The sequence below is a fragment of the Phyllobates terribilis genome, unplaced genomic scaffold (genome assembly GCF_046119375.1).
Source record: "Phyllobates terribilis strain yellow unplaced genomic scaffold, ASM4611937v1 Scaffold_8__6_contigs__length_399053987, whole genome shotgun sequence".
Lineage (NCBI taxonomy): Eukaryota > Metazoa > Chordata > Amphibia > Anura > Dendrobatidae > Phyllobates > Phyllobates terribilis.
In genome coordinates, this window is record NW_027362768.1 from 385,201,794 (window position 1) to 385,345,972 (window position 144,179).

Consider the following 144,179-nt stretch of genomic DNA (forward strand, 5'->3'; position numbering starts at 1 on the left):
CAGTCACTGAATTTGTGTAATCTGCTACTTTTCTGCCCGCTACAATAAATTACCAGATTGATACAATGTAATTATTATGCAGCGTTTATTAGTTGTGCATTCGGCAGCTCAGTTCTAGTATCTTCTGTTCATAGATCATTTTCTTCTGGTGATTGCAGTGAATACATGGAGGATTGTCAGCGATGTGATCGGTGTGAGGAGGTTTTCAGATCTCTTAAGATTTTGTAACTCCCTGAGGATTCCTTAGAGCAGAGACCAGCAGCCTTCAGCACTGCAGATACTCCCACTTTGCGCTAACATCCACCTGCTGGGAGTTGTAGTTTCACCACAGCTGCGATGCTGAAGGATGCTGACCCCCGACCTAGAGGGTAAAGCTTTAGTCTTAGAGGCCAGAGACGTTCTGCTGGACACAGGAGCGGCTCTACTGTCATTGTTCACCAGGGATCGGGGGGACGCTGGCAAGTGATCCAATGATCCGAGTGTAAATCTGGATCCCGTGGAGGAAAATGTCTTCATTTAAATACTCGTTGTGATCGTGGAGCAAAATTGGGGTGTTGTTCATGGGGGAGAAGCCCAAAGCATCAAACCCGGCCTGTGGAGGGGAGAAACATCCATGAGTTTATATCTGTGACCACAAGGACGCCGCCTATCCATCACCAGAGATCAGCGGTGACATCACTGAGAATGCCGCCTATCCATCACCAGAGATCAGCGGTGACATCACTGAGAATGCCGCCTATCCATCACTAGAGATCAGCGGTGACATCACTAAGAATGCCGCCTATCCATCACCAGAGATCAGCGGTGACATCACTGAGAATGCCGCCTATCCATCACCAGAGATCAGCGGTGACATCACTGAGAATGCCTCCTATCCATCACTAGAGATCAGCGGTGACATCACTGAGAATGCCGCCTATCCATCACCAGAGATCAGCGGTGACATCACTGAGAATGCCGCCTATCCATCACTAGAGATCAGCGGTGACATCACTGAGAATGCCGCCTATCCATCACCAGAGATCAGCGGTGACATCACTGAGAATGCCGCCTATCCATCACCAGAGATCAGCGGTGACATCACTGAGAATGCCGCCTATCCATCACCAGAGATCAGCGGTGACATCACTGAGAATGCCTCCTATCCATCACCAGAGATCAGCGGTGACATCACTGAGAATGCCGCCTATCCATCACCAGAGATCAGCGGTGACATCACTGAGAATGCCGCCTATCCATCACCAGAGATCAGCGGTGACATCACTGAGAATGCCGCCTATCCATCACTAGAGATCAGCGGTGACATCACTGAGAATGCCTCCTATCCATCACTAGAGATCAGCGGTGACATCACTGAGAATGCCGCCTATCCATCACTAGAGATCAGCGGTGACATCACTGAGAATGCCTCCTATCCATCACCAGAGATCAGAGGTGACATCACTGAGAATGCCTCCTATCCATCACCAGAGATCAGAGGTGACATCACTGAGAATGCCTCCTATCCATCACCAGAGATCAGCGGTGACATCACTGAGAATGCCGCCTATCCATCACTAGAGATCAGCGGTGACATCACTGAGAATGCCTCCTATCCATCACCAGAGATCAGCGGTGACATCACTGAGAATGCCTCCTATCCATCACTAGAGATCAGCGGTGACATCACTGAGAATGCCGCCTATCCATCACCAGAGATCAGCGGTGACATCACTGAGAATGCCGCCTATCCATCACTAGAGATCAGCGGTGACATCACTGAGAATGCCTCCTATCCATCACCAGAGATCAGCGGTGACATCACTGAGAATGCCTCCTATCCATCACTAGAGATCAGCGGTGACATCACTGAGAATGCCGCCTATCCATCACCAGAGATCAGCGGTGACATCACTGAGAATGCCTCCTATCCATCACCAGAGATCAGCGGTGACATCACTGAGAATGCCGCCTATCCATCACCAGAGATCAGCGGTGACATCACTGAGAATGCCGCCTATCCATCACTAGAGATCAGCAGTGACATCACTGAGAATGCCGCCTATCCATCACCAGAGATCAGCGGTGACATCACTGAGAATGCCGCCTATCCATCACTAGAGATCAGCAGTGACATCACTGAGAATGCCGCCTATCCATCACTAGAGATCAGCGGTGACATCACTGAGAATGCCTCCTATCCATCACCAGAGATCAGCGGTGACATCACTGAGAATGCCGCCTATCCATCACTAGAGATCAGCGGTGACATCACTGAGAATGCCTCCTATCCATCACTAGAGATCAGCGGTGACATCACTGAGAATGCCTCCTATCCATCACTAGAGATCAGCGGTGACATCACTGAGAATGCCGCCTATCCATCACTAGAGATCAGCGGTGACATCACTGAGAATGCCGCCTATCCATCACCAGAGATCAGCAGTGACATCACTGAGAATGCCGCCTATCCATCACCAGAGATCAGCGGTGACATCACTGAGAATGCCGCCTATCCATCACCAGAGATCAGCGGTGACATCACTGAGAATGCCGCCTATCCATCACTAGAGATCAGCGGTGACATCACTGAGAATGCCTCCTATCCATCACCAGAGATCAGCAGTGACATCACTGAGAATGCCGCCTATCCATCACCAGAGATCAGCGGTGACATCACTGAGAATGCCGCCTATCCATCACTAGAGATCAGCGGTGACATCACTGAGAATGCCTCCTATCCATCACTAGAGATCAGCGGTGACATCACTGAGAATGCCGCCTATCCATCACTAGAGATCAGCGGTGACATCACTGAGAATGCCGCCTATCCATCACCAGAGATCAGCAGTGACATCACTGAGAATGCCGCCTATCCATCACCAGAGATCAGCGGTGACATCACTGAGAATGCCGCCTATCCATCACCAGAGATCAGCGGTGACATCACTGAGAATGCCGCCTATCCATCACTAGAGATCAGCGGTGACATCACTGAGAATGCCGCCTATCCATCACTAGAGATCAGCGGTGACATCACTGAGAATGCCTCCTATCCATCACCAGAGATCAGCAGTGACATCACTGAGAATGCCGCCTATCCATCACTAGAGATCAGCGGTGACATCACTGAGAATGCCTCCTATCCATCACTAGAGATCAGAGGTGACATCACTGAGAATGCCTCCTATCCATCACCAGAGATCAGCGGTGACATCACTGAGAATGCCTCCTATCCATCACTAGAGATCAGCGGTGACATCACTGAGAATGCCGCCTATCCATCACCAGAGATCAGCGGTGACATCACTGAGAATGCCTCCTATCCATCACTAGAGATCAGCGGTGACATCACTGAGAATGCCTCCTATCCATCACTAGAGATCAGCGGTGACATCACTGAGAATGCCTCCTATCCATCACTAGAGATCAGCGGTGACATCACTGAGAATGCCGCCTATCCATCACTAGAGATCAGAGGTGACATCACTGAGAATGCCTCCTATCCATCACCAGAGATCAGCGGTGACATCACTGAGAATGCCTCCTATCCATCACTAGAGATCAGCGGTGACATCACTGAGAATGCCGCCTATCCATCACCAGAGATCAGCGGTGACATCACTGAGAATGCCTCCTATCCATCACTAGAGATCAGCGGTGACATCACTGAGAATGCCACCTATCCATCACCAGAGATCAGCAGTGACATCACTGAGAATGCCGCCTATCCATCACCAGAGATCAGCGGTGACATCACTGAGAATGCCGCCTATCCATCACCAGAGATCAGCGGTGACATCACTGAGAATGCCGCCTATCCATCACTAGAGATCAGCGGTGACATCACTGAGAATGCCTCCTATCCATCACCAGAGATCAGCAGTGACATCACTGAGAATGCCGCCTATCCATCACTAGAGATCAGAGGTGACATCACTGAGAATGCCTCCTATCCATCACCAGAGATCAGCGGTGACATCACTGAGAATGCCTCCTATCCATCACTAGAGATCAGCGGTGACATCACTGAGAATGCCGCCTATCCATCACCAGAGATCAGCGGTGACATCACTGAGAATGCCTCCTATCCATCACCAGAGATCAGCGGTGACATCACTGAGAATGCCGCCTATCCATCACCAGAGATCAGCGGTGACATCACTGAGAATGCCGCCTATCCATCACCAGAGATCAGCGGTGACATCACTGAGAATGCCGCCTATCCATCACCAGAGATCAGCGGTGACATCTGCTGGGGGTAGTGACATAACTCACGGTTCGGATGTAGCGGCTGTCGGTGGCAGCAGGGAAGATTTCCGGTTTCAACTTTAAACCCCTGGAAGAAAAAAGTAGAAACCTCCATTTTTTTTCCTGGCCTTTTGCTCGGGTCACAATCTACAGGACGACGGCCAGAACGTATTATCCGGATGCCCTCTCCCCACTCACATCTTCTTGCAGGGGTCACTGAACGCTTTCCACCAGGGGTTGGAGTCTTCGGGGGTCGTCATTCTTTGGTTCACACATTTCTAGAAGATAGAGACATGAAGCAGCAGACTTTCCCCACATTGGGGGGGGTCATATCCGTCATCGGGGGCTTCTTACCTGATGATACTCAAAGGTAATCTGGTCTCCGGCCGCCCGGCACCAGCCTTCCATCCTCGACTCGAACTCCTGCAGAGACATAGAAACTCAAGGTTGGTGGAAACGAGGCGAAACACTGAGAAGAAGCTCCGAGATCTGGTGGCTTTACCTTCAGGTCCATGGTGGGGGGTATCCGGAGGTCAAAGGTTGCAGACATCTCTGACGGGATCACATTGCAGGAAACGCCCCCGCTCACCTTGGTTAGGTTTATCGTGGTGACATCTCCAAGTGTCAGGCCAGGGTTGTCCTCAAGTCTGAAACAAGGGATGAGAAGATGGTGACTGAAGACAGAGAGGGCTGCTGCTGCACCAAGCTCCCCGACAACCAGAGGGTGAGCTGCTCCGAGATCAGCGAGGAGGAAGGTCAAGGAAAATTTAAAGATCTTTTATATGTTTTTGCCCTTTATATTGTGATATGAGACAGAACAAGGTTATAGGGAAAATTGAGGACCACCACATGTCAGGGGCTGTGGGGGTTAGAATTCCACCCCACCCTGTAAATACACTGGCAGCCATGTTTAAAAAGGCCGAAAAGTGGCTTTACCTCTTCTTCTCCTTTTCTCTAAAGCCCAGGAAACTCGAGATCACCGAGTGCTGTAGACAATGAAGTGACATCAACAACTTGAATAAATCGGAAGAGAACTATTACTGATAAGTCGTATGAGGATCGGGGGGAGGGGAACTCACCAACTTAGCAGCCGCCGTATTCTCTATGAAGCGGGAGCCGTGTCCAGGGTCCCCCCTACAGTAAACGGTGATCCCTGAGGGACGCAAGGTCAGAGATCATGTATGCACCACCCCAACCAACGTCAGACCCCGGGCCGGACCCAGCATTCCTACAACCCTAGATTATATGTGTACAGTGACTTGAAAAACTCTTCATACCCCACAAACTTTTGCACATTACACCCAGAACCTTAAAATTTATTTTATTGGAATTTTCTGTGATACAACACAAAGTAACGAGTATTTGTGATGTGTAAAGGAATTTATACAGGGTTTTATATATATTTTCCAAATATAATATAAATCTAATAATTGTGCCATACATTAGTTTTCAGCCCCCTGTAGTCTGATAGCCCTAAATAAAATCCTGAGTGACCAATTGCCTCCAGAAGTCACATAATTAGTACATTGCATCTCAGTATAACTACAGCTGTTTTGTGAAGACCTCAGAGGTTTGAGAACATTTGGGATCAAACAGCATCATGACAACCAAGGAGCCCACCAGACAGGTCAGGGATAAAAGCTGAAGACCATGGAGCCCACCAGACAGGTCAGGGATAAAATTGTGGAGAAGAGGAAAGATCCTAGTTACTTACCGGTAACGGGATTTTACAGAGCCCATGACAGCACCACCTGAGAGAGGGTATCCGCCCACCAAGGACAGGAACCTACTGAATAAAAAGGCGGTACCTCTCCTCCGCATCAGTTTTGTTTCAGAGCATGAGAGGGCCTCCGAAGACAGGTTAATACATAACCACCACCTCAACATATGTACTAAACACCTTAAAAAAAGTGCACACCACAGTGATAAAGGGGAGGGAATTAATAGGGTGCTGTCATGGGCTCTGTAAAATCCCGTTACCGGTAAGTAACTAGGATCTTTTCCCCTTCTCCCATGACAGCACCACCTGAGAGATTTATAGAGATCAAATACCAGAGGGAGGGATCACCGCTTGCAACACCCTTCTACCAAAGGACAGATCAGTAGAAGAGGAAAGGTCAAGACGGTAATGTTTGTAAAATGTAGCGGGGGATGACCAAGTTGCCGCCTTACATATAATGTCGATGGGCACATCCGCCTTCTCAGCCCAGGAAGCAGCTACCGCTCTGGTGGAATGGGCCTTCAGGTTCTCAGGAACCGGCAGATTGCTTAGAAGAGTAGGCTAAGGTAATAGTATCCCTGACCCATCTAGCTATGGTCCCCCTTGTAACCTTAAGTCCTTTCCTAGCCCCCTGAAAGGATATAAATAAAGCGTCACTCTTTCTCCAGGCTTTTGTCACTTCCAAATACTGGACTAACACCCTCTTAACATCTAAGGTGTGAAGCTTATGTTCCTCAGAATCCCCAGGATTAGGATAGAAGGAAGGGAGAGTGATTACTTGCGTCCTATGGAACTTGGAGGCTACCTTTGGAAGATAGGCCGGGTCTGGTCTTAAGATTACTCTATCCATACATACTTGAGTGAATGGATGGTTAACGGATAGTGCGTGTAAGTCACTGACTCTACGAGCTGATGTCAGGACCACCAATAGCGCAGTCTTTAAAGTTAAGATTTTTTCTGAAACCTTCTCTAAGGGCTCGAAGGGAGGTTTGGTTAATGCTTCCAGAACTAAATTAAGGTCCCAAGGAGGCATTCTTGGAACAGGAATAGGTCTGGATCTATGACAGGCTTTAATAAATCTAATGATCCATCTATTTGCTGCCAAGTCATAATTATACAGTGCCCCCCTTTGCGTCAATAGCGACCTCTCAAAATCCAAGCCGTCAAATGCAGGCCCGCTTTTTGGGGATGACAGACTGGGCCCTGCCTGAGGAGATCCGGGATGTCCGGAAGAACCCATGGATCTGCTTGGGACATTCTCTTCATCCAAGTGAACCATGGTCTCTTGGGCCAGAACGGGGCGATCAATATAACCCTCGCCCGTTCCTCTCGGATCTTCCTCAGGATAGTAGGGATCAGTACTAAAGGGGGAAAGGCATAAGCTAGAGTGAAATCCCACTGAATCTGCAGCGCGTCCACCGCAAACGCCCCCTCTTTTGGATTCAGGGAGCAAAAGGTTTCGGTCTTCCGATTGTGTCTGTTTGCAAACAGATCTATCTGGGGCTGTCCCCACCGATCCACAATCTGCTGAAAAACGGCTGGATTCAACTCCCACTCTCCTTGTTTCAAGATGTGACGACTCAAGAAATCGGCCTTTATGTTCTCTTCCCCTTTTATATGCAGTGCCGAGAGCGTAACCAGCCGACTCTCGGCAAACCTGAAGATCTGATCCGCTATTAACATCAGAGGGAGAGACCTGGTACCCCCCTGATGATTGATGTAGGCGACTGTTGATCTGTTGTCTGACATTATCCTGACGTGAGGACCCTGAAGAACAGAACTGAATTCTTTTAGCGCGTTTCTGGCTGCCAACAGCTCTTTCATGTTGGAAGAGAGACTTGTCTCGCTGTCCGACCAGAGGCCTTGTACAGAACGATCCCTTAGGTGAGCTCCCCAACCTTCCGCACTTGCGTCTGTTGTAATTGTATCCGACACCTGGAAGGTCCAAGGAACCCCCAAAGATAGGTTGACCGGAGATGTCCACCAGTCCAGGGAGTTGATCACAACATCTGGAAGAGATATTTTCCCATTCAGGCGACCTTTGAGCCGCCTGTCCGCTGCCAGAATCTCCTGTTGAAGACATCTGGAATGGTGCTGGGCCCACTGAACCGCCGGGATGCAAGACGTCATTGTACCCAACAGAGACATTGCACTCCTCAGGGTCATGGTCGGATTGCTGACAACCTGAGATGTTAGGGATCTGATCTTCAGTTTCTTTTCCTCTGGCAGAAGACAGGTTTGGTTTTCTGAGTCCAGAATGAGACCCAGGAAAGACTGAACCCTCTTTGGTTCCAGCCTTGACTTCTCCAGATTTAACAGCCAACCTAGGCGTTTTAGACTGGCCATGACGTCCGCCAGGGCTAGAACACAGAGTTGACTTGATCTGCCCACTACTAAGAAGTCGTCCAGATAAGGGATGACCAAAATGTCTCTTTCCCTCAAGTGCGCTGTGACCTCCAGAATGATTTTTGTGAAGACTCTCGGCGCCATGGAAATGCCAAAGGGAAGAGCTGCGAACTGAAAATGCCTTACGTGCCTGCCGAATTGTACAGCTACTCTTAGAAACTGTTGATGATCTGGCAAAATCGGGACGTGGTAGTAGGCGTCCTTCAGATCGAGGACGCACATAAAACAGTCCGGAAATAACATCTTTATGGCTGATTTTATTGTTTCCATCTTGAAAGGCCTGTAGATTAAATGGTCGTTCAGTCTCTTTAAGTTCGCAATGGTCCTGAAGGAGCCGTCCGGCTTCTTTATTAGGAAGAGAGTCGAATAGAATCCTCTTCCTTGCTCGGGTGCAGGTGTTTCCACCAGAACTCCTTTCATGAGCAGAGAGAGAACTTCCTGCTGTAAGGCTATCTGTTCCGCTAAACCTCTGGGGCTGATATTTTGACAGTGTTCTTGGGCCTGCTTTTGAACTCTAATGTGAGCCCCCTCCTGATTATCCCTAAGATCCAAGAATTGGATGAAATTTCCTTCCAGGCAGGCAGGAAGTGGGACAATCTTCCTCCCACCCGGGGTGAACTGTCACTTAGGGGCTTTCTTATTCTCGGAGGAGGGACCCCCAAACATGAAGCCTCTGCTATACGGCTTTCGGTCTTTCCAGCTACCTTGGTCTCTGGGAGCTTTACTGCGGCTGTATTTTCTCTTCCGAAAGAAACTGTTAAATCGGGAACCAGACACCGTGGGAAATCCATGTTTTTTGCCTGCGGCTTTATCTAGGATGTCATCTAGACCTTTGCCGAACAAGAAGTCCCCCTCACAAGGGATTGAGCACAGTTTAGACTTTGACTGCACATCTTCTGGCCAGCTCTTGAGCCATAGCGCCCTACGGGCTGCATTAGAGAGGTTTGCAGACCGGGCAGCCAGCCTAACTGAATCTGCCGATGCATCTGCCAGGAATGCAGCCGCTCCCTGCACAAGAGGAAGGTCTGATAGAATTTTCTCCCTGGACACATTCCCCCTGATCTGGTCTTCCAATTGTTGAAGCCAGATCATCATAGATCTAGCAGTGCAGGTCGCTGCTACTGCCGGTTTAAGGGCCCCTGCTGACGACTCCCAGGTTTGCTTAAGGAAGGACTCCGCTTTTTTATCCAGCGGGTCTTTTAAGGCTCCTAAATCCTCAAAGGGCAGAGTGGATTTTTTTTTTTTTTTGAAGATTTTGAAATGGCCACGTCAATCTTAGGGGTTTTGTCCCATTTAGCCGCATCCTCATCCTCAAAGGGGTACCTCCGCTTGGAGGATGACGGCAGCTGACCCTTCCTCTCCGGTTTCTTCCATTCCCTTTCTATCAGAGATTTAATCCTGTCATTGACCGGGAATGAGCGTCTCCTCCTTTGGTCTAAGCCCCTGAACATAACATCCTGGACTGTTCTGGGCACTTTGGTATCGGTAATACCCATAGTCCCTCTGACGGCTTTAACTAGTCTCTCAGTATTCTCAACCGAAAAACAAGGTCTGCCCCCCCCATCATCATCCGAAGACTCCGATGACAATGAGGAGTGATTAGAGGAGGAAGGCAGTTCTCTCGTAAAACGGGACTCCACTGATTCCTCTGATTCTGAAGAAACTAGTTTTCGCTTCTTCTTTTTGAGTGAGGTTAAGCCTCTTAAGGACTCTCTGACCTCTGTCTGGATTAGATCCTTTAATTCTAAAGAAAACCTGGGGGACTCCTCTGCAATGGTTTTCTGAATACAGTCTGAGCATAGGTTTTTGGCATAGGAGGTGGGAAGACCGATTTTGCATAAAGCACACTCCCTGTTTTTACTTTTAGCACTACACTTCTTCGCCTCCTGCCCCAAGAAATAAAAGGAGAAGAAGGAGGAAAAGAGAGAGAGAGAAGAGCACATTATTCAAGGTGAGACTTTCACAAAGATCACTCACCACACTGCTGTTCAGACTAGGGTACCGGAGGCGGTGGTTGCCGTTCACATGAGGGCTCCCATCTGGCGGAGGTGGACTGACGAAGTCTTTTCTGACCAGTCTTGTTGGAACTCGTACGCCCCTCACTGCTGTGACTTTGTCGATGGGAAGATTCCCGTTCCATTTGTTTGAGCTGCTTGCGCTGCTTTGATGGCTGTGGCTGCTGCTGTACTTCCTGTGGCGGTGACAGCTGCTGCCCAGGTGACTGCGGTTCCTCATCCATCATGGCGGGGATGCAGACACCGCCATCCTGATTGCTCCCCATCCTTAAAAGCAGTAGGGCTCCACCTCCTTTAGGCTCCTCCCTTTCCGGCAGTGTGCTCATCTCTCTCTTTTTTTTTTTTTTTTTTTTTAATTTTAGCCAGCTGGCGCGCTACCCGCAGATCCACCTGCCTCTGCGTGCGCAGCCCAGGGGCACCCGGCGCGCTTGCAGCGGGATGACAGCTTCCCACCCGCGCATGCGCAGACCCGGTTTCCGGCGCACTCCGTGATAGGGCGCGTCAGCACCCCGCGCGTGCGCAGCCCGGACTTCCGGCGCGCTCCGCCACAGGGTGCGACGCGACCCCCACGTGCGCAGCCCGGAAGACCTGCCGGCCGGCGCGCTCAGTTCATCTTTGCGAGGCGCAGACCCGGCCGCAGGCCCCGGCGCACGCGGGGAGGAATCCAGAAACAGCACCTCCTCCCCACACGCAGACCCGGGCAGCAGCCAGACGGGCTGGGAACAGGGACCATCTGCTGCTTCCACGGCCTCCAGGCCGCACCGTCCATAATCCAGGTACGTGAGGTACCACCTGGTGAGGCTCCCATCAGGGACAGGAACCAAAACTGATGCGGAGGAGAGGTACCGCCTTTTTATTCAGTAGGTTCCTGTCCTTGGTGGGCGGATACCCTCTCTCAGGTGGTGCTGTCATGGGAGAAGGGGAAAAGCAGGGTTAGGTGATAGAACATAGCCCACGCTCTGAACATCTCACGCAGCACTGTCTAATCCATCATCCAAAAATGGAAGGAGTATGGCACAACTGCAAACCTACGAAGAAATGGCCGTCCACCTAACCTGACATCCCAAGCAAGGAGAGCACTAACGAGAGAAGCAGCCAAGAGGCCCATGGTCACTATAGTAGCTGCAGAGATCCACAGCTCGAAGGGGGGGGGGGGGGGGGGGGGGGGGGGGAATCTGTCCATAGGACAACTATTAGTCATAGACTCCACAAATCTGGCCTTTAAGGAAGATTGGCAATAAGAAAGACATTTCTGAAAGCCATAAGAAGTCCTGTGTAGGGGACACAGTGAGCAGGTGGAATAAGGGGCTCTGGTTACATGAGGCCAAAGTAGAACTTTTTTGGGTTAAATTCTATGTGTGGTGGAAAACTAACACTGCGCATCACCCTGAAAACACCATACCCACTGTCACACATGGTGGAGGCAGCATCCTGCTGTGGGGAGGCTTGTCTTTGGCAGGGGCAGGAAAGCTGGTCAGAGGTGATGGGAAGATGGATGGAGCTAAATACAGGGAAATCCTGGAGGAAAACCTGTAAGAGGCATGAGACTGGGGCATAGGTTCACCTTCCAGCAGGACAACCACCCTAAACATCATGCCAGAGCTACAATGAAGGGTTTAGATCCGATGGGGATCAGTCTACAGGGGCTGAATACTAATGCACAACACAATTTACAGATTTATATTTTTAAAATTAGAATACCTCGTATCATTTCCTTTACAGGTCACAAATACTTGTCACTTAGTGTTGGTGTCACAGAAAATCCCAATAAAATACATTTAAGTTTGTGGGAGTACCATGAAAAATGTGGAAAACTTCACGGGGTATGAAGACTTTTTAGGCGCTGTATATATCCACCATCTTATGTAGTAGAATGATTCCCCCCCCCCCCCCCCCTAAGTAATGCAGAATAAATGTGTTGTGGGTCTGGAAAGTTGGTGACAACTTCTGTAGAAGCTATGATGGCAGCCATGCTGGTTGTCACTCGGCTTTCCAAGAAATTGTGTGGCTGCTGCAGCTAATCAGTAGTCAACAGCACTTCATTGCTGCAGCCAATAATTGGCTGCAGCGGTCAACATGTTTAAAGAACCAGATCTTATGCCAGTTGTATAAACAGGTGACCGCTGCAGCCACTCACTGGCCAGGATATTGGACAACCCCTTTAAAACATTTCTTTAGGGATCAGCGGCGCGAGGACTTACACCAGATGCATTTCTCTCCATAGAAAACACTGAATTCATCTGTGGGATTCGCAAGACCTGAAAATTAGAGTGACCGGGTCAGAGAAGGGGCAAACAGACAGGAAAAATGAGAACAAGAGGGGAATGGGACGGCAGACATCCAGACGGACCTTCATCAAGTGTAATCCCTGGATTCAGTGCACGGAATTCAGGCTGGTCCACGAAGATCTCCATCCCTGTGTGACCCCCAATTTCTTCATCTGTCCCAGAAGAAAACCCATGAACTGATGACATACCGCTGACACATCCATCTACATTTGCAGCACTGCTGCTTTACCGTTGGCTCTCAGGATGCAAAATAATAACCTGCATCTGAGTCAAGTCTTACCTGGTACCATGGTGAGGTGTATGGTGCGTAGGAATTGTCGCCCCTCCGATTTCAGTTGTCGTATGGCTTCCAGATACCTGCAAACCATCACAAAAGTCATAGTATCAGCCCCCACCCCCCGGCTCAGGCTACTCATTAAACATCACAGCAGATCTCACTCTGACTTACTGGATGGTGACTGATTTCATGTCCTGTGTTCCTCTTGCATAAATATTTCCGTCCTTGTCTTTATGGGCAGAAAATGGTGGATAAGTCCAAAATTCCTAGAAAGAAACAAGACATATCCAGTTATAAAACCAGTTTCTGAGAGAAACCCTTCTCTCCTTCCTGATGTCCTGCAGCTGCCATGACATTTCGCACCTCAAACACAGGCACCACATCAGTATGGGAGTTCAGAATGACGGATTTCAGCTCCGGCTGCGTTCCTCTCCAGGTGAGAATGACTATTGTTCGTCCAGGAGAAAACTAGAAAAGGGAGGAGAAAATAGTGTGTGGGTAATGTTAACGTGATATGGGGAGATCATGGACAAGAAAAAAAAATTCAGGCGTTTTGGTTAACCCCATCACGGTACCCTTTTTACTAGAAGGCATTGCCCTTTCTGTGTTGAACAAATTACCTCCAATGTCTTCTTCTCCAGCCCAATCTCATCCGCCATCTTGAAAAGAAAACGCACGATTTCATCTGCAAAGGATGGACATGAAAGTTTATTTAAGTTTACAGGGATCATGCAATTATCTGTAAATGATGGAAACACACAGTAGACAAGTTACTGGATGGTAATGGAAACGTCAGCTTTACAGATCAGTCTCGAGTTTTACACTGAACGTCTACAGGGGTGTGGTGAAGGCGTCACTAGATTACTATTTTGAATCCTCTTGTGATGTCTATATGTGACAGTAATGAACAGATTCATTCACACAGAGGAACCTGCACAGTGGAAGGATCAGGATATGGGATCCGCTCTCTAAGGCTGAGTTATATCAGAGATCCTTGATCAATCGATCATAGTGATGTCACCGACATTGCTTCTAGTGCAGATACTTATAAAGGGTCCCCAGAGGAGCAGCCTTAAGATATTGGGCCTCAATACAAAAATTGTACCAGGGGCCCCTCATCTACTACAAGACATTTAATGTCCTTTTAAGGCAGTCCTTCATTATTTGACCTGTGGGACCCCATTGATCGTCACGATGTAGCGGCATCGCACCCCCTTCATTGATTACACAGGTAAGTGGCTCATCCGTGTTGGGAGCTGCCGCTCGTCCCAAGGAGCCCCGTTAGAGACCAGGGACCTAGGTAAAGCCTTTACACCCCAGTAGCTACACCACTGCCCACCATTTTAGTGCGGATTTACTTCCCTAGAATTGCAGCAGTCTACATGTCCGGAGATCGGCCATGTAAACCCAGCCTTAGCAGCTTCGGGATGGTGTTCATATGAGAAGACAGAACTGGTGATACGAGGGGACAGCGAGTCCACGGACACACACCAACGTGTGACATCAACATGGCCGACAGGTAACAGCAACACGTACGTGGAAGACAGTACCTGTGGACTGAATGGACTGGCCCTCAGTGTTACCCTATGGACGGCCCTGGCACCGTCGCAGCGATGGACCAGCGATTATATCGTGCAGGACTGGACCTGCAGTGACAGATAAGTGACCTGCGGCGGATATTGCACAGGGCAATGCGAGTTAAAGGGCCGGTGCAGTCTCATCAGCGTATAATCATGGGTCTGTCCATGGTCAGCCGGGGTGACGGGGGCTCAGGGGATTGTGCCGTTACCGTAGTCCGGCTGTGGCTGCACACTCCGGATCCTCAGATATTCCCGAAACCGCGCGGTGGAAGCGTTCTCAGCCGCTGAATCCATCTGCCAAAGAAAAACAACAAGTATAACCCGTGAGCTCAGCATTAACCCCTCCCAGGACAGATACACCTGTAGCCACAGGCAGCTCCGCTGGGGGTTGTAGTCCTACAGGAGAGGACTCAGCTCTTAGTTAACCCTTCAATGCACTGATTATTTTTATGTTTTGCAACAATGTATCCTGTCACTTCCTGCTGTCACTGAGCTGCAACCTCCAGTCTTTGCCGCCTGTCCCATCTGAGCGGAGTCATTGGCAGACAACCAGCAATGGACGGGTGAATAATCCCATAACCCTGTACCTGGCTCCTCTCTGTGCCCCCTCTGCCCTGTACCTGGCTCCTCTGTGTATCTGGCTCCTCTCTGTGCCCGCTCTGCCCTGTACCTGGCTCCTCTGTGCCCACTCTGCCCTGCACCTGGCTCCTCTGTGTACCTGGCTCCTCTCTGTGCCCGCTCTGCCCTGTACCTGGCTCCTCTCTGTGCCCGCTCTGCCCTGTACCTGGCTCCTCTCTGTGCCCGCTCTGCCCTGTACCTGGCTCCTCTGTGTATCTGGCTCCTCTCTGTGCCCGCTCTGCCCTGTACCTGGCTCCTCTGTGCCCACTCTGCCCTGCACCTGGCTCCTCTGTGTACCTGGCTCCTCTCTGTGCCCTGCACCTGGCTCCTCTCTGTGCCAGCTCTGCCCTGCACCTGGCTCCTCTGTGTACCTGGCTCCTCTCTGTGCCCGCTCTGCCCTGCACCTGGCTCCTCTGTGTACCTGGCTCCTCTCTGTGCCCGCTCTGCCCTGCACCTGGCTCCTCTCTGTGCCCGCTCTGCCCTGTACCTGGCTCCTCTGTGTACCTGGCTCATTTCTGTGCCCGCTCTGCCCTGCACCTGGCTCCTCTGTGTACCTGGCTCCTCTCTGTGCCCGCTCTGCCCTGCACCTGGCTCCTCTGTGCCCGCTCTGCCCTGCACCTGGCTCCTCTGTGTACCTGGCTCCTCTGTGCCTGCTCTGCCCTGCACCTGGCTCCTCTGTGCCCGCTCTGCCTTGTACCTGGCTCCTCTGTGTACCTGGCTCCTCTCTGTGCCCGCTCTGCCCTGCACCTGACTCCTCTGTGCCCGCTCTGCCCTGTACCTGGCTCCTCTCTGTGCCCGCTCTGCCCTGCACCTGGCTCCTCTGTGTACCTGGCTCCTCTCTGTGCCCGCTCTGCCCTGCACCTGGCTCCTCTCTGTGCCCGCTCTGCCCTGCACCTGGCTCCTCTCTGTGCCCGCTCTGCCCTGCACCTGGCTCCTCTGTGTACCTGGCTCCTCTCTGTGCCCGCTCTGCCCTGTACCTGGCTCCTCTCTGTGCCCGCTCTGCCCTGCACCTGGCTCCTCTGTGTACCTGGCTCCTCTCTGTGCCCGCTCTGCCCTGCACCTGGCTCCTCTGTGCCCGCTCTGCCCTGCACCTGGCTCCTCTGTGTACCTGGATCCTCTGTGCCTGCTCTGCCCTGCACCTGGCTCCTCTGTGCCCGCTCTGCCTTGTACCTGGTTCCTCTGTGTACCTGGCTCCTCTCTGTGCCCGCTCTGCCCTGCACCTGACTCCTCTGTGCCCGCTCTGCCCTGTACCTGGCTCCTCTGTGTACCTGGCTCCTCTCTGTGCCCGCTCTGCCCTGCACCTGGCTCCTCTCTGTGCCCACTCTGCCCTGCACCTGGCTCCTCTCTGTGCCCACTCTGCCCTGCACCTGGCTCCTCTCTGCCCTGCATCTGGCTCCTCTCTGCCCTGCATCTGGCTCCTCTCTGTGCCCGCTCTGCCCTGTACCTGGCTCCTCTCTGTACCCGCTCTGCCCTGCACCTGGCTCCTCTCTGTGCCCGCACTGCCCTGCACCTGGCTCCTCTGTGTACCTGGCTCCTCTCTGTGCCCGCTCTGCCCTGCACCTGGCTCCTCTCTGTGCCCACTCTGCCCTGCACCTGGCTCCTCTCTGTGCCCGCTCTGCCCTGCACCTGGCTCCTCTCTGTGCCCGCTCTGCCCTGCACCTGGCTCCTCTCTGTGCCCGCTCTGCCCTGCACCTGGCTCCTCTCTGTGCCCGCTCTGCCCTGCACCTGGCTCCTCTCTGCCCTGCATCTGGCTCCTCTCTGTGCCCGCTCTGCCCTGTACCTGGCTCCTCTCTGTACCCGCTCTGCCCTGCACCTGGCTCCTCTCTGTGCCTGCTCTGCCCTGCACCTGGCTCCTCTCTGTGCCCGCTCTGCCCTGCACCTGGCTCCTCTCTGTGCCCGCTCTGCCCTGCACCTGGCTCCTCTCTGTGCCCGCTCTGCCCTGCACCTGGCTCCTCTCTGTGCCCGCTCTGCCCTGCACCTGGCTCCTCTCTGTGCCCGCTCTGCCCTGCACCTGGCTCCTCTCTGTGCCCACTCTGCCCTGCACCTGGCTCCTCTCTGTGCCCACTCTGCCCTGCACCTGGCTCCTCTCTGTGCCCGCTCTGCCCTGTACCTGGCTCCTCTCTGTGCCCGCTCTGCCCTGTACCTGGCTCCTCTCTGTGCCCGCTCTGCCCTGTACCTGGCTCCTCTCTGTGCCCGCTCTGCCCTGCACCTGGCTCCTCTCTGTGCCCGCTCTGCCCTGTACCTGGCTCCTCTCTGTGCCCGCTCTGCCCTGTACCTGGCTCCTCTCTGTGCCCGCTCTGCCCTGTACCTGGCTCCTCTCTGTGCCCGCTCTGCCCTGTACCTGGCTCCTCTCTGTGCCCGCTCTGCCCTGTACCTGGCTCCTCTCTGTGCCCGCTCTGCCCTGCACCTGGCTCCTCTCTGTGCCCGCTCTGCCCTGTACCTGGCTCCTCTCTGTGCCCGCTCTGCCCTGTACCTGGCTCCTCTCTGTGCCCGCTCTGCCCTGCACCTGGCTCCTCTCTGTGCCCGCTCTGCCCTGCACCTGGCTCCTCTCTGTGCCCGCTCTGCCCTGCACCTGGCTCCTCTCTGTGCCCGCTCTGCCCTGCACCTGGCTCCTCTCTGTGCCCGCTCTGCCCTGTACCTGGCTCCTCTCTGTGCCCGCTCTGCCCTGTACCTGGCTCCTCTCTGTGCCCGCTCTGCCCTGTACCTGGCTCTGTGTGCTGAACTCTTCCTCCTCCTGCAGACTGTGCAGACTCGGCAGCTGACCCCAGGAGTCTATATAACAGCCTGCAGGCCAGACCAGAGCAATCCATCCAAGAGCAGAACAAGGCAGAGCGCAGAGCAATCCAACCCGAACACAGACCACCATGCTGACCTGCCGATGGGGGTCTCTAGGACCAGATAATGACATTTCTGCAGATTTACAGCATTTCTATTTGCAGCAGCGCAGTATATGCGGATCCTTGGGCGATGTATCTCATGTAGCACGGGTGTGAATATTTTGCAGATATTGTGTATTCTCTGTGACCACTGACAACATGGATTTCAGGGTGTTAGCACAGGTGCATGCTGGGAAAGGGGAGCCCTATAGAACAGAAAAAAAGGGGGTTTACCCGTCTCCCCTCCAGCGGCTTCAGTCCGTCCAGGAAAACCAGCTCCGGCTACCGCACGGCCAACATCTACTATGCCAAAGAGTTTATTATATATATATATTCAAAAACCCATCTCTGGAATCAGGGAAACCTGGGAGACAAGGCGGAGTACCGACGCGTTTCCAGCAGCACTTGTTCTTAAACTTGGTATAAATCTGAAGTAGTATATAGGGAGGTGCACGCACCATTGTATTGTGCTCATCAATGTTATCTTGTCTCTGCTGCCCCCTGGAATACACACCTGTTATATAGGGGCCTCCCTAGTTACCAAATTTAAGAACAAGTGCTGCTGGAAACGCGTCTGGTACTCAGCCTTATGTCCCAGGCTTCTCTAATTCCAGTGATGGATTTTTGATTGTTCACACTATCAAGATGGATTTTTTTTAATATATATCAAATAAAATCTTTGGAATTTTCAATGTTGGACGTTTGGTGAGCTGGCGCTAGATCTCCTATAGCCCTGTAGCACACATACAGGGGCCAGACACAGGGGGCTATAGGGGCGGCATGAGCAGTCTGTGGTGGTGGTGATGTCAGCAGGAGCACTATGACATCATCAGATCCTGTAATATTACCGGATTGCTCTTTTTTTTTTACATTGGATCCGTCTCTAGTTTTGCTCTTCACCCCCCGCCGCCATGTGACCTGGAATAACGTCCCCCCGGACAAGGTCCATAGTCCGGGGCTGTTAATCGTTAGATCATGATTATCATTTACTACGTGACCGTTGTCCTGAAAATCTCCTAAAACAGATGAGATTTCAGCTCCTCGCCTCCTGTAAGATCTCTGCTTGCTGTCAGTCAGCTGCTATAGTTTTACATGGGGGAAATACAGTGATTGAGAAGGGGATATCCAGTAGTGGAAAACCCCTGTAAGGCCACAGCCCCATCAGTATTCGGTCAGTATTCGGTCAGTATTATTTCTCAGGAGCCAAAACCAGGAGAGGAACAATCAGAGAAAAGGTCTAATAGAAACAAGTCACCAATTCTGCATCTATCACCCACTGCTGAGAAAAAATACTGACCGAATACTGACCAAATACTGATAGTGGGGCCGTGGCGTAACTGAAAATCTCCCACTGTTTTGTGTATACAGTTCTTATGCAGAGCTATGTGTCGCTATGGTTACAGATTACAAACATTCCCTGTGCTGACGGCAGTCATGGCTACCAATATGTCTGTATATTAATAAGTAGGGAGCATGGCGGCAGGGTCGAACTACACAGGGTTTGTTGGTGGTCTGTTACCATGGAGATACACAGGTCTGCAGAGGAGCTGTGGACACAATACGTTGTAGACGATTAGGGCAATAAGCAAACTTGTATCTAAGGGTGGACCTATGTCCTGATCTAGTCCTGCTCTCACAGCTGAGGGTTTGTTACAATGTAGCTGGGATTATGCAGATGAATTGAAACAAATCCTCAGCTGACGGAAGGAGGCAGTGACCCCTGCTGGTCATAAGGAGGCACTGCAGAGGATAACACGATCCCTAGTGCATCATTATGGCGGCAGTGGCAGATTTAATAATCCTAATTACAATATACGCCAAAATTATTAAAGTCACGCGAGAGATGACTCCAAAGCATCAGATTTCTCTGTATAATATTTGGCTAATTTTGTGCCAGAAATTTCTGCCAAAATGTGGTCAATTCTTATCTGGCATTGTAAGCTGCAAACAGCGCCTAGAACGCATACATGGGACACAACAAGGCACCTAGAACGCATATGCAGGACACAAGGCACCTAGAACGCATATAAGGGACACAAGAAGCCGCCTAGAACGCATACGCGGGACACAACAAGAAGCCTAGAACGCATACATGGGATACAACAAGGCGCCTAGAACGCATACATGGGATACAACAAGCCGCCTAGAACGCATACATGGGATACAACAAGGCGCCTAGAACGCATACATGGGATACAACAAGGCGCCTAGAACGCATACATGGGATACAACAAGGCGCCTAGAACGCATACATGGGATACAACAAGCCGCCTAGAACGCATACGCGGGACACAACAAGAAGCCTAGAACGCATACATGGGACACAACAAGGCGCCTAGAACGCATACATGGGATACAACAAGCCGCCTAGAACGCATACATGGGATACAACAAGGCGCCTAGAACGCATACATGGGATACAACAAGGCGCCTAGAACGCATACATGGGATACAACAAGGCGCCTAGAACGCATACATGGGATACAACAAGCCGCCTAGAACGCATACGCGGGACACAACAAGAAGCCTAGAACGCATACATGGGACACAACAAGCCGCCTAGAACGCATACATGGGATACAACAAGCCGCCTAGAACGCATACATGGGATACAACAAGGCGCCTAGAACGCATACATGGGATACAACAAGGTGCCTAGAACGCATACATGGGATACAACAAGGCGCCTAGAACGCATACATGGGACACAACAAGCCGCCTAGAACGCATACATGGGATACAACAAGCCGCCTAGAACGCATACATGGGATACAACAAGGCGCCTAGAACGCATACATGGGATACAACAAGGCGCCTAGAACGCATACATGGGATACAACAAGGCGCCTAGAACGCATACATGGGATACAACAAGCCGCCTAGAACGCATACGCAGGACACAACAAGGCGCCTAGAACGCATACATGGGACACAACAAGCCGCCTAGAACGCATACATGGGACACAACAAGGCGCCTAGAACGCATACATGGGACACAACAAGGCGCCTAGAACGCATACATGGAACACAACAAGCCGCCTAGAACGCATATAAGGGACACAAGAAGCCGCCTAGAACGCATATGCGGGACACAACAAGGCGCCTACAACGCATACGCGGGACACAAGGCGCCTACGGCACATACGCGGGGCACAAGGCGCCTACGGCACATGCGCGGGACACATGGCGCCTATGGCACATACGCGGGGCACATGGCGCCTATGGCACATACGCGGGACACGAGGCGCCTATGGCACATACACGGGGCACAAGGCGCCTACAACGCATACGCGGGACACATGGCGCCTACGGCACATACGCGGGGCACATGGCGCCTATGGCACATACGCGGGACACATGGCGCCTATGGCACATACGCGGGACACATGGTGCCAATGGCACATACGCGGGACACATGGCGCTTATGGCGCATACGCGGGACACATGGCACCTATGGCGCATACGCGGGACACATGGCGCCTATGGCGCATACGCGGGACACATGGCGCCTATGGCGCATACGCGGGACACATGGCGCCTATGGCGCATACGCGGGACACATGGCGCCTATGGCGCATACGCGGGACACATGGCGCCTATGGCGCATACGCGGGACACATGGCGCCTATGGCGCATACGCGGGACACGAGGCGCCTATGGCGCATACGCGGGACACGAGGCGCCTATGGCGCATACGCGGGACACGAGGCGCCTATGGCGCATACGCGGGACACGAGGAGCCTATGGCGCATACGCGGGACACGAGGCGCCTATGGCGCATACGCGGGACACGAGGCGCCTATGGCACATACGCGGGACACGAGGCGCCTATGGCACATACGCGGGACACATGGCGCCTATGGCACATACGCGGGACACATGGCGCCTATGGCACATACGCGGGACACATGGCGCCTATGGCACATACGCGGGACACATGGCGCCTATGGCACATACGCGGGACACGAGGCGCCTATGGCACATACGCGGGACACGAGGCGCCTATGGCACATACGCGGGACACATGGCGCCTATGGCACATACGCGGGACACATGGCGCCTATGGCACATACGCGGGACACATGGCGCCTATGGCACATACGCGGGACACATGGCGCCTATGGCACATACGCGGGACACATGGCGCCTATGGCACATACGCGGGACACATGGCGCCTATGGCACATACGCGGGACACATGGCGCCTATGGCACATACGCGGGACACATGGCGCCTATGGCACATACGCGGGACACATGGCGCCTATGGCACATACGCGGGACACATTGCGCCTATGGCACATACACGAGGCACGAGGCGCCTATGGCACATACGCGGGACACATGGCACCTATGGCACATACGCGGGGCACAAGGCGCCTATGGTACATACGCGGGACGCATGGCGCCTATGGCACATACGCGGGACACATGGCGCCTATGGCACATACGCGGGACACATGGCGCCTATGGCACATAAGCGGGACACATGGCGCCTATGGCACATACGCGGGACACGAGGCGCCTATGGCACATACGCGGGACACGAGGCGCCTATGGCACATACGCAGGACACGAGGCGCCCGTGGCACATACGCGGGACACGAGGTGTCTATGGCACATACGCGGGACACGAGGCGCCTATGGCACATACGCGGGACACGAGGCGCCTATGGCACATACGCGGGACACATGGCGCCTATGGCACATACGCGAGGCACGAGGCACCTATGGCACATACGCGGGACACGAGGCGCCCATGGCACATACGCGGGACACGAGGCGCCTATTGCACATACGCGGGACATGAGGCGCCTATGGCACATACACGAGGCACGAGGCGCCTATGACACATACACGGGACACGAGGCGCCCATGGCACATACACGGGACACGAGGCGCCTATGGCACATACACGGGACACGAGGCGCCTATGGCACATACGCGGGACACATGGCGCCTATGGCACATACGCGGGACACAAGGCGCCTATGGCACATACGCGGGACACGAGGCGCCTATGGCACATATGCAGGACACATATGGCACAAAGTGGCGAGAGAACAGCCACAGCTGAGGGTGTGTTACAGTGTGTCAGTGTAGATGAACCCATCCAGGATAAGAGTGAAGTCTGATCTGTTGGTTATTTGTGATTATTTACAAATAAGTTATTTTGTATCAATGTGAAATCCAGGGAAATAAGACCAGTCAGCTGGAAAATATGTCATTTCCTAATAGTTTGTGGCCCGGCGTGGCCTCATCTCTGCAGTCTCCGCTTATGATGCTGCTACGTTTAGCACACTGTTTCCTATGCTGACACATTGTAACAAACCCTCAGCTGTGTGAGCAGAATGAGGTTGTCTCAGATTCTAGATGCTGAAGATGAAGGATAAATCATCTGATAACGTCTTTATACGATGATGGTTTTACATTAAATACAGCAGAACTTTATTTATTAAGAGATTTTAATATCTAAGATGTAAAACCTGGACGGCGCGTGTATCCTATATACAGTGCGTCAGATCCCGCAAACTCCATGTATAGATCTGAGGATCGACAGTCAGAACGGACTCCTCGGTGATCCTGCGGCAAACAATCCCGGCGTCCATAGATCCTATATACAAATAGTGACCGCACCGTCCGCTCACCAGTCACCGACTAGAAACACGGGAGACCGAGCAAAATATCCTGGAGACGAGGAGGAAGTGATCATTACCTACAGACTTAGTTTAAATAAGTAGAATAAGTAACATTTTACTGATATAGAAATCCAAATCCCCTGCAGTTACAAAAGATCCTGTCTCCAGCCACCACTAGGGGGAGCTCCCTATATACAGAGATACATGATAAGATCCTGTCTGCAGCCACCACTAGGGGGAGCTCCCTGTATACAGAGATATATGATAAGATCCTGTCTCCAGCCACCACTAGGGGGAGCTCCCTATATACAGAGATACATGATAAGATCCTGTCTGCAGCCACCACTAGGGGGAGCTCCCTGTATACAGAGATACACGATAAGATCCTGTCTGCAGTCACCACTAGGGGGAGCTTCCTGTATACAGAGATACATTATAAGATTCTGTCTGCAGCCACCACTAGGGGGAGCTCCCTGTATACAGAGATACATGATAAGATTCTGTCTGCAGCCACCACTAGGGGGAGCTCCCTGTATACAGAGATACATGATAAGATTCTGTCTGCAGTCACCACTAGGAGGAGCTCCCTGTATACAGAGATACATGATAAGATTCTGTCTGCAGCCACCACTAGGGGGAGCTCCCTGTATACAGAGATACATGATAAGATCCTGTCTGCAGCCACCACTAGGGGGAGCTCCCTGTATACAGAGATACACGATAAGATCCTGTCTGCAGTCACCACTAGGGGGAGCGTCCTGTATACAGAGATACATGATAAGATCCTGTCTGCAGCTGCCACTAGGTGGAGCTCCCTGTATATAGAGATGCATGATAAGATCCTGTCTGCAGCCACCACTAGGGGGAGCTACCGGTATACAGAGATACATGATAAGATTCTGTCTGCAGTCACCACTAGGGGGAGCGTCCTGTATACAGAGATACATGATAAGATTCTGTCTGCAGCCACCACTAGGGGGAGCTCCCTGTATACAGAGATACATGATAAGATTCTGTCTGCAGCCACCACTAGGGGGAGCTCCCTGTATACAGAGATACATGATAAGATGTGAAGGATATAATGAGATAATAACACAGAATGTTGGATTCTTATTCTATCAGACGCAGAGTGAATACACAGTATGTTATTATTCTTTAGGTCCTTTGCTCGGGGTTGGGGCGTTGATTGCTGATATACGATCAGTTCTGGGTGACATATTCTCGCCCCGTATTCTCTTTTACACCCGGTGATATATTCATGGTCCCGGTCACCCACCAGCCCTTTGCCACATCTACACCCGGAAGGTGCAGAGTCGGCTCCTTCTGCCTCTCGGCTTATGAAGTCTTCAGGCCTCATCTTCCTCTTATCCGATGGGGGTTACAGTTTGCTGAGGAACATGAGCAGAGCCGTGTGGAACTCCTCGGGTCTGTCCATGTAACACGCGTGTCCGGCTCCCTTGATGGGGCTGAGCGTGTGGTTGGGCAGGCGCTGCAGGCTCTCCAGGGACTGGCTGCCCAGGTTGGTGTCCTCGGTGCCGTACACGATAAGGGTGGGCACCTGCGGGGAATGGAGAGATGTTTTAGACACCAGAGAAAAAAGATCTTCATTTTGCAGGTTATCGGGGGCCGTCATGTGGACTGGGGGTCCTGAAACATCAGGTGATTACACAGAACCAATCATTGTGATTTTGAGGGAACAACCACCACCCGACCCCGTATCATGGGGGTTGTCACGTCCACCTACAGCGCTGCCCGGGCGGCGGCCACCACTCACCTGGATCGGCTGGTACTGCTGCGGTTTGAAGCTCTTAGTTCCCACAGGAGCCACCGGGACAAACCCCCTGATCCGGTCGGGGTGCTGCAGGAGGAGCGGTAACGAGAAGAGGCCACTCATGGAGGGACTAATGATGACCGGCTGACGAGCGCCCAGGGCGTCCATGACATGGAGCAGGTACTCAGTGCGGCCCTTCTCTGAAGACATTGGTTGAGCTTGGAGCGACTCGCCATATCCTAGAAATCATGAGACAGATATTAAGACAAACAGTGCGCGGAGCGTGCATCCCTATATCCTGCGACACGAGCGTGCATCCCTATATCCTGCGACACGAGGAGCGTGCATCCCTATATCCTGCAACACGAGGAGCGGGCATCCCTATATTCTGCAACACAAGAAGCGGGCATCCCTATATTTGGCAACACATGGAGCGTGCATCCCTATATCCTGCAACACGAGGAGCGTGCATCCCTATATCCTGCAACACGAGGAGCGTGCATCCCTATATCCTGCAACACGAGGAGCGGGCATCCCTATATTCTGCAACACAAGAAGCGGGCATCCCTATATTTGGCAACACATGGAGCGGGCATCCCTATATCCTGCAGTATGCAGAGCGTGCATCCCCATATCCTGCAACACGAGGAGCGTGCATCCCTATATCCTGCAACACGAGGAGCGTGCATCCCTATATCCTGCAGTATGCGGAGCGTGCATCCCCATATCCTGTAACACGAGGAGCGTGCATCTCCATATCCTGCAACACAAGGAGCGTGCTTCCCCATATCCTGCAGTATGCGGAGCGTGCATCCCCATATCCTATACAAAGTCACTGGTAGTGTGTCGGAACGGAGATATGCGTCACTGATGTAAAAAGAAGTGGAAGTTTCTCCGGCACATTAAGTGCAGAGAGGGTTAACGGCCCAGGCTTACAAGGGAATGTTTTTAGTGGATGATGAAGTGCAGGGCGGGACGTCATCCACCCTATCTCCAATCCAGGGAGAGCTCTGGGCTTTAAATAGCCAGCCCTGACACTCAGGTGTGTTCAGTACCTGGGGAAACCTGCTCCAGAGTGGAGCTCACATGTGCTGTGCTGAACCAGTGTGTGCCTAATCCTGAGTGGCCAGACCATGGCCGAGACACCGACTGTGCTGCAAGTTTTTGTATTTTGTTTTGTCTCTTTAGCTGAATGGGCAGTGTACCCTGCAGTACGCGGAGCGTGCACGCAGTGTACCCTGCAGTACGCGGAGCGTGCACGCAATGTACCCTGCAGTACGCGGAGCGAGCACGCAGTGCACCCGGCAGTACGCGCAGCGTGCACCCGGCAGTACGCGCAGCGTGCACGCAGTGCACCCGGCAGTACGCGCAGCGTGCACGCAGTGCACCCGGCAGTACGCGCAGCGTGCACGCAGTGCACCCGGCAGTACGCGCAGCGTGCACGCAGTGCACCCGGCAGTACGCGCAGCGTGCACCCGGCAGTACGCGGAGCGTGCACCCGGCAGTACGCGGAGCGTGCACCCGGCAGTACGCGGAGCATGCACCCGGCAGTACGCGGAGCATGCACACAGTGCACCCGGCAGTACGCGGAGCGTGCACACAGTGCACCCGGCAGTACGCGGAGCGTGCACCCGGCAGTACGCGGAGCGTGCACCCGGCAGTACGCGGAGCGTGCACCCGGCAGTACGCGGAGCGTGCACACAGTGCACCCGGCAGTACGCGGAGCGTGCACACAGTGCACCCGGCAGTACGCGGAGCGTGCACACAGTGCACCCTGCAGTACGCGGAGCGTGCACACAGTGCACCCTGCAGTACGCGGAGCGTGCACCCGGCAGTACGCGGAGCGTGCACACAGTGCACCCGGCAGTACGCGGAGCGTGCACACAGTGCACCCGGCAGTACGCGGAGCGTGCACACAGTGCACCCGGCAGTACGCGGAGCGTGCACACAGTGCACCCGGCAGTACGCGGAGCGTGCACACAGTGCACCCGGCAGTACGCGGAGCGTGCACACAGTGCACCCTGCAGTACGCGGAGCGTGCACACAGTGCACCCTGCAGTACGCGGAGCGTGCACACAGTGCACCCTGCAGTACGCGGAGTGCACCCTGCAGTACGCGGAGCGTGCACACAGTGCACCCGGCAGTACGCGGAGCGTGCACACAGTGCACCCGGCAGTACGCGGAGCGTGCACACAGTGCACCCGGCAGTACGCGGAGCGTGCACACAGTGCACCCGGCAGTACGCGGAGCGTGCACACAGTGCACCCGGCAGTACGCGGAGCGTGCACACAGTGCACCCGGCAGTACGCGGAGCGTGCACACAGTGCACCCTGCAGTACGCGGAGCGTGCACACAGTGCACCCTGCAGTACGCGGAGTGCACCCGGTAGTACGCGAGGCGTGCACACAGTGTATCCTGCAGTACGCGGAGCTTGCACACAGTGTACCCTGCAGTACGCGGAGCGTGCACACAGTGTATCCTGCAGTGGGACACTCAGTAGCGCAGGACCTGGACGTGCAGGGACTCGCTGGGGCCCGGGGCGCAGTCACTTCTACCTGGTAAGTCAATGGCCGTGGCGCGGTATCCGTGCTCAGACAGGATCTGCAGCGTCCCCAGATCTTCCCAGGTCTTGGATGTGAAGGAGCGTCCGTGCAATAACAGCACCGGGAACCTAGAAATCAGAAAACACGACATGTACGACCGTCACACGGAGATCGCAGGACAGACGTGTGTGAACGGCGCCTTAAAGGGCAAAAGAGTCGTGAATCGACAAAAGCCACAGAGTAGCCCCCAGACATGAGACCCCCGTGCTGGTACCTCTCCGCTGCAGCCCCCTCCAGGCTGCTCCTCGGCACGGCCTCCCTGTAGAAGGTGGGCCAGTCCCCGGTGAGGGTCGCCGTCCGCACTGTGAAGTTCATGTTGTCCTGGGCTTCGGCGCGGGCGACCTCCGCTCTGGGCTCCTCTGGTTCTGGCCTCGCGGAGGGGAGAAGCAGGTAGATCAGGACTGACACGGATAAGATCAGGACTAAGACCACGAGTTTATGGCGGCCCAGACCCATGATGGCGAGATCTGCAGAGAAACCATTACAGACAGTGGAGGATGAGGGTTGTGCTTCCAGCAGCTGAAGAATGGTCCCCTCCCCCGACTCCTCCTCCACCAGGATGTTTGCAGAGGAGTACAACCCCCCTCATCTCCTGCGTCATGTGACCGAGGCTTCTCCCCACCCTCCTCTCATTCCTTCTAGAGTGTAAGCTCCTGTGGTCAGGAGGACCAGTGTCAGGCCGCGGACCACCAGTCACCGGCTCCAGGGCCCCACATTTCAGCTACATGGAAATGTGACATTATCCTCAATCACAAAGTTATATAGCAATGATCTGAGTAGATTGTTAGATGAATAAGACACCGCCATTGTCTGTACATAGTGATTCAGGTATATAGTGCCAAGTACTGCTCATATAACAGGGTGGGGGCCCACCAGAGGATTCTCCTGTTCTCCTGTGGGCCAGTCCGAGCCTGATCAGGACTCCTCCATCTTGTATCTTGTAAAGCCTATGATCTTACACATTCTCCACCTCTGGGGGCAGTGCTGTGCTGTGTTATTCCCCCTGTGTCCTCTGGGGGCAGTGCTGTGCTGTGTTATTCCCCCTGTGTCCTCTGGGGGCAGTGCTGTGCTGTGTTATTCCTCCTGTGTCCTCTGGGGGCAGTGCTGTGCTGTGTTATTCCCCCTGTGTCCTCTGGGGGTAGTGCTGTGCTGTGTTATTCCCCCTGTGTCCTCTGGGGGCAGTGCTGTGCTGTGTTATTCCCCCTGTGTCCTCTGGGGGCAGTGCTGTGCTGTGTTATTCCTCCTGTGTCCTCTGGGGGCAGTGCTGTTCTGTGTTATCCCCCCTGTGTCCTCTGGGGGCAGTGCTGTGCTGTGTTATCCCCCCTGTGTCCTCTGGGGGCAGTGCTGTGCTGTGTTATTCTCCCTGTGTCCTCTGGGGGCAGTGCTGTGCTGTGTTATTCTCCCAGTGTCCTCTAGGGGCAGTGCTGTGCTGTGTTCTTCCCCCTGTGTCCTCTGGGGGAAGTGCTGTGCTGTGTTATTCCCCCTGTGTCCTCTCGGGGCAGTGCTGTGCTGTGTTATTCCCCCTGTGTCCTCTGGGGGCAGTGCTGTGCTGTTATTCCCCCTGTGTCCTCTGGAGGCAGTGCTGTGCTGTGTTATTCCCCCTGTGTCCTCTAGGAGCAGTGCTGTGCTGTGTTTTTCCCTCTGTCTCCTCTGGGGGCAGTGCTGTGCTGTGTTATTCCCCCTGTGTCCTCTGGGGGCAGTGCTGTGCTGTGCTTTTCCCTCTGTCTCCTCTGGGGGCAGTGCTGTGCTGTGTGATTCCCCCTGTGTCCTCTGGGAGCAGTGCTGTGCTGTTATTCCCCCTGTGTCCTCTGGGGGCAGTGCTGTACTGTTTTATTCCCCCCTGTACCCTCTGGGGGCAGTGCTGTGCTGTGCTATTCCCCCTGTGTCCTCTGGGGGCAGTGCTGTGCTATTTCCCCTGTGTCCTCTGGGGGCAGTGCTGTGCTGTCTTCTTCTCCCTGTGTCCTCTGGGGGCAGTTCTGTGCTGTGTTCTTCCCCCTGTGCCCTCTGGGGGCAGTGCTGTGCTGTGTTCTTCCCCCTGTGTCCTCTAGGGGCAGTGCTGTGCTGTGTTCTTCCCCCTGTGTCCTCTGGGGGCAGTGCTGTGCTGTGTTCTTCCCCCTGTGTTCTCTAGGGGCAGTGCTGTGCTGTGTTCTTCCCCCTGTGTCCTCTAGGGGCAGTGCTGTGCTGTGTTCTTCTCCCTGTGTCCTCTAGGGGCAGTGCTGTGCTGTGTTCTTCCCCCTGTGTCCTCTAGGGGCAGTGCTGTACTGTGTTATTCCCCCTGTGTCCTCTAGGGGCAGTGCTGTGCTGTGTTCTTCTCCCTGTGTCCTCTAGGGGCAGTGCTGTGCTGTGTTCTTCCCCGTGTGTCCTCTAGGGGCAGTGCTGTGCTGTGTTATTCTCCCTGTCTCCTCTGGGAGCAGTGCTGTGCTGTGTTCTTCCCCCTGTGTCCTCTGGGGGCAGTGCTGTGCTGTGTTCTTCCCCCCTGTGTCCTCTGGGGGCAGTGCTGTGCTGTGTTCTTCCCCCTGTGTCCTCTAGGGGCAGTGCTGTGCTGTGTTCTTCCCGCTGTGTCCTCTAGGGGCAGTGCTGTGCTGTGTTATTCCTCATGTGTCCTCTAGGGGCAGTGCTGTACTTTGTTCTTCTCCCTATGTCCTCTAGGGGCAGTGCTGTGCTGTGTTCTTCCCCCTGTGTCCTCTAGGGGCAGCGCTGTGCTGTGTTCTTCCCGCTGTGTCCTCTAGGGGCAGTGCTGTGCTGTGTTATTCCCCCTGTGTCCTCTAGGGGCAGTGCTGTACTTTGTTCTTCTCCCTGTGTCCTCTAGGGGCAGTGCTGTGCTGTGTTCTTCCCCCTTTGTTCTCTAGGGGCAGTGCTGTGCTGTGTTATTCCCCATGTGTCCTCTGGGGGCAGTGCTGTGCTGTGTTATTCCCCCTGTGTCCTCTAGGGGCAGTGCTGTGCTGTGTTATTCCCCCTGTCTCCTCTAGGGGCAGTGCTGTGCTGTGTACTTCCCCCTGTGTCCTCTAGTGGCAGTGCTGTGCTGTGTTCTTCCCCCTGTGTCCTCTAGGGGCAGTGCTGTGCTGTGTTATTCCCTCTGTCTCCTCTGGGGGCAGTGCTGTGCTGTGTTATTCCCTCTGTCTCCTCTGGGGGCAGTGCTGTGCTGTGTTATTCCCGCTGTCTCCTCTAGGGGCAGTGCTGTGCTGTGTTCTTCTCCCTGTGTCCTCTAGGGGCAGTGCTGTGCTGTGTTCTTCCCCCTGTGTCCTCTAGGGGCAGTGCTGTGCTGTGTTATTCCCCCTGTCTCCTCTAGGGGCAGTGCTGTGCTGTGTTCTTCCCCCTGTGTCCTCTAGGGGCAGTGCTGTGCTGTGTTATTCCCCATGTGTCCTCTAGGGGCAGTGCAGTGCTATTCCCCCTGTCTCCTCTGGGAGCAGTGCTGTGTGCTGTGTTATTCTCCCTGTGTCCTCTAGGGGCAGTGCTGTGCTGTGTTATTCCCTCTGTCTCCTCTGGGGGCATTGCTGTGCTGTGTTTTTCCCACTGTCTCCTCTGGGAGCATTGCTGTGCTGTGTTCTTCCCCCTGTGTCCTCTAGGGGCAGTGCTGTGCTATGTTCTTCCCCCTGTGTCCTCTAGGGGCAGTGCTGTGCTGTGTTATTCTCCCTGTGTCCTCTAGGGGCAGTGCTGTGCTGTGTTATTCCCTCTGTCTCCTCTAGGGGCAGTGCTGTGCTATGTTCTTCCCCCTGTGTCCTCTAGGGGCAGTGCTGTGCTGTGTTATTCCCTCTGTCTCCTTTGGGGGCAGTGCTGTGCTGTGTTATTCCCTCTGTCTCCTCTAGGGGCAGTGCTGTGCTGTGTTATTCCCTCTGTCTCCTTTGGGGGCAGTGCTGTGCTGTGTTATTCCCTCTGTCTCCTATGGGGGCAGTGCTGTGCTGTGTTATTCCCGCTGTCTCCTCTAGGGGCAGTGCTGTGCTGTGTTCTTCCCCCTGTGTCCTCTAGGGGCAGTGCTGTGCTGCGTTATTCCCCCTGTGTCCTCTAGGGGCAGTGCTGTGCTGTGTTATTCCCCCTGTCTCCTCTGGGGGCAGTGCTGTGCTGTGTTATTCCCCCTGTCTCCTCTGGGGGCAGTGCTGTGCTGTGTTCTTCCCCCTGTGTCCTCTAGGGGAAGTGCTGTGCTGCGTTATTCCCCCTGTGTCCTCTAGGGGCAGTGCTGTGCTGTGTTCTTTCCCCTGTGTCCTCTAGGGGCAGTGCTGTGCTGTGTTATTCCCTCTGTCTCCTTTGGGGGCAGTGCTGTGCTGTGTTATTCCCTCTGTCTCCTCTAGGGGCAGTGCTGTGCTGTGTTATTCCCTCTGTCTCCTTTGGGGGCAGTGCTGTGCTGTGTTATTCCCTCTGTCTCCTCTGGGGGCAGTGCTGTGCTGTGTTATTCCCGCTGTCTCCTCTAGGGGCAGTGCTGTGCTGTGTTCTTCCCCCTGTGTCCTCTAGGGGCAGTGCTGTGCTGCGTTATTCCCCCTGTGTCCTCTAGGGGCAGTGCTGTGCTGTGTTATTCCCCCTGTCTCCTCTGGGGGCAGTGCTGTGCTGTGTTATTCCCGCTGTCTCCTCTGGGGGCTGTGCTGTGCTGTGTTCTTCCCCCTGTGTCCTCTAGGGGCAGTGCTGTGCTGTGTTCTTTCCCCTGTGTCCTCTAGGGGCAGTGCTGTGTTATTCTCCCTGTGTCCTCTGGGGGCAGTGCTGTGCTGTGTTATTCCCCCTGTGTCCTCTGGGGGCAGTGCTGTCCTGTGTGATTCCCGCTATGTCCTCTGGGGGCAGTACTGTGCTGTGTTCTTCTCCCTGTGTCCTCTAGGGGCAGTGCTGTGCTGTGTTCTCCCTGCGTCCTCTAGGGGCAGTGCTGTGCTGTGTTCTTCCCCCTGTGTCCTCTAGGGGCAGTGCTGTGCTGTGTTCTTCTCCCTGTGTCCTCTAGGGGCAGTGCTGTGCTGTGTTCTTCTCCCTGTGTCCTCTAGGGGCAGTGCTGTGGTCTTCTCCCTGTGTCCTCTAGGGGCAGTGCTGTGGTCTTCTCCCTGTGTCCTCTAGGGGCAGTGCTGTGGTCTTCTCCCTGTGTCCTCTAGGGGCAGTGCTGTGTTCTTCTCCCTGTGTCCTCTAGGGGCAGTGCTGTGCTGTGTTCTTCCCCGTGTGTCCTCTAGGGGCAGTGCTGTGCTGTGTTATTCTCCCTGTCTCCTCTGGGAGCAGTGCTGTGCTGTGTTCTTCCCCCTGTGTCCTCTGGGGGCAGTGCTGTGCTGTGTTCTTCCCCCCTGTGTCCTCTGGGGGCAGTGCTGTGCTGTGTTCTTCCCCCTGTGTCCTCTAGGGGCAGTGCTGTGCTGTGTTCTTCCCGCTGTGTCCTCTAGGGGCAGTGCTGTGCTGTGTTATTCCTCATGTGTCCTCTAGGGGCAGTGCTGTACTTTGTTCTTCTCCCTATGTCCTCTAGGGGCAGTGTTGTGCTGTGTTCTTCCCCCTGTGTCCTCTAGGGGCAGCGCTGTGCTGTGTTCTTCCCGCTGTGTCCTCTAGGGGCAGTGCTGTGCTGTGTTATTCCCCCTGTGTCCTCTAGGGGCAGTGCTGTACTTTGTTCTTCTCCCTGTGTCCTCTAGGGGCAGTGCTGTGCTGTGTTCTTCCCCCTTTGTTCTCTAGGGGCAGTGCTGTGCTGTGTTATTCCCCATGTGTCCTCTGGGGGCAGTGCTGTGCTGTGTTATTCCCCCTGTGTCCTCTAGGGGCAGTGCTGTGCTGTGTTATTCCCCCTGTCTCCTCTAGGGGCAGTGCTGTGCTGTGTACTTCCCCCTGTGTCCTCTAGTGGCAGTGCTGTGCTGTGTTCTTCCCCCTGTGTCCTCTAGGGGCAGTGCTGTGCTGTGTTATTCCCTCTGTCTCCTCTGGGGGCAGTGCTGTGCTGTGTTATTCCCTCTGTCTCCTCTGGGGGCAGTGCTGTGCTGTTATTCCCGCTGTCTCCTCTAGGGGCAGTGCTGTGCTGTGTTCTTCTCCCTGTGTCCTCTAGGGGCAGTGCTGTGCTGTGTTCTTCCCCCTGTGTCCTCTAGGGGCAGTGCTGTGCTGTGTTATTCCCCCTGTCTCCTCTAGGGGCAGTGCTGTGCTGTGTTCTTCCCCCTGTGTCCTCTAGGGGCAGTGCTGTGCTGTGTTATTCCCCATGTGTCCTCTAGGGGCAGTGCAGTGCTATTCCCCCTGTCTCCTCTGGGAGCAGTGCTGTGTGCTGTGTTATTCTCCCTGTGTCCTCTAGGGGCAGTGCTGTGCTGTGTTATTCCCTCTGTCTCCTCTGGGGGCATTGCTGTGCTGTGTTTTTCCCACTGTCTCCTCTGGGAGCATTGCTGTGCTGTGTTCTTCCCCCTGTGTCCTCTAGGGGCAGTGCTGTGCTATGTTCTTCCCCCTGTGTCCTCTAGGGGCAGTGCTGTGCTGTGTTATTCTCCCTGTGTCCTCTAGGGGCAGTGCTGTGCTGTGTTATTCCCTCTGTCTCCTCTAGGGGCAGTGCTGTGCTATGTTCTTCCCCCTGTGTCCTCTAGGGGCAGTGCTGTGCTGTGTTATTCCCTCTGTCTCCTTTGGGGGCAGTGCTGTGCTGTGTTATTCCCTCTGTCTCCTCTAGGGGCAGTGCTGTGCTGTGTTATTCCCTCTGTCTCCTTTGGGGGCAGTGCTGTGCTGTGTTATTCCCTCTGTCTCCTATGGGGGCAGTGCTGTGCTGTGTTATTCCCGCTGTCTCCTCTAGGGGCAGTGCTGTGCTGTGTTATTCCCCCTGTCTCCTCTGGGGGCAGTGCTGTGCTGTGTTATTCCCGCTGTCTCCTCTGGGGGCTGTGCTGTGTTCTTTCCCCTGTGTCCTCTAGGGGCAGTGCTGTGTTATTCTCCCTGTGTCCTCTGGGGGCAGTGCTGTGCTGTGTTATTCCCCCTGTGTCCTCTGGGGGCAGTGCTGTCCTGTGTGATTCCCGCTATGTCCTCTGGGGGCAGTGCTGTGCTGTGTTCTTCTCCCTGTGTCCTCTAGGGGCAGTGCTGTGCTGTGTTCTCCCTGCGTCCTCTAGGGGCAGTGCTGTGCTGTGTTCTTCCCCCTGTGTCCTCTAGGGGCAGTGCTGTGCTGTGTTCTTCTCCCTGTGTCCTCTAGGGGCAGTGCTGTGGTCTTCTCCCTGTGTCCTCTAGGGGCAGTGCTGTGGTCTTCTCCCTGTGTCCTCTAGGGGCAGTGCTGTGGTCTTCTCCCTGTGTCCTCTAGGGGCAGTGCTGTGGTCTTCTCCCTGTGTCCTCTAGGGGCAGTGCTGTGCTGTGTTATTCCCCATGTGTCCTCTGGGGGCAGTGCTGTGCTGTGTTCTTCTCCCTGTGTCCTCTAGGGGCAGTGCTGTGCTGTGTTCTCCCTGCGTCCTCTAGGGGCAGTGCTGTGCTGTGTTCTTCCCCCTGTGTCCTCTAGGGGCAGTGCTGTGCTGTGTTCTTCTCCCTGTGTCCTCTAGGGGCAGTGCTGTGGTCTTCTCCCTGTGTCCTCTAGGGGCAGTGCTGTGGTCTTCTCCCTGTGTCCTCTAGGGGCAGTGCTGTGGTCTTCTCCCTGTGTCCTCTAGGGGCAGTGCTGTGCTGTGTTCTTCCCCCTGTGTCCTCTAGGGGCAGTGCTGTGCTGTGTTATTCCCTCTGTCTCCTCTAGGGGCAGTGCTGTGCTGTGTTATTCCCTCTGTCTCCTTTGGGGGCAGTGCTGTGCTGTGTTATTCCCTCTGTCTCCTCTAGGGGCAGTGCTGTGCTGTGTTATTCCCTCTGTCTCCTTTGGGGGCAGTGCTGTGCTGTGTTATTCCCTCTGTCTCCTCTGGGGGCAGTGCTGTGCTGTGTTATTCCCGCTGTCTCCTCTAGGGACAGTGCTGTGCTGTGTTATTCCCCCTGTCTCCTCTGGGGACAGTGCTGTGCTGTGTTATTCCCGCTGTCTCCTCTGGGGGCAGTGCTGTGTTCTTTCCCCTGTGTCCTCTAGGGGCAGTGCTGTGTTATTCTCCCTGTGTCCTCTAGGGGCAGTGCTGTGTTATTCTCCCTGTGTCCTCTGGGGGCAGTGCTGTGCTGTGTTATTCCCCCTGTGTCCTCTGGGGGCAGTGCTGTCCTGTGTGATTCCCGCTATGTCCTCTGGGGGCAGTACTGTGCTGTGTTCTTCTCCCTGTGTCCTCTAGGGGCAGTGCTGTGTTCTTCTCCCTGCGTCCTCTAGGGGCAGTGCAGAGCAGAGTCTTATGATCTTTGCTTCCTGCCTGAACTCTGTATTCTCTGGGAGTTTCTGCTCAGGACAGGAGGTAGGAGCCGCTGATTGTCCCTCATGCTGTGCAGGGTCAGCACTGTGTCAGCTCTGCTGCATGCACCCTCTGCACATTGTGCTGCAGATAAGAGCAGCCCTGGTGTTGAAGTACAGCGCTCAGGATGCACTCTGGGAGTTGTAGTTCCCCACACATCCTGGTTGCTGTTTGTGGTGGTCTGTGCTTCATGCCCTCCATCCTGGGGCTGTAGAGATGTGGCTGGAGCGTAACTACAACTGTCAGCATGAAGCAGCACGAGGTGACTACCAGGTGATGATGGGAGTTGTAGTCCTGCAGAGTGTGATGTGAGGCAGGTGCTATTTGGTGGTGTCAGGGGGGCTTTGGTGGGAGGTCAGGGGCCACTACCACGTCCTCAGCAGGTGGACCTAGGGCGCTGTCAGTGTTGCCCCCTGTGAGGTGCAGTCATTATATCTGTGATCCGGGGTCCTGATCCCCCCTATATACAGTGTGCTGGTGACGGTCTGGGGTGCGGAGCAGATTAGGGGGCTGCGATTCTTTCTTTTCTCTTGCGCTGACATTTCCTGTAAGATGAGCCGTGTTTCCCGGTGCGTCGTGCGCGGTCCACAGCCGTCCGGTTCTTCTGGTTCTGGGTGATTATATCTATATACTGCCCTGTAGCAGCGTATACCTGTATACACAGACGTTTATCGGTGCGACCCTCCTGTGGTGACATCAGATAAGTCGCCGCCTGTCTGCGCTGATAGCGTCCTGCTCCGGTAATGGCGGCTGCTCCTTTTATTGGGGCTGATGAGCTGCAGGTTATTGACTTGTGCTGGTGTCAGTGACTGAGGCGTCGTGTTACCTCTGCCCCGCTGCGTCGTGTTACCTCTGCCCCGCTGCGCCCCTTCACCTCTCGCCCGCCCAGCTTTCTCTGCTTTTTTTTTTTTTTTTGTAAGATAAAGATATAAACCTGCCCAGCGCTGCACACTCCGCCAGCCTCAGTCAATTGTATTACTATAATTTTCATCCTGAGCCTCCTGGTTCATGAGCAGACAGATAGTGAAGACTGGATCTCACCCCCGTGTGATCTGGGATAGCAGCGATTAGTGCGGGTAACTCCGGAGCTCTGAGCAGAAGACGGGACCCAGAGCTGAGATCTCTGCTGTTATTTCCAGGTGACGGCAGCTGCAGACATGGCGGAGACCCCGGTACAGGACGGCACCATCAGTGTTTTGGGACAGACATTATTTTACCGCGAGGCGGCTCCGGCGCAGCACTCATCCAGGCCCCCCGTCCTCTTGCTGCACGGCATCAGATTCTCCTCCAAGACCTGGCTGGAGTTGGGGACTCTGCACAAGATAGCGGCTGTAGGACATCGCGCCGTCGCTATTGATCTGCCAGGTAAGACCCAAACGCAGCACTATGGTCTCATATTAACGTTCTTTAACTCTTTTATTTCCATATTCATATATACAGAGATATATAAGATCATCTCTGCAGCCACCACTAGGGGGAGCTCCCTGTATACAGAGATACATGATAAGATCCTGTCTGCAGTCACCACTAGGGAGAGCTCCCTGTATACAGAGATACATGATAAGATTCTGTCTGCAGCCACCAGTAGGGGGAGCTCCCTGTATACAGAGATACATGATAAGGTTCTGTCTGCAGCCACCAGTAGGGGGAGCTCCCTGTATACAGAGATGCACGATCAGATCCTGTCTGCAGCCACCACTAGGGAGAGCTCCCTGTATACAGAGATACATGATAAGATTCTGTCTGCAGCCACCAGTAGGGGGAGCTCCCTGTATACAGAGATACATGATAAGGTTCTGTCTGCAGCCACCAGTAGGGGGAGCTCCCTGTATACAGAGATACATGATAAGATTATGTCTGCAGCCATCACTAGGGGGAGCTCCCGGTATACAGAGATACATAAGATTCTGTCTGCAGTCACCACTAGGGGGAGCTCCCTGTATACAGAGATACATGATAAGATCCTGTCTGCAGCCACCACTAGGGGGAGCTCCCTGTATACAGTGATACATGATAAGATCCTGTCTGCAGCCACCACTAGGGGGAGCTTCCTGTATCCAGAGATACATGATAAGATTCTGTCTGCAGCCGCCACTAGGGGGAACTCCCTGTATACAGAGATACATGATAAGATTCTGTCTGCAGCCACCACTAGGGGGAGCTCCCTGTATACAGAGATACATGATAAGATCCTGTCTGCAGCCACCACTAGGGGGAGCTCCCTGTATACAGTGATACATGATAAGATCCTGTCTGCAGCCACCACTAGGGGGAGCTTCCTGTATCCAGAGATACATGATAAGATCCTGTCTGCATCCACCACTAGGGGGAGCTCCCTGTATACAGAGATACATGATAAGATTCTGTCTGCAGCCACCACTAGGGGGAGATTTGCGTTCAGGGATTTGGAGCTTTCCGCCAGTGGAAGGATAATACATAAATTTACAGCTATTAGTGACACCGGGTTATATAGTGGAGATCCCCTTTAAAGATTAACTGTCATTTTTATTTCATAAATCAATAGTTCATGTGAAAGACATTTTGTAATATATTTTATCAAAGAAATTTGCTGCTTTCTCTGCAGAACGGATCCGTCATTATCTGGATTCAGTGATAACTTTTACCATCACGGAGAGAATTGGTCTTCACTGAATACAGATTTGACCTCAGAATTGAGAGTTTTGATAATGACGGATCGGTTCTTTTATTGATTTATTACAGAGTTTATCATTTTCTCGTGTTCTATTGATTTATGGAATAAAATTTAAAGCGACGGTTCCCCTTTAATCTGTATTTCCAGCCCGGACCCCACTGCCGGCGCCTCCTCGTTGCTTCTGTCACGTTATGATCCGGTCTTGTGGTTTTTCCAGGTCTCGGCTGCTCGGCGGATGCGACGGCCCCCAGCCCATTAGGGGAACCTGCGCCTCCCGGCTTCATACAAGACGTCCTGGATTCCCTGAACATGGCCCCTGCGGTGGTCGTCAGCCCCTCGCTGAGCGGCATGTACTCGCTGCCCTTCATCCTGAGTCACCCGCAGAGCGTCGCTGCGTACGTGCCGGTCGCTCCCATCTGTACGGACAAGTTTACAGCGCAGGATTACAGCCGCGGTCAGGTAACAACGTGACAACCATGGGAGCAGCCAGCGGTTGTCAGAATCATATTGGGAGTTAAAGGCAGTGGCCAGATATATTCCCACAATGCACTGCAGCAGACCATGCAGTCAATCCCTTTAAGGGGGGGCTCCGTCTCACGTTGACCTCTTTGCTCTGCAGTTTCCTGCTCTCATCGTTTACGGTGACGGCGATGAGCAGTTGGGAGAAATCTCGCTGCGCAATCTGGAGAACCTGCCCAATAGCCAAGTGTTCTGCATGAAGGGGGCGGGACACGCCTGTTACCTGGACGACCCCGACGCCTGGCACCGCTGCCTCCTGGAATTCCTTGGCAGCCTGAAATAAGGAGAATCTCCTCGTCCTTACGTTCCGATCCTTAGCAGGACGCCTCCGATTACTGCTGCGTCCCGGCACACAGATCACTGACTAATCACCTGCAATCATCGCCCATCCGCCAATAAAGAGATTTATAACGACTCCATGTCCTGTATGACGTGACCATCGGGGGGCGACGAGCGGTACCACACACGGCGGGAGGGGGGGGGGAGGGATGAGCCTTGGGCTGTCCTGGGTCCTATGTGCTGCGCGTCACAGTAACAGCAGCTCAACACAACTGCAACAATGTTGCAAGAATATAAATTCAGTATTTCACGTTCCTGACAATTTTATTGGGGAAGGGGGAGCGGTGCACCCCCCAGTGAGGGTCCGAAGACAGCGGCAATATCATCAGGGGCCACAGACAGAATACACAGGGGACCATGACTTGTACAAGGCTGTGTGAGCAGGACAACGCTATCATTACTAAAGCGCCGGCCCTTTAAGATTTGTATTATTCCAGCTTCTCTTTAATTATGAACGATGTTGTTATAACAAAGGAAAAGTAACAAAACTCAAATGTAAATAATAAACAAACGTGGAACAAACGTGGAGTTGGCGCGAGCGCGGCCGGCGCCCGTACCCGGAGCAGAGAGGACGGCAAGAGTCCGGAGTAGAGCAGGATACACGGGCAGGGTGTCAGCAGTAATACAAGGGGGCGGGGCTGACTACCTTACAGCACATACTGTACGTGCAGGGTGTTAGCAGTCATACAAGTGGGCGGGGCCGACTACCTTACAGAACATAAGGCGCAGGGTGTCAGCAGTGATACAAGTGGGTAACCGACTACCTTACAGCACATACGTGCAGGGTGTCAGCAGTAATACAAGGGGGCGGGGCCGACTACCTTACAGCACATACGTGCAGGGTGTCAGCAGTAATACAAGGGGGCGGGGCCGACTACCTTACAGCACATACGTGCAGGGTGTCAGCAGTGATAGAGGAGCTGACGCTGTAGTATTACTACACTTTTCTCTACTCATGGGGGTCACATTCTTTTGGTTGATATCTTAGTCCTGATGCAGAAGATGGACAGAGATTATAGAGAAGTTTCCTATAGGTGGCGCTAGAGAGAAGTTTCCACTCAGCCTGCAGAAGACATCATTTGCTCAATTTTTTTTCCCCAAGGAGCTTTGCCTCAAATGTGAGACCCCCCCCCCCCCACAAAGAGACCCCCTAAAACAAAGGATTTCACTGTACATTTGAGGCCAAGCTCCTCTAATACTTCGCTAATGTAATATTTGGAATAGACGCTCTGCAGCCTCATGGTTGGTTGTGGTCAGGTATCGTCTCCAGATAAAGCAGCTACTTCTATAGTCAGGAGCTGTGGGGTCAGAAAATACCTAGAAACGGGAAAGGGGACGCAGAGCCTAAAACTGCAGTAACAGGAGATAGCGCAGCCGAGCCTGACTCTCCTGATACACCAGGTACTCGCTCTGAGAGAAGTGGGAGTTCTTGAACTCGGATATGTTAATTGGTTTTCCTTGTGGAACAGTTATCTTCCGTCCATCCAACTTCAGCTCATGGTCCTTGGAGGGATCTATGGAGAGGAAGCAAAAAGATGAGGAAGAGTCCCGGTGTACATACATTACTTCTCCTGTATTATACTCCAGAGCTGCACTCACTATTCTGCTGGTGCAGTCACTGTGTACATACATTACTGATCCTGAGTTACATCCTGTATTATACTCCAGAGCTGCACTCACTATTCTGCTGGTGCAGTCACTGTGTACATACATTACATTACTGATCCTGAGTTACATCCTGTATTATACTCCAGAGCTGCACTCACTATTCTGCTGGTGCAGTCACTGTGTACATACATTACTGATCCTGAGTTACATCCTGTATTATACTCCAGAGCTGCACTCACTATTCCGCTGGTGCTGTCACTGTGTACATACATTACATTACTGATCCTGAGTTACATCCTGTATTATACTCCAGAGCTGCACTCACTATTCTGCTGGTGCAGTCACTGTGTACATACATTACTGATCCTGAGTTACATCCTGTATTATACTCCAGAGCTGCACTCACTATTCTGCTGGTGCAGTCACTGTGTACATACATTACTGATCCTGAGTTACATCCTGTATTATACTCCAGAGCTGCACTCACTATTCCGCTGGTGCTGTCACTGTGTACATACATTACATTACTGATCCTGAGTTACATCCTGTATTATACTCCAGAGCTGCACTCACTATTCTGCTGGTGCAGTCACTGTGTACATACATTACTGATCCTGAGTTACATCCTGTATTATACTCCAGAGCTGCACTCACTATTCTGCTGGTGCAGTCACTGTGTACATACATTACATTACTGATCCGGAGTTACATCCTGTATTATACTCCAGAGCTGCACTCACTATTCTGCTGGTGCAGTCACTGTGTACATACATTACATTACTGATCCTGAGTTATATCCTGTATTATACTCCAGAGCTGCACTCACTATTCTGCTGCTGCAGTCACTGTGTACATACATTACATTACTGATCCTGAGTTACATCCTGTATTATACTCCAGAGCTGCACTCACTATTCTGCTGGTGCAGTCACTGTGTACATACATTACATTACTGATCCTGAGTTACATCCTGTATTATACTCCAGAGCTGCACTCACTATTCTGCTTATGGACAAGCATGCTTATCTGAGCTCTATTAATCTACGGCCTGGTTTAATAACAGCTCTGAAGTATAATACAGAAACAGTGTGAGAGTTATGTGACGGTGTATAAAGCTGCATGTGGATAATGTGTGTCCTGTGGGGTTCGCACCTGGCTCAGTTATTCCGCGCGCCACAACGCTGTCATAGCCCTTTGGAGCAACTCTCAAAGAAGAGTCATCAGTTGTAATATGATACTCGTTCCCCAACGCCACTTCATTTAAGAACATGATTCCAAGACGACTGGATGTGCAACCGACTGCAAGGAGACAAACCAACAAGATATAGATATTCAACAGTCAGTATACTTCTAGGAGCAGTATTATAGTAGTTATATTCTTGTACATAGGAGCAGTATGATAGTAGTTATATTCTTGTACATAGGGGTAGTATTATAGTAGTTATATTCTTGTACATAGGAGCAGTATGATAGTAGTTATATTCTTGTACATAGGGGTAGTATTATAGTAGTTATATTCTTGTACATAGGGGCAGTATTATAGTAGTTATATTCTTGTACATAAGGGGCAGTATTATAGTAGTTATATTCTTGTACATAGGAGCAGTATTATAGTAGTTATATTCTTGTATATAGGGAGCAGTATTATAGTAGTTATATTCTTGTACATAGGAGCAGTATTATAGTAGATATATTCCTGTACATAGGAGGCAGTATTATTGTAGTTATATTCTTGTACATAGGGGGCAGTATTATAGTAGTTATATTGTTGTACATAAGAGCAGTATTATAGTAGTTATATTCTTGTACATAGGAGCAGTATTATAGTAGATATATTCCTGTACATAGGGAGCAGTATTATAGTAGTTATATTCTTGTACATAGGAGCAGTATTATAGTAGATATATTCCTGTACATAGGGAGCAGTATTATAATAGTTATATTCTTGTACATAGGGGTAGTATTATAGTAGTTATATTCTTGTACATAGGGAGCAGTATTATAGTAGTTATATTCTTGTACATAGGGAGCAGTATTATAGTAGTTATATTCTTGTACATAAGGGGCAGTATTATAGTAGTTATATTCTTGTACATAGGAGCAGTATTATAGTAGTTATATTCTTGTATATAGGGAGCAGTATTATAGTAGTTATATTCTTGTACATAGGAGCAGTATTATAGTAGATATATTCCTGTACATAGGAGGCAGTATTATTGTAGTTATATTCTTGTACATAGGGGGCAGTATTATAGTAGTTATATTGTTGTACATAGGAGCAGTATTATAGTAGTTATATTCTTGTACATAGGAGCAGTATTATAGTAGATATATTCCTGTACATAGGGAGCAGTATTATAGTAGTTATATTCTTGTACATAGGGGGCAGTATTATAGTAGATATATTCTTGTACATAGGGAGCAGTATTATAGTAGTTATATTCTTGTACATAGGGAGCAGTATTATAGTAGTTATATTCTTGTACATAGGGAGCAGTATTATAGTAGTTATATTCTTGTACATAGGGGGCAGTATTATAGTAGTTATATTCTTGTACATAGGGGGCAGTATTATAGTAGTTATATTCTTGTACATAGCAGTATTATAGTAGTTATATTCTTGTACATAGGAGCAGTATTATAGTAGTTATATTCTTGTACATAGGGAGCAGTATTATAGTAGTTATATTCTTGTACATAGGGGGCAGTATTATAGTAGATATATTATTGTACATAGGGAGCAGTATTATAGTAGTTATATTCTTGTACATAGGGAGCAGTATTATAGTAGTTATATTCTTGTATATAGGAGCAGTATTATAGTAGTTATATTCTTATACATAGGAGCAGTATTATAGTAGTTATATTCTTGTACATAGGGGGCAGTATTATAGTAGATATATTCTTGTACATAGGGAGCAGTATTATAGTAGTTATATTCTTGTACATAGGGAGCAGTATTATAGTAGTTATATTCTTGTACATAGGGAGCAGTATTATAGTAGTTATATTCTTGTACATAGGGGGCAGTATTATAGTAGTTATATTCTTGTACATAGGGGGCAGTATTATAGTAGTTATATTCTTGTACATAGGGAGCAGTATTATAGTAGTTATATTCTTGTACATAGGGAGCAGTATTATAGTAGTTATATTCTTGTACATAAAAGCAGTATTAAAGTAGTTATATTCTTGTATATAGGGGGCAGTATTATAGTAGTTATATTCTTGTTCATAGGGGGCAGTATTATAGTAGTTATATTCTTGTACGTAGGAGCAGTATTATAGTAGTTATATTCTTGTATATAGGGGGCAGTATTATAGTAGTTATATTCTTGTTCATAGGGGGCAGTATTATAGTAGTTATATTCTTGTACATAGGGGGCAGTATTATAGTAGTTATATTCTTGTACATAGGAGCGGTATTATAGTAGTTATATTCTTGTATATAGGGGGCAGTATTATAGTAGTTATATTCTTGTTCATAGGGGGCAGTATTATAGTAGTTATATTCTTGTACATAGGAGCAGTATTATAGTAGTTATATTCTTGTACATAGGAGCGGTATTATAGTAGTTATATTCTTGTATATAGGGGGCAGTATTATAGTAGTTATATTCTTGTACATAGGGGGCAGTATTATAGTAGTTATATTCTTGTACATAGGAGCAGTATTATAGTAGTTATATTCTTGTACATAAGGGGCAGTATTATAGTAGTTATATTCTTGTACATAGGGGCAGTATTATAGTAGTTATATTCTTGTATATAGGGAGCAGTATTATAGTAGTTATATTCTTGTACATAGGGGGCAGTATTATAGTAGTTATATTCTTGTACATAGGAGCGGTATTATAGTAGTTATATTCTTGTATATAGGGGGCAGTATTATAGTAGTTATATTCTTGTTCATAGGGGGCAGTATTATAGTAGTTATATTCTTGTACATAGGAGCAGTATTATAGTAGTTATATTCTTGTACATAGGAGCGGTATTATAGTAGTTATATTCTTGTATATAGGGGGCAGTATTATAGTAGTTATATTCTTGTACATAGGGGGCAGTATTATAGTAGTTATATTCTTGTACATAGGAGCAGTATTATAGTAGTTATATTCTTGTACATAGGGGGCAGTATTATAGTAGTTATATTCTTGTACATAGGGGCAGTATTATAGTAGTTATATTCTTGTATATAGGGAGCAGTATTATAGTAGTTATATTCTTGTACATAGCGGGCAGTATTATAGTAGTTATATTCTTGTACATAGGAGCGGTATTATAGTAGTTATATTCTTGTACATAGGAGCGGTATTATAGTAGTTATATTCTTGTACATAGCAGGCAGTATTATAGTAGTTATATTCTTGTACATAGGAGCAGTATTATAGTAGTTATATTCTTGTACATAGGAGCGGTATTATAGTAGTTATATTCTTGTATATAGGGGGCAGTATTATAGTAGTTATATTCTTGTTCATAGGGGGCAGTATTATAGTAGTTATATTCTTGTACATAGGAGCAGTATTATAGTAGTTATATTCTTGTACATAGGAGCGGTATTATAGTAGTTATATTCTTGTATATAGGGGGCAGTATTATAGTAGTTATATTCTTGTTCATAGGGGGTCAATATTTATTTGAGCACTGTCCTCTCATTTTCATAGTTTTTAGCGTTTGCATTAGGATGATCATTGGAGAGAGGGCTGAGGTCCCTGGCGCTAGTGATCAATGGGGTCCTGCAGAATTAGGATAACTTCCCTTAATGTTTTAGATATTCAACATTGTCTACAATCTTGACATTTCTTTTTTGACCTTCTTACCGTATCCAGCAGATTTGCTGTTTTCAGAAGCAAAATATATCCCTCTGCCGACACGTCCCCCTGAATGGGGCATGATACGCAGGCCACTTTTTAAAATAGCAGCCACCACAGCCACGTTGGTTCCGTGCCACAGTAATCGGCGATTATCAATGTCCTTGTGGGCGCTGAGTCTTTCCTCCTAGAACAGAAAAGACAGAAGTCAGAATACTGGTCACATACAGGATTACAGTATTATTCTGACTCCATCAGATGTGTCAGTCCTGTGATGTGTGTGTGATGTCCCACTGTGCCTGTGTGTGTGAGTGATGTCCCACTGTGCCTGTGTGTGTGATGTCCCACTGTGCCTGTGTGTGTGAGTGATGTCCCACTGTGCCTGTGTGTGTGAGTGATGTCCCACTGTGCCTGTGTGAGTGATGTCCCACTGTGCCTGTGTGTGTGATGTCCCACTGTGCCTGTGTGTGTGATGCCCCTCTGTGCCTGTGTCTGTGATGTCCCACTGCGCCTGTGTGTGTGATGCCCCACTGTGCCTGTGTGTGTGATGCCCCTCTGTGCCTGTGTGCGTGTGAGATGCCCCTCTGTGCCTGTGTGTGTGATGCCCCACTGTGCCTGCGTGTGTGTGTGTGTGATGTCCCACTGTGCCTGTGTGTGTGTGTGTGTGATGTCCCACTGTGCCTGTGTGCGATGTCCCACTGTGCCTGTCTGCGTGTGAGATGCCCCTCTGTGCCTGTGTGCCTGTGAGATGCCCCTCTGTGCCTGTGATGTCCCACTGTGCCTGCGTGTGTGATGTCTCACTGTGCCTGCGTGTGTGATGTCCCACTGTGCCTGCGTGTGTGATGTCCCACTGTGCCTCTGTGTGTGATGCCCCTCTGTGCCTGTGTGTGTGATGTCCCACTGTGCCTCTGTGTGTGATGCCCCTCTGTGCCTGTGTGTGTGATGCCCCTCTGTGCCTGTGTGTGTGATGTCCCACTGAGCCTGTGTGTGTGATGTCCCACTGAGCCTGTGTGTGTGATGTCCCACTGTGCCTGTGTGTGTGATGTCCCACTGTGCCTGTGTGTGTGATGCCCCACTGTGCCTGTGTGAGTGATGTCCCACTGTGCCTCTGTGTGCCTGTATGTGTGATGTCCCACTGTGCCTCTGTGTGCCTGTATGTGTGATGTCCCACTGTGCCTCTGTGTGCCTGTATGTGTGATGTCCCACTGTGCCTGCGTGTGTGATGCCCCACTGTGCCTGCGTGTGTGATGCCCCACTGTGCCTGCGTGTGTGATGTCCCACTGTGCCTGCGTGTGTGATGTCCCACTGTGCCTGCGTGTGTGATGTCCCACTGTGCCTGCGTGTGTGATGCCCCTCTGTGCCTGCGTGTGTGATGCCCCACTGTGCCTGCGTGTGTGATGCCCCACTGTGCCTGTGTGCGTGATGCCCCACTGTGCCTGTGTGCGTGATGTCCCACTGTGCCTGTGTGTGCCTGTGTGTGTGATGTCCCACTGTGCCTGTGTGTGTGATGTCCCACTGTGCCTGTGTGTGTGATGCCCCACTGTGCCTGTGTGCGTGATGCCCCACTGTGCCTGTGTGCGTGATGCCCCACTGTGCCTGTGTGCGTGATGCCCCACTGTGCCTGTGTGCGTGATGCCCCACTGTGCCTGTGTGCGTGATGCCCCACTGTGCCTGTGTGCGTGATGTCCCATTGTGCCTGTGTGCGTGATGTCCCACTGTGCCTGTGTGCGTGATGTCCCACTGTGCCTGTGTGCGTGATGCCCCACTGTGCCTGTGTGCGTGATGCCCCACTGTGCCTGTGTGCGTGATGCCCCACTGTGCCTGTGTGCGTGATGCCCCACTGTGCCTGTGTGTGTGATGCCCCACTGTGCCTGTGTGCGTGATGCCCCACTGTGCCTGTGTGCGTGATGCCCCACTGTGCCTGTGTGTGTGATGTCCCACTGTGCCTGTGTGTGCCTGTGTGTGTGATGTCCCACTGTGCCTGTGTGTGTGATGTCCCACTGTGCCTGTGTGTGTGATGCCCCACTGTGCCTGTGTGTGTGATGCCCCACTGTGCCTGTGTGTGTGATGCCCCACTGTGCCTGTGTGTGTGATGCCCCACTGTGCCTGTGTGTGTGATGCCCCACTGTGCCTGTGTGCGTGATGCCCCACTGTGCCTGTGTGCGTGATGTCCCACTGTGCCTGTGTGCGTGATGCCCCACTGTGCCTGTGTGCGTGATGCCCCACTGTGCCTGTGTGCGTGATGCCCCACTGTGCCTGTGTGCGTGATGCCCCACTGTGCCTGTGTGCGTGATGCCCCACTGTGCCTGTGTGCGTGATGCCCCACTGTGCCTGTGTGTGTGATGCCCCACTGTGCCTGTGTGCGTGATGCCCCACTGTGCCTGTGTGCGTGATGTCCCACTGTGCCTGTGTGCGTGATGTCCCACTGTGCCTGTGTGCGTGATGTCCCACTGTGCCTGTGTGCGTGATGTCCCACTGTGCCTGTGTGCGTGATGCCCCACTGTGCCTGTGTGTGATGTCCCACTGTGCCTGTGTGTGTGATGTCCCACTGTGCCTGTGTGTGTGATGTCCCACTGTGCCTGTGTGTGTGATGCCCCACTGTGCCTGTGTGTGTGATGCCCCACTGTGCCTGTGTGTGTGATGCCCCACTGTGCCTGTGTGTGTGATGCCCCACTGTGCCTGTGTGTGTGATGCCCCACTGTGCCTGTGTGTGTGATGTCCCACTGTGCCTGTGTGTGTGATGCCCCACTGTGCCTGTGTGTGCCTGTGTGTGTGATGTCCCACTGTGCCTGTGTGTGTGATGTCCCACTGTGCCTGTGTGTGCCTGTGTGTGTGATGCCCCACTGTGCCTGTGTGTGTGATGCCCCACTGTGCCTGTGTGTGTGATGTCCCACTGTGCCTGTGTGCGTGATGTCCCACTGTGCCTGTGTGCGTGATGCCCCACTGTGCCTGTGTGTGATGTCCCACTGTGCCTGTGTGTGTGATGTCCCACTGTGCCTGTGTGTGTGATGCCCCACTGTGCCTGTGTGTGTGATGCCCCACTGTGCCTGTGTGTGTGATGCCCCACTGTGCCTGTGTGTGTGATGCCCCACTGTGCCTGTGTGTGTGATGCCCCACTGTGCCTGTGTGTGTGATGCCCCACTGTGCCTGTGTGCGTGATGTCCCACTGTGCCTGTGTGCGTGATGTCCCACTGTGCCTGTGTGCGTGATGTCCCACTGTGCCTGTGTGTGTGATGCCCCACTGTGCCTGTGTGTGCCTGTGTGTGTGATGTCCCACTGTGCCTGTGTGTGTGATGTCCCACTGTGCCTGTGTGTGCCTGTGTGTGTGATGTCCCACTGTGCCTGTGTGTGTGATGTCCCACTGTGCCTGTGTGTGTGATGCCCCACTGTGCCTGTGTGTGTGATGTCCCACTGTGCCTGTGTGTGTGATGTCCCACTGTGCCTGTGTGTGTGATGTCCCACTGTGCCTGTGTGTGTGATGCCCCACTGTGCCTGTGTGTGTGATGTCCCACTGTGCCTGTGTGTGTGATGTCCCACTGTGCCTGTGTGTGTGATGTCCCACTGTGCCTGTGTGTGCCTGTGTGTGTGATGTCCCACTGTGCCTGTGTGTGTGATGCCCCACTGTGCCTGTGTGTGTGATGTCCCACTGTGCCTGTGTGTGTGATGCCCCACTGTGCCTGTGTGTGTGATGCCCCACTGTGCCTGTGTGTGTGATGTCCCACTGTGCCTGTTTGTGTGATGTCCCACTGTGCCTGTGTGTGTGATGCCCCACTGTGCCTGTGTGTGCCTGTGTGTGTGATGTCCCACTGTGCCTGTGTGCGTGATGTCCCACTGTGCCTGTGATGCCCCACTGTGCCTGTGTGCGTGATGTCCCACTGTGCCTGTGTGCGTGATGTCCCACTGTGCCTGTGTGTGTGATGCCCCACTGTGCCTGTGTGTGTAATGTCCCACTGTGCCTGTGTGTGTGATGCCCCACTGTGCCTGTGTGTGCCTGTGTGTGTGATGTCCCACTGTGCCTGTGTGTGTGATGCCCCACTGTGCCTGTGTGTGTGATGTCCCACTGTGCCTGTGTGTGTGATGTCCCACTGTGCCTGTGTGTGCCTGTGTGTGTGATGTCCCACTGTGCCTGTGTGTGTGATGTCCCACTGTGCCTGTGTGTGTGATGTCCCACTGTGCCTGTGTGTGTGATGTCCCACTGTGCCTGTGTGTGTGATGCCCCACTGTGCCTGTGTGTGTAATGTCCCACTGTGCCTGTGTGTGTGATGCCCCACTGTGCCTGTGTGTGTGATGTCCCACTGTGCCTGTGTGCGTGATGCCCCACTGTGCCTGTGTGCGTGATGCCCCACTGTGCCTGTGTGCGTGATGTCCCACTGTGCCTGTGTGCGTGATGTCCCACTGTGCCTGTGTGCGTGATGTCCCACTGTGCCTGTGTGCGTGATGTCCCACTGTGCCTGTGTGCGTGATGTCCCACTGTGCCTGTGTGCGTGATGCCCCACTGTGCCTGTGTGTGTAATGTCCCACTGTGCCTGTGTGTGTAATGTCCCACTGTGCCTGTGTGTGTGATGCCCCACTGTGCCTGTGTGTGCCTGTGTGTGTGATGTCCCACTGTGCCTGTGTGTGTGATGCCCCACTGTGCCTGTGTGTGTGATGTCCCACTGTGCCTGTGTGTGTGATGTCCCACTGTGCCTGTGTGTGTGATGTCCCACTGTGCCTGTGTGTGTGATGTCCCACTGTGCCTGTGTGTGTGATGTCCCACTGTGCCTGTGTGTGCCTGTGTGTGTGATGTCCCACTGTGCCTGTGTGTGTGATGTCCCACTGTGCCTGTGTGTGTGATGTCCCACTGTGCCTGTGTGTGCCTGTGTGTGTGATGCCCCACTGTGCCTGTGTGTGTGATGTCCCACTGTGCCTGTGTGTGTGATGTCCCACTGTGCCTGTGTGTGTGATGCCCCACTGTGCCTGTGTGTGCCTGTGTGTGTGATGTCCCACTGTGCCTGTGTGTGTGATGTCCCACTGTGCCTGTGTGTGTGATGCCCCACTCTGCCTGTGTGTGCCTGTGTGTGTGATGCCCCACTGTGCCTGTGTGTGTGATGTCCCACTGTGCCTGTGTGTGTGATGCCCCACTGTGCCTGTGTGTGTGATGTCCCACTGTGCCTGTGTGTGTGTGATGTCCCACTGTGCCTGTGTGTGTGATGTCCCACTGTGCCTGTGTGTGTGATGTCCCACTGTGCCTGTGTGTGTGATGTCCCACTGTGCCTGTGTGTGTGATGTCCCACTGTGCCTGTGTGTGTGATGTCCCACTGTGCCTGTGTGTGCCTGTGTGTGTGATGCCCCACTGTGCCTGTGTGTGTGATGTCCCACTGTGCCTGTGTGTGTGATGCCCCACTGTGCCTGTGTGTGCCTGTGTGTGTGATGTCCCACTGTGCCTGTGTGTGTGATGTCCCACTGTGCCTGTGTGTGTGATGTCCCACTGTGCCTGTGTGTGTGATGCCCCACTCTGCCTGTGTGTGTGATGTCCCACTGTGCCTGTGTGTGTGATGCCCCACTCTGCCTGTGTGTGCCTGTGTGTGTGATGCCCCACTGTGCCTGTGTGTGTGATGTCCCACTGTGCCTGTGTGTGTGATGTCCCACTGTGCCTGTGTGTGTGATGTCCCACTGTGCCTGTGTGTGTGATGCCCCACTGTGCCTGTGTGTGTGATGTCCCACTGTGCTTGTGTGTGTGATGCCCCACTGTACCTGTGTGTGCCTGTGTGTGTGATGTCCCACTGTGCCTGTGTGTGTGATGTCCCACTGTGCCTGTGTGTGTGATGCCCCACTGTGCCTGTGTGTGTGATGTCCCACTGTGCTTGTGTGTGTGATGCCCCACTGTACCTGTGTGTGTGACGCCTCTCTGTGCCTGTGTGTGCCTGTGTGTGTGATGTCCCACTGTGCCTGTGTGTGTGACGCCTCTCTGTGCCTGTGTGTGCCTGTGTGTGTGATGTCCCACTGTGCCTGTGTGTGTGACGCCTCTCTGTGCCTGTGTGTGTGATGATGGTAGTGAAGCTCATCTATGCGTGTAGGTAACACTGTACATTTGATCAAGACTTTGTATTGATTTGTTTGGGACAGTTACATAATCTGCAGCATCCACTATAGGATGTGTCTGCCTGTTATATGTGGTTTCTCGTGGATCTGTCTGTTTGTCCTCTGCTCTTATAACCCTTTTGTTGTTCCGGCCATTGAATTACTATGACACCTTTAAAGGGAATTTCTGGGACTCTTTAATTCTTTTACTATGAGCTTAAGAATTATCCGGCACATAGTAGTTACCCATCTGCCGGCACAGAGCGGTCAATGACCATAACCTGACGGCGATTCTGCTGACGTCACATCCATCAAGCAGCGGCTTCTCTTCTGCTCTGTTAATGGGGTGTGACTGCCAACATCGTGCTGATTGAGAAGCCGGCACCCCACTGCCCAACTGCGGGAAGCCAGCGGTCAGTCAGAATGACGTCGGCAGTCACACCTTGTCAACAGATCAGCCCAGGAGAGCAGGTGGCACCGGGTAGAACAGCAGGTAGTTAGCAGCACAAGGCTTCAGCAATCTCATTCACTTTGCTGGAACAGTAAATGCACGGGAAAAAAAACGCAGAAAAAATGCAATGTATGAACATAGCCCGACTTTGCTTGGGTGTCATTGTACTGACCTGGAGAATTATTGTTCTGGGTCATTTTTACTGCAGAATCACAAAACCCAAAAAAAACCAAAAAGGTGGAATTGCCCTTTTTTTCACCATTTCATTTGTTATTTTATTTCCCTATTTCCAATACATTATATGGTAAAATAAGTGATGTCATTCAAAACTATAACTTATGGTCCAAAAAACGATCCCTGGTATGGTTAAAAATAAAAAGTAATGGCTCTTAGAATTTTAGATCTGCAGCGTCATTTCTTTCAGCTTTTTGCAGCAGTTTTTCACCCATAGAAAGCAAAGAGAAAGTGAGAAAAAGCAAATGTTTTTGAAGCGTTTTTGGTGAATAAAACCAACCTCATTATTGCTTGTACTGTAGACAAAGCACACACACAATCTGCACCGAAAAAAGCGTAAAAAAAACCCACGTAAATGCAGGAAAAAGTGTTTTGAACGCAGTGTTTTTACTGCTGAGAGCAGGTATTCGCTGCAGAAAAGAAACGCTGCAAAAACGCTGCGCTAAAAAAATTGCTAGCCTAAGGCTGTGTTCACACGTTGCATTTTTACTTAATTTTTTATGCAAATTAAAAGCTGTTTTTTACAGTATCAGCAACTACATTACCTGTGCTTATAGTTATCACTGTGTTATCTGTGGTGTTACATAGGACTGCAGGTGATATCTACTACATTGTCTGTACTCAGAGAGTTATCACTGTGTTATCTGTGGTGTTACATAGGACTGCATGTGACATCTACTACATTATCTGTACTCAGGGAGTTATCACTGTGTTATCTGTGGTGTTACATAGGACTGCAGGTGACATCTACTTCATTATCTGTACTCAGAGAGTTATCACTGTGTTATCTGTGGTGTTACATAGGACTGCAGGTGACATCTACTACATTATCTGTACTCAGGGAGTTATCACTGTGTTATCTGTGGTGTTACATAGGACTGCAGGTGACATCTACTACATTATCTGTACTCAGAGAGTAATCACTGTTATCTGTGGTGTTACATAGGACTGCAGGTGACATCTACTACATTATCTGTACTCAGAGAGTCATCACTGTGTTATCTGTGGTGTTACATAGGACTGCAGGTGACATCTACTACATTATCTGTACTCAGAGAGTTATCACTGTGTTATCTGTGGTGTTACATAGGACTGCAGGTGACATCTACTACATTATCTGTACTCAGAGAGTCATCACTGTGTTATCTGTGGTGTTACATAGGACTGCAGGTGACATCTACTACATTATCTGTACTCAGAGAGATATCACTGTGTTATCTGTGGTGTTACATAGGACTGCAGGTGACATCTACTACATTATCTGTACTCAGAGAGTCATCACTGTGTTATCTGTGGTGTTACATAGGACTGCAGGTGACATCTACTACATTATCTGTACTCAGAGAGATATCACTGTGTTATCTGTGGTGTTACATAGGACTGCAGGTGACATCTACTACATTATCTGTACTCAGAGAGTCATCACTGTGTTATCTGTGGTGTTACATAGGACTGCAGGTGACATCTACTACATTATCTGTACTCAGAGAGTAATCACTGTGTTATCTGTGGTGTTACATAGGACTGCAGGTGACATCTACTACATGATCTGTACTCAGAGAGTCATCACTGTGTTATCTGTGGTGTTACATAGGACTGCAGGTGACATCTACTACATTATCTGTACTCAGAGAGTAATCACTGTGTTATCTGTGGTGTTACATAGGACTGCAGGTGACATCTACTACATGATCTGTACTCAGAGAGTAATCACTGTGTTATCTGTGGTGTTACATAGGACTGCAGGTGACATCTACTACATGATCTGTACTCAGAGAGTCATCACTGTGTTATCTGTGGTGTTACATAGGACTGCAGGTGACATCTACTACATTATCTGTACTCAGAGAGATATCACTGTGTTATCTGCGGTGTTACATAGGACTGCAGGTGACATCTACTACATTATCTGTACTCAGAGAGTTATCACTGTGTTATCTGTGCTGTTACATAGGACTGCAGGTAACATCCACTACATTATCTGTACTCAGAGAGATATCACTGTGTTATCTGTGGTGTTACATAGGACTGCAGGTGACATCTACTACATTATCTGTACTCAGAGAGATATCACTGTGTTATCTGCGGTGTTACATAGGACTGCAGGTGACATCTACTACATTATCTGTACTCAGAGAGTTATCACTGTGTTATCTGTGCTGTTACATAGGACTGCAGGTAACATCCACTACATTATCTGTACTCAGAGAGTTATCACTGTGTTATCTGTGCTGTTACATAGGACTGCAGGTGACATCCACTACATTATCTGTACTCAGAGAGATATCACTGTGTTATCTGTGATGTTACATAGGACTGCAGGTGACATGCACTACATTATCTGTACTCAGAGAGATATCACTGTGTTATCTGTGGTGTTACATAGGACTGCAGGTGACATGCACTACATTATCTGTACTCAGAGAGTCATCACTGTGTTATCTGTGGTGTTACATAGGATTGCAGGTGACATCTACTACATTATCTGTACTCAGAGAGATATCACTGTGTTATCTGTGGTGTTACATAGGACTGCAGGTGACATCTACTACATTATCTGTACTCAGAGAGTCATCACTGTGTTATCTGTGGTGTTACATAGGACTGCAGGTGACATCTACTACATTATCTGTACTCAGAGAGTAATCACTGTGTTATCTGTGGTGTTACATAGGACTGCAGGTGACATCTACTACATGATCTGTACTCAGAGAGTCATCACTGTGTTATCTGTGGTGTTACATAGGACTGCAGGTGACATCTACTACATTATCTGTACTCAGAGAGTAATCACTGTGTTATCTGTGGTGTTACATAGGACTGCAGGTGACATCTACTACATGATCTGTACTCAGAGAGTAATCACTGTGTTATCTGTGGTGTTACATAGGACTGCAGGTGACATCTACTACATGATCTGTACTCAGAGAGTCATCACTGTGTTATCTGTGGTGTTACATAGGACTGCAGGTGACATCTACTACATTATCTGTACTCAGAGAGATATCACTGTGTTATCTGTGATGTTACATAGGACTGCAGGTGACATCTACTAGATTATCTGTAGCCAGAGAATTATCACTGTGTTATCTGTGGTGTTACATAGGACTGCAGGTGACATCCACTACATTATCTGTACTCAGAGAGATATCACTGTGTTATCTGTGGTGTTACATAGGACTGCAGGTGACATCTACTACATTATCTGTACTCAGAGAGATATCACTGTGTTATCTGTGCTGTTACATAGGACTGCAGGTGACATCTACTACATTATCTGTACTCAGAGAGATATCACTGTGTTATCTGTGGTGTTACATAGGACTGCAGGTGACATCTACTACATTATCTGTACTCAGAGAGTCATCACTGTGTTATCTGTGGTGTTACATAGGACTGCAGGTGACATCTACTACATTATCTGTACTCAGAGAGTAATCACTGTGTTATCTGTGGTGTTACATAGGACTGCAGGTGACATCTACTACATGATCTGTACTCAGAGAGTCATCACTGTGTTATCTGTGGTGTTACATAGGACTGCAGGTGACATCTACTACATTATCTGTACTCAGAGAGTAATCACTGTGTTATCTGTGGTGTTACATAGGACTGCAGGTGACATCTACTACATGATCTGTACTCAGAGAGTAATCACTGTGTTATCTGTGGTGTTACATAGGACTGCAGGTGACATCTACTACATGATCTGTACTCAGAGAGTCATCACTGTGTTATCTGTGGTGTTACATAGGACTGCAGGTGACATCTACTACATTATCTGTACTCAGAGAGATATCACTGTGTTATCTGTGATGTTACATAGGACTGCAGGTGACATCTACTAGATTATCTGTAGCCAGAGAATTATCACTGTGTTATCTGTGGTGTTACATAGGACTGCAGGTGACATCTACTACATTATCTGTACTCAGAGAGATATCACTGTGTTATCTGCGGTGTTACATAGGACTGCAGGTGACATCTACTACATTATCTGTACTCAGAGAGTTATCACTGTGTTATCTGTGCTGTTACATAGGACTGCAGGTAACATCCACTACATTATCTGTACTCAGAGAGTTATCACTGTGTTATCTGTGCTGTTACATAGGACTGCAGGTGACATCCACTACATTATCTGTACTCAGAGAGATATCACTGTGTTATCTGTGATGTTACATAGGACTGCAGGTGACATGCACTACATTATCTGTACTCAGAGAGTCATCACTGTGTTATCTGTGGTGTTACATAGGACTGCAGGTGACATCTACTACATTATCTGTACTCAGAGAGATATCACTGTGTTATCTGTGGTGTTACATAGGACTGCAGGTGACATCTACTACATTATCTGTACTCAGAGAGTCATCACTGTGTTATCTGTGGTGTTACATAGGACTGCAGGTGACATCTACTACATTATCTGTACTCAGAGAGCTATCACTGTGTTATCTGTGGTGTTACATAGGACTGCAGGTGACATCTACTGCATTATCTGTACTCAAGGAGTTATCAGTGTTATGTGTGGTGTTACATAGGACTGCAGGTGACATCTACTACATGATCTGTACTCAGAGAGTCATCACTGTGTTATCTGTGGTGTTACATAGGACTGCAGGTGACATCTACTACATTATCTGTACTCAGAGAGTAATCACTGTGTTATCTGTGGTGTTACATAGGACTGCAGGTGACATCTACTACATTATCTGTACTCAGAGAGATATCACTGTGTTATCTGCGGTGTTACATAGGACTGCAGGTGACATCTACTACATTATCTGTACTCAGAGTTATCACTGTGTTATCTGTGCTGTTACATAGGACTGCAGGTGACATCCACTACATTATCTGTACTCAGAGAGATATCACTGTGTTATCTGTGATGTTACATAGGACTGCAGGTGACATCTACTACATTATCTGTACTCAGGGAGTTATCACTGTGTTATCTGTGGTGTTACATAGGACTGCAGGTGACATCTACTACATTATCTGTACTCAGAGAGTTATCACTGTGTTATCTGAGGTGTTACATAGGACTGCAGGTGACATCTACTACATTATCTGTACTCAGAGAGTGATCACTGTGTTATCTGTGGTGTTACATAGGACTGCAGGTGACATCCACTACATTATCTGTACTCAGAGAGATATCACTGTGTTATCTGTGGTGTTACATAGGACTGCAGGTGACATCTACTACATTATCTGTACTCAGGGAGTTATCACTGTGTTATCTGTGGTGTTACATAGGACTGCAGGTGACATCTACTACATTATCTGTACTCAGAGAGTTATCACTGTGTTATCTGTGGTGTTACATAGGACTGCAGGTGACATCCACTACATTATCTGTACTCAGAGAGATATCACTGTGTTATCTGTGGTGTTACATAGGACTGCAGGTGACATCTACTACATTATCTGTACTCAGAGAGTTATCACTGGGTTATCTGTGGTGTTACATAGGACTGCAGGTGACATCTACTACATTATCTGTACTCAGGGAGTTATCACTGTGTTATCTGTGGTGTTACATAGGACTGCAGGTGACATCTACTACATTATCTGTACTCAGAGAGTTATCACTGGGTTATCTGTGGTGTTACATAGGACTGCAGGTCACATCTACTACATTATCTCTACTCTGAGAGTTATCACTGTGTTATCTGTGGTGTTACATAGGACTGCAGGTGACATCTACTGCATTATACGTACTCAGGGAGTTATCACTGTGTTATCTGTGGTGTTACATAGGACTGCAGGTGACATCTACTACATTATCTGTACTCAGAGATATCACTGTGTTATTGGTGGTGTTACATAGGACTGCAGGTGACATCTACTACATTATCTGTAGCCAGAGAATTATCAGAGTTATCTGTGGTGTTACATAGGACTGCAGGTGACATCTACTACATTATCTGTACTCAGGGAGTTATCACTGTGTTATCTGTGGTGTTACATAGGACTGCAGGTGACATCTACTGCATTATACGTACTCAGGGAGTTATCACTGTGTTATCTGTGGTGTTACATAGGACTGCAGGTGACATCTACTACATTATCTGTACTCAGAGAGTTATCACTGTGTTATCTGTGGTGCTACATAGGACTGCAGGTGACATCTACTACATTATCTGTACTCAGAGAGTTATCACTGTGTTATCTGTGGTGTTACATAGGACTGCAGGTGACATCTACTACATTATCTGTACTCATAGAGTTATCACTGTGTTATCTGTGGTGTTACATAGGACTGCAGGTGACATCTACTACATTATCTGTACTCAGAGAGTTATCACTGTGTTATCTGTGGTGTTACATAGGACTGCAGGTGACATCTACTAGATTATCTGTACTCAGAGAGATATCACTGTGTTATCGGTGGTGTTACATAGGACTGCAGGTGACATCTACTACATTATCTGTACTCAGAGAGTTATCACTGTGTTATCGGTGGTGTTACATAGGACTGCAGGTGACATCTACTACATTATCTGTACTCAGAGAGTTATCACTGTGTTATCTGTGGTGTTACATAGGACTGCAAGTGACATCTACTACATTATCTGTACTCAGAGAGTTATCACTGTGTTATCTGTGGTGTTACATAGGACTGCAGGTGACATCTACTGCATTATATGTACTCAGGGAGTTATCACTGTGTTATCTGTGGTGTTACATAGGACTGCAGGTGACATCTACTACATTATCTGTACTCAGAGAGTTATCACTGTGTTATCTGTGGTGTTACATAGGACTGCAGGTGACATCTACTACATTATCTGTACTCAGAGATATCACTGTGTTATTGGTGGTGTTACATAGGACTGCAGGTGACATCTACTACATTATCTGTACTCAGAGAGTTATCACTGTGTTATCTGTGGTGTTACATAGGACTGCAGGTGACATCTACTACATTATCTGTAGCCAGAGAATTATCAGAGTTATCTGTGGTGTTACATAGGACTGCAGGTGACATCTACTACATTATCTGTACTCAGGGAGTTATCACTGTGTTATCTGTGGTGTTACATAGGACTGCAGGTGACATCTACTGCATTATATGTACTCAGGGAGTTATCACTGTGTTATCTGTGGTGTTACATAGGACTGCAGGTGACATCTACTACATTATCTGTAGCCAGAGAATTATCAGAGTTATCTGTGGTGTTACATAGGACTGCAGGTGACATCTACTACATTATCTGTACTCAGGGAGTTATCACTGTGTTATCTGTGGTGTTACATAGGACTGCAGGTGACATCTACTGCATTATATGTACTCAGGGAGTTATCACTGTGTTATCTGTGGTGTTACATAGGACTGCAGGTGACATCTACTACATTATCTGTACTCATAGAGTTATCACTGTGTTATCTGTGGTGTTACATAGGACTGCAGGTGACATCTACTACATTATCTGTACTCAGAGAGTTATCACTGTGTTTTCTGTGGTGTTACATAGGACTGCAGGTGACATCTACTAGATTATCTGTACTCAGAGAGATATCACTGTGTTATCGGTGGTGTTACATAGGACTGCAGGTGACATCTACTACATTATCTGTACTCAGAGAGATATCACTGTGTTATCGGTGGTGTTACATAGGACTGCAGGTGACATCTACTACATTATCTGTACTCAGAGAGTTATCACTGTGTTATCTGTGGTGTTACATAGGACTGCAAGTGACATCTACTACATTATCTGTACTCAGAGAGTTATCACTGTGTTATCTGTGGTGTTACATAGGACTGCATGTGACATCTACTACATTATCTGTACTCAGAGAGTTATCACTGTGTTATCTGTGGTGTTACATAGGACTGCAGGTGACATCTACTACATTATCTGTACTCAGACAGATATCACTGTGTTATCTGTGGTGTTACATAGGACTACAGGTGACATCTACTACATTATCTGTACTCAGAGAGTTATCACTATGTTATCTGCGGTGTTACATAGGACTGCAGGTGACATCTACTACATTATCTGTACTCAGGGAGTTATCACTGTGTTATCTGTGGTGTTACATAGGACTGCAGGTGACATCTACTACATTATCTGTACTCAGAGAGTTACCACTGTTATCTGTGGTGTTACATAGGACTGCAGGTGACATCTACTGCATTATATGTACTCAGGGAGTTATCACTGTGTTATCTGTGGTGTTACATAGGACTGCAGGTGACATCTACTACATTATCTGTACTCAGAGAGTTATCAATGTGTTATCTGTGGTGTTACATAGGACTGCAGGTGACATCTACTACATTATCTGTACTCAGAGATATCACTGTGTTATTGGTGGTGTTACATAGGACTGCAGGTGACATCTACTACATTATCTGTAGCCAGAGAATTATCAGAGTTATCTGTGGTGTTACATAGGACTGCAGGTGACATCTACTACATTATCTGTACTCAGGGAGTTATCACTGTGTTATCTGTGGTGTTACATAGGACTGCAGGTGACATCTACTGCATTATATGTACTCAGGGAGTTATCACGGTGTTATCTGTGGTGTTACATAGGACTGCAGGTGACATCTACTACATTATCTGTACTCAGAGAGTTATCACTGTGTTATCGGTGGTGTTACATAGGACTGCAGGTGACATCTACTACATTATCTGTACTCAGAGAGTTATCACTGTGTTATCTGTGGTGTTACATAGGACTGCAAGTGACATCTACTACATTATCTGTACTCAGAGAGTTATCACTGTGTTATCTGTGGTGTTACATAGGACTGCATGTGACATCTACTACATTATCTGTACTCAGAGAGTTATCACTGTGTTATCTGTGGTGTTACATAGGACTACAGGTGACATCTACTACATTATCTGTACTCAGAGAGTTATCACTATGTTATCTGCGGTGTTACATAGGACTGCAGGTGACATCTACTACATTATCTGTACTCAGGGAGTTATCACTGTGTTATCTGTGGTGTTACATAGGACTGCAGGTGACATCTACTACATTATCTGTACTCAGAGAGTTATCACTGTGTTATCTGTGGTGTTACATAGGACTGCAGGTGACATCTACTACATTATCTGTACTCAGAGAGTTATCACTGTGTTATCTGTGGTGTTACATAGGACTGCAGGTGACATCTACTACATTATCTGTAGCCAGAGAATTATCACAGTTATCTGTGGTGTTACATAGGACTGCAGGTGACATCTACTACATTATCTGTACTCAGGGAGTTATCACTGTGTTATCTGCGGTGTTACATAGGACTGCAGGTGACATCTACTACATTATCTGTACTCAGAGAGTTACCACTGTTATCTGTGGTGTTACATAGGACTGCAGGTGACATCTACTACATTATCTGTACTCAGGGAGTTATCACTGTGTTATCTGTGGTGTTACATAGGACTGCAGGCGACATCTACTACATTATCTGTACTCAGAGAGTTATCACTGTGTTATCTGTAGTGTTACATAGGACTGCAGGTGACATCTACTACATTATCTGTAGCCAGAGAATTATCACTGTTATCTGTGGTGTTACATAGGACTGCAGGTGACATCTACTACATTATCTGTACTCAGAGAGATATCACTGTGTTATCTGTGGTGTTACATAGGACTGCGGGTGACATCTACTACATTATCTGTAGCCAGAGAATTATCACTGTTATCTGTGGTGTTACATAGGACTGCTGGTGACATCTACTACATTATCTGTACTCAGAGTTATCACTGTGTTATCTATGGTGTTACATAGGACTGCAGGTGACATCTACTACATTATCTGCACTCAGAGAGTTATCACTGTGTTATCTGTGGTGTTACATAGGACTGCAGGTGACATCTACTAGATTATCTGTACTCAGAGAGATATCACTGTGTTATCGGTGGTGTTACATAGGACTGCAGGTGACATCTACTACATTATCTGTACTCAGAGAGTTATCACTGTGTTATCTGTGGTGTTACATAGGACTGCAAGTGACATCTACTACATTATCTGTACTCAGAGAGTTATCACTGTGTTATCTGTGGTGTTACATAGGACTGCAGGTGACATCTACTACATTATCTGTTCTCAGAGAGTTATCACTATGTAATCTGCGGTGTTACATAGGACTGCAGGTGACATCTACTACATTATCTGTACTCAGGGAGTTATCACTGTGTTATCTGTGGTGTTACATAGGACTGCAGGTGACATCTACTACATTATCTGTACTCAGAGAGTTATCACTATGTAATCTGTGGTGTTACATAGGACTGCAGGTGACATCTACTACATTATCTGTACTCAGAGAGTTATCACTGTGTTATCTGTGGTGTTACATAGGACTGCAGGTGACATCTACTACACTATCTGTACTCAGAGAGTTATCACTGTGTTATCTGTGGTGTTACATAGGACTGCAGGTGACATCTACTACATTATCTGTACTCAGAGAGTTATCACTGTGTTATCTGTGGTGTTACATAGGACTGCAGGTGACATCTACTACATTATCTGTACTCAGAGAGTTATCACTGTGTTATCTGTGGTGTTACATAGGACTGCAGGTGACATCTACTACACTATCTGTACTCAGAGAGTTATCACTGTGTTATCTGTGGTGTTACATAGGACTGCAGGTGACATTTACTACATTATCTGTACTCAGAGAGTTATCACTGTGTTATCTGTGGTGTTACATAGGACTGCCGGTGACATCTACTACATTATCTGTACTCAGAGAGATATCACTGTGTTATCTGTGGTGTTACATAGGACTGCAGGTGACATCCACTACATTATCTGTACTCAGAGAGTTATCACTGAGTTATCTGTGGTGTTACATAGGACTGCAGGTGACATCTACTACATTATCTGTACTCCGGGAGTTATCACTGTGTTATCTGTGGTGTTACATAGGACTGCAGGTGACATCTACTACATTATCTGTACTCAGAGAGTTATCACAGTTATCTGTGGTGTTACATAGGACTGCAGGTGACATCTACTACATTGTCTGTAGCCAGAGAATTATCACTGTTATCTGTGGTGTTACATAGGACTGCAGGTGACATCTACTACATTATCTGTACTCAGAGAGATATCACTGTGTTATCTGTGGTGTTACATAGGACTGCAGGTGACATCTACTACATTATCTGTACTCAGAGAGTTATCACTGTGTTATCGGTGGTGTTACATAGGACTGCAGGTGACATCTACTACATTATCTGTACTCAGAGTTATCACTGTGTTATCTGTGGTGTTACATAGGACTGCAAGTGACATCTACTACATTATCTGTACTCAGAGAGTTATCACTGTGTTATCTGTGGTGTTACATAGGACTGCAGGTGACATCTACTACATTATCTGTACTCAGACAGATATCACTGTGTTATCTGTGGTGTTACATAGGACTGCAGGTGACATCTACTACATTATCTGTACTCAGAGAGTTATCACTATGTTATCTGTGGTGTTACATAGGACTGCAGGTGACATCTACTGCATTATATGTACTCAGGGAGTTATCACTGTGTTATCTGTGGTGTTACATAGGACTGCAGGTGACATCTACTACATTATCTGTACTCAGAGAGTTATCACTGTGTTATCTGTGGTGTTACATAGGACTGCAGGTGACATCTACTACATTATCTGTACTCAGAGATATCACTGTGTTATTGGTGGTGTTACATAGGACTGCAGGTGACATCTACTACATTATCTGTAGCCAGAGAATTATCAGAGTTATCTGTGGTGTTACATAGGACTGCAGGTGACATCTAGTACATTATCTGTACTCAGGGAGTTATCACTGTGTTATCTGTGGTGTTACATAGGACTGCAGGTGACATCTACTGCATTATATGTACTCAGAGAGTTATCACTGTGTTATCTGTGGTGTTACATAGGACTGCAGGTGACATCTACTACATTATCTGTACTCAGAGTTATCACTGTGTTATCTGTGGTGTTACATAGGACTGCAGGTGACATCTACTACATTATCTGTACTCAGAGAGTTATCACTGTGTTTTCTGTGGTGTTACATAGGACTGCAGGTGACATCTACTAGATTATCTGTACTCAGAGAGATATCACTGTGTTATCGGTGGTGTTACATAGGACTGCAGGTGACATCTACTACATTATCTGTACTCAGAGAGATATCACTGTGTTATCGGTGGTGTTACATAGGACTGCAGGTGACATCTACTACATTATCTGTACTCAGAGAGTTATCACTGTGTTATCTGTGGTGTTACATAGGACTGCAAGTGACATCTACTACATTATCTGTACTCAGAGAGTTATCACTGTGTTATCTGTGGTGTTACATAGGACTGCATGTGACATCTACTACATTATCTGTACTCAGAGTTATCACTGTGTTATCTGTGGTGTTACATAGGACTGCAGGTGACATCTACTACATTATCTGTACTCAGACAGATATCACTGTGTTATCTGTGGTGTTACATAGGACTGCAGGTGACATCTACTACATTATCTGTACTCAGAGAGTTATCACTATGTTATCCGCGGTGTTACATAGGACTGCAGGTGACATCTACTACATTATCTGTACTCAGGGAGTTATCACTATGTTATCTGTGGTGTTACATAGGACTGCAGGTGACATCTACTGCATTATATGTACTCAGGGAGTTATCACTGTGTTATCTGTGGTGTTACATAGGACTGCAGGTGACATCTACTACATTATCTGTACTCAGAGAGTTATCACTGTGTTATCTGTGGTGTTACATAGGACTGCAGGTGACATCTACTACATTATCTGTACTCAGAGTTATCACTGTGTTATCTGTGGTGTTACATAGGACTGCAGGTGACATCTAGTACATTATCTGTACTCAGGGAGTTATCACTGTGTTATCTGTGGTGTTACATAGGACTGCAGGTGACATCTACTGCATTATATGTACTCAGGGAGTTATCACTGTGTTATCTGTGGTGTTACATAGGACTGCAGGTGACATCTACTACATTATCTGTACTCAGAGAGTTATCACTGTGTTATCTGTGGTGTTACATAGGACTGCAGGTGACATCTACTACATTATCTGTACTCAGAGTTATCACTGTGTTATCTGTGGTGTTACATAGGACTGCAGGTGACATCTACTACATTATCTGTACTCAGAGAGTTATCACTGTGTTTTCTGTGGTGTTACATAGGACTGCAGGTGACATCTACTAGATTATCTGTACTCAGAGAGATATCACTGTGTTATCGGTGGTGTTACATAGGACTGCAGGTGACATCTACTACATTATCTGTACTCAGAGAGATATCACTGTGTTATCGGTGGTGTTACATAGGACTGCAGGTGACATCTACTACATTATCTGTACTCAGAGAGTTATCACTGTGTTATCTGTGGTGTTACATAGGACTGCAAGTGACATCTACTACATTATCTGTACTCAGAGAGTTATCACTGTGTTATCTGTGGTGTTACATAGGACTGCATGTGACATCTACTACATTATCTGTACTCAGAGAGTTATCACTGTGTTATCTGTGGTGTTACATAGGACTGCAGGTGACATCTACTACATTATCTGTACTCAGACAGATATCACTGTGTTATCTGTGGTGTTACATAGGACTACAGGTGACATCTACTACATTATCTGTACTCAGAGAGTTATCACTATGTTATCTGCGGTGTTACATAGGACTGCAGGTGACATCTACTACATTATCTGTACTCAGGGAGTTATCACTGTGTTATCTGTGGTGTTACATAGGACTGCAGGTGACATCTACTACATTATCTGTACTCAGAGAGTTATCACTGTGTTATCTGTGGTGTTACATAGGACTGCAGGTGACATCTACTACATTATCTGTACTCAGAGAGTTACCACTGTTATCTGTGGTGTTACATAGGACTGCAGGTGACATCTACTACATTATCTGTAGCCAGAGAGTTATCACTGTGTTATCTGTGGTGTTACATAGGACTGCAGGTGACATCTACTGCATTATATGTACTCAGGGAGTTATCACTGTGTTATCTGTGGTGTTACATAGGACTGCAGGTGACATCTACTACATTATCTGTACTCAGAGAGTTATCACTGTGTTATCTGTGGTGTTACATAGGACTGCAGGTGACATCTACTACATTATCTGTACTCAGAGATATCACTGTGTTATTGGTGGTGTTACATAGGACTGCAGGTGACATCTACTACATTATCTGTAGCCAGAGAATTATCAGAGTTATCTGTGGTGTTACATAGGACTGCAGGTGACATCTACTACATTATCTGTACTCAGGGAGTTATCACTGTGTTATCTGTGGTGTTACATAGGACTGCAGGTGACATCTACTGCATTATATGTACTCAGGGAGTTATCACGGTGTTATCTGTGGTGTTACATAGGACTGCAGGTGACATCTACTACATTATCTGTACTCAGAGAGTTATCACTGTGTTATCTGTGGTGCTACATAGGACTGCAGGTGACATCTACTACATTATCTGTACTCATAGAGTTATCACTGTGTTATCGGTGGTGTTACATAGGACTGCAGGTGACATCTACTACATTATCTGTACTCAGAGAGTTATCACTGTGTTATCTGTGGTGTTACATAGGACTGCAAGTGACATCTACTACATTATCTGTACTCAGAGAGTTATCACTGTGTTATCTGTGGTGTTACATAGGACTACAGGTGACATCTACTACATTATCTGTACTCAGAGAGTTATCACTATGTTATCTGCGGTGTTACATAGGACTGCAGGTGACATCTACTACATTATCTGTACTCAGAGAGTTATCACTGTGTTATCTGTGGTGTTACATAGGACTGCAGGTGACATCTACTACACTATCTGTACTCAGAGAGTTATCACTGTGTTATCTGTGGTGTTACATAGGACTGCAGGTGACATCTACTACATTATCTGTACTCAGAGAGTTATCACTGTGTTATCTGTGGTGTTACATAGGACTGCAGGTGACATCTACTACATTATCTGTAGCCAGAGAATTATCACAGTTATCTGTGGTGTTACATAGGACTGCAGGTGACATCTACTACATTATCTGTACTCAGGGAGTTATCACTGTGTTATCTGCGGTGTTACATAGGACTGCAGGTGACATCTACTACATTATCTGTACTCAGAGAGTTACCACTGTTATCTGTGGTGTTACATAGGACTGCAGGTGACATCTACTACATTATCTGTACTCAGGGAGTTATCACTGTGTTATCTGTGGTGTTACATAGGACTGCAGGTGACATCTACTGCATTATATGTACTCAGGGAGTTATCACTGTGTTATCTGTGGTGTTACATAGGACTGCAGGTGACATCTACTACATTATCTGTACTCAGAGAGTTATCACTGTGTTATCTGTGGTGTTACATAGGACTGCAGGTGACATCTACTACATTATCTGTACTCAGAGTTATCACTGTGTTATCTGTGGTGTTACATAGGACTGCAGGTGACATCTACTACATTATCTGTACTCAGAGAGTTATCACTGTGTTTTCTGTGGTGTTACATAGGACTGCAGGTGACATCTACTAGATTATCTGTACTCAGAGAGATATCACTGTGTTATCGGTGGTGTTACATAGGACTGCAGGTGACATCTACTACATTATCTGTACTCAGAGAGATATCACTGTGTTATCGGTGGTGTTACATAGGACTGCAGGTGACATCTACTACATTATCTGTACTCAGAGAGTTATCACTGTGTTATCTGTGGTGTTACATAGGACTGCAAGTGACATCTACTACATTATCTGTACTCAGAGAGTTATCACTGTGTTATCTGTGGTGTTACATAGGACTGCATGTGACATCTACTACATTATCTGTACTCAGAGAGTTATCACTGTGTTATCTGTGGTGTTACATAGGACTGCAGGTGACATCTACTACATTATCTGTACTCAGACAGATATCACTGTGTTATCTGTGGTGTTACATAGGACTACAGGTGACATCTACTACATTATCTGTACTCAGAGAGTTATCACTATGTTATCTGCGGTGTTACATAGGACTGCAGGTGACATCTACTACATTATCTGTACTCAGGGAGTTATCACTGTGTTATCTGTGGTGTTACATAGGACTGCAGGTGACATCTACTACATTATCTGTACTCAGAGAGTTATCACTGTGTTATCTGTGGTGTTACATAGGACTGCAGGTGACATCTACTACATTATCTGTACTCAGAGAGTTACCACTGTTATCTGTGGTGTTACATAGGACTGCAGGTGACATCTACTACATTATCTGTAGCCAGAGAGTTATCACTGTGTTATCTGTGGTGTTACATAGGACTGCAGGTGACATCTACTGCATTATATGTACTCAGGGAGTTATCACTGTGTTATCTGTGGTGTTACATAGGACTGCAGGTGACATCTACTACATTATCTGTACTCAGAGAGTTATCACTTGTGTTATCTGTGGTGTTACATAGGACTGCAGGTGACATCTACTACATTATCTGTACTCAGAGATATCACTGTGTTATTGGTGGTGTTACATAGGACTGCAGGTGACATCTACTACATTATCTGTAGCCAGAGAATTATCAGAGTTATCTGTGGTGTTACATAGGACTGCAGGTGACATCTACTACATTATCTGTACTCAGAGAGTTATCACTGTGTTATCTGTGGTGTTACATAGGACTGCATGTGACATCTACTACATTATCTGTACTCAGAGAGTTATCACTGTGTTATCTGTGGTGTTACATAGGACTACAGGTGACATCTACTACATTATCTGTACTCAGAGAGTTATCACTATGTTATCTGCGGTGTTACATAGGACTGCAGGTGACATCTACTACATTATCCGTACTCAGGGAGTTATCACTGTGTTATCAGTGGTGTTACATAGGACTGCAGGTGACATCTACTACATTATCTGTACTCAGAGAGTTATCACTGTGTTATCTGTGGTGTTACATAGGACTGCAGGTGACATCTACTACACTATCTGTACTCAGAGAGTTATCACTGTGTTATCTGTGGTGTTACATAGGACTGCAGGTGACATCTACTACATTATCTGTACTCAGAGAGTTATCACTGTGTTATCTGTGGTGTTACATAGGACTGCAGGTGACATCTACTACATTATCTGTAGCCAGAGAATTATCACAGTTATCTGTGGTGTTACATAGGACTGCAGGTGACATCTACTACATTATCTGTACTCAGGGAGTTATCACTGTGTTATCTGTGGTGTTACATAGGACTGCAGGCGACATCTACTACATTATCTGTACTCAGAGAGTTATCACTGTGTTATCTGTAGTGTTACATAGGACTGCAGGTGACATCTACTACATTATCTGTAGCCAGAGAATTATCACTGTTATCTGTGGTGTTACATAGGACTGCAGGTGACATCTACTACATTATCTGTACTCAGAGAGATATCACTGTGTTATCTGTGGTGTTACATAGGACTGCGGGTGACATCTACTACATTATCTGTAGCCAGAGAATTATCACTGTTATCTGTGGTGTTACATAGGACTGCTGGTGACATCTACTACATTATCTGTACTCAGAGTTATCACTGTGTTATCTATGGTGTTACATAGGACTGCAGGTGACATCTACTACATTATCTGCACTCAGAGAGTTATCACTGTGTTATCTGTGGTGTTACATAGGACTGCAGGTGACATCTACTAGATTATCTGTACTCAGAGAGATATCACTGTGTTATCGGTGGTGTTACATAGGACTGCAGGTGACATCTACTACATTATCTGTACTCAGAGAGTTATCACTGTGTTATCGGTGGTGTTACATAGGACTGCAGGTGACATCTACTACATTATCTGTACTCAGAGAGTTATCACTGTGTTATCTGTGGTGATACATAGGACTGCAGGTGACATCTACTACATTACCTGTACTCAGAGAGTTATCACTGTGTTATCTGTGGTGTTACATAGGACTGCAGGTGACATCTACTACATTATCTGTACTCAGAGAGTTATCACTATGTAATCTGCGGTGTTACATAGGACTGCAGGTGACATCTACTACATTATCTGTACTCAGGGAGTTATCACTGTGTTATCTGTGGTGTTACATAGGACTGCAGGTGACATCTACTACATTATCTGTACTCAGAGAGTTATCACTGTGTTATCTGTGGTGTTACATAGGACTGCAGGTGACATCTACTACATTATCTGTACTCAGAGAGTTATCACTATGTAATCTGCGGTGTTACATAGGACTGCAGGTGACATCTACTACATTATCTGTACTCAGGGAGTTATCACTATGTAATCTGCGGTGTTACATAGGACTGCAGGTGACATCTACTACATTATCTGTACTCAGGGAGTTATCACTGTGTTATCTGTGGTGTTACATAGGACTGCAGGTGACATCTACTACATTATCTGTACTCAGAGAGTTATCAATGTGTTATCTGTGGTGTTACATAGGACTGCAAGTGACATCTACTACATTATCTGTACTCAGAGAGTTATCACTGTGTTATCTGTGGTGTTACATAGGACTGCAGGTGACATCTACTACATTATCTGTACTCAGAGAGTTATCACTATGTAATCTGCGGTGTTACATAGGACTGCAGGTGACATCTACTACATTATCTGTACTCAGGGAGTTATCACTGTGTTATCTGTGGTGTTACATAGGACTGCAGGTGACATCTACTACATTATCTGTACTCAGAGAGTTATCACTATGTAATCTGTGGTGTTACATAGGACTGCAGGTGACATCTACTACATTATCTGTACTCAGAGAGTTATCACTGTGTTATCTGTGGTGTTACATAGGACTGCAGGTGACATCTACTACACTATCTGTACTCAGAGAGTTATCACTGTGTTATCTGTGGTGTTACATAGGACTGCAGGTGACATCTACTACATTATCTGTACTCAGAGAGTTATCACTGTGTTTTCTGTGGTGTTACATAGGACTGCAGGTGACATCTACTACATTATCTGTACTCAGAGAGTTATCACTGTGTTATCTGTGGTGTTACATAGTGTAGTAGATGTCACCTGCAGTCCTATGTAACACCGCAGATTACATAGTGATAACTCTCTGAGTACAGATAATGTAGTAGATGTCACCTGCAGTCCTATGTATCACCACAGATAACACAGTGATAACTCTCTGAGTACAGATAATGTAGTAGATGTCACCTGCAGTCCTATGTAACACCACAGATAACACAGTGATAACTCTCTGAGTACAGATAGTGTAGTAGATGTCACCTGCAGTCCTATCTGTACTCAGAGAGTTATCACTGTGTTATCTGTGGTGTTACATAGGACTGCAGGTGACATCTACTACATTATCTGTACTCAGAGAGTTATCACTGTGTTATCTGTGGTGTTACATAGGACTGCCGGTGACATCTACTACATTATCTGTACTCAGAGAGATATCACTGTGTTATCTGTGGTGTTGCATAGGACTGCAGGTGACATCCACTACATTATCTGTACTCAGAGAGTTATCACTGAGTTATCTGTGGTGTTACATAGGACTGCAGGTGACATCTACTACATTATCTGTACTCCGGGAGTTATCACTGTGTTATCTGTGGTGTTACATAGGACTGCAGGTGACATCTACTACATTGTCTGTAGCCAGAGAATTATCACTGTTATCTGTGGTGTTACATAGGACTGCAGGTGACATCTACTACATTATCTGTACTCGAAGAGATATCACTGTGTTATCTGTGGTGTTACATAGGACTGCAGGTGACATCTACTACATTATCTGCACTCAGAGAGTTATCACTGTGTTATCTGTGGTGTTACATAGGACTGCAGGTGACATCTACTGCATTATCTGTACTCAGGGAGTTATCAGTGTTATCTGTGGTGTTACATAGGACTGCAGGTGACATCTACTACATTATCTGTACTCAGAGAGTTATCACTGTGTTATCTGTGGTGTTACATAGGACTGCAGGTGACATCTACTACATTATCTGTACTCAGAGAGATATCACTGTGTTATCTGTGGTGTTACATAGGACTGCAGGTGACATCCACTACATTATCTGTACTCAGAGAGTTATCACTGAGTTATCTGTGGTGTTACATAGGACTGCAGGTGACATCTACTACATTATCTGTACTCCGGGAGTTATCACTGTGTTATCTGTGGTGTTACATAGGACTGCAGGTGACATCTACTACATTATCTGTACTCAGAGAGTTATCACTGTGTTATCTGTGGTGTTACATAGGACTGCAGGTGACATCTACTACATTATCTGTACTCAGAGAGTTATCACTCTGTTATCTGTGGTGTTACATAGGACTGCAGGTGACATCCACTACATTATCTGTACTCAGAGAGTTATCACTGTGTTATCTGTGGTGTTACATAGGACTGCAGGTGACATCTACTACATTATTTGTACTCAGAGAGTTATCACTGTGTTATCTGTGGTGTTACATAGGACTGCAGGTGACATCCACTACATTATCTGTACTCCGGGAGTTATCACTGTGTTATCTGTGGTGTTACATAGGACTGCAGGTGACATCTACTTCATTATCTGTACTCAGAGAGTTATCACTGTGTTATCTGTGGTGTTACATAGGACTGCAGGTGACATCTACTACACTATCTGTACTCAGAGAGTTATCACTGTGTTATCTGTGGTGTTACATAGGACTGCAGGTGACATCCACTACATTATCTGTACTCCGGGAGTTATCACTGTGTTATCTGTGGTGTTACATAGGACTGCAGGTGACATCTACTACATTATCTGTACTCAGAGAGTTATCACTGTGTTATCTGTGGTGTTACATAGGACTGCAGGTGACATCTACTACATTATCTGTACTCAGGGAGTTATCACTGTGTTATCTGTGGTGTTACATAGGACTGCAGGTGACATCTACTACATTATCTGTAGCCAGAGAATTATCAGAGTTATCTGTGGTGTTACATAGGACTGCAGGTGACATCTACTACATTATCTGTACTCAGGGAGTTATCACTGTGTTATCTGTGGTGTTACATAGGACTGCAGGTGACATCTACTACATTGTCTGTACTCAGAGAGTTATCACTGTGTTATCTGTGGTGTTACATAGGACTGCAGGTGACATCTACTACATTATCTGTAGCCAGAGAATTATCAGAGTTATCTGTGGTGTTACATAGGACTGCAGGTGACATCTACTACATTATCTGTACTCAGGGAGTTATCACTGTGTTATCTGTGGTGTTCCATAGGACTGCAGGTGACATCTACTACATTATCTGTACTCAGAGAGTTATCACTGTGTTATCTGTGGTGTTACATAGGACTGCAGGTGACATCTACTAGATTATCTGTACTCAGAGAGATATCACTGTGTTATCGGTGGTGTTACATAGGACTGCAGGTGACATCTACTACATTATCTGTACTCAGAGAGTTATCACTGTGTTATCGGTGGTGTTACATAGGACTGCAGGTGACATCTACTACATTATCTGTACTCAGAGAGTTATCACTGTGTTATCTGTGGTGTTACATAGGACTGCAAGTGACATCTACTACATTATCTGTACTCAGAGAGTTATCACTGTGTTATCTGTGGTGTTACATAGGACTGCAGGTGACATCTACTACATTATCTGTACCCAGAGAGTTATCACTGTGTTATCTGTGGTGTTACATAGGACTGCAGGTGACATCTACTACATTATCTGTACTCAGACAGATATCACTGTGTTATCTGTGGTGTTACATAGGACTGCAGGTGACATCTACTACATTATCTGTACTCAGAGAGTTATCACTATGTAATCTGCGGTGTTACATAGGACTGCAGGTGACATCTACTACATTATCTGTACTCAGGGAGTTATCACTGTGTTATCTGTGGTGTTACATAGGACTGCAGGTGACATCTACTACATTATCTGTACTCAGAGAGTTATCACTGTGTTATCTGTGGTGTTACATAGGACTGCAGGTGACATCTACTACACTATCTGTACTCAGAGAGCTATCACTGTGTTATCTGTGGTGTTACATAGGACTGCAGGTGACATCTACTACATTATCTGTACTCAGAGAGATATCACTGTGTTATCTGTGATGTTACATAGGACTGCAGGTGACATGCACTACATTATCTGTACTCAGAGAGATATCACTGTGTTATCTGTGATGTTACATAGGACTGCAGGTGACATGCACTACATTATCTGTAGTCAGAGAGTTATCACTGTTATCTGTGGTGTTACATAGGACTGCAGGTGACATCTACTACATTATCTGTACTCAGAGAGTCATCACTGTGTTATCTGTGGTGTTACATAGGACTGCAGGTGACATCTACTACATTATCTGTACTCAGAGAGATATCACTGTGTTATCTGTGGTGTTACATAGGACTGCAGGTGACATCTACTACATTATCTGTACTCAGAGAGTCATCACTGTGTTATCTGTGGTGTTACATAGGACTGCAGGTGACATCTACTACATTATCTGTACTCAGAGAGCTATCACTGTGTTATCTGTGGTGTTACATAGGACTGCAGGTGACATCTACTGCATTATCTGTACTCAAGGAGTTATCAGTGTTATCTGTGGTGTTACATAGGACTGCAGGTGACATCTACTACATGATCTGTACTCAGAGAGTCATCACTGTGTTATCTGTGGTGTTACATAGGACTGCAGGTGACATCTACTACATTATCTGTACTCAGAGAGTAATCACTGTGTTATCTGTGGTGTTACATAGGACTGCAGGTGACATCTACTACATTATCTGTACTCAGAGAGTTATCACTGTGTTATCTGCGGTGTTACATAGGACTGCAGGTGACATCTACTACATTATCTGTACTCAGAGTTATCACTGTGTTATCTGTGCTGTTACATAGGACTGCAGGTAACATCCACTACATTATCTGTACTCAGAGTTATCACTGTGTTATCTGTGCTGTTACATAGGACTGCAGGTGACATCCACTACATTATCTGTACTCAGAGAGATATCACTGTGTTATCTGTGATGTTACATAGGACTGCAGGTGACATCTACTACATTATCTGTACTCAGGGAGTTATCACTGTGTTATCTGTGGTGTTACATAGGACTGCAGGTGACATCTACTACATTATCTGTACTCAGGGAGTTATCACTGTGTTATCTGTGCTGTTACATAGGACTGCAGGTGACATCCACTACATTATCTGTACTCAGAGTTATCACTGTGTTATCTGTGGTGTTACATAGGACTGCAGGTGACATCTACTACATTATCTGTACTCAGAGAGATATCACTGTGTTATCTGCGGTGTTACATAGGACTGCAGGTGACATCTACTACATTATCTGTACTCAGAGTTATCACTGTGTTATCTGTGCTGTTACATAGGACTGCAGGTAACATCCACTACATTATCTGTACTCAGAGTTATCACTGTGTTATCTGTGCTGTTACATAGGACTGCAGGTGACATCCACTACATTATCTGTACTCAGAGAGATATCACTGTGTTATCTGTGATGTTACATAGGACTGCAGGTGACATCTACTACATTATCTGTACTCAGGGAGTTATCACTGTGTTATCTGTGGTGTTACATAGGACTGCAGGTGACATCTACTACATTATCTGTACTCAGGGAGTTATCACTGTGTTATCTGTGCTGTTACATAGGACTGCAGGTGACATCCACTACATTATCTGTACTCAGAGAGTTTTCACTGTGTTATCTGTGGTGTTACATAGGACTGCAGGTGACATCTACTACGTTATCTGTACTCAGAGAGTTATCACTGTGTTATCTGTGGTGTTACATAGGACTGCAGGTGACATCTACTACATTATCTGTACTCAGGGAGTTATCACTGTGTTATCTGTGGTGTTACATAGGACTGCAGGTGACATCTACTACATTATCTGTAGCCAGAGAATTATCACAGTTATCTGTGGTGTTACATAGGACTGCAGGTCACATCTACTACATTATCTCTACTCTGAGAGTTATCACTGTGTTATCTGTGGTGTTACATAGGACTGCAGGTGACATCTACTGCATTATACGTACTCAGGGAGTTATCACTGTGTTATCTGTGGTGTTACATAGGACTGCAGGTGACATCCACTACATTATCTGTACTCAGAGATATCACTGTGTTATTGGTGGTGTTACATAGGACTGCAGGTGACATCTACTACATTATCTGTAGCCAGAGAATTATCAGAGTTATCTGTGGTGTTACATAGGACTGCAGGTGACATCTACTACATTATCTGTACTCAGGGAGTTATCACTGTGTTATCTGTGGTGTTACATAGGACTGCAGGTGACATCTACTACATTATCTGTACTCAGAGATATCACTGTGTTATTGGTGGTGTTACATAGGACTGCAGGTGACATCTACTACATTATCTGTAGCCAGAGAATTATCAGAGTTATCTGTGGTGTTACATAGGACTGCAGGTGACATCTACTACATTATCTGTACTCAGGGAGTTATCACTGTGTTATCTGTGGTGTTACATAGGACTGCAGGTGACATCTACTGCATTATACGTACTCAGGGAGTTATCACTGTGTTATCTGTGGTGTTACATAGGACTGCAGGTGACATCTACTACATTATCTGTACTCAGAGAGTTATCACTGTGTTATCTGTGGTGCTACATAGGACTGCAGGTGACATCTACTACATTATCTGTACTCAGAGAGTTATCACTGTGTTATCTGTGGTGTTACATAGGACTGCAGGTGACATCTACTACATTATCTGTACTCAGAGAGTTATCACTGTGTTATCTGTGGTGTTACATAGGACTGCAGGTGACATCTACTACATTATCTGTACTCATAGAGTTATCACTGTGTAATCTGTGGTGTTACATAGGACTGCAGGTGACATCTACTACATTATCTGTACTCAGAGAGTTATCACTGTGTTATCTGTGGTGTTACATAGGACTGCAGGTGACATCTACTAGATTATCTGTACTCAGAGAGCTATCACTGTGTTATCTGTGGTGTTACATAGGACTGCAGGTGACATCTACTGCATTATCTGTACTCAAGGAGTTATCAGTGTTATCTGTGGTGTTACATAGGACTGCAGGTGACATCTACTACATGATCTGTACTCAGAGAGTCATCACTGTGTTATCTGTGGTGTTACATAGGACTGCAGGTGACATCTACTACATTATCTGTACTCAGAGAGTAATCACTGTGTTATCTGTGGTGTTACATAGGACTGCAGGTGACATCTACTACATTATCTGTACTCAGAGAGTTATCACTGTGTTATCTGCGGTGTTACATAGGACTGCAGGTGACATCTACTACATTATCTGTACTCAGAGTTATCACTGTGTTATCTGTGCTGTTACATAGGACTGCAGGTAACATCCACTACATTATCTGTACTCAGAGTTATCACTGTGTTATCTGTGCTGTTACATAGGACTGCAGGTGACATCCACTACATTATCTGTACTCAGAGAGATATCACTGTGTTATCTGTGATGTTACATAGGACTGCAGGTGACATCTACTACATTATCTGTACTCAGGGAGTTATCACTGTGTTATCTGTGGTGTTACATAGGACTGCAGGTGACATCTACTACATTATCTGTACTCAGGGAGTTATCACTGTGTTATCTGTGCTGTTACATAGGACTGCAGGTGACATCCACTACATTATCTGTACTCAGAGTTATCACTGTGTTATCTGTGGTGTTACATAGGACTGCAGGTGACATCTACTACATTATCTGTACTCAGAGAGATATCACTGTGTTATCTGCGGTGTTACATAGGACTGCAGGTGACATCTACTACATTATCTGTACTCAGAGTTATCACTGTGTTATCTGTGCTGTTACATAGGACTGCAGGTAACATCCACTACATTATCTGTACTCAGAGTTATCACTGTGTTATCTGTGCTGTTACATAGGACTGCAGGTGACATCCACTACATTATCTGTACTCAGAGAGATATCACTGTGTTATCTGTGATGTTACATAGGACTGCAGGTGACATCTACTACATTATCTGTACTCAGGGAGTTATCACTGTGTTATCTGTGGTGTTACATAGGACTGCAGGTGACATCTACTACATTATCTGTACTCAGGGAGTTATCACTGTGTTATCTGTGCTGTTACATAGGACTGCAGGTGACATCCACTACATTATCTGTACTCAGAGAGTTTTCACTGTGTTATCTGTGGTGTTACATAGGACTGCAGGTGACATCTACTACGTTATCTGTACTCAGAGAGTTATCACTGTGTTATCTGTGGTGTTACATAGGACTGCAGGTGACATCTACTACATTATCTGTACTCAGGGAGTTATCACTGTGTTATCTGTGGTGTTACATAGGACTGCAGGTGACATCTACTACATTATCTGTAGCCAGAGAATTATCACAGTTATCTGTGGTGTTACATAGGACTGCAGGTCACATCTACTACATTATCTCTACTCTGAGAGTTATCACTGTGTTATCTGTGGTGTTACATAGGACTGCAGGTGACATCTACTGCATTATACGTACTCAGGGAGTTATCACTGTGTTATCTGTGGTGTTACATAGGACTGCAGGTGACATCTACTACATTATCTGTACTCAGAGATATCACTGTGTTATTGGTGGTGTTACATAGGACTGCAGGTGACATCTACTACATTATCTGTAGCCAGAGAATTATCAGAGTTATCTGTGGTGTTACATAGGACTGCAGGTGACATCTACTACATTATCTGTACTCAGGGAGTTATCACTGTGTTATCTGTGGTGTTACATAGGACTGCAGGTGACATCTACTGCATTATACGTACTCAGGGAGTTATCACTGTGTTATCTGTGGTGTTACATAGGACTGCAGGTGACATCTACTACATTATCTGTACTCAGAGAGTTATCACTGTGTTATCTGTGGTGCTACATAGGACTGCAGGTGACATCTACTACATTATCTGTACTCAGAGAGTTATCACTGTGTTATCTGTGGTGTTACATAGGACTGCAGGTGACATCTACTACATTATCTGTACTCAGAGAGTTATCACTGTGTTATCTGTGGTGTTACATAGGACTGCAGGTGACATCTACTACATTATCTGTACTCATAGAGTTATCACTGTGTAATCTGTGGTGTTACATAGGACTGCAGGTGACATCTACTACATTATCTGTACTCAGAGAGTTATCACTGTGTTATCTGTGGTGTTACATAGGACTGCAGGTGACATCTACTAGATTATCTGTACTCAGAGAGATATCACTGTGTTATCGGTGGTGTTACATAGGACTGCAGGTGACATCTACTACATTATCTGTACTCAGAGAGTTATCACTGTGTTATCGGTGGTGTTACATAGGACTGCAGGTGACATCTACTACATTATCTGTACTCAGAGAGTTATCACTGTGTTATCTGTGGTGTTACATAGGACTGCAAGTGACATCTACTACATTATCTGTACTCAGAGAGTTATCACTGTGTTATCTGTGGTGTTACATAGGACTGCATGTGACATCTACTACATTATCTGTACTCAGAGTTATCACTGTGTTATCTGTGGTGTTACATAGGACTGCAGGTGACATCTACTACATTATCTGTACTCAGACAGATATCACTGTGTTATCTGTGGTGTTACATAGGACTGCAGGTGACATCTACTGCATTATATGTACTCAGGGAGTTATCACTGTGTTATCTGTGGTGTTACATAGGACTGCAGGTGACATCTACTACATTATCTGTACTCAGAGAGTTATCACTGTGTTATCTGTGGTGTTACATAGGACTGCAAGTGACATCTACTACATTATCTGTACTCAGAGAGTTATCACTGTGTTATCTGTGGTGTTACATAGGACTGCATGTGACATCTACTACATTATCTGTACTCAGAGAGTTATCACTGTGTTATCTGTGGTGTTACATAGGACTGCAGGTGACATCTACTACATTATCTGTACTCAGGGAGTTATCACTGTGTTATCTGTGGTGTTACATAGGACTGCAGGTGACATCTACTGCATTATATGTACTCAGGGAGTTATCACTGTGTTATCTGTGGTGTTACATAGGACTGCAGGTGACATCTACTACATTATCTGTACTCAGAGAGTTATCACTGTGTTATCTGTGGTGTTACATAGGACTGCAGGTGACATCTACTACATTATCTGCACTCAGAGATATCACTGTGTTATTGGTGGTGTTACATAGGACTGCAGGTGACATCTACTACATTATCTGTAGCCAGAGAATTATCAGAGTTATCTGTGGTGTTACATAGGACTGCAGGTGACATCTACTACATTATCTGTACTCAGGGAGTTATCACTGTGTTATCTGTGGTGTTACATAGGACTGCAGGTGACATCTACTGCATTATATGTACTCAGGGAGTTATCACTGTGTTATCTGTGGTGTTACATAGGACTGCAGGTGACATCTACTACATTATCTGTACTCAGAGAGTTATCACTGTGTTATCTGTGGTGTTACATAGGACTGCAGGTGACATCTACTACATTATCTGTACTCATAGAGTTATCACTGTGTTATCTGTGGTGTTACATAGGACTGCAGGTGACATCTACTACATTATCTGTACTCAGAGAGTTATCACTGTGTTTTCTGTGGTGTTACATAGGACTGCAGGTGACATCTACTAGATTATCTGTACTCAGAGAGATATCACTGTGTTATCGGTGGTGTTACATAGGACTGCAGGTGACATCTACTACATTATCTGTACTCAGAGAGTTATCACTGTGTTATCGGTGGTGTTACATAGGACTGCAGGTGACATCTACTACATTATCTGTACTCAGAGAGTTATCACTGTGTTATCTGTGGTGTTACATAGGACTGCAAGTGACATCTACTACATTATCTGTACTCAGAGAGTTATCACTGTGTTATCTGTGGTGTTACATAGGACTGCATGTGACATCTACTACATTATCTGTACTCAGAGAGTTATCACTGTGTTATCTGTGGTGTTACATAGGACTGCAGGTGACATCTACTACATTATCTGTACTCAGACAGATATCACTGTGTTATCTGTGGTGTTACATAGGACTACAGGTGACATCTACTACATTATCTGTACTCAGAGAGTTATCACTATGTTATCTGCGGTGTTACATAGGACTGCAGGTGACATCTACTACATTATCTGTACTCAGGGAGTTATCACTGTGTTATCTGTGGTGTTACATAGGACTGCAGGTGACATCTACTACATTATCTGTACTCAGAGAGTTATCACTGTGTTATCTGTGGTGTTACATAGGACTGCAGGTGACATCTACTACATTATCTGTACTCAGAGAGTTACCACTGTTATCTGTGGTGTTACATAGGACTGCAGGTGACATCTACTACATTATCTGTAGCCAGAGAATTATCACAGTTATCTGTGGTGTTACATAGGACTGCAGGTGACATCTACTACATTATCTGTACTCAGAGAGTTATCACTGTGTTATCTGTGGTGTTACATAGGACTGCAGGTGACATCTACTGCATTATATGTACTCAGGGAGTTATCACTGTGTTATCTGTGGTGTTACATAGGACTGCAGGTGACATCTACTACATTATCTGTACTCAGAGAGTTATCACTGTGTTATCTGTGGTGTTACATAGGACTGCAGGTGACATCTACTACATTATCTGTACTCAGAGATATCACTGTGTTATTGGTGGTGTTACATAGGACTGCAGGTGACATCTACTACATTATCTGTAGCCAGAGAATTATCAGAGTTATCTGTGGTGTTACATAGGACTGCAGGTGACATCTACTACATTATCTGTACTCAGGGAGTTATCACTGTGTTATCTGTGGTGTTACATAGGACTGCAGGTGACATCTACTAGATTATCTGTACTCAGAGAGTTATCACTGTGTTATCTGTGGTGTTACATAGGACTGCAGGTGACATCTACTACATTATCTGTACTCAGAGAGTTATCACTATGTAATCTGCGGTGTTACATAGGACTGCAGGTGACATCTACTACATTATCTGTACTCAGGGAGTTATCACTGTGTTATCTGTGGTGTTACATAGGACTGCAGGTGACATCTACTACATTATCTGTACTCAGAGAGATATCACTGTGTTATCTGTGGTGTTACATAGGACTGCAGGTGACATCTACTACATTATCTGTACTCAGAGAGTTATCACTGTGTTATCTGTGGTGTTACATAGGACTGCAGGTGACATCTACTACACTATCTGTACTCAGAGAGTTATCACTGTGTTATCTGTGGTGTTACATAGGACTGCAGGTGACATCTACTACATTATCTGTACTCAGAGAGTTATCTCTGTGTTATCTGTGGTGTTACATAGGACTGCCGGTGACATCTACTACATTATCTGTACTCAGAGAGATATCACTGTGTTATCTGTGGTGTTACATAGGACTGCAGGTGACATCCACTACATTATCTGTACTCAGAGAGTTATCACTGAGTTATCTGTGGTGTTACATAGGACTGCAGGTGACATCTACTACATTATCTGTACTCCGGGAGTTATCACTGTGTTATCTGTGGTGTTACATAGGACTGCAGGTGACATCTACTACATTATCTGTACTCAGAGAGTTATCACAGTTATCTGTGGTGTTACATAGGACTGCAGGTGACATCTACTACATTGTCTGTAGCCAGAGAATTATCACTGTTATCTGTGGTGTTACATAGGACTGCAGGTGACATCTACTACATTATCTGTACTCAGAGAGATATCACTGTGTTATCTGTGGTGTTACATAGGACTGCAGGTGACATCCACTACATTATCTGTACTCCGGGAGTTATCACTGTGTTATCTGTGGTGTTACATAGGACTGCAGGTGACATCTACTTCATTATCTGTACTCAGAGAGTTATCACTGTGTTATCTGTGGTGTTACATAGGACTGCAGGTGACATCTACTACACTATCTGTACTCAGAGAGTTATCACTGTGTTATCTGTGGTGTTACATAGGACTGCAGGTGACATCCACTACATTATCTGTACTCCGGGAGTTATCACTGTGTTATCTGTGGTGTTACATAGGACTGCAGGTGACATCTACTACATTATCTGTACTCAGAGAGTTATCACTGTGTTATCTGTGGTGTTACATAGGACTGCAGGTGACATCTACTACATTATCTGTACTCAGAGAGTTATCACTGTGTTATCTGTGGTGTTACATAGGACTGCAGGTGACATCTACTACATTATCTGTACTCAGTGAGTTATCACTGTGTTATCTGTGGTGTTACATAGGACTGCAGGTGACATCTACTACATTATCTGTACTCAGAGAGTTATCACTGTGTTATCTGTGGTGTTACATAGGACTGCAGGTGACATCTACTACATTATCTGTACTCAGAGAGCTATCACTGTGTTATCTGTGGTGTTACATAGGACTGCAGGTGACATCTACTACATTATCTGTACTCAGGGAGTTATCACTGTGTTATCTGTGGTGTTACATAGGACTGCAGGTGACATCTACTACATTATCTGTACTCAGAGAGTTATCACTGTGTTATCTGTGGTGTTACATAGGACTGCAGGTGACATCTACTACATTATCTGTACTCAGAGAGTTATCACTGTGTTATCTGTGGTGTTACATAGGACTGCAGGTGACATCTACATTATCTGTACTCAGGGAGTTATCACTGTGTTATCTGTGGTGTTACATAGGACTGCAGGTGACATCTACATTATCTGTACTCAGAGAGTAATCACTGTGTTATCTGTGGTGTTACATAGGACTGCAGGTGACATCTACTACATTGTCTGTACTCAGGGAGTTATCACTGTGTTATCTGTGGTGTTACATAGGACTGCAGGTGACATCTACTACATTATCTGTAGCCAGAGAATTATCAGAGTTATCTGTGGTGTTACATAGGACTGCAGGTGACATCTACTACATTATCTGTACTCAGGGAGTTATCACTGTGTTATCTGTGGTGTTACATAGGACTGCAGGTGACATCTACTACATTGTCTGTACTCAGAGAGTTATCACTGTGCTATCTGTGGTGTTACATAGGACTGCAGGTGACATCTACTACATTGTCTGTACTCAGAGAGTTATCACTGTGTTATCTGTGGTGTTACATAGGACTGCAGGTGACATATACTACATTATCTGTAGCCAGAGAATTATCAGAGTTATCTGTGGTGTTACATAGGACTGCAGGTGACATCTACTACATTATCTGTACTCAGGGAGTTATCACTGTGTTATCTGTGGTGTTCCATAGGACTGCAGGTGACATCTACTACATTATCTGTACTCCGGGAGTTATCACTGTGTTATCTGTGGTGTTACATAGGACTGCAGGTGACATCTACTACATTATCTGTACCCAGAGAGTTATCACTGTGTTATCTGTGGTGTTACATAGGACTGCAGGTGACATCTACTACATTATCTGTACTCAGGGAGTTATCACTGTGTTATCTGTGGTGTTACATAGGACTGCAGGTGACATCTACTACATTATCTGTACCCAGAGAGTTATCACTGTGTTATCTGTGGTGTTACATAGGACTGCAGGTGACATCTACTACATTATCTGTACTCAGAGAGTTATCACTATGTAATCTGCGGTGTTACATAGGACTGCAGGTGACATCTACTACATTATCTGTACTCAGGGAGTTATCACTGTGTTATCTGTGGTGTTACATAGGACTGCAGGTGACATCTACTACATTATCTGTACTCAGAGAGTTATCACTGTGTTATCTGTGGTGTTACATAGGACTGCAGGTGACATCTACTACACTATCTGTACTCAGAGAGCTATCACTGTGTTATCTGTGGTGTTACATAGGACTGCAGGTGACATCTACTACATTATCTGTACTCAGAGAGTTATCACTGTGTTATCTGTGGTGTTACATAGGACTGCAGGTGACATCCACTACATTATCTATACTCCGGGAGCTATCACTGTGTTATCTGTGGTGTTACATAGGACTGCAGGTGACATCTACTTCATTATCTGTACTCAGAGAGTTATCACTGTGTTATCTGTGGTGTTACATAGGACTGCAGGTGACATCCACTACATTATCTGTACTCCGGGAGTTATCACTGTGTTATCTGTGGTGTTACATAGGACTGCAGGTGACATCTACTACATTATCTGTACTCAGAGAGTTATCACTGTGTTATCTGTGGTGTTACATAGGACTGCAGGTGACATCTACTATATTATCTGTACTCAGAGAGATATCACTGTGTTATCTGTGGTGTTACATAGGACTGCAGGTGACATCCACTACATTATCTGTACTCAGAGAGTTATCACTGAGTTATCTGTGGTGTTACATAGGACTGCAGGTGACATCTACTACATTATCTGTACTCCGGGAGTTATCACTGTGTTATCTGTGGTGTTACATAGGACTGCAGGTGACATCTACTACATTATCTGTACTCAGAGAGTTATCACTGTGTTATCTGTGGTGTTACATAGGACTGCAGGTGACATCCACTACATTATCTGTACTCAGAGAGTTATCACTGTGTTATCTGTGGTGTTACATAGGACTGCAGGTGACATCTACTACATTATTTGTACTCAGAGAGTTATCACTGTGTTATCTGTGGTGTTACATAGGACTGCAGGTGACATCCACTACATTATCTGTACTCCGGGAGTTATCACTGTGTTATCTGTGGTGTTACATAGGACTGCAGGTGACATCTACTTCATTATCTGTACTCAGAGAGTTATCACTGTGTTATCTGTGGTGTTACATAGGACTGCAGGTGACATCTACTACACTATCTGTACTCAGAGAGTTATCACTGTGTTATCTGTGGTGTTACATAGGACTGCAGGTGACATCTACTACATTATCTGTACTCAGAGAGATATCACTGTGTTATCTGTGGTGTTACATAGGACTGCAGGTGACATCCACTACATTATCTGTACTCAGAGAGTTATCACTGAGTTATCTGTGGTGTTACATAGGACTGCAGGTGACATCTACTACATTATCTGTACTCAGAGAGATATCACTGTGTTATCTGTGGTGTTACATAGGACTGCAGGTGACATCCACTACATTATCTGTACTCAGAGAGTTATCACTGTGTTATCTGTGGTGTTACATAGGACTGCAGGTGACATCTACTACATTATCTGTACTCAGAGAGTTATCACTGTGTTATCTGTGGTGTTACATAGGACTGCAGGTGACATCTACTACATTATCTGTACTCAGAGAGTTATCACTGTGTTATCTGTGGTGTTACATAGGACTGCAGGTGACATCTACTACATTATCTGTACTCCGGGAGTTATCACTGTGTTATCTGTGGTGTTACATAGGACTGCAGGTGACATCTACTACATTATCTGTACTCAGAGAGTTATCACTGTGTTATCTGTGGTGTTACATAGGACTGCAGGTGACATCTACTACATTATCTGTACTCAGAGAGTTATCACTGTGTTATCTGTGGTGTTACATAGGACTGCAGGTGACATCTACTACATTATCTGTACTCAGAGAGTTATCACTGTGTTATCTGTGGTGTTACATAGGACTGCAGGTGACATCTACTACATTATCTGTACTCAGAGAGTTATCACTGTGTTATCTGTGGTGTTACATAGGACTGCAGGTGACATCTACTACATTATTTGTACTCAGAGAGTTTTCACTGTGTTATCTGTGGTGTTACATAGGACTGCAGGTGACATCCACTACATTATCTGTACTCCGGGAGTTATCACTGTGTTATCTGTGGTGTTACATAGGACTGCAGGTGACATCTACTACATTATCTGTACTCAGAGAGTTATCACTGTGTTATCTGTGGTGTTACATAGGACTGCAGGTGACATCTACTACATTATCTATACTCAGAGAGTTATCACTGTGTTATCTGTGGTGTTACATAGGACTGCAGGTGACATCTACTACATTATCTATACTCAGAGAGATATCACTGTGTTATCTGTGGTGTTACATAGGACTGCAGGTGACATCTACTACATTATCTGTACTCAGAGAGTTATCACTGTGTTATCTGTGGTGTTACATAGGACTGCAGGTGACATCTACTACATTATTTGTACTCAGAGAGTTTTCACTGTGTTATCTGTGGTGTTACATAGGACTGCAGGTGACATCCACTACATTATCTGTACTCCGGGAGTTATCACTGTGTTATCTGTGGTGTTACATAGGACTGCAGGTGACATCTACTACATTATCTGTACTCAGAGAGTTATCACTGTGTTATCTGTGGTGTTACATAGGACTGCAGGTGACATCTACTACATTATCTATACTCAGAGAGTTATCACTGTGTTATCTGTGTGTTACATAGGACTGCAGGTGACATCTACTACATTATCTATACTCAGAGAGATATCACTGTGTTATCTGTGGTGTTACATAGGACTGCAGGTGACATCTACTACATTATCTATACTCAGAGAGTTATCACTGTGTTATCTGTGGTGTTACATAGGACTGCAGGTGACATCTACTACATTATCTATACTCAGAGAGTTATCACTGTGTTATCTGTGGTGTTACATAGGACTGCAGGTGACATCTACTGCATTATCTGTACTCAGGGAGTTATCACTGTTATCTGTGGTGTTACATAGGACTGCAGGTGACATCTACTACATTTTCTGTAGCCAGAGAATTATCACAGTTATCTGTGGTGTTACATGGGACTGCAGGTGACATCTACTACATTATCTGTAGCCAGAGAGTTATCACTGTGTTATCTGTGGTGTTACATAGGACTGCAGGTGACATCTACTACATTATCTGTACTCAGAGTTATCACTGTGTTATCTGTGGTGTTACATAGGACTGCAGGTGACATCTACTACATTATCTGTACTCAGAGAGTTATCACTGTGTTATCTGTGGTGTTACATAGGACTGCAGGTGACATCTACTAGATTATCTGTACTCAGAGAGATATCACTGTGTTATTGGTGGTGTTACATAGGACTGCAGGTGACATCTACTACATTATCTGTACTCAGGGAGTTATCACTGTGTTATATGTGGTGTTACATAGGACTGCAGGTGACATCTACTACATTATCTGTACTCAGAGAGTTATCACTGTGTTATCTGTCGTGTTACATAGGACTGCAGGTGACATCTACTGCATTATCTGTACTCAGGGAGTTATCACTGTGTTATCTGTGGTGTTACATAGGACTGCAGGTGACATCTACTACATTATCTGTACTCAGAGAGTTATCACTGTGTTATCTGTGGTGTTACATAGGACTGCAGGTGACATCTACTACATTATCTGTACTCAGAGAGATATCACTGTGTTATCTGTGGTGTTACATAGGACTGCAGGTGACATCTACTACATTATCTGTACTCAGAGAGATATCAATGTGTTATCTGTGGTGTTACATAGGACTGCAGGTGACATCTACTACATTATCTGTACTCAGAGAGTTATCACTATGTTATCTGCGGTGTTACATAGGACTGCAGGTGACATCTACTACATTATCTGTACTCAGGGAGTTATCACTGTGTTATCTGTGGTGTTACATAGGACTGCAGGTGACATCTACTACATTATCTGTACTCAGAGAGTTATCACTGTGTTATCTGTGGTGTTACATAGGACTGCAGGTGACATCTACTACATTATCTGTACTCAGGGAGTTATCACTGTGTTATCTGTGGTGTTACATAGGACTGCAGGTGACATCTACTACATTATCTGTACTCAGAGAGTTATCACTGTGTTATCTGTGGTGTTACATAGGACTGCAGGTGACATCTACTACATTATCTGTACTCAGAGAGTTATCACTGTGTTATCTGTGGTGTTACATAGGACTGCAGGTGACATCTACTACATTATCTGTACTCAGAGAGTTATCACTGTGTTATCTGTGGTGTTACATAGGACTGCAGGTGACATCTACTACATTATCTGTACTCAGAGAGTTATCACTGTGTTATCTGTGGTGTTACATAGGACTGCAGGTGACATCTACTACATTATCTGTACTCAGAGAGTTATCACTGTGTTATCTGTGGTGTTACATAGGACTGCAGGTGACATCTACTACATTATCTGTACTCAGAGAGTTATCACGGTTATCTGTGTCATTATGATTTTTGTATATTATGTGTTATATGTCTCTGTACATTGGTTCTCGCCTCCATATTTTCCATCGGTTCGGTACTCGGAGATTGAGCTCTATAACTACGCAGTGTGTGACCGCCACCTTGTGTCCAATCCCTGCTCTGCACCACGAGGACGCAGTCTTGGTTCTGCTGGATTATGGTGTAATCTTCACAAAGACTGAGACAATAATATATCAGGCAGCTACGGCGCGCGCCTCCGCCACCCGACAGCTACGGAGCGCGCCTCCGCCACCCGACAGCTACGGAGCGCGCCTCCGCCGCCCGACAGCTACGGAGCGCGCCTCCGCCGCCCGACAGCTACGGAGCGCGCCTCCGCCACCCGACAGCTACGGAGCGCGCCTCCGCCGCCCGACAGCTACAGAGCGCGCCTCCGCCCCCCGACAGCTACGGAGCGCGCCTCCGCCACCCGACAGCTACGGAGCGCGCCTCCGCCACCCGACAGCTACGGAGCGCGCCTCCGCCACCCGACAGCTACGGAGCGCGCCTCCGCCACCCGACAGCTACGGAGCGCGCCTCCGCCGCCCGACAGCTACGGAGCGCGCCTCCGCCACCCGACAGCTACGGAGCGCGCCTCCGCCACCCGACAGCTACGGAGCGCGCCTCCGCCGCCCGACAGCTACGGAGCGCGCCTCCGCCGCCCGACAGCTACGGAGCGCGCCTCCGCCGCCCGACAGCTACGGAGCGCGCCTCCGCCACCCGACAGCTACGGAGTGCGCCTCCGCCACCCGACAGCTACGGTGCGCTGAAATGTCACCGGGGGGGGGGGCACAATTCGGTTGTCATTTACGTCACTTCTTCTGTCCGAGGTTCGCCCTTTGTAACTCGCCGGCATTTGCTCACAATCATCAGACGTCACCGTTTACGTGGAACCCGAGTTGCGCACGTTTTGTAACATTTTAAGGAGTTTTACTCCAGAAATCCGTAGAAAAGCTGCAGGAATAACCCTGTGATTTGTGACCGACCTCAGCCTCCCGGTCCACGCGCCAGACATTCTTGATCTTCAGCTGATGGTAGGAAGACCCCGTGTGCTTCACATAAGTGTCGATCACCTGCAACACAAGACCCTCAGATAAAGCGTCACTGCCTCCGGGTGACCCAGCGGGATAAATGGCTGCGGATGCAGGTCTTGCTATTGGAGTCTGAAACGCTCTGCCACCTGCTTTACACTGCAGCTCTGATCAATGACTGTGTGGTTGCACTGAATACTGGAGTCTGTATTGCACCTCCTGCTTTACACTGCAGCTCTACTTCAGCACAATAAAGCCATTATCAGCTTAGCTGCATGGGATATCGCAGTCTAAGCCTGTCTGATCCTCCCCCATGCTCTACACTGCAGCTCTGTTTTTTTTTCGCCACCGTGTATTAGTAATACAAGCAGGATTACCTGTTGACTATTGGCCGTGTTCGGGGCTCTTTATCGCAGGATTACCTTGTATTCTTCGTTCTTTGGGTCCACGACGCTGAGCTGACACTTGAGGAGCTGATAATCTACGTCCAGGGGGTGCGGGACCTCGCTGAGCGCGGCCTCCTGCTCCTGCTTCACTTTGTCTGCCTGGAGGGTCTGCGCGAGCTCAATGTCTGCAAGGACCTGACGGAGGGAACCAGAAGGAAGGACTGACACCGAGCAATGGGGGGAGCGAACCTGGGGGGCTACAGGGAGGACAGAAAGCTGCTCTGCACCAAAGATTATACCAGACCCCTCGCTACACCAAGGGAGACCACACCGGACCCCCACTACCCCACACCAGGGGAGATTATACTGGACCCCCGCTACCCCACACCGGAGGAAATTATAGCGGACCCCAGCTACCTTACACCAGGGGAGACCACACCGGACCCCCACTACCCCACACCAGGAGAGATTACATCGCACCCCCGCTACCCTGCAGCAGGGAAGATAACACTGGACCCTCGCTACACCAGGGGAGATCACACTGGACCTACGCTACACCAGAGGAAATTACAGCGGACCCCAGCTACCTTACACCAGGGGAGATCACACCAGACCCCCACTACCCCACACCAGGAGAGATTACATCGCACCCCCGCTACCCTACAGCAGGGAAGATAACACTGGACCTACGCTACACCAGAGGAAATTACAGCGGACCCCAGCTACCTTACACCAGGGGAGATCACACCGGACCCCCACTACCCCACACCAGGGGAGATTATACTGGACCCCCGCTCCCCGACACCAGAAAAAATTACAGCGGACCCCAGCTACCTTACACCAGGCGAGACCACACCGGACCCCCACTACCCCACACCAGGGAAAATTATTATGCCTGACCCCAGCTACCCCAAAATAGAGGAAATTACAGTGGACCCCTGCTACCATACACCAGGGAGACCACGCCGGACCCCCACTACCCCACACCAGGAGAGATTACACCAGACCCTCGCTATCCCACACCGGACCCCCGCTACCCCACACCAGGGGACAGAAAGCTGCTCCACACCAAAGATTATACCAGACCCCCTGCTACACAAGGGGAGACCACACAGGACCCCCGCTACCCCACACCAGGGGAGATCACACTGGACACCTGCTACCCCACACCAGGAGAGATTACACCAGACCCTCGCTACCCCACACCGGACCCCCGCTACCCCGACCAGGGGAGATGACACCGGATCCCCGCTACCCCACACCAGGGGAGATGACACTAGACCCCCACTACCCCACACCCAGTTACCCCATTACAGAATATGGGGGCGTCTAGGACAGACCCCCTCTATTAGACGACGTACCAGCAGCATGTCCTTCTTGGCTTGTAGCACCTCCAGGCTGCTGATGACGGGGGGTGTCTGGCGCCCGAAGTTGTGGGGGATGATGGTGTAGAAGCGGGAGGACAGCTCGCTCAGCTTCGCCTTTCCCGCCTTCTGGTCCAGCGCGGCCTGGAGATCTTCTAGGGCATCGAACCCCTTCGCTATTTGCGCTTTACTCAGCTTCCCCAATGGCATCTTCTTTATGTCTGAAACAGAGACCTGACGTGAAGCCGACGCCGGCCCCCCCGGCCCCCCACGGCTCGGTCACACACAGGTACCTAGGTTCATGGTCTGCATGGCGTCCTTAAACATGTCGCTGCTGAATATCAGGGACACCAGGTCTTGGGTGGGCTTGTCCAGAGAGCAGGGTCGCACCTTCTTACACGCTCCGTCCACAGAGTCCACCTGTGGGGAGAAGAGGGGAAGCGCTGAATATTCGGGATCTCATCACTTCTGATTGGATGAGGTGGAAGACGTGAGCTGCTCGGCCGGGGCGTGACAATCACAGAGGGAGCAACCACGACCAGGAGGGGGCGCTGACGCCAATATCACCTGGATGTGTGTCAGCGCACGTGGATCAGGATATTATACCAGGATTGGGGAGGGGCGGGGGACATTATACCAGGATTGGGGAGGAACATGACGCTATACTAGGATGGGGACGGACAGACATTACACCAGGATGGGGGAAGGGCGGGGGGACATTATACCAGGATTGGGGAGGAACATGACATTATACTAGGATGGGGACGGACAGACATTACACCAGGATGGGGGAAGGGCGGGGGGACATTATACCAGGATTGGGGAGGAGCATGACATTATACTAGGATGGGGACGGACAGACCTTACACTAGGATGGGGGAGGGGAAAGGGACATTATACCAGGATTGGGGAGGAACATGATGTTATACTGGGATGGGGACGGACAGACATTACACCAGGATGGGGGAAGGGCGGGGGACATTATACCAGGATGAGGGGGAGGGGAACCATTATACCAGGATGAAGGGTGGGGGCACCATTATACCAGGATGAAGGTGGGGCACCATTATCCAAGGATCGGAGAGGAACATGACATTATACCAGGATAGAGGGGGAGGGGGGGACCATTATACCAGAATGGGGGGAGGGGACATTATGACAGAATGGTCACGGTCATTTCCACCCATGACCATGACACAGCCTGGGAGTGGACCGACCATAGCTGGTGGTTGGGCTCTGCTTTCTCGCTCACCTTCACCACGGCCTCGCCGCCTCCTTCTTCATCATCGTCGTGCTCCACCTCGATCATCGTGTACTTTCCCGGATGTGGAGTGAACTTCTCTCTGTCCGACCAGTTGTTTTTCGTTTTATCCTTAAACTTCTTCTCAAAGTCTTTTGTGGCAGCGTTCACATCAGAGAAAAAGGTCAACTTGGACTGGCCGACCTCGCCCTGCAGGACACAACAGCCTGGAACATCAGCGGGTGCCACACAGTGGTGGTGGGGGTCATTACAGGAAAAGCCCATCGCCCAAAGTGAGGCGGGGTCCTATAGGGGTCCAGGTCATCATGTCTCCCCTCCCAGAACCCGGGCCATTCAGTAAGAAGAGTGTCAGCCCGAGGCTTTCTGCTCTGTTCACACTGGAGGTTATTTTCCTATATCAGAATCCTGGGAATGTGAGATACAACCATCTCGTCAGTGAACCCCAACGAGGCCTGATCTCTGCAGCTGGAGAGCGAACGGGAACCCAGCAGAATTGTGAGTGCAGCTCTGGATGAGAGCACACAATATGTTACTAGAGGCAGTATGGGTAAATTATTCAGCTTTTTACACTGAACCAGAAGGAAAAAGCAGCGAACTCTGAAGAACTGCAGCCTGAGAGCCAACAGGGAACTGGCAGAATTGTGAATGCAGCTCTGAATGTATCTAGAAGGGAAGTCATTATAAAACTAAAGACAATATGGATAAATTATTCAGATTTTATTGCCACTAAACCAAAAGGGAGAACAGTGAGCTATGAAGAACTGCAGCCTGAGAGCCAGCAGAATTGTGAATGCAGCTCTGGATGTGATTGGAAAAGCACACAATATGCAAGTAAAGGCAATGTGAGTAAATTATTCAGATTTTTACTCTGATTCAGAAGCAGAAAGCAGCGAGTTCTGAAGAACTGCAGCCAGAGAGCCAACAGGAACCCAGCAGAATTGTGAGTGCAGCTCCGGAGAGTAGAAATGTTGCGTGCCCTCACTTACCACCCGGCCCCAGCGGTTCCAGCAGTAGTACGTTTTCTTGCTGTCCGTGCTGTGGAGCAGTTGGATGACGTAGAACTTGTTGTTGTTGTGCCCGATGTTGGTCTGGTTGAGCATACAATCGTAGTCCTCGTAGACCTGGTGACACAAAGACAAGACGATGATCGTAGAGAAAAGACCCTTAATGTCCAATTCCCGTTCACCCCCTGCACCCGCATCACCCTATCACCACCCCCGGAGCTGAACTCCGATCTCACCTCCTTAGGCCGCAGTACAGATCAGTGCCCAGCCCGGGCTGCCGCCTGTTACTCACCTCCATGTTGCCTTGTCCGCTCACTGAACACGCAGAGTCTATTTTCGCCTTCCCTTTTTTCACGGTCGTTGCAGCTTTAAGAGCTTGGACGGCGCTCTGGAAGCGGTCCGGGGCCTGGATGGCCGCCTCCTGCTCCTCGTCCTTGATCTCCTCCTTCACCTTGGCTTTCTTCCCTTTGCTGGAGCCGGAGCCTTTGGCCTGAGACGCTGCTCTTCTCTTTGGAGCCATTCTGTGACCACAAGGAAAGATTGTGTTAATATTACGTCCATTGTAACGTATCCTCCGCTGACGATTCAGAGTGACGCTTCCCCTTTAAGTACGGTCATCCTCTGAGCGGTCAGCGATTGTCACATCCTGGTGATACATCGTTACCTTTTACATTGGTTTCTATGCAGCAAAGATAGAACACACTGGAAACCATCAGTAAGCGGCTGCTGACCGATCGATCCAGGGCTGCGGAGTCCGAGTCGTGGAGTCGGTATAAAATGGACCGACTCCGAAAATACATAAAAAATTGGGTGCAGTAGTTTAATGCAGTTTGTGGGGAATATTTTTTCATAGGAATTTGGGAAAGTTATGAAATGTCCTATAAATGGCTGTCCTATTCCTGATCTAAGGCTACATTCACACACAGCGTTTTTTGAGGATACGTTTTTCAGCTGCAAAAGCAGATCAGTTTTTTAAAAAAACCGCATCACCTGAAAGGTTTTTGAGCTCATAGATAATGTTTTCAATAGCAAAAGCAGATTAGAAAAACGCCGCACAAACTGACATGCTTATTCATTGTGAGGATCCTCACAAAACGATGCGCCTGAATGTCATATCTTGAAGCCCATTGACTTTGCTGGGATGCCCAGAGACACTGCATTTTACTGCAAAAAACAGATCCGCAAAAAAGCTGTGTGTGAATCATTGCCATAGCCAGCGAGGGGCAGCTGCCCCCCACCCCTAGAAGCAGGGGCACGCACCTATCAAAACTCACTTGTATGCTGCGGTGCTCCCGTCCTGCACCGGCTGCAGACTGCAGGGGGCAATCTCCCCTCCTCTGTCCTGTCTTCTGCTGTCTTCACCAGAGAGAGGAGGGGGAGGGGTGCCTGCCCTGCACAGGATCCGATTCCTGGGCCCCGAGCTGGAGAAAGTGAAAGTACTACTGCTCATCTCTGTCACAGGAAGGTAACTAATGCTAATATTGTAGGTGATTATTATGTGCTCTCTGTACAATGTGTGAACAATACGTGCAATGTACTATTTGCTGTCTGTAGCTGTTATCTGTCTATCATACTCTATCTATCCCTCCATGTAATCATCTATCTATCCATCCCTCCATCTATCCATATATTTATCCATCCATCCATCCCTGTATCTATCTATCTCGCCATCCCTCTATTTACCTATCCATCCCTCCATCTATCACTTTATCTATCTATCTTATCTATCCATCCTTTCATCTATCCCTCCATCTATCTATCCATATATTTATCCATCCATCCATCCCTGTATCTATCTCTCCATCTATCCATCCTTCTATTTACCTATCCATCCCTCTATTAATCTATATATTCCTCCATCTATCCCACTATCTATCCCTCCATCTATCTATCTATGACTTTATCTATATTATCTATGTATCCATCCTTTCATCTCTCCCTCCATCTATCCATCCATATATTTATCCATCCATCCCTGTATCTATCTATCCCTCTATGACTTTATCTATCTATCTATCTATCCTTTCATCTATCCCTTCATCTATCCCTCCATATGGCTATCTATCATCTATCTATCCATATATCCCAGTATCTATCTATCCCTCTATGACTTTATCTATCTATCTATCTATCCTTCCTTTCATCTATCCCTTCATCTATCCCTCCATATGGCTATCTATCATCAATCTATCCATATATTTATCCATCCATCCCTGTATCTATCTATCTCTCCATCTATCCATCCCTCTATTAATCTATATATTCCTCCATCTATCCCACTATCTATCTATGACTTTATCTATATTATCTATCTATCCATCCTTTCATCTATCCCTCCGTCTATCCATCCATATGGCTATCTATCATCTATCTATCCATATATTTATCCATCCATCCCTGTATCTATCTATCTCTCCATCCCTCTATTAATCTATTCCTCCATCCATCCCTCCATCGGTCTATCTATGACTTTATCTATCTATCTATCCTTTCATCTATCCCTCCATCTATCCATCCATATGGCTATCTATCATCTATCTATCTATCCATATATTTATCCATATATGTATCTATCTCTCTCTCTCCATCCCTCTATTTACCTATCCATCCCTCCATCTATCTATCTATCTATCCCTCTATGACTTTATCTATTTATCTATCTATCTATCCATCCATCCATTTATCCATATCTGTCTATACATATCTTATCTGTACCAAAAAGAATGAAAGCCGGGTAGCACACAGACTAACACTCCTTTTTTTTTTTTATCACCAGTCAGGTACACCTCGTAGCTGCCCAAAAAGGACGCCCAGGAAAGGCATTGCTCATCTTCAGTAACATATCAACATCAATTGATAGTTGGAATAAATAGACTGCATTCACCACATCTTCTTAAGGTGCAGGCTTTATTTTCAAGTGTAGGGGTGTGCAGTATGAGGTTCTGCAGCAGCTGAGGTGTGCAGTATGAGGTTCTGCGGAACAGTATGAGGTTCTGCCCCCCCCCCCCCCCCTTAGTTTTGATCCTGGCTACGCCCATGGTGTGAATACAGCCTGAGGATCTAGGCTTTGTCTTAGCTGAGATAAGTCAGTGCTGCACTGTCTCCAGCACCAGTGAAGCTCCTCTACAGACCAGGGTAAAAAGTAACCACACTCAGAAAGAAGGAAGGCCTGCACTCATCTCAGAACTGCTAGAGTGAACAGGATAACAAGATTAAGGTAATTACTTCTTAAAGCATATTTAAACTTTCAATAAACGGTGCATAAATCAATAGTCCAGTATACTGTATGTTCTCTCTGTATGCTTGATGCTATTTTGTTTTTTTTTCTTTGAGCTCATATACTTTATGGAAGCTAGCTTCTATACAATATACCGTATATTCCGGCGTATAAGACGACTTTTGAAGACTGAAAAATCTTCTGTCTAGTCTGGGGTCGTCTTATACGCCGGTAATGTTTTTGAACTTTCAGAAATTGACATGCGGGGATACTCTGGGGGTGTTAATAAGCTGCCGTGGCCGTATCCCTGCCATGTGGGAGTTAATATAAGGTGGAGGGAGTTAAAATACGGCGGCGGTAGGTCCAGACAGTCAGCGCTTCTGTGCTGAAACTGACACATCACTGCGCTGTGTCTTCTCAGGCCTGGGACACAGCGCAGCGTATTCCCAGCAGCGGAGACAGACAGAACCTAGCGAACTTTTCTGACACATCGCAGTGTCTTCCCAGCTCCGGACACAGCGCAGGGCTTCTGTGCCGACAGCTTTCACTTGTCACAGAAGCGCTGCGCTGTGTCCGGAGCTGGGAAGTTCGCATCGCTTCTGTGACAAGTAGTGTTGAGCATTCCGATACTGTAATATCGGGTATCGGCCGATATTCGCGGTATCGGAATTCCGATACTTAATTCCGATACTTTTACAATATCGAATACCGGAATCGGAAGTTCCCATAATGCCTGCGCTCTGCAGTGTCTCTGAAGGATGACACGCTAGATGGTAGAGCTCAGCTAAGAACCAGCCTGTCATCAGAATGCCATCCCAGCGTGGGAGAATTCTCCTGATTGTTTAAAAGCCGGCGGGCGGTAAAAAGCCGCCGGCTTTTAAACAATCACACAGCCCCATACTGCTTCCCCGCAGCCTCCCACCCCGATCCTCCGCTCCCCTCGCCACCTCCAATCCCAATCGTAAGTTAGGACCGGGCGGGGAGTGCAGCACAAAGGAGCGGGGAGCGAAGGACCCGGGCGGGGAAGCCGGCAGTGAAAAGACTTCACCGCCGGCTTTCCCGTTCTGTGCTGCGCTTTCCCGCCGGTTATTTCAAATGAACAGCTGAGGTATCAGGTGATGCCGATCAGCTGTTCATTTGAAGTCGCCGCGGTGCCCTCAGAGGGTTCATGTGAGTTCATGCTTGACTGCATTGCATGAACTCACATGAACTTTCCCACGGTCTCACAGGTCAGCCTCACCTCCCAGACCCGTCATGATTGGTGTGTGCGGGTGTCTGTGCGTGTGTCTGCGAGTGTGTGCGGTGTCTGTGAGATGTCTGCGAGTGTGTGCGCGGTGTCTGTGCGATGTGTCTGTGCGATGTCTGCGAGTGTGTGCGGGTGTGCGCGGTGTCTGTGCGATGTCTGGGGGTGTGTGCGGTGTCTGTGCGATGTCTGCGGGTGTGTGCGGTGTCTGTGAGATGTCTGCGAGTGTGTGCGAGTGTGCGCGGTGTCTGTGCGATGTGTCTGTGCGATGTGTGCGGGTGTGCGCGGTGTCTGTGCGATGTGTGCGGGTGTGTGCGTGCAGGCAGACATAGGCCGATGTGACACTACTATTCCCCTCGGCCTATGTCTGTCCCCCGTCCACTCCTGCCAGCAGGATCAGCTCGATGGGAGCAGTAGTTCCCATCAGACTGACCCTGCTATATAAATTGCCCTACCGTGTCCCCAATAAATGTTAAATACATGTCATTGGTGGCCAGTGGTTGCCTACAATAAATTAGTTCATACATTACCTGTCCCCGCCGATCGCCACCTAAAATAAAGTAAAAAATAAAAAACTACACCTATACTCACCTAGACACCTAATTCCCCGAAGCCATCGATCTCCTGTAATAAAATATAAAATAATAAACCACAACCTTATCCTTACCCCTCCGTAGTAGTCCACGAGTGTCCCACGATGATCTCCAGTTCAGAGCAGCCACATAGAATGTGACCGCTCTGAACCGCTGCCGCCGCTAGAATGACGGGGCCGTAAAGCAGCCCCGTCACTGCATAAGCGGGTTCACCGGAGTTCAGGCAGCGCTGCTCCGGTCAGCTCCTTTACGGCCCTGCTGTATCGTGAGAAATTCCCACGGTACAGCAGTGCCGTAAAGGGGGTCTCCGGAGCAGCGCTGACTGAATGCACTCCGGTGACCTCAGTCAGTGGCTCCCGCTGCCAGGAGCGGACGTGTTCCCGGCAGTGTGAGCTTACAGCAGCCATGACAGCTGTCACCATCTCCAGATGTGACAGCTGTGCATGGGAGATCAGCGCAGGAACGTGGACAGGTAACTATTTTTTTTTTAGTAAACTAAGAATTAAATAAAATGGTGTGGTTTATTTCAAATAAATTATTTTTTTCTGGGTGTAGTGTGTTTTTTCTTTTTAACACTTTGTAGGTTAGTAATGGGGGTGTCTTATAGACGCCCATCATTACTAACCTGGGCTTGCGCTGACATGAACCCCAGCCCTATTACCCCCTGCCACCGCACCAGGGCAGCGTGGAAGAGCGAGGCTAAGTGCCAGAATTGGCGCATCCTATGGATGCGCCATTTCTGGGGCGGCTGACGGCTGGTGTTTCTAGCCTGGGAGGGGGGCAATATTCATGGCACCCTTCCTGGGCTATTAATATCAGCCCCAGCTGTCTGCCTAGCCTTTGCTAGCTATTAAAATAGGGGAGACCCCACATAATTTTTTTTGGGGTCCCCCAATTTAATAGCTAGTAAAGGCTAGGTATTCAGCTGGGGGCTGATATTAGTAGTCTGGGAAGCTCCGTGGGTATTACCCCCTTCCCAGGCTTCAAACATCTGCCCCAACCGTCTGCTTAACCTCCGCTAGAGACTAAAATTAAGGGGAACCCCACGCCAATTTTTTTTTAAATAAATCCTTTATTTTAACACTAAATGACAAGTACAGTAACCAACACTATCACTGTACTTCGTATATATGTGACTGACATGTTTCTATCTATCTAATCTATGTGTGATTCTCTATTCCTTCTATTCTAAATTGTCGGGTACCGCTGCTGAATTGCCGGCCGGCTTTTTTAAAGAGACGGTGCACGAAAACACTAATATTTTTTTAATAAATCCTTTACACTAAATGACAAGTACAGTAACCAACACTGTCACTGTACTTATTATATATGTGACTGACATATTTCTATCTATCTAATCTATGTGTGAAGCTCTATTCTTTCTGTTGTAAATTGTCGGGTACCGGTGTATGCCGCTGCTGAAAATGGATGATAGTAATGTTGTTGTTGTATGCCTTATGTTTATGAGTGACAATTTTCCTGCTATATACCTGCATGTCATAAGAATTTAAATTAAAAAAGGACCATGTTAAATTCAAATCTGTTTTTTTAAAATTTTTACCGGTGTTTGGTATGCGTTGGAAAAGGGGTAGTCTTATACGGTGAATATATCCTAAACTCTATATTTTAACAGGAAAGTAGGGGGGTCGTCTTATACGCCGGAATATACGGTACATACAATATACAGGGAAAATACAGCAACAGGATTGATGAGGACTTGTATAGATATAGAAGCCCAAACATCAAGTTATTAGCTCTGTTATCAGTTTCTTTGTTCCTGGAGTACGATACACAACAAACTTGCTCCCTCCCTCCTCCCCTCTTCATAATACTAAGTTCTGTTTTTCTATTGTATCAAATATGTATTGCATGCAATAAAATGCATATTATTTAAATCATACAATGTGATTTTCTGAATTTTTTTTTAGTCTCTCTCACAGGTAAAGTGTACAATTACAGACCTCTCCATTCTTTGTAGGTGGGAAAACTTGCAAAATTGTCAGTGTATCAAATTCTTATTTTCCCCACTGTACATGGTTCCCTGTTCTTGCTGGAATTATAATATACATTATTTTATTTTATAAGACAAAATTATTTTGAGAGTGAATTGACATGATTACAAAATGTCTAAGAAGCTCCCCATGAAGTCAGCGGTACTTGAGCATTTCACAGTGACTCAAGATGAAAAATATTTTGTGTGTCAATGTATGACAAGTGAAAAGAAAAGAAAGGGCACATGTGTAGACTCACAGGGCTATTTGCTGAATTTAAAAAGTGCCAGTACACTCACCTGTGAAGGTTGTGTACGTCTACACAACCAAGATTAAGCGTGTAATTAATGAGGCTCCGGGTCACCTCTATTTGTAGTACCGTCCTGTCGGTGTTTGCCTCGCAACTCCGTGCTCCTCAAGTGGTCACACGATCCTGCTGGACCAGATACCACGTCACCGCAGGTCCTCAGTAGTTTAACCCGGTGGTTGGATACCGCAGGTCCTCAAACATCCAAATAGACCAGGCCGCTCCTGCCGCTTTAGCTCCGCATGGAGATATCTCACAAGTAAACAATGGTGCAGCGGTCTCAGGGAGCGCCAAAGGAATACTGGACAATTTAGTAGATGTCAACCGACTTTTATTCTTCCTCCAATACCACTGCCACAACGCGTTTCAACGGTCTAAGCCGTCTTCATCAGGTGGGGTCTTAGACCGTTGAAACGCGTTGTGGCAGTGGTATTGGAGGAAGAATAAAAGTCGGTTGACATCTACTAAATTGTCCAGTATTCCTTTGGCGCTCCCTGAGACCGCTGCACCATTGTTTACTAATGTATGACAAGTGACCCAGAGGAAAACAAATGCTGGGATGCCAAAAATCAGTGCATACTCAGGCAGTGATACAAATGTTCCTACAAGAGCTTCCAATCTAAAAAGACATTTACAACGCTTCCACCCAGAAGTTTTCAAAGCTGTGACTGAGAAAGATAACAGCAGCACCAAGAAACCAGAGCCCAGCGCCTAGAAACCAGAGCCCAGCGCCTAGAAACCAGAGCCCAGCGCCTAGAAACCAGAGCCCAGCGCCTAGAAACCAGGGCCCAGCGCCTAGAAACCAGGGCCCAGCGCCTAGAAACCAGAGCCCAGCGCCTAGAAACCAGAGCCCAGCGCCTAGAAACCAGAGCCCAGCGCCTAGAAACCAGAGCCCAGCGCCTAGAAACCAGGGCCCAGAGCCTAGAAACCAGGGCCCAGAGCCTAGAAACCAGGGCCCAGAGCCTAGAAACCAGGGCCCAGAGCCTAGAAACCAGAGCCCAGCGCCTAGAAACCAGGGCCCAGCGCCTAGAAACCAGGGCCCAGAGCCTAGAAACCAGGGCCCAGCGCCTAGAAACCAGAGCCCAGCGCCTAGAAACCAGGGCCCAGCGCCTAGAAAACCAGGGCCCAGCGCCTAGAAACCAGGGCCCAGCGCCTAGAAACTAGAGCCTAGAAACCAGAGCCCAGCGCCTAGAAACCAGGGCCCAGCGCCTAGAAACCAGGGCCCAGCGCCTAGAAACCAGGGCCCAGCGCCTAGAAACCAGAGCCCAGCGCCTAGAAACCAGGGCCCAGCGCCTAGAAACCAGAGCCCAGCGCCTAGAAACCAGAGCCCAGCGCCTAGAAACCAGGGCACAGCGCCTAGAAACCAGGGCACAGCGCCTAGAAACCAGAGCCCAGCGCCTAGAAACCAGAGCCCAGCGCCTAGAAACCAGGGCCCAGCGCCTAGAAACCAGAGCCCAGCGCCTAGAAACCAGAGCCCAGCGCCTAGAAACCAGAGCCCAGCGCCTAGAAACCAGAGCCCAGCGCCTAGAAACCAGGGCCCAGCGCCTAGAAACCAGGGCCCAGCGCCTAGAAACCAGGGCCCAGCGCCTAGAAACCAGGGCCCAGCGCCTAGAAACCAGGGCCCAGCGCCTAGAAACCAGGGCCCAGCACCTAGAAACCAGGGCCCAGAGCCTAGAAACCAGAGCCCAGAGCCTAGAAACCAGAGCCCAGAGCCTAGAAACCAGGGCCCAGCGCCTAGAAACCAGGGCCCAGCGCCTAGAAACCAGAGCCCAGAGCCTAGAAACCAGGGCCCAGCGCCTAGAAACCAGAGCCCAGCGCCTAGAAACCAGGGCCCAGCGCCTAGAAACCAGGGCCCAGCGCCTAGAAACCAGAGCCCAGCGCCTAGAAACCAGAGCCCAGCGCCTAGAAACCAGAGCCCAGCGCCTAGAAACCAGAGCCCAGCGCCTAGAAACCAGGGCCCAGAGCCTAGAAACCAGGGCCCAGCGCCTAGAAACCAGAGCCCAGCGCCTAGAAACCAGGGCCCAGCGCCTAGAAACCAGGGCCCAGCGCCTAGAAACCAGAGCCCAGCGCCAAGAAACCAGAGCCCAGCGCCAAGAAACCAGAGCCCAGCGCCTAGAAACCAGAGCCCAGCGCCTAGAAACCAGAGCCCAGCACCAAAAAACAGAGCCCAGCACCAAAAAACAGAGCCCAGCACCAAGAAGCCAGAGCCCAGCACCAAGAAGCCAGAGCCCAGCACCAAGAAGCCAGAGCCCAGCACCAAGAAGCTAGAGCCCAGCACCTAGAAACCTGCACCCAGCACCAAGAAGCCAGAGCCCAGCACCAAGAAGCCAGAGCCCAGCGCCTAGAAACCAGAGCCCAGCGCCTAGAAACCAGAGCCCAGCGCCTAGAAACCAGGGCCCAGCGCCTAGAAACCAGAGCCCAGCGCCTAGAAACCAGGGCCCAGCGCCTAGAAACCAGGGCCCAGCGCCTAGAAACCAGGGCCCAGCGCCTAGAAACCAGGGCCCAGCGCCTAGAAACCAGGGCCCAGCGCCTAGAAACCAGGGCCCAGCGCCTAGAAACCAGAGCCCAGCGCCTAGAAACCAGAGCCCAGCGCCTAGAAACCAGGGCCCAGCGCCTAGAAACCAGGGCCCAGCGCCTAGAAACCAGGGCCCAGCGCCTAGAAACCAGGGCCCAGCGCCTAGAAACCAGGGCCCAGCGCCTAGAAACCAGGGCCCAGCGCCTAGAAACCAGGGCCCAGCGCCTAGAAACCAGAGGCCAGCGCCTAGAAACCAGAGGCCAGCGCCTAGAAACCAGAGGCCAGCGCCTAGAAACCAGAGGCCAGCGCCTAGAAACCAGAGGCCAGCGCCTAGAAACCAGAGGCCAGCGCCAAGAAACCAGAGGCCAGCGCCAAGAAACCAGAGCCCAGCGCCAAGAAGCCAGAGCCCAGCGCCAAGAAGCCAGAGCCCAGCGCCAAGACGCCAGAGCCCAGCGCCAAGACGCCAGAGCCCAGCGCCAAGAAGCCAGAGCCCAGCGCCAAGAAGCCAGAGCCCAGCACCTAGAAACCTGCGCCCAGCACCTAGAAACCTGCGCCCAGCACCTAGAAACCAGAGCCCAGCACCAAGAAACCAGAGCCCAGCACCAAGAAACCAGAGCCCAGCACCAAGAAACCAGAGCCCAGCACCAAGAAACCAGAGCCCAGCACCAAGAAACCAGAGCCCAGCACCTAGAAACCAGAGCCCAGGACCTAGAAACCAGAGCCCAGCACCAAGAAACCAGAGCCCAGCACCAAGAAACTAGAGCCCAGCACCTCCCGCCAGGCAAAGGAGGAGGAAAGAGCATCTCAAACATCATTAACAAGATATTTTGTAAGTGACAAAGTTACTGTAACAATGACAGCCATAGGCGGATTATAATGAGGGCAATCCGGGCTACAACCCGGGGCCCCGAGCCTGCAGGGGGCCCGCGGCTCCGGGCGGGGTGTCTAATGCCGGATTGCCCTCATTATATGTGCGGGCCGCCGCGGCACATACCGGTAGCAGTGGCGGGAGGGGGGCCCCAGACCGCTCCCCGAGCAGCGGCCGCCGCTACTTCTTCATCGGCCGGGCCAGCACTGCAGCAGTTAACTTCCCTGTGCTGGCCCGGCCGCGTCACTGCTAGGAGACAATGCCCTGTGCGTGGCCGTGTCTCCTAGCTGTGACGTCACGCAGTGTGCGACCGGCCTGCACTGCTGCAACGGAGAAGTCAGAGAAGGCAGGAGGAATGGAGCCGGGGGATGGAGAGTCTGTCTGTGTGTGTGTGTGTGTGTGTGTGTGTGTGTGTGTGTGTGTGTGTGTGTGTGTAGGCAGATATTGTGTGATGTCTGTTTATATGTATTTTTGTGTTTCAAATGTGTTTATGCGTGTATGTATATGTCTGTATATGTTTGTGTGTGTGCGTGACTGCATGCGTGACTGCATGCGGCCTCCTGCTGAGTATAGTTGGCGCCGTGCGGTCTCCTGCTGTCTCTGGGGGGGGAGGCGCCGTGCGGCCTCCCACTATGCATAGATGGCGCCGTGCGGCCCCCTGCCGTGCAGAGATGGCGCCGTGCGGCCCCCTGCTGTGCATAGATGGCGCCGTGCGGCCCCCTGCTGTGCATAGATGGCGCCGTGCGGCCCCCTGCTGTGCACAGATGGCGCCGTGCGGCCTCCTGCTGTGTATAGATGGCGCCGTGCGGCCTCCTGCTGTGTATAGATGGCGAAGTGCGGCCTCCTGCTGAGTATAGATGGCGAAGTGCGGCCTCCTGCTGAGTATAGATGGCGAAGTGCGGCCTCCTGCTGGAAATAGATGGTGAAGTGCGGCCTCCTGCTGAGTATAGATGGCGAAGTGCGGCCTCCTGCTGTCTCTGGGGGGGGCACCGTGCGGCCTCCCCCTGTGTATAGATGGCGCCGTGAGGCCTCCCGCTGTGTATAGATGGCGCCGTGCGGCCTCCCGCTGTGTATAGATGGCGCCGTGCGGCCTCCCGCTGTGTATAGATGGCGCCGTGCGGCCTCCCGCTGTGTATAGATGGCGCCGTGCGGCCTCCCGCTGTGTATAGATGGCGCCGTGCGGCCTCCCGCTGTGTATAGATGGCGCCGTGCGGCCTCCCGTTGTGTATAGATTGCTACGTGCGGCCTCCCGTTGTGTATAGATGGCTACGTGCGGCCTCCCGTTGTGTATAGATGGCTACGTGCGGCCTCCCGTTGTGTATAGATGGCTACGTGCGGCCTCCCGTTGTGTATAGATGGCTACGTGCGGCCTCCCGTTGTGTATAGATGGCTACGTGCGGCCTCCCGTTGTGTATAGATGGCTACGTGCGGCCTCCCGTTGTGTATAGATGGCTACGTGCGGCCTCCCGTTGTGTATAGATGGCTACGTGCGGCCTCCCGTTGTGTATAGATGGCTACGTGCGGCCTCCCGTTGTGTATAGATGGCTACGTGCGGCCTCCCGTTGTGTATAGATGGCTACGTGCGGCCTCCCGCTGTGTATAGATGGCTACGTGCGGCCTCCCGCTGTGTATAGATGGCTACGTGCGGCCTCCCGCTGTGTATAGATGGCTACGTGCGGCCTCCCGCTGTGTATAGATGGCTACGTGCGGCCTCCCGCTGTGTATAGATGGCGCCGTGCGGCCTCCCGCTGTGTATAGATGGCGCCGTGCGCCCTCCCGCTGTGTATAGATGGCGCCGTGCGGCCTCCCGCTGTGTATAGATGGCGCCGTGCGGCCTCCCGCTGTGTATAGATGGCGCCGTGCGGCCTCCCGCTGTGTATAGATGGCGCCGTGCGGCCTCCCGCTGTGTATAGATGGCGCCGTGCGGCCTCCCGCTGTGTATAGATGGCTACGTGCGGCCTCCCGCTGTGTATAGATGGCTACGTGCGGCCTCCCGCTGTGTATAGATGGCTACGTGCGGCATCCCGTTGTGTATAGATGGCTACGTGCGGCCTCCCGTTGTGTATAGATGGCACCGTGCGGCCTCCCGCCGTGTATAGATGGCTACGTGCGACCTCCCGCTGTGTATAGATAGCTACGTGCGGCCTCCTGCTGTGTATAGATGGCTACGTGTGCTCAATATTGAGTCATACAATGAATGTCAGGCTATGTGCCCACGATACAGAAATGTTCCGGATTTTTTTTGAGCGTTTCTGCATCTCCCTGGCAGAAAAAACGCATGCGGATTGTACATGCGGATTGTACATGCGGATTGTACATGCGTTTTTCCTGCCAGGGACATACGGATGTGAAGCGTTCTTCACTTGCATTTCCACATGCGGGTTGTGATTTTAGCATCACTTGGAAAGTGCTTGACAACTTGGTCACACTATAAATCCATGTAACCGGCATATATAGTGTGACCGAAAGAATGGTAAAAAATATATACCTACCTTCTGATGGCCTGCCGACGTCAGCGGTCGGGTGACCCGTCACATGACTAAATGACGTCATGGCAGGTCCTTTTCAGACCATCGCGAGCTGCCGGCAGCCAGGATGCATCGGATAAAGACACCGGGGGCCATCAGAAGGTAAGTAAAATATTTATTTTTTATTTTATTCTTTTTTTACAGGTTCTATGGTACCCGGGTCCGGGGGAGAGTCTCCTGTCCTCCACACCCGGGTACCATCCGCACATTGAAACGCATGGATTCTGCATCTACATATACAGTGATGTGGATTCCACACGTTCCAATGCAAGTCAATGGCGGCGAAAACGCCGCGCTTCTGCAAAATAATTGGTAGTGCTGCAGATTTTTCCGCAATTATAATCCGCAGCGGAAATTTCCGAAGCATGTACACAGCACATGCGGATTATCATTGGGGGACATGGCAGGCCTTCTACCAAGCGTTTTTTAAGCGTTTCTGCAGCGGAATTGCTGCTGCAGAAACGCTTAAAAAACGCATAGCAGGCACACAGCCTCAAAAAAAATATTATAATTAATATTGTGCCAAATTAATTTCCCGTGAACTATCACATGATCTATCACAGGGGATCATGTGACATGTCACGTGATAAATCAGGTGTGTGTGGAGGGGGGGGCACGCCTTATAAACTGCCCGGGGCGCTTGCTACTCTTAATCCACCCCTGATGACAGCAGATATGTTTAAAAGACATCTCATCCAGCTTGTTGTGAAGGACGCTGTACCATTATCATTATTTGCACCACCAGCTTTTACAGCTCTTAATGGAGAAATAGCTGCAAACTTGGTGTTTCTCTGGAAAGAGAAAGTATTAGAAAATTAGTGATTGAAGAAGCCCTTAAACAAAAGGAAGATCTTAAAAAGACTCTCAAAAGACGCTTCATGTTTCTTAAAATGGACACGTCACAGAGTGAACTATTTGGCCATCAATGTTCGATATGTTTGTGACAACAAAGAAATTGTTACTGAGACATCGGCAGTAAAAGATAGAAAAGCTGATCACACCAGAGAGGTTCTCCAGGCGGAAAAAGTTCTGCAAGATTACGGAACTCAAAAAAGAACAGGTTCTTGCTATTGTAACGGACAATGCTTCAGACATAAGTACAAATTACACTGATGAATGAGAGGAATGAACAACAGCTAGAAGAAAATGTAGGATTCAGTATGTTGGAGATGGAAGCCACAGTGCTGCTCATGTAACTGAGGAACAAACAGATATTACTACAGAAGAACAGCAAAATGATACTTTAGAAATAGATGATCTTGTTGAAGCTGCTTCACACCTCTTTCCTATTCATCACATGCTCTGCAGCTGGCAATAAGAGATAGTCTGCAGGAGGGACCTGCTGGAAATCTGATTGGAAAAGTGAGGAAATTGGCTATTGCCGCCAGAACCCCTAAAATTGATTCCATCTTGAAGAAACGTGCTGGGAAAGGGGCAATTGTGGATCAAGCCCCTCGGTGGGGCAGCACTTATTTAATGATTGAGCGATTGCTTGAACTATAACTGTTTCTTATAGATATGGCGAACCCTCAGGGAAACCCTAAATGAAGGTCAATGGACACAGGTGGCTGAATTGAAGGAATCGCTTAATCACCCATTTACAGTGACTAAAGAAATACAAGCTGAGGATTTAACTCCTGGCATTTTCATAAGGGAGTGGAAGAACTTGCTATTTTGCCTGTCCCAAAGAGGAGGTTTAATCGCAGATGGTATTTCCGCTTCAATGAAATGGAGAGAGACACAGCTAGTGGAAAATAAAAATTTTCTGGCAGCTGTTTATGTGGACCTGAGTCATCGTATACTGCTGGATGATCAACAGCTTACTAAAGGAAAAGAAGCTCTGACTGAGGCAGCCGTTAGGATGAGAGGTCTACAGGAGGACTGCCAGGCGCAGGAGGACTCGGGTCCTGACAGTGCCACTGCTGCCATAGCTTCATCCTCATCAGATGAGGAGTTTGACTTTGACAAGTATTTGGATGACATGGGGCAGGCAAAGCGTCGCCGCAAGGAAAAAGATTTCACTCCGTCTCCTATAGCAGATTGACCAGATTTCAGCAAAATGTTTCATTTGCTCTCAAAGAAATAGAAAAATTCAACCGTTCATCAAAACTGACTGTGCACGAGGCAATTCCTTTATACCCGGAAATTGTTAGAGATGTTGCCCATGTGGTTACGGCTTTGCCACAAACCCAAGTTAGTGTAGAGGATGTTCTCCAGCCTTAAAATTATTAGGTCAGATTTGAGGTCATCTATGGAGGAGGATCTGATGGAGGCGATAGTATTTCTCAGACCAAATTCATACACTGCACAAATGTTATTCACTTACACTCTTTGCCCTTGAGAAAGCGGCTTGGGACGCTGCGAAACGTGCGTTGGGCAACCCTTCTCCTCACTTCTATGGTCCCCTTGTGACCAGTGGTGTTTCTTAGGGAGGTTACCTCTCCTTATGCCACTTCTAGTTTTGGATATGTGGGTCTGTGTGAGCCATGAGCTATCATTTCTAGTACTCGCTATGTGACTATCACTTTCACCTCTTATGTGGCTATAGGGGAGGGTGGATCTTTCCATTAATATTTTGGGGCATTTATGGCATGTATTGTGACCCTAGCACGTTGCTCTGATGTTGATTGGTTTACAATCTAAGACTTATAGTGTGGCCTTTATGGGCATTGTGCAATTGTGTCACCTCTTCATATTATGAATTTACAGATTTTATCTATCCTACCGTGATGCGTTACACCATCCGGCACTACCTCCTTGTATGTAACTTAGCTATATTGTGTGTTTTATTTCAATAAAACATTGTTATTTGTATGCAAAAAAATTTCTGCTGTGCGGTACTCCTTTTCTCAACAAATGTTATTTAGTATGTTTTTGTTGAAAACTGTTTTTTTTGCCACTTACATAGTTTATTACATAGTGTTATATATATATAAAAATCAATATTACATATTTACAATTTATTACAGTTTTTTGTGTTCTAAAGTTGTATTCCAATAAATATATATTATGTTCTATCTAAATATCTCACTTATTGTATCATAAAAATGATCAAATGTCTGATGTTCACATTGTACTACAATGAATTTTTCACTTAAATATAAGCAATATATGTGTGAGTCGGCGTCGTGGAGTCGGTGTAAGGGATATTGAGGAGTCGGAGTCGCAGGTTTGGCTTACCGACCCCACAGCCCTGGATCGATCGATGTTATTAGTCCTGATGTCAGTGGGTCGGGGTCACATTTGTCGCTAATTATCTGCCCCGTACAAGGACTCGATAATCACGTCTGTTAATCAGAGCTGTGGGGTACGTAATGCACAGTATCTAGTGGTACAATCAGGGCTATCAGCAGCAGTAAGGACCTGCTTGTTGATGGTTTCCAGAACGCAATGGATTAAAATGTCAAAACTGCAAAAGAAGAAATAAAAGATTTTTTTTATAAAATGTTGGATTTGACATCTGACTATGGAGCTAATGTTAATGTAGACAATGTGGCCCTCCCTGAGCACAGAAGCTCACAATCCACCATCTTCATGGAAAATTAACCCATCAGTCTCTACTAGGGGATCACTGGTGATGGACCTGAACTGACAGCAGCACAATGATGGTAGTTATACTCTCTGCATGGATTGTACTGAATGGCAGAGTAACATAAACGGGAAGGGTGGGGGGCAGTGAGACTTCTGTAGCGACTGACGCCCGGAGCCAAATCAGCCGCTTCTGGTGACTGACGCCCGGAGCCAAATCAGCCGCTTCTGGTGACTGACGCCCGGAGCCAATCAGCCGCTTCCGGTGACTGACGCATGTAGTGACTGACGCCCGGAGCCAATCAGCAGCATGTAGACTGAATGCTTACAAGTTGTTGTCTTGGAAACCTAAGAAATAGCAATACTAATAATAACAGTCAAAACTGCAAAGTCAGGACTGTGTTAAAGGGGGCGTCCGCTACATCTAGAGGGCTCATCATCCTGTGGCATTGCAGCTGTGAAACTACAATTCCCAGCATGCCCTGTGAGAAGTTTGCTGACCGCTTTACTGCAGATGAATTTTGGTCTTTACACCAACATAGGAAGGATTCTTTACTGTAAGAGCAGTGTCACTATGAGAGTCTCTGCCAGGAGGAGTTGTCATAGTGAACTCGGCTCAATCATCTGCTGCTGAACATGACTGACAGTTTACATGGAACCGGACCCCAAACTTCAATTTGAAATAATGCAAATAAAAGTCCTGTCAATTTGTGGAGCAACTGCGAGAGCAGACGATCATTATACTCAGTCTGGGTCCCCCGGGAGCCCCTAGATCTGTACTAAGGGCCCAAATGCCAACAAGCCCCAGATAAGAAGAGACCGGGCGGGTTCTCCCTATGGGCGGTAAGACTTGTTGTCTCACTGTCATGTGATCTGCGGGGGGATCTGCAGGTGACCTCCTCCTCCCCCACATTACCTCGTCCAGCAGAGAGTTAATGAGACTTGTCAGGCGAACCTTTAGCCTCTTCTGCATAGTGACATAGTGACAGCTCCCAGCGCTGCACCTGCCGCCGCTCAACCGCCGGGTCACATGACCGCCCGCCACTCCCAACTCACCTGTCAGCCTGAACCTTTGTCTGCAGATAATCCTATATTTTATATAAATATATATATATATATATCTCAAGGTGATAATGGTGACGGCGGGGGCAGGGCATTACACAACCTCTAACAACGTGTCATATTCCGATATAGTGCTCCACATGGGTTCACAATACTTCTGCCATTATATATATATACACATATACACACATAGGACTGCAGCCACATCCTTAGTTATAGCTCTTCCCCAGCGATGGCCGCATCCAGGTAACGACACCTACGAGGATAAGGTGGGCACGGTGCTGTGAAGCCCCCTCGCCCGTCAGCCCCCCGCCGCTGCTATCAGATATCATGTATAACAGGATCTTGGGCTGCGATGAGTCAGGTGAACAGAATCTGGAAAGTTTCCAAATAAACCCACAACGTCAGCCCATGTGATGCCGAGCTCGCCCCAGGGAGGGGGTCCCACAACAACAGATCTAGAGGAACCTCTGGGGGGGGCAGGAGCCCCCTGGACTACCATATTACAGCTGGAGAACTACAAGTCCCAGGATGCCCCGTATACCTCCATGGTGATCATGGGTAGCCTTTATCTGCGGCTAACCGTTCTTAGTGCACCCTTGGTCACACAGAGCAGGCAGGATAGGCTGGGACTTGTAGTTCCACACTGGATGGAAAAGTTCAGATATACAATGTTGTGTCTTGTAAACATCCTGCAAGTAAGAGGTGCAGCTCTGCGGAGACGCCCCCTATAGCCCCCATACACAGAGTCTATGTCACTTACCTGCTGACAGGTGGGGGGGGGGGGTCTCGCGTGCAAGGACAGCGTCACTAAAAGCCTGTGGACTCAAGACTGCGTACAGGACAAGTCACAGCAAGCCTGGCCTCGTCCACACTCCTCCTCCCCGCGCGGTGTCCCGCCCTCAGCCGGCTCTCCTCCTACTGAAAGACACATCATACAGCAAAGCCACGGAGTTAAAGTTACAGACCCCGCAAACCGTACAATGTGGAGAGACCCCAATGTACAAAAGGGGGGTCAGCGCCTCCGGATCATCATTGATGTTTCTCTGGAGTAATTTTAGTGGTTTTAGTATTTGCACCTTATTTGAGCTACTTTTTGTGCCATTTTTTTTATTTAGTCTTTTTCTATTTTTTTCCCTCAGTAACTTTGCTTTTCCGGACTCTTCAGACAGATTCGTGAAATGCGACTTTTGTTGTATTTTTTTTTGGGGGGGGGGGGCTCATCTCATTACAGTGCCTGCCTGGAGGACGTTTTCAGTTTGGCCCATTTTAAGACAAAGGTGTAACTTTTTAAAGGATTTGCAACTTTCGGCTCTAAAAAGCTGCAAGAAAAGCAATTAAAGATAAGAACTTTTTTTTTTTTTATGTTATGCCAAATTCATGAATCAAGTGAGCCATTTTGAAAACTTTGATGTGAAAAAATCTCTGTTATGTAACACAATCATCTATATATATAATCGTCTTATCCCGTCTGTCTGTCTTTCTGTCTGTCTGTCGGCCACATACATATTCTAGAATACCCGATGCGTTAGAATCAGGCCACCATCTAGTTTCCAATATCGCTGCCATTTTTGGTTCTAATTAGATAAATAAATACGATCTATCGGAGAAAGAGAATAACCCACAGCCGGTGTCTGAGCGTACAATGCGTGTCTGACCTCAGATCCCAAGCAACGAGTATTTTATTACACCCCCAGAAGAAAGGGGGTCGCTAACGTTACCGAGCACAGAAAGTATTTTAATTGGACATAACAGTCGTCCTTGAAGGCCAGCTCTGTCTAATTAACTATACAACAACAGAAGAACATGTAACAGAAAGGCAGCTGCGTATAACATGCAATGCTGTGTTATCGCTTTTATGAATAACACTTACAAAGCTAATATTAAATTATCAAATATATTTATATGTGTAGATTTGTCTAAAATAATAATCAAAACCAAAGTATGAATTTTTACCACAACAGTGTGTACCATCTGTGTGCCACGTACCGGAATAGAATGCAGAGTAGAAATTTTAGATTTTTAGATATTAAAGATGTGCAAAAATAGCAATAGATATCCGTGAGATATGTGTGGCGCCCCTGAGGGTTCGACCGCCACAGGGATGCTGCACTTCTCTAATGGAGTGTGGTGATCCTCCTCTGAGGTAAGGCCAGTGTGATAGTCGTGACCCAGCCTTGCATCCAACACCACATTTCTCCACCAGAGGGAGCTAGTATGCACTAGGTGCTGCTCCCCTAGTTACAGGGAGACTGGGGAACACAAAGTGGTAGGAACCAGTTAGTGGGTGAGGGTGGAGGACTTACAAGTTAGTTACACTTTAGATTTCATATTTAATGTAAAGCCATCTTTGGTCTTGGTCTTTTCGGCTGTTCTCTGTGCTGTCAAATACTGTGTGTAATGTGACCTCCCTCCCGGAGCACAGGATGCAGACGGAGCGGAGTACGTCACCTGTCCTCGCCAACCTGATATATTCAGAGGGAGTCCGGCTGCAAGAGGGGTAACGACACCCGACATTGTTACTCTACGTCCTGGACGGGAAAGCCCGATTAGGCCCAGAGGATCCCACCGGGTATCGGACGGAGCGGAGCTGCCACCCGTGCCCTTGTTCTGAGAGGAGCTCAGAGGGAGTCCCGGCCTATTCGCACACACACGGACAGGAAAGGATACGGTCTGTAGTTCAGGAACACTCTGGTGTAGGGTCCTGAATGAACGCTGGACTTACTCGGAGGTTGTCGGACCCCCGTCCCTGGTGACCGCAGGACTCCGCGAGGAGCAGGGAGTCGCCTTCCTTCTGCCATCTCTAAGTGAGTAAAGCCTTGGAAGTTCACCCCTATGGCCTCCGGACTGTTCATTTCTGCGCTACACCACGAGACGCGGCGCCCGTCTCCCTCTACTACTGCTCCCATCCTCCTGCCCTGAGGCCACGCTCCACCTGTGGGGAGTAGTAATAACTTTGGCCGCCATAACACCAGGCCTCAGCGGACTGTAGCGGCGCTGGTGGTCCTTCACCAGGTGCCACAGGTGGCGTAGTTGTTAATCAGCCACTCAACCCGGACAAGCCCACACCATCTCTTTCTAATGTGACGGCCCTGAGCACGGGTCGGGTCCGGGCCACGGCTGCATCCCACCTCTCCATCACAGGACCCGACTCCGAGTCCCCCAACACCCAGGGTAAAACACGGGCTTTACGAGTAGAGGCGTCACATCTATATATATAATTGTCTTATCCCGTCTGTCTGTCTGTCTGTCTGTCTGTCTGTCCAGGAAATCCCACGTCGCTCATTGGTCCAGCAGCGGCCAATCAGCGCCGCGGGATTTCTGAAAAAAGATGGCGGCTGTTAGCGGCTCATCTGCCAGACGGAGGTCAGCGGCGATGTAGCGGGGAGATGAGTGGCGCTAGCAGCACAACTACCCCGACCGGCACCGCTGACCTCCATGCGGCTAATGTCGGAAGATCAGCGGCTTGGCCCGCTGATCTCCCGACAGCAAGTGTGAACGGAGGACCAGGGAGCGGCGCCGCCGGTCGGGATGCTTCTGCTGCGAGCAGCCACTCATCTCCCGGCTTCTCGCAGCAGAAGGAGCTGCACAGGCAGCGCCGCTCCCCGGTCCTCGCTAATACGGAGCCGCACAAGCAGCGCCGCTCCCGGGCCCACACTAATACGACGCTGATTGGTCGCGGTGGCCGGCCGCGACCAATTAGCGAGATGGGCGGCAAATTTAAACACCGCTCTGCTGATTGGTCGCGGTGGCCGGCCGACCGCGACCAATCAGCGAGATGGGCGGCAAATTTAAACGCCGCTGTGCTGATTGGTCGCGGTGGCCGGCCGCGACCAATCAGCGAGATGGGCGGCAAATTTAAACACCGCTCTGCTGATTGGTCGCGGTGGCCGGCCGACCGCGACCAATCAGCGAGATGGGCGGCAAATTTAAACGCCGCTGTGCTGATTGGTCGCGGTGGCCGGCCGCGACCAATGAGCGAGATGGGCGGCAAATTTAAACGCCGCTCTGCTGATTAATCGCGGCCGGCCACCGCGACCAATGAGCGAGATGGGCGGCAAATTTAAACGCCGCTGTGCTGATTGGTCGCGGTGGCCGGCCGTGACCAATCAGCGAGATGGACGGCAAATTTAAACGCCGCTCTGCTGATTAATCGCGGCCGGCCACCGCGACCAATGAGCGAGATGGGCGGCAAATTTAAACGCCGCTGTGCTGATTGGTCGCGGTGGCCGGCCGTGACCAATCAGCGAGATGGGCGGCAAATTTAAACGCCGCTCTGCTGATTAATCGCGGCCGGCCACCGCGACCAATGAGCGAGATGGGCGGCAAATTTAAACGCCGCTGTGCTGATTGGTCGCGGTGGCCGGCCGTGACCAATCAGCGAGATGGGCGGCAAATTTAAACGCCGCTCTGCTGATTAATTGCGGCCGGCCACCGCGACCAATGAGCGAGATGGGCGGCAAATTTAAACGCCGCTGTGCTGATTGGTCGCGGTGGCCGGCCGTGACCAATCAGCGAGATGGACGGCAAATTTAAACGCCGCTCTGCTGATTAATCGCGGCCGGCCACCGCGACCAATGAGCGAGATGGGCGGCAAATTTAAACGCCGCTCTGCTGATTAATCGCGGCCGGCCACCGCGACCAATGAGCGAGATGGGCGGCAAATTTAAACGCCGCTGTGCTGATTGGTCGCGGTGGCCGGCCGTGACCAATCAGCGAGATGGACGGCAAATTTAAACGCCGCTCTGCTGATTAATCGCGGCCGGCCACCGCGACCAATGAGCGAGATGGGCGGCAAATTTAAACGCCGCTCTGCTGATTAATCGCGGCCGGCCACCGCGACCAATGAGCGAGATGGGCGGCAAATTTAAACGCCGCTGTGCTGATTGGTCGCGGTGGCCGGCCGTGACCAATCAGCGAGATGGACGGCAAATTTAAACGCCGCTCTGCTGATTAATCGCGGCCGGCCACCGCGACCAATGAGCGAGATGGGCGGCAAATTTAAACGCCGCTGTGCTGATTGGTCGCGGCTGCCAGCCGCGGCCAATCATCGAGATTGGCGCCAAATTTAAACAACGCTCTGCTGATTGGTCGCGGTCGCCGACGGAGTGGTCTGTGTAAAGTATTGGGAGATGTGTTTTAATCCGAGTATCAGGTCAAAATCAGCAACGTAAGTCAACGGGTCCGTGAAAAAATCGGACTGCACTCGGATGACATCAAAAAAGAGAAGGTGGAGAATTGTATTCTATAGTCCTCCGCATAGGAGAAAATCGGAGGACACTTGGCCCAGACTCTGATCAGGATAATCGGTCCGATTTTCTCACACATCGTCCATGTGAGGAGGCGTGACACTAACGCACGTAATGCCATCAGCCGCGTGCGTTTCCGCCCTCCCTCACACGCGCTCGCATTCTCCACCTCTCAGGCCTGTAAATAACTCCACAATTATATTTCCCACAATGTAACAGCGCGGGTCACGTGACTCCGAGGGTAAAGCGGTTGCCTGGTTACCACAAACACAACGTTCCACTGAGATCCGGAAAAAATGCCGTGCGAGTGACGTCATCAATAGGCGGGCTTTACTGCGGGGGCGGAGTTTGCTTGTCGCTGTCCAATTGGTGTAGAGTGGGTGTAACCGGAAGAAGAGCAGTAAGGGTCACACGTGGGTCCGGTCCAGACGCAGCATGTCCGGCCTGTTTATCAAGAGGAGACCGGAGGGGCCCGGGAAGAAGCGGCGCGGAGAGGTCAGTACCGGGGAGGGGTGGCTCGTGATTATGACACTCACCTCCAGGCATGTGGGGAACTATAAGTCCCAGCGTGTCCTGGTTATAATGGTGCAGAGCGGCCGGTAGTCTCTGATCGGTTACAGCTCAGCACGGTCAGACTATAAAGAGGCCTCCTGTACTGTGTCCTGCAGCTACTGCTCCCCCCACCCTGAACAATCCTGCACTGCAGCCCCCGACACAGCACGAATCTACTGCCAGCAGCTACAGGGTTAACCCTGTGTACCCTCCAGAAAGCATCAATGTAGCCTGAGGACCCACAACATGTCCCCCAGGAGACTGCGGCAAGTGCAGCCCCCCACGACACCTGTTACAGTGATCATATGGAGTCACCCGCTGTGTACATACATCATACTCCAGAGCTGCACTCACTATTCTGCTGGTGTAGTCACTGTGTACATACATTACATTACTGATCCTGAGTTACATCCTGTATTATACTCCAGAGCTGCACTCACTATTCTGCTGGTGCAGTCACTGTGTACATACATTACATTACTGATCCTGAGTCACATCCTGTGTTATACTCCAGAGCTGCACTCACTATTCTGCTGGTGCAGTCACTGTGTACATACATTACATTACTGATCCTGAGTTACATCCTGTATTATACTCCAGAGCTGCACTCACTATTCTGCTGGTGCAGTCACTGTGTACATACATTACATTACTGATCCTGAGTTACATCCTGTATTATACTCCAGAGCTGCACTCACTATTCTGCTGGTGCAGTCACTGTGTACATACATTACATTACTGATCCTGAGTTACATCCTGTATTATACTCCAGAGCTGCACTCACTATTCTGCTGGTGCAGTCACTGTGCACATACATTACATTACTGATCCTGAGTTACATCCTGTATTATACTCCAGAGCTGCACTCACTATTCTGCTGGTGCAGTCACTGTGTACATACATTACATTACTGATACTGAGTTACATCCTGTATTATACTCCAGAGCTGCACTCACTATTCTGCTGGTGCAGTCACTGTGTACATACATTACATTACTGATCCTGAGTTACATCCTGTATTATACTCCAGAGCTGCACTCACTATTCTGCTGGTGCAGTCACTGTGTACATACATTACATTACTGATCCTGAGTTACATCCTGTATTATACTCCAGAGCTGCACTCACTGTTCTGCTGGTTGTGTTTGGAAGCAGTCAGTAAGCCTGTGCTGGTATACTGTAGGGGTGAGCCTCGGCACGTGTAGCCTTCATGTATTATTGGCGTCGTGGTTCTTTTCCTGCTTTTTCTTCTTCTTTCTGACTGATGACGTTTTCAGGTGAAAGATGCAGAAGAGAAGAAGAAGCTGAAGGTGAACCTGCGGGAGGAGATAGAGAGCGACTCGGACACGGAGCTGTGAGTATCTTCTCCCTTTCTCATTACTTCTCTCGTTCCTCGCCTCCCTGATTGTCCGTTTCTCGTACGCAGTCCCCCGACTCACAGCAAGGAAGACAATGAGGAGGAGCTGGAGGAGACTCCTCAGGAGAAGAAGCTGCGGCTCGCGAAGGAATACCTGCGGCAGTTACAGGAGCAAGGTGAGGACGGCGCCGCTGATCACTGCCGCTTCCTGAAGGTTCCGGTTCTTTGATGTGATTTGGATACTTTGTTACTTACAGAGGAGGAAAGATTGGAGGATGCGAGCGAGGACGTCATCGCCCACAGACTGCAGGAGAACGTGGTGAGTGTGGGATCTTGGGCACTAATTAGTTGGGGTCAGGGGTCATGGTCACTAATTATTGCCGGGGTCGGGGGGTCATGACCTCTGGGCCGGTTGTTAATCACAATGTTTCTCTCATCTGCAGCTTGAGCAGCGTGGGAAGCTCCAGCGTCCTCTGGCCAAAGAGGTAAATCTTCTCATTACTGCGGCTTTATATGATTGTCAGCTCTTGTGCACAGGATGGGCTCTCAGGGAACATTAACCCCGCAAGCTCTATTAATTTCCTCTGAAGCAGATTGCAATCTATTGTTCCCTGTTATCAGCTGTTTTTATATTCCACCACCCCCGTCCATATGTGACTGATGTTTGGTGCTGGACGACTGTCTTTGATTTGCTACACGCGTGATCAGCTGAATAACCGGTAGATGACGCCAGGACGTCTCCAGTGGGGTCCGCCGTCATCGCATGGGCCTGACCCTGTGAGACCCTTGAGCAGGCAGCTGAGAGCTCGGGGCCCCCATAGTGCAGATACAGCAGGACGCCGATGGCTGTGATGTTCTCTGGCTGCCGGGATCCCAGTTGTTGGTGACCACCTGCTTTTATTTCCAGAAAGCTCCAAACTGCTCGTTGCTATTTCCCCGCTGACCTCGTGTCTGCAGCGATACATTACGCTCGCTCTGGGGTTGCCATGGCAGCAACAACATAGTAACTACTCTGTACCTAACACTTTTTAATAAAATGGGAGGTCACATGACCGGAGGTCGGTGCGTAAAATTTCCTATGTTGCCGCTAATACGTCAACACCAGAGCGAGCAGAATATCGCCGGCTCCTAGAAATCCACACTCCTCCATCTTTTCTGTTCTGGAACTCCAGAATCAGATCGTTCACGTTTTCCTCACCGTATTTCACGCTTTCCTCTCCAGTTACTTCCTCCAGAACCTGCCGAGATTCGTCTCTTACGAGGCCACCAAGGTCCGGTCACCTGTTTGGTCATCTCACCGGACGACAAACACGTCTTCTCCGGATCCAAGGACTGCGCCATTATCAAATGTAAGATTTGCATTTGTGTATGATGATGAGATAGAAAGTGTCATAGCTGAAATGTGTGTCTGTCATGCTTTCCAAAACAGAATTTTGAGTGCAGCTCTGGAGTATAGGACCATGTAGGATGCTTGTATTTACTGATCGGCTCCTTCTCCTCTGATTTAGGCTGCAGTGTTTTGCTCATTTATTTCTCTGGTCAGTGACTTTACGTTTGGGCCCACTGGGCCCCTCGGGCTGGGGGCGCGTCACGCCGCAGGGCCCCTCGGGCTGGGCGCATCACGTGCTGTTAGGATGAGGTGTGATGTTACTGACACATTCTGCTTTTTTTGCAGGGTCCATATCAGATGGAAAGAAGATCCATAAGATCCCGGGGGGGCGGAAGGGCTGCGAGGACCAGCACATCGGGCACACGGCCCACATCCTGTGCATGGCGCTGTCCTCTGATGGGAAATACCTGGTGAGCTCCTGGGGGTTGTAGTACATGAGCCGGGGGGATATTATTACTGGTTGTGACCCCCATGTTTTTTTTTTTTCCTCCAGGCATCGGGAGATGCGAATAAACTGATCTATATCTGGAACGCGGAGACCTGCCAGCGCCTCCACAAGTTCCAGGGCCACCGGGGCCCCGTGTCCGTGAGTCGTGCTCTCCCTTCCCTTGATATCAAGAGGTTCCTCTCGGCCTCGGCTCACCGCTTAACCCTTTGTGTCCTGACAGGGTCTCTCCTTCCAGAAGGGAACTTACCAGCTGTTCAGCGCTTCCCATGATCGCTCTGTCAAGGTGTGGAACGTGGCGGAGAACGCCTACATAGAGACGCTGTGAGTCCGAGCTGTAGTAACGCTATAGTGGCTGTGGGGCCGGGGGTCTCCCTTCTATGGCACTCATTGCTCGGCCTTTTTCAGGTTCGGCCACCAGGACTGTATCACCGGCCTGGACAGTCTCAGTCGAGAACGGTGCGTCACGTCGGGGGGCCGGGACGGGACGGTGCGGGTTTGGAAGATCACAGAGGAAACGCAGCTCGTGTTCAGCGGACATGAGTGAGTGGAGCCTTGGGCTTGTAGGCAGGGCATGCTGGGAGCTGTAGTTTCTGCACAGCTCATGTATATACAGTACAGACCAAAAGTTTGGACACACCTTCTCATTTTAAAGATTTTTCTGTATTTTCTTGACTATGAAAATTGTACATTCACACTGAAGGCATCAAAACTATGAATTACCACATGTGGAATTATATACTTAACAAAAAAGTGTGAAACAACTGAAAATATGTCTTATATTCTCGGGTCTTCACAGTAGCCACCTTTTCCTTTGATGACGGCTTTGCACACTCTTGGCATTCTCTTGATGAGCTTCAAGAGGTAGTCACCGGAAATGGTCTTCCAACAATCTTGAAGGAGTTCCCAGAGATGCTTAGCACTTGTTGGCCCTTTTGCCTTCACTCTGCGGTCCAGCTCACCCCAAACCATCTCGATTGGGTTCAGGTCTGGTGACTGTGGAGGCCAGGTCATCTGGCGTAGCCCCCCATCACTCTCCTTCTTGGTCAAATAGCCCTTACACAGCCTGGAGGTGTTTGGGGTCATTGTCCTGTTGAAAAATAAATGATGGTCCAACTAAACGCAAACCGGATGGAATAGCATGCCGCTGCAAGATGCTGTGGTAGCCATGCTGGTTCAGTATGCCTTCAATTATGAATAAATCCCCAACAGTGTCACCAGCAAAGCCCCCCCACACCATCACACCTCCTCCTCGATGCTTCACGGTGGGAACCAGGCATGTAGAGTCCATCCGTTCACCTTTCCTGCGTCGCACAAAGACACAGTGGTTGGAACCAAAGATCTCAGATTTGGACTCATCAGACCAAAGCACAGATTTCCACTGGTCTAATGTCCATTCCTTGTGTTCTTTAGCCCAAACAAGTCTCTTCTGCTTGTTGCCTGTCCTTAGCAGTGGTTTCCTAGCAGCTATTTTACCATGAAGGCCTGCTGCACAAAGTCTCCTCTTAACAGTTGTTGTAGAGATGTGTCTGCTGCTAGAACTCTGTGTGGCATTGACCCGGTCTCTAATCTGAGCTGCTGTTATTCTGCGATTTCTGAGGCTGGTGACTCGGATAAACTTATCCTCAGAAGCAGAGGTGACTCTTGGTCTTCCTTTCCTGGGGCGCTCTTCATGTGAGCCAGTTTCTTTGTAGCGCTTGATGGTTTTTGCAACTGCACTTGGGGACACTTTCAAAGTTTGCCCAATTTTTCGCACTGACTGACCTTCATTTCTTAAAGTAATGGCCACTCGTTTTTCTTTACTTAGCTGCTTTTTTCTTGCCATAATACAAATTCTAACAGTCTATTCAGTAGGACTATCAACTGTGTATCCACCTGACTTCTGCACAACACGACTGATGGTCCCAACCCCATTTATAAGGCAAGAAATCCCACTTATTAAACCTGACAGGGCACACCTGTGAAGTGAAAACCTTTTTCGGTGACGACCTCTTGAAGCTCATCAAGAGAATGCCAAGAGTGTGCAAAGCCGTCATCAAAGCAAAAGGTGGCTACTGTGAAGACCCTAGAATATAAGACATATTTTCAGTTGTTTCACACTTTTTTGTTCAGTATATAATTCCACATGTGGTAATTCATAGTTTTGATGCCTTCAGTGCGAATGTACAATTTTTCTAGTCATGAAAATACAGAAAAAAATCTTTAGATGAGAAGGTGTGTCCAAACTTTTGGTCTGTACTGTACATCGGGCTTGTGCGTTTATATGTAGTTGTGATTATTTCCTTTTTTTTGCAGTGGCTCCATAGATTGCATACGGCTTATAAATGAGGAGCACATGGTGTCTGGAGCGGATGATGGGTGAGTGGGGAGAGCAGCCGGGTTCCCCTTCTGCATAGTATTGAGGTGGTCCCGCACCCCAATGTTCCTGTGACCGGTCTGCACCGTAGTAGATGATGCAGCGTCGTCCTCACCTGTTCTCTCTCTTCTGTAGTAGATGATGCAGCGTCATCCTCACCGGTTCTCTCTCTTCTGTAGTAGATGATGCAGCGTCGTTCTCGCTCTTCTGTAGTAGATGATGCAGCGTCGTCCTCACCGGTTCTCGCTCTTCTGTAGTAGATGATGCAGCGTCGTTCTCGCTCTTCTGTAGTAGATGATGCAGCGTCGTCCTCACCGGTTCTCTCTCTTCTGTAGTAGATGATGCAGCGTCGTTCTCGCTCTTCTGTAGTAGATGATGCAGCGTCGTCCTCACCGGTTCTCGCTCTTCTGTAGTAGATGATGCAGCGTCGTCCTCACCTGTTCTCTCTCTTCTGTAATAGATGATGCAGCGTCGTCCTCGCCGGTTCTCGCTCTTCTGTAGTAGATGACGCAGCGTCGTCCTCGCCGGTTCTCTCTCTTCTGTAGTAGATGATGCAGCGTCATCCTCACCGGTTCTCGCTCTTCTGTAGTAGATGATGCAGCGTCGTCCTCACCTGTTCTCTCTCTTCTGTAATAGATGATGCAGCGTCGTCCTCATCGGTTCTCTCTCTTCTGTAGTAGATGACGCAGCGTCGTCCTCGCCGGTTCTCTCTCTTCTGTAATAGATGACGCAGCGTCGTCCTCATCGGTTCTCTCTCTTCTGTAGTAGATGATGCAGCGTCGTTCTCGCTCTTCTGTAGTAGATGATGCAGCGTCGTCCTCACCGGTTCTCGCTCTTCTGTAGTAGATGATGCAGCGTCGTTCTCGCTCTTCTGTAGTAGATGATGCAGCGTCGTCCTCACCTGTTCTCTCTCTCCTGTAATAGATGATGCAGCGTCGTCCTCATCGGTTCTCTCTCTTCTGTAGTAGATGACGCAGCGTCGTCCTCATCGGTTCTCTCTCTTCTGTAATAGATGACGCAGCGTCGTCCTCATCGGTTCTCTCTCTTCTGTAGTAGATGATGCAGCGTCGTTCTCGCTCTTCTGTAGTAGATGATGCAGCGTCGTCCTCACCGGTTCTCTCTCTTCTGTAGTAGATGATGCAGCGTCGTTCTCGCTCTTCTGTAGTAGATGATGCAGCGTCGTCCTCACCGGTTCTCGCTCTTCTGTAGTAGATGATGCAGCGTCGTCCTCACCTGTTCTCTCTCTTCTGTAATAGATGATGCAGCGTCGTCCTCGCCGGTTCTCGCTCTTCTGTAGTAGATGACGCAGCGTCGTCCTCGCCGGTTCTCTCTCTTCTGTAGTAGATGATGCAGCGTCATCCTCACCGGTTCTCGCTCTTCTGTAGTAGATGATGCAGCGTCGTCCTCACCTGTTCTCTCTCTTCTGTAATAGATGATGCAGCGTCGTCCTCATCGGTTCTCTCTCTTCTGTAGTAGATGACGCAGCGTCGTCCTCGCCGGTTCTCTCTCTTCTGTAATAGATGACGCAGCGTCGTCCTCATCGGTTCTCTCTCTTCTGTAGTAGATGATGCAGCGTCGTTCTCGCTCTTCTGTAGTAGATGATGCAGCGTCGTCCTCACCGGTTCTCGCTCTTCTGTAGTAGATGATGCAGCGTCGTTCTCGCTCTTCTGTAGTAGATGATGCAGCGTCGTCCTCACCTGTTCTCTCTCTCCTGTAATAGATGATGCAGCGTCGTCCTCATCGGTTCTCTCTCTTCTGTAGTAGATGACGCAGCGTCGTCCTCATCGGTTCTCTCTCTTCTGTAATAGATGACGCAGCGTCGTCCTCATCGGTTCTCTCTCTTCTGTAGTAGATGATGCAGCGTCGTTCTCGCTCTTCTGTAGTAGATGATGCAGCGTCGTCCTCACCGGTTCTCGCTCTTCTGTAGTAGATGATGCAGCGTCGTTCTCGCTCTTCTGTAGTAGATGATGCAGCGTCATCCTCACCGGTTCTCGCTCTTCTGTAGTAGATGATGCAGCGTCGTTCTCGCTCTTCTGTAGTAGATGATGCAGCGTCGTCCTCACCGGTTCTCGCTCTTCTGTAGTAGATGATGCAGCGTCGTTCTCGCTCTTCTGTAGTAGATGATGCAGCGTCGTCCTCACCGGTTCTCGCTCTTCTGTAGTAGATGATGCAGCGTCGTCCTCACCGGTTCTCGCTCTTCTGTAGTAGATGATGCAGCGTCGTTCTCGCTCTTCTGTAGTAGATGATGCAGCGTCGTCCTCACCTGTTCTCGCTCTTCTGTAGTAGATGATGCAGCGTCGTCCTCACCGGTTCTCGCTCTTCTGTAGTAGATGATGCAGCGTCGTCCTCACCTGTTCTCGCTCTTCTGTAGTAGATGATGCAGCGTCGTCCTCACCGGTTCTCGCTCTTCTGTAGTAGATGATGCAGCGTCGTTCTCGCTCTTCTGTAGTAGATGATGCAGCGTCGTTCTCGCTCTTCTGTAGTAGATGATGCAGCGTCGTCCTCACCTGTTCTCGCTCTTCTGTAGTAGATGATGCAGCGTCGTCCTCACCTGTTCTCGCTCTTCTGTAGTAGATGATGCAGCGTCGTCCTCACCTGTTCTCGCTCTTCTGTAGTAGATGATGCAGCGTCGTCCTCACCGGTTCTCGCTCTTCTGTAGTAGATGATGCAGCGTCGTTCTCGCTCTTCTGTAGTAGATGATGCAGCGTCGTCCTCACCTGTTCTCGCTCTTCTGTAGTAGATGATGCAGCGTCGTCCTCACCTGTTCTCGCTCTTCTGTAGTAGATGATGCAGCGTCGTCCTCACCTGTTCTCGCTCTTCTGTAGTAGATGATGCAGCGTCGTCCTCACCTGTTCTCGCTCTTCTGTAGTAGATGATGCAGCGTCGTTCTCGCTCTTCTGTAGTAGATGATGCAGCGTCGTCCTCACCTGTTCTCGCTCTTCTGTAGTAGATGATGCAGCGTCGTCCTCACCGGTTCTCGCTCTTCTGTAGTAGATGATGCAGCGTCGTCCTCACCGGTTCTCGCTCTTCTGTAGTAGATGATGCAGCGTCGTTCTCGCTCTTCTGTAGTAGATGATGCAGCGTCGTCCTCACCTGTTCTCGCTCTTCTGTAGTAGATGATGCAGCGTCGTCCTCACCGGTTCTCGCTCTTCTGTAGTAGATGATGCAGCGTCGTCCTCACCGGTTCTCGCTCTTCTGTAGTAGATGATGCAGCGTCGTCCTCACCGGTTCTCGCTCTTCTGTAGTAGATGATGCAGCGTTGTTCTCGCTTTTCTGTAGTAGATGATGCAGCGTCGTCCTCACCTGTTCTCGCTCTTCTGTAGTAGATGATGCAGCGTTGTTCTCGCTTTTCTGTAGTAGATGATGCAGCGTCGTCCTCGCCTGTTCTCGCTCTTCTGTAGTAGATGATGCAGCGTCGTCCTCATCTGTTCTCGCTCTTCTGTAGTAGATGACGCAGCGTCGTCCTCACCTGTTCTCGCTCTTCTGTAGTAGATGATGCAGCGTCGTCCTCACCGGTTCTCGCTCTTCTGTAGTAGATGACGCAGCGTCGTCCTCACCTGTTCTCGCTCTTCTGTAGTAGATGATGCAGCGTCGTTCTCGCTCTTCTGTAGTAGATGATGCAGCGTCGTCCTCACCTGTTCTCGCTCTTCTGTATAAGATGATGCAGCGTCGTCCTCACCGGTTCTCGCTCTTCTGTAGTAGATGATGCAGCGTCGTCCTCACCGGTTCTCGCTCTTCTGTAGTAGATGATGCAGCGTTGTTCTCGCTTTTCTGTAGTAGATGATGCAGCGTCGTCCTCACCTGTTCTCGCTCTTCTGTAGTAGATGATGCAGCGTTGTTCTCGCTTTTCTGTAGTAGATGATGCAGCGTCGTCCTCACCTGTTCTCGCTCTTCTGTAGTAGATGATGCAGCGTCGTCCTCACCTGTTCTCGCTCTTCTGTAGTAGATGACGCAGCGTCGTCCTCACCTGTTCTCGCTCTTCTGTAGTAGATGATGCAGCGTCGTCCTCACCGGTTCTCGCTCTTCTGTAGTAGATGATGCAGCGTCGTCCTCACCTGTTCTCGCTCTTCTGTAGTAGATGATGCAGCGTTGTTCTCGCTCTTCTGTAGTAGATGATGCAGCGTCGTCCTCATCTGTTCTCGCTCTTCTGTAGTAGATGACGCAGCGTCGTCCTCACCGGTTCTCGCTCTTCTGTAGTAGATGATGCAGCGTTGTTCTCGCTCTTCTGTAGTAGATGATGCAGCGTCGTCCTCACCTGTTCTCGCTCTTCTGTAGTAGATGATGCAGCGTCGTCCTCACCGGTTCTCGCTCTTCTGTAGTAGATGATGCAGCGTTGTTCTCGCTCTTCTGTAGTAGATGATGCAGCGTCGTCCTCACCGGTTCTCGCTCTTCTGTAGTAGATGATGCAGCGCCGTCCTCACCGGTTCTCGCTCTTCTCGCAGGTCTCTGGCTTTGTGGAATGTGTCTAAAAAGAAGCCTCTGGCGCGGAGACGGTGCGCACATGGCAGCCACGGAGAAGCCGGTCTGGAGCAGCCGTACTGGGTGTCAGCCGTGGCTGCGGCCTTGAATAGTGACGTGGTTGCATCCGGTAAGGAACATATACATTTTTCCCTCGAGTCTTAGTGATGTGCGCTCCACTGTTACCTTTTCTTGAGTTTGGACTCTCCCTCCAGTTCTCGGGATACAAATAAATACATTGTGGCAACATACTAGGAAAACGCCCTGCAGGCTGCAGTTCACTTCACAGCCACTGGGAGGCCCCCTGTAGACCCTTATGGTACAGATTTCTCTATACTGAGCCAGGAGTAAAGCGATGGACGACACATCTGTGAATAGTGCTTGTAATCTAGACTCTGATTTCTAGGGTCCCATGACGGCAATTTGCGGATCTGGCAATGTGCTGAGAACTTCAAGGGTCTTCAGCCGCTCTGCACGATCCCCCTGGTGAGTGACACGATTGGTAAGAAGGCCGCCATCCTGGACTATAGGTTGTCACTATATCGCTCTCTATAAGGTTTTGTGCACAATTATACGTCTGGGCCGCAACTTCCACCAAGTACTGAGGCCGCTGCTCCCTCCTGTAGATCACACATTGCTTGTATGAGGGGGGAGAGAGGGCGTGACCCTTGTAGTATGGGGGGGGGGGGGTAGTGCGTGACCCTTGTAGTATTGGGGGGGGGTGCGTGACCCTTGTAGTATTGGGGGGGGGTGCGTGACCCTTGTAGTATGGGGGGGGGGTGCGTGACCCTTGTAGTATGGGGGGGGGGTGCGTGACCCTTGTAGTATGGGGGGGGGTGCGTGACCCTTGTAGTATGGGGGGGGGGGGGTGCGTGACCCTTGTAGTATGGGGGGGGGGGTGCGTGACCCTTGTAGTATGGGGGGGGGGGTGCGTGACCCTTGTAGTATATGGGGGGGTGCGTGACCCTTGTAGTATGGGGGGGGGGGTGCGTGACCCTTGTAGTATGGGGGGGGGGGTGCGTGACCCTTGTAGTATGGGGGGGGGGGGGAGTGCCTGACCCTTGTAGTATGGGGGGGGGAGGGGGGAGTGCGTGACCCTTGTAGTATGGGGAGGGGGGAGTGCGTGACCCTTGTAGTATGGGGAGGGGGGAGAGTGTGTGACCCTTGTAGTATGGGGAGGGGGGAGAGTGTGTGACCCTTGTAGTATGGGGAGGGGGGAGAGTGTGTGACCCTTGTAGTATGGGGGGGGGTGCGTGACCCTTGTAGTATGGGGGGGGGTGCGTGACCCTTGTAGTATGGGGGGGGGGTGCGTGACCCTTGTAGTATATGGGGGGGTGCGTGACCCTTGTAGTATGGGGGGGGGGTGCGTGACCCTTGTAGTATGGGGGGGGGGGTGCGTGACCCTTGTAGTATGGGGGGGGGGGGTGCGTGACCCTTGTAGTATGGGGGGGGGGGTGCCTGACCCTTGTAGTATGGGGGGGGGGGGGTGCCTGACCCTTGTAGTATGGGGGGGGGGGGTGCGTGACCCTTGTAGTATGGGGGGGGGGGTGCGTGACCCTTGTAGTATGGGGGGGGGGGTGCGTGACCCTTGTAGTATGGGGGGGGGGGGTGCGTGACCCTTGTAGTATGGGGGGGTGCGTGACCCTTGTAGTATGGGGGGGGGGGGTGCGTGACCCTTGTAGTATGGGGGGGGGGGTGCGTGACCCTTGTAGTATGGGGGGGGGGGGTGCGTGACCCTTGTAGTATGGGGGGGGGGGGTGCGTGACCCTTGTAGTATGGGGGGGGGGGGGGAGTGCCTGACCCTTGTAGTATGGGGGGGGGGGGGGAGTGCCTGACCCTTGTAGTATGGGGGGGGGGGGGGGGAGTGCCTGACCCTTGTAGTATGGGGGGGGGGGGGGGAGTGCCTGACCCTTGTAGTATGGGGGGGGGGGGGGGGGGAGTGCCTGACCCTTGTAGTATGGGGGGGGGGGGGAGTGCCTGACCCTTGTAGTATGGGGGGGGGGGGGGAGTGCCTGACCCTTGTAGTATGGGGGGGGGGGAGTGCCTGACCCTTGTAGTATGGGGGGGGGGGGGGGTGCCTGACCCTTGTAGTATGGGGGGGGGGGGGGGGGAGTGCCTGACCCTTGTAGTATGGGGGGGGGGGGGGGAGTGCCTGACCCTTGTAGTATGGGGGGGGGAGGGGGGAGTGCCTGACCCTTGTAGTATGGGGGGGGGGGGGGAGTGCCTGACCCTTGTAGTATGGGGGGGGGGGGGGAGTGCCTGACCCTTGTAGTATGGGGGGGGGGGGGGAGTGCCTGACCCTTGTAGTATGGGGGGGGGGGGGAGTGCCTGACCCTTGTAGTATGGGGGGGGGGGGTGCCTGACCCTTGTAGTATGGGGGGGGGGGGGAGTGCCTGACCCTTGTAGTATGGGGGGGGGGGGGGAGTGCCTGACCCTTGTAGTATGTGGGGGGGGGGGAGTGCCTGACCCTTGTAGTATGGGGGGGGGGGAGTGCCTGACCCTTGTAGTATGGGGGGGGGGGGGGAGTGCCTGACCCTTGTAGTATGGGGGGGGGGGGGGAGTGCCTGACCCTTGTAGTATGGGGGGGGGGGGGAGTGCCTGACCCTTGTAGTATGGGGGGGGGGGGGGAGTGCCTGACCCTTGTAGTATGGGGGGGGGGGGTGCCTGACCCTTGTAGTATGGGGGGGGGGGGGGGGGAGTGCCTGACCCTTGTAGTATGGGGGGGGGGGGGGGGGAGTGCCTGACCCTTGTAGTATGGGGGGGGGGGGGGGGGAGTGCCTGACCCTTGTAGTATGGGGGGGGGGGGGGGGGGAGTGCCTGACCCTTGTAGTATGGGGGGGGGGGGAGTGCCTGACCCTTGTAGTATGGGGGGGGGGGGGGGGGAGTGCCTGACCCTTGTAGTATGGGGGGGGGGGGGGAGTGCCTGACCCTTGTAGTATGGGGGGGGGGGGGGGGAGTGCCTGACCCTTGTAGTATGGGGGGGGGGGGGGGGAGTGCCTGACCCTTGTAGTATGGGGGGGGGGGGGGGGGAGTGCCTGACCCTTGTAGTATGGGGGGGGGGGGGGGGAGTGCCTGACCCTTGTAGTATGGGGGGGGGGGGGGGGGAGTGCCTGACCCTTGTAGTATGGGGGGGGGGGGGGGGGAGCCTGACCCTTGTAGTATGGGGGGGGGGGGGGGGGAGTGCCTGACCCTTGTAGTATGGGGGGGGGGGGGGGGGGGAGTGCCTGACCCTTGTAGTATGGGGGGGGGGGGGGGGGGGAGTGCCTGACCCTTGTAGTATGGGGGGGGGGGGGGGAGAGTGCCTGACCCTTGTAGTATGGGGGGGGGGGGGGGGGAGTGCCTGACCCTTGTAGTATGGGGGGGGGGGGGGGGGAGTGCCTGACCCTTGTAGTATGGGGGGGGGGGGGGGGGGGAGTGCCTGACCCTTGTAGTATGGGGGGGGGGAGTGCCTGACCCTTGTAGTATGGGGGGGGGGGGGGGGGAGTGCCTGACCCTTGTAGTATGGGGGGGGGGGGGGAGTGCCTGACCCTTGTAGTATGGGGGGGGGGGGGGGGGGAGTGCCTGACCCTTGTAGTATGGGGGGGGGGGGGGGGGGGAGTGCCTGACCCTTGTAGTATGGGGGGGGGGGGGGGGAGTGCCTGACCCTTGTAGTATGGGGAGGGGGGGGGGGAGTGCCTGACCCTTGTAGTATGGGGAGGGGGGGGGGGAGTGCCTGACCCTTGTAGTATGGGGAGGGGGGAGAGTGCCTGACCCTTGTAGTATGGGGAGGGGGGAGAGTGCCTGACCCTTGTAGTATGGGGAGGGGGGAGAGTGCCTGACCCTTGTAGTATGGGGAGGGGGGAGAGTGCCTGACCCTTGTAGTATGGGGAGGGGGGAGAGTGCCTGACCCTTGTAGTATGGGGAGGGGGGGGTAGTGCCTGACCCTTGTAGTATGGGGGGGGGGGGTGCCTGACCCTTGTAGTATGGGGGGGGGGGGTGCCTGACCCTTGTAGTATGGGGGGGGGAGAGGGGGGAGTGCCTGACCCTTGTAGTATGGGGAGGGGAGAGGGGGGAGTGCCTGACCCTTGTAGTATGGGGAGGGGGGAGAGTGCCTGACCCTTGTAGTATGGGGAGGGGGGAGAGTGCCTGACCCTTGTAGTATGGGGAGGGGGGAGAGTGCCTGACCCTTGTAGTATGGGGAGGGGGGAGAGTGCCTGACCCTTGTAGTATGGGGAGGGGGGAGAGTGCCTGACCCTTGTAGTATGGGGAGGGGGGGGTAGTGCGTGACCCTTGTAGTATGGGGGGGGGGGGTGCCTGACCCTTGTAGTATGGGGGGGGGGGGTGCCTGACCCTTGTAGTATGGGGGGGGGAGAGGGGGGAGTGCCTGACCCTTGTAGTATGGGGAGGGGAGAGGGGGGAGTGCCTGACCCTTGTAGTATGGGGAGGGGGGAGAGGGGAGTGCCTGACCCTTGTAGTATGGGGAGGGGGGAGAGTGTGTGACCCTTGTAGTAAGTCCCCGCGTTCTTCATCTCCGCAGGTCGGCTTTGTGAACAGTTTACAGTTTTCCAGCTCCGCTGATTTCCTTGTTGCCGGTGTCGGCCAGGAGCACAGGTGAAGTACCGAGCGTTTCTCCTAATTCTTGGTCGAGGTGAATTCTCGCTTCCACATTTACTGTTTGTGACTTGTTTGTGTGTTTTTCTCTTTAAGACTTGGACGCTGGTGGAGATTAAAACCAGCAAAGAACGGACTGTACATCGTCCCATTCAGGAGGAAGCCGCCGCTCGCTGAAGGTTCCTGAGGAGTCTGTTTTGTTTTGTTTCCTGATTTGTTTTATGTTGAATATTCAGATTTATTGTATAAAGCGGCTGATCCTGATGAGTTCTTGACTTATTTTTCCAGCTTTTTATATCACAATTGAAAACTGCTCATTATTAGTGATGAGCGAGCACTAAGATGCTCGTTGCTCGGGTCGAGCACATTGGAATACTCAGGAGCACGACCCGAGCAACGAGCCCAATGTAAGTCTATGGGAAACTCCAGCATTTTTCTGGTGGTCCCCCCCCGGCGGTCTGCAGAAGGTCAAAAATTGCCCAAATCGATGGGAACGGTGCTCAATTAAACGTCAGGCAGGCAGAATATATAGGCAGACAGGCAGGCAAGGTATATAGGTGGGTGCATGAAAAACATAGTAGGGCACTTGGAACACACTACTGCCCTCCGATTTTCATGCACCGTCTCTTTAATAAAGCCGGCCGGCAATTCATCAGCGGCATACACCGGTACCCGACAATTCATCAGCGGCATACACCGGTACCCGACAATTCATCAGCGGCATACATCGGTACCCGACAATTTAGAACAGAAAAATAGAGCATCACACATAGATTAGATAGATAGAAACATGTCAGTCACATATATAAGAAGTACAGCGACAGTGTTGATTACTGTACTTGTCATTTAGTGTAAAGGCTTTATTAAAAAAAAAAAAAAAAAATTGTTGGGGTCCCCCGTAATTTTAGTCTCCAGCGGAGGTTAAGCAGACGGCTGGGGCAGATGTTTGAAGCCTGGGAAGGGGGTAATACCCACGGAGCTTCCCAGGCTACTAATATCAGCCCCCAGCTGAATACCTAGCCTTTACTAGCTATTAAATTGGGGGACCCCAAAAAAAATGACATGGAGCCCCCCTTATTTTAATAGCTAGCAAAGGCTAGGCAGACAGCTGGGGGCTGATATTAATAGCCCAGGAAGGGAGCCATGAATATTGGCCCCCTCCCAGGCTAGAAACACCAGCCGTCAGCCGCCCCAGAAATGGCGCATTCATAGGATGCGCCAATTCTGGCACTTAGCCTCGCTCTTCCCACTGCCCTGTAGCGGTGGCAGTGGGGTAATAGGGTTGGGGTTGATGTCAGCTTATAATGCCAGCTGACATCAAGCCCAGGTTAGTAATGGAGAGGCGTCTATAAGACACCCCCATTACTAACCCCATAGTCAAAGTTTAAAAAAAACCACAAACACCCAGAATAAAGTCCTTTAATTGAAATAAACACACAATTCTTTATTGTTCTAAATTAAACCATACTTACCATCACACCCATTCCAGCTGAAGCCAACGATCTCCTGCAATAAAAGTAAAATAATAAACCAACATCATCCTTACCTTTCCATGGTTCCCAGGACGGCTCCAGCTCTGCTACATCGAGATGACAGGCTGGATCGCAGCAGAACGCTGCCATCCAGCCTGTCATCCCACAGACACTGAGAAGCACAGGCATGCTTGCACTCTGCAGTGTCTATGAAGGATGACAAGCTGGATGGTAGCGCTCGGCTGCGATCCAGCCTGTCATCTCAATGCCATCCCAGCGTGGGAGAATTCTCCTGCTCAAGCGCTGAGCGCAGGAGAATTTTCCCACGCTGTCAGGGACGTGCATGAGGTGAGCTGAGTTCAATGAACATGACCTCGGCTCATCTTTATGCCGTCACAGCCAGACACTGAGGAGCGCAAGCATGCCTGCGCTTCTCAGTGTCTGCGGGATGACAGGCTGGATGGATGGTTTAATTTAGAACAATAAAGAATTGTGTCTTTATTTCAATTAAAGGATTTTATTCTGGGTGTTGGTGTTTTTTTGTAACTTTGACTATGGGGTTAGTAATGGGGGTGTCTTATAGACGCCTCTCCATTACTAACCTGGGCTTGATGTCAGCTGGCATTATAAGCTGACATCAACCCCAGCCCTATTACCCCCTGCCACCGCTACAGGGCAGTGGGAAGAGCGAGGCTAAGTGCCAGAATTGCCGCATCCTATGAATGCGCCATTTCTGGGGCGGCTGACGGCTGGTGTTTCTAGCCGGGGAGGGGGCCAATATTCATGGCACCCTTCCTGGGCTATTAATATCAGCCCCAGCTGTCTGCCTAGCCTTTCCTAGCTATTAAAATAGGGGGGACCCCACGTCATTTTTTTTGGAGGTCCCCCATTTTAATAGCTAGTAAAGGCTAGGTATTCAGCTGGGGGCTGATATTAGTAGCCTGGGAAGCTCCGTGGGTATTACCCCCTTCCCAGGCTTCAACCATCTGCCCCAGCCGTCTGCTTAACCTCCGCTAGAGACTAAAATTACGGGAAACCCCACGCCAATTTTTTTTTAATAAATCCTTTATTTTAACACTAAATGACAAGTACAGTAACCAACACTGTCACTGTACTTCATATATATGTGACTGACATGTTTCTATCTAATCTATGTGTGATGCTCTATTCTTTCTGTTATAAATTGTCGGGTACCGGTGTATGCCGCTGCTGAATTGCCGGCTTTTCATGTTTCACTGTGAGCACTGTTCCCATCGATTTGGGCAACCACTGTAATGCCACAACCACCATGGCTGTGGCATTACAGTGAGTGGCAGACAATCCCTGCATGATTGGTGCTCTAAATAGCACCAGACAAGCAGGACGGGGACCTGAGCTCCCGCCCGAGCATCGCGCAAGTACTCGGCGAGCTCCGAACATCTCGAGTACTGAGATGCTCAGGCGAGTACCGAGCAGTGGCGAGCATGCTCGCTCATCACTACTCATTATATAGATGATATCCTGATGCATTGTGGGTCGGGCGTGACACTGGCTATACATTTGGTTAGTGGGGTCATTCATAGGAGCGGGTCTAACATATTATATTGGCATATGGGTGGTACAGGACCCTGGGATACCACTGGCCATTTATGTGTAGCAGAAGTTTCCTGTCCGGTCTCCACATACCCAGGGCCGGTTCTTAGGACCCTGGGATACCACATGCCCGGGGCCGCTTCTTAGGACCCTGGGATACCACTGGCCATTTATGTATAGCAGAAGTTTCCTGTCCGGTCTCCACATACCCGGGGCCGGTTCTTAGGACCCTGGGATACCACATGCTCGGGGCCGGTTCTTAGGACCCTAGGATACCACATGCCCGGTACCGCTTCTTAGGACCCTGGGATACCACTGGCCATTTATGTATAGCAGAAGTTTCCTGTCCGGTCTCCACATACCCGGGGCCGGTTCTTAGGACCCTGGGATACCACATGTCCGGGGCCTTTTCTTAGGACCCAGTGTGGTCAGTGATGACTTTGTTTAGGCCTCAGGTTGAGCTCAATATATTTTTTTTTCACCTTTTAAGGATGTTTCCTGAGTGATGCTGATTTCCTATAGTAGGAGATGTGAAATGTAACAGAATGGAGACCACCGTGGTAACGGTGATAAAATATCAGGGGGTCATGCATCACTCTGTTTAGGGATATTTTTCCTATCTGCGAGCGTGCTGTGCAGTACTCACAGTGCCCTCTTGATGTCGCTGTTTGCTCTTGATCAGCCCAGCAGATCTATTAATAAGTGCAGAAGATGCAGCACATTCGCCCCGGTGATACAATGTATGAGAATTGTAGACTTTTTTCGCCATTGAATAACTTGGACCCATTTAATGATGACAATGTCCAGTCGGGCACAAAAAGTGTTTGGGACGTCATAAATGTGGCCCAGGTCCTGTTCAGCTTCTTGGAGCCTTTTGAGCCAGAATTCTGGTACTTTGGGAATAATAAATTGACTATGTATTTATAACCAGATAGCAGAGTTATAGCAGCCATGATTAACCCTACAGTGATCGCGCAGTGTCTGTTGGTGGTCGGCTTAGGATGGTGACTCCTAGCAGAATCTGCTAAGTCTTGCATGTACAGGGTTTCACCACCATATGGAGCAGGGGCAGTGACAGTCCCCAGAGGCTCCATGTCCCCCCAATATTTTCTTGCCAAATGTTACTGCAGTTCTGTAACTTTCTCATATTCTCTGCTTCAGATCGGTGAACTGAAACATTGTTCAGATGGGTCGGAAACTGACCCAACCCCCGCCTGTTTGTTACAGTGTATCAGTGCAGGCAGTGAGATTCTGCTGCTTTTGTTTATTAAATAAACATTTGTCTGGATTGATACATTGTAACAACCCGCAGGTGTGAGAAGTAGAAGAACAAGATGGGATTTTAACCCCTTGATTTAAACAGTTATGTTTGTATTCATTGACAGCAAGCAAAGATCTAGAATTCTGATGACTCGGCGCACATTTATTTATTTATTTTTACTAATCTGGGTTTTGTTGGATAAGGAGGAAGCTGTGATAGGAAAGTGTCTTACCCGCTGCTGCTGAAGACAGTGCGAGATGCTGATGGATTAGTGTCAGGCAGCAGCAGATAAAGCCAATAAAATCAAACTTGTATCAAGGCAGCAGAAATGGAAACAAAAGATGTAATTGTGTCTTGGGTAATGGCTGTTGGGTTCTGCTGCTGCTGCGAGGAGGAGGAGGAGGAGGATGAGCAGAGTTCTGCTGCCAGCAACAGTGTGACCTCCAACTACGAACAGGGACGAACGCCCGACAGCGACCACAAGATGAAAATCCTGCAGACCCTGACCTACATGACAGCAGCTGAGACGCCATAACCAGCTCTGCTTCATGGGAGACCACTAAACATCAGGAATAACCAGTATTGTCAGTTACCTGGAGTGTATCTAACCTGCAGGGTAACTGCCGTACCTAATGTGGTGATCCTGTAACACATGGAATGTATGTACACAGTGACTCCACCAGCAGAATAGTGAGTGCAGCTCTGGAGTATAATACAGGAGGTAACTCAGGATCAGTAATGTAATGTATGTATACAGTGACTGCACCAGCAGAATAGTGATTGCAGCTCTGGAGTATAATACAGGAGGTAACTCAGGATCAGTAATGTAATGTATGTACACAGTGACTGCACCAGCAGAATAGTGAGTGCAGCTCTGGAGTATAATACAGGATGTAACTCTGGATCAGTAATGTCATGTATATACACAGTGACTGCACCAGCATAATAGTGAGTGCAGCTCTGTAGTATAATACAGGATGTAACTCAGAATCAGTAATGTAATGTATGTACACAGTGACTACACCAGCAGAATAGTGAGTGCTGCTCTGGAGTATAATACAGGATGTAATTCAAGATCAGTAATGTAATGTATGTGCACAGTGACTGCACCAGCAGAATAGTGAGTGCAGCTCTGGAGTATAATACAGGATGTAACTCAGGATCAGTAATGTAATGTATATACACAGTGACTACACCAGCTGAATAGTGAGTGCAGCTCTGGAGTATAATACAGGATGTAACTCAGGATCAGTAATGTAATGTATGTACACAGTGACTGCACCAGCAGAATAGTGAGTGCAGCTCTGGAGTATAATACAGGATGTAACTCAGGATCAGTAATGTAATGTATGTACACAGTGACTGCACCAGCAGAATAGTGAGTGCAGCTCTGGAGTATAATACAGGATGTAACTCAGGATCAGTAATGTAATGTATGTACACAGTGACTGCACCAGCAGAATAGTGAGTGCAGCTCTGGGGTATAATACAGGATGTAACTCAGGATCAGTAATGTAATGTATGTACACAGTGACTGCACCAGCAGAATAGTGAGTGCAGCTCTGGAGTATAATACAGGATGTAACTCAGGATCAGTAATGTAATGTATGTACACAGTGACTGCACCAGCAGAATAGTGAGTGCAGCTCTGGGGTATAATACAGGATGTAACTCAGGATCAGTAATGTAATGTATGTACACAGTGACTGCACCAGCAGAATAGTGAGTGCAGCTCTGGAGTATAATACAGGATGTAACTCAGGATCAGTAATGTAATGTATGTACACGGTGACTGCACCAGTAGAATAGTGAGTGCAGCTCTGGAGTATAATACAGGATGTAACTCAGAATCAGTAATGTAATGTATGTACACAGTGACTGCACCAGCAGAATAGAGAGTGCAGCTCTGGAGTATAATACAGGATGTAATTCAAGATCAGTAATGTAATGTATGTGCACAGTGACTGCACCAGCAGAATAGTGAGTGCAGCTCTGGAGTATAATACAGGATGTAACTCAGGATCAGTAATGTAATGTATATACACAGTGACTACACCAGCTGAATAGTGAGTGCAGCTCTGGAGTATAATACAGGATGTAACTCAGGATCAGTAATGTAATGTATGTACACAGTGACTGCACCAGCAGAATAGTGAGTGCAGCTCTGGAGTATAATACAGGATGTAACTCAGGATCAGTAATGTAATGTATGTACACAGTGACTGCACCAGCAGAATAGTGAGTGCAGCTCTGGAGTATAATACAGGATGTAACTCAGGATCAGTAATGTAATGTATGTACACAGTGACTGCACCAGCAGAATAGTGAGTGCAGCTCTGGGGTATAATACAGGATGTAACTCAGGATCAGTAATGTAATGTATGTACACAGTGACTGCACCAGCAGAATAGTGAGTGCAGCTCTGGAGTATAATACAGGATGTAACTCAGGATCAGTAATGTAATGTATGTACACAGTGACTGCACCAGCAGAATAGTGAGTGCAGCTCTGGGGTATAATACAGGATGTAACTCAGGATCAGTAATGTAATGTATGTACACAGTGACTCCACCAGCAGAATAGTGAGTGCAGCTCTGGAGTATAATACAGGATGTAACTCAGGATCAGTAATGTAATGTATGAACCTGGAAACCATCTGCAGTGACTTTGAAGACTTAGGCAAGAAAGTGAAAGAATTGGGAGCGCAGGTGGTCTTCTCATCCATCCTCCCAGTGGATGGCCATGGAACAATGAGGTGGAATAAGATTCTACAGGTGAACAACTGGCTACGTCGATGGTGCCGTCAACAAGGATTTGGATTTCTGGATCACGGAATGAATTACCTATACGATGGACTACTTGCTAGAGATGGGGTGCACCTTACGAAGACTGGAAAACGTGTATTTGGAAGTCGCCTTGCTACACTCATCAGAAGAGCTTTAAACTAGAACAATGTGGGAAGGGAAGCAAAAGGCCAGAAAAAGCCATACAGCTGACAAATACTATTGAGATCTCTGCTACTGGAAGTGGAAAAGAAGAACAAAGACAAAAAAATCTAAATAATGAAAATATGGGAGGAAGAGAAACCAATCACAAACTAAAATGTTTTTATACAAATGCACAAAGCATGGGCAACAAACAAGGAGAATTGGAACTACTAATGCAGGAAAAGGAATATGATGTCATTGGAATCACTGAAACTTGGTGGGACGATACACATGATTGGAATAAAAGGCTAAAAGGATACAACTTATTTGCAAGAAACAGACTTGATAAACGAGGAGGAGGTGTTGCATTGTATGTTAGAAAAGCGTATATCTGCACAGAGATTGAAGCTTCAGAGACTGGGAGTTCTGTGGAAACTGTTTGGGTAAGAATACAAGGAGAGAACAACGGAAAGGACACCATTGTAGGCATTTACTACAGGCCACCTGGGCAAGCTGAAGATATGGATGAACTCTTTATGTATCAAATGACCAAGTTCTCCAAAAAATATGACGTAGTGGTCATGGGAGATTTCAACTATCCAGACATTTGTTGGGAATCTCTCTCAAGTAAAACTAACAGGTCAAGCAAATTCTTATCCTCTCTTGCTGACAACTTTATCTTCCAAAAGGTAGGGGAGAAAACAAGGGGATCTGCTACTTTGGATCTAATCATTATAAACAGGGAGGAAATGGTTGAGGAGGTAAAGGTGGCTGGGACCCTAGGAGGCAGCGATCATACTATTATAGAATTTTGGATAACTAGAGGAGGAAGACATGTGAAGACTCAAACTTCAAGGTTAGATTTTAGAAAGGCAGATTTTAAGAGACTCAGAAAGAGAATAGGAGGGATCCAATGGCTGGATGTCCTTAAGGACAAAAATGTCCAGGAAGGATGGGAAATTTTTAAAAATGAGATTCTCAAAGCACAATCGTTAACAATCCCGAAAAGTAGGAAGAATGGGAAGCATTTAAGGAAACCAGGATGGATGAACACAGAACTTAAACACATGCTAAAAAGAAAGAAAGAAATGTTTATTAAATGGAAAGAGGGAGGCATATCTAAAGAAGATTATAATGCAGTCTGCAGATCCTGTAGGGCACGTATCAGGTTAGCTAAAGCTGACAATGAATTAAGGCTTGCAAGAGATGTCAAAAGCAATAAAAAAGGATTTTGGGGGTATGTCAAAAGTAAAAGAAAAGTCAAAGATGCTATAGGATTTTTACAGGATGAAAATGGAGAAATGGTAAGAGAGGATGTTGAGAAGGCCGAACTTTTTAATTCCTATTTTGCATCTGTTTTCTCTCAGAAAGAAAATGTAACATCAACTGATCTTCACTGTCCTTTTAAAGGAATAGAAGAATCCAAGTTATCTGTAAACAGAAAGATTGTGAGGGAATATTTAGCTAACATAAATGAGTTCAAGTCTCCAGGTCCAGATGAATTACACCCCAGAGTACTGAAGGAGATCGTAGAAGAAATTTTAGAACCACTCTCCATAATCTTTGAAAATTCTTGGAGAGCAGGAGAAGTCCCAGAAGACTGGAGAAGAGCAAATGTTGTTCCTATCTTCAAAAAGGGGAAGAAGGTGGACCCAGGGAACTATAGGCCGGTGAGTCTGACTTCTATACCAGGAAAGATCTTTGAACAAATTATTAAACAACATGTATGTAAGTACCTGGATAAGAATGAAGTGATTAACCAGAGCCAGCATGGGTTTGTAACTAACAAGTCATGTCAGACTAACTTAATTTCCTTCTATGACAGAATCACTGACTGGGTGGATCAGGGAAATGCTGTAGATATAGTATATCTTGACTTCAGCAAAGCATTTGACAAAGTATCTCACACCATCCTTATTGAAAAAATGACCAAGTATGCAATGGACGAGGCAACTGTTAGGTGGATTCATAACTGGCTTAGTGATCGGACTCAAAGGGTGGTTGTAAATGGCTTCACATCCAGCTGGATGAATGTCTCAAGTGGGGTACCACAGGGCTCCGTCCTGGGACCTGTATTGTTCAACATCTTTATCAATGATTTAGATGAAGGAATTGAGGGTAAACTGATTAAATTTGCTGATGACACAAAGCTAGGAGGGATAGCTAATACTAGAGAAGAGAGAGAGAGGATTCAAACAGACCTAAATAAACTGGAGCAGTGGGCAGCAACCAACAGAATGGTTTTTAACAGGGAAAAATGCAAAGTACTACATCTGGGCAATAAAAATGAAAAAAGCATATACAGAATGGGAGGAATAGAGCTAAGCAACAGTACATGTGAAAAAGACTTAGGTATACTAATAGATCATAGACTGAACATGAGTCAACAGTGTGATGCAGCAGCAAAAAAGGCAAATACAATTCTGGGATGTATTAACAGAAGCATACAGTCTAGATCACGTGAAGTCATTATCGGTCTTTACTCCTCTTTGGTCAGACCTCATCTGGATACTGTGTACAGTTTTGGGCACCACATTTTAAAAAAGACATCGACAAACTGGAGCAAGTTCAGAGAAGAGCGACCAGAATGGTGACTGGTCTACAAACCCTGTCCTATGAGGAACGGTTGCAGGATTTGGGAATGTTTAGCTTGCAAAAAAGAAGACTGAGAGGAGACTTAATAGCTGTCTACAAATATGTCAAGGGCTGTCACATTGTAGAAGGATCATCTTTATTCTCATTTGCACAAGGAAAGACTAGAAGCAATGGGATGAAACTAAATGGGAGGAGACACAGATTAGATATTAGAAAAAACTTTTTGACAGTTAGGGTGATTAATGAGTGGAACAGGCGGCCACGAGAGGTGGTGAGTTCTCCTTCAATGGACGTCTTCAAACAGAGGCTGGACAGACATCTGTCTGAGATGATCTAGTGAATCCTGCTTTGAGCAGGGGGTTGGACCAGATGACCCAGGAGGTCCCTTCCAACTCTACCATTCTATGATTCTATGTACACAGTGACTGCACCAGCAGAATAGTGAGTGCAGCTCTGGAGTATAATACAGGAGGTAACTCAGGATCAGTAATGTAATGTATGTACACAGTGACTGCACCAGCAGAATAGTGAGTGCAGCTCTGGAGTATAAAATACAGGAGGTAACTCAAGATCAGTAATGTAATGTATGTACACAGTGACTGCCCCAGCAGAATAGTGAGTGCAGCTCTGGGGTATAATACAGGATGTAACTCAGGATCAATAATGTAATGTATGTACACAGTGACTGCACCAGCAGAATAGTGAGTGCAGCTCTGGAGTATAAAATACAGGAGGTAACTCAAGATCAGTAATGTAATGTATGTACACAGTGACTGCCCCAGCAGAATAGTGAGTGCAGCTCTGGAGTATAATACAGGATGTAACTCAGGATCAGTAA

At 48.8% G+C, this 144,179-nt stretch overlaps 5 protein-coding genes across 12 annotated transcripts; 2 read left to right on the plus strand and 3 right to left on the minus strand.

Moving 5' to 3' along the window:
- Positions 1–68: 68 nt before the first annotated feature.
- On the minus strand, positions 69–18,015 carry ACY1 (aminoacylase 1). 3 transcript variants are annotated; one of them, XM_073645111.1, is made up of 15 exons: positions 17,839–18,015; positions 14,726–14,810; positions 13,557–13,621; positions 13,300–13,404; positions 13,108–13,202; positions 12,940–13,016; positions 12,722–12,811; positions 12,573–12,629; positions 5,310–5,383; positions 5,167–5,216; positions 4,733–4,877; positions 4,585–4,653; positions 4,429–4,508; positions 4,258–4,318; positions 69–592 (listed from the first exon to the last, which is right to left on the minus strand). In XM_073645111.1, exons 1-15 carry the CDS (start codon positions 17,998–18,000, stop codon positions 428–430), a joined length of 1,380 nt encoding a protein of 459 aa, XP_073501212.1. In that variant the 5' UTR covers positions 18,001–18,015; the 3' UTR covers positions 69–427. The 3 variants fall into 3 exon arrangements, with proteins under 3 accessions (XP_073501212.1, XP_073501211.1, XP_073501213.1); XM_073645110.1 differs by having other exon boundaries at positions 17,806–18,015; XM_073645112.1 differs by lacking the exon at positions 17,839–18,015 and adding an exon at positions 15,235–15,259.
- Positions 18,016–23,456: 5,441 nt separating this feature from the next.
- Positions 23,457–28,589, minus strand: LOC141157620 (protein ABHD14A-like). Its single transcript, XM_073645113.1, has 4 exons — positions 28,237–28,589; positions 27,975–28,090; positions 25,423–25,658; positions 23,457–25,206 (listed from the first exon to the last, which is right to left on the minus strand). The coding sequence occupies exons 1-4, from the start codon at positions 28,476–28,478 to the stop codon at positions 25,027–25,029; spliced, it is 774 nt and encodes a 257-aa protein (XP_073501214.1). The 5' UTR covers positions 28,479–28,589; the 3' UTR covers positions 23,457–25,026.
- A 7,530-nt stretch (positions 28,590–36,119) lies between these two features.
- On the plus strand, positions 36,120–39,830 carry LOC141157623 (putative protein-lysine deacylase ABHD14B). Of its 3 annotated transcripts, none has more exons than XM_073645118.1 (4): positions 36,120–36,247; positions 37,384–37,609; positions 39,115–39,356; positions 39,517–39,830. In XM_073645118.1, the coding sequence occupies exons 1-4, from the start codon at positions 36,188–36,190 to the stop codon at positions 39,697–39,699; spliced, it is 711 nt and encodes a 236-aa protein (XP_073501219.1). In that variant the 5' UTR covers positions 36,120–36,187; the 3' UTR covers positions 39,700–39,830. The 3 variants fall into 3 exon arrangements, with proteins under 3 accessions (XP_073501219.1, XP_073501220.1, XP_073501221.1); XM_073645119.1 differs by lacking the exon at positions 36,120–36,247 and adding an exon at positions 36,277–36,517; XM_073645120.1 differs by lacking the exon at positions 36,120–36,247 and adding an exon at positions 36,281–36,506.
- A 347-nt stretch (positions 39,831–40,177) lies between these two features.
- On the minus strand, positions 40,178–114,041 carry PARP3 (poly(ADP-ribose) polymerase family member 3). 4 transcript variants are annotated; one of them, XR_012247822.1, is made up of 12 exons: positions 113,881–114,041; positions 95,558–95,786; positions 95,248–95,382; positions 94,253–94,450; positions 93,294–93,420; positions 92,998–93,221; positions 91,673–91,831; positions 91,206–91,292; positions 46,187–46,364; positions 42,516–42,662; positions 40,960–41,269; positions 40,178–40,866 (listed from the first exon to the last, which is right to left on the minus strand). XR_012247822.1 is itself a non-coding variant. In XM_073645114.1 (11 exons), exons 2-11 carry the CDS (start codon positions 95,783–95,785, stop codon positions 41,100–41,102), a joined length of 1,653 nt encoding a protein of 550 aa, XP_073501215.1. In that variant the 5' UTR covers position 95,786; positions 113,881–114,041; the 3' UTR covers positions 40,178–41,099. The 4 variants fall into 4 exon arrangements, 3 of the variants coding, with proteins under 3 accessions (XP_073501215.1, XP_073501216.1, XP_073501217.1); XM_073645114.1 differs by having other exon boundaries at positions 40,178–41,269; XM_073645115.1 differs by lacking the exon at positions 113,881–114,041 and adding an exon at positions 112,972–113,098 and having other exon boundaries at positions 40,178–41,269.
- Positions 114,042–118,704: 4,663 nt separating this feature from the next.
- On the plus strand, positions 118,705–133,778 carry RRP9 (ribosomal RNA processing 9, U3 small nucleolar RNA binding protein). The gene is made up of 15 exons (XM_073642805.1): positions 118,705–118,861; positions 120,196–120,272; positions 120,345–120,451; positions 120,533–120,594; positions 120,719–120,760; positions 121,498–121,624; positions 121,951–122,075; positions 122,159–122,251; positions 122,334–122,434; positions 122,519–122,653; positions 124,406–124,468; positions 128,909–129,054; positions 129,331–129,410; positions 133,441–133,514; positions 133,611–133,778. Exons 1-15 carry the CDS (start codon positions 118,802–118,804, stop codon positions 133,699–133,701), a joined length of 1,383 nt encoding a protein of 460 aa, XP_073498906.1. The 5' UTR covers positions 118,705–118,801; the 3' UTR covers positions 133,702–133,778.
- Positions 133,779–144,179: the final 10,401 nt, after the last annotated feature.

What these genes read in the sequence shown, in the direction of transcription:
- ACY1 (XM_073645110.1), bottom strand. Translation starts at nt 18,000, where the DNA reads ATGGTGGTCTGTGTTCGGGTTGGATTGCTCTGCGCTCTGCCTTGTTCT. An exon ending in ATGAAATCAGTCACCATCCA is followed by an intron (nt 13,017 to 13,107) that starts GTAAGTCAGAGT and finishes GATGGTTTGCAG; the next exon opens with GTATCTGGAAGCCATACGAC. An exon ending in TTACCTTTGAGTATCATCAG is followed by an intron (nt 4,509 to 4,584) that starts GTAAGAAGCCCC and finishes TCTATCTTCTAG; the next exon opens with AAATGTGTGAACCAAAGAAT.
- LOC141157620 (XM_073645113.1), bottom strand. Translation starts at nt 28,478, where the DNA reads ATGGGTCTGGGCCGCCATAAACTCGTGGTCTTAGTCCTGATCTTATCC. An exon ending in GAGGGGGCTGCAGCGGAGAG is followed by an intron (nt 28,091 to 28,236) that starts GTACCAGCACGG and finishes TCTGATTTCTAG; the next exon opens with GTTCCCGGTGCTGTTATTGC. An exon ending in AGCAGTACCAGCCGATCCAG is followed by an intron (nt 25,207 to 25,422) that starts GTGAGTGGTGGC and finishes CATTCCCCGCAG; the next exon opens with GTGCCCACCCTTATCGTGTA.
- LOC141157623 (XM_073645118.1), top strand. Translation starts at nt 36,188, where the DNA reads ATGATCTTTGCTTCCTGCCTGAACTCTGTATTCTCTGGGAGTTTCTGC. An exon ending in GTTTCTGCTCAGGACAGGAG is followed by an intron (nt 36,248 to 37,383) that starts GTAGGAGCCGCT and finishes TGTTATTTCCAG; the next exon opens with GTGACGGCAGCTGCAGACAT. An exon ending in AGGATTACAGCCGCGGTCAG is followed by an intron (nt 39,357 to 39,516) that starts GTAACAACGTGA and finishes TTTGCTCTGCAG; the next exon opens with TTTCCTGCTCTCATCGTTTA.
- PARP3 (XM_073645114.1), bottom strand. Translation starts at nt 95,785, where the DNA reads ATGGCTCCAAAGAGAAGAGCAGCGTCTCAGGCCAAAGGCTCCGGCTCC. An exon ending in GCGTGGACCGGGAGGCTGAG is followed by an intron (nt 46,365 to 91,205) that starts GTCGGTCACAAA and finishes TTTCTGTTCTAG; the next exon opens with GAGGAAAGACTCAGCGCCCA. An exon ending in CAGCAAATCTGCTGGATACG is followed by an intron (nt 42,663 to 46,186) that starts GTAAGAAGGTCA and finishes GTCTCCTTGCAG; the next exon opens with TCGGTTGCACATCCAGTCGT.
- RRP9 (XM_073642805.1), top strand. Translation starts at nt 118,802, where the DNA reads ATGTCCGGCCTGTTTATCAAGAGGAGACCGGAGGGGCCCGGGAAGAAG. An exon ending in GCCACCGGGGCCCCGTGTCC is followed by an intron (nt 122,252 to 122,333) that starts GTGAGTCGTGCT and finishes GTGTCCTGACAG; the next exon opens with GGTCTCTCCTTCCAGAAGGG. An exon ending in GTGTCTGGAGCGGATGATGG is followed by an intron (nt 124,469 to 128,908) that starts GTGAGTGGGGAG and finishes CTCTTCTCGCAG; the next exon opens with GTCTCTGGCTTTGTGGAATG.